Source organism: Physella acuta, unplaced genomic scaffold (assembly GCF_028476545.2).
Source record: "Physella acuta isolate Inbredline_101_S28 unplaced genomic scaffold, ASM2847654v3 ptg000682l, whole genome shotgun sequence".
Taxonomy (NCBI): Eukaryota; Metazoa; Mollusca; class Gastropoda; family Physidae; genus Physella; species Physella acuta.
This window is the reverse complement of record NW_026732201.1, coordinates 1-110,866: the sequence shown is the minus strand read 5'-3', so window position 1 is coordinate 110,866 and position 110,866 is coordinate 1. Positions and strand designations below refer to the sequence as shown.

General features: G+C 41.3%; 4 protein-coding genes and 1 long non-coding RNA gene across 7 annotated transcripts; 4 read left to right on the top strand and 1 right to left on the bottom strand.

The window, feature by feature from the left end:
- The first annotated feature begins 3,002 nt into the window (after nt 1-3,002).
- Nucleotides 3,003-40,636, top strand: LOC131949265 (solute carrier family 15 member 4-like). Of its 3 annotated transcripts, none has more exons than XM_059311079.1 (13): nt 3,003-3,115; nt 14,329-14,474; nt 19,938-20,095; nt 20,713-20,811; nt 22,805-22,869; nt 28,618-28,757; nt 33,497-33,666; nt 34,305-34,354; nt 35,150-35,323; nt 36,267-36,456; nt 38,276-38,464; nt 39,345-39,479; nt 40,369-40,636. In XM_059311079.1, the coding sequence occupies exons 2-13, from the start codon at nt 14,368-14,370 to the stop codon at nt 40,626-40,628; spliced, it is 1,737 nt and encodes a 578-aa protein (XP_059167062.1). In that variant the 5' UTR covers nt 3,003-3,115; nt 14,329-14,367; the 3' UTR covers nt 40,629-40,636. The 3 variants fall into 3 exon arrangements, with proteins under 3 accessions (XP_059167062.1, XP_059167063.1, XP_059167061.1); XM_059311080.1 differs by lacking the exon at nt 3,003-3,115 and adding an exon at nt 11,217-11,234; XM_059311078.1 differs by lacking the exons at nt 3,003-3,115; nt 14,329-14,474 and adding an exon at nt 18,611-18,846.
- An 18,639-nt stretch (nt 40,637-59,275) lies between these two features.
- On the top strand, nt 59,276-60,145 carry LOC131949266 (testis-specific serine/threonine-protein kinase 1-like). The gene has a single exon (XM_059311081.1). It carries the CDS (start codon nt 59,276-59,278, stop codon nt 60,080-60,082), a length of 807 nt encoding a protein of 268 aa, XP_059167064.1. The 3' UTR covers nt 60,083-60,145.
- Nucleotides 60,146-61,685: 1,540 nt separating this feature from the next.
- On the top strand, nt 61,686-67,969 carry LOC131949263 (uncharacterized). Its single transcript, XR_009388141.1, has 3 exons — nt 61,686-61,757; nt 66,263-66,448; nt 67,870-67,969. It is a non-coding gene; the product is annotated as an uncharacterized LOC131949263 (long non-coding RNA).
- A 181-nt stretch (nt 67,970-68,150) lies between these two features.
- LOC131949264 (uncharacterized) lies at nt 68,151-73,394 on the top strand. The gene is made up of 3 exons (XM_059311077.1): nt 68,151-68,389; nt 70,570-70,843; nt 72,093-73,394. The coding sequence occupies exons 1-3, from the start codon at nt 68,151-68,153 to the stop codon at nt 73,236-73,238; spliced, it is 1,659 nt and encodes a 552-aa protein (XP_059167060.1). The 3' UTR covers nt 73,239-73,394.
- A 16,160-nt stretch (nt 73,395-89,554) lies between these two features.
- On the bottom strand, nt 89,555-101,936 carry LOC131949267 (F-box/LRR-repeat protein 16; the record flags this gene model as incomplete). The annotated part of the gene is given in 3 exon segments (XM_059311082.1): nt 89,555-89,711; nt 97,345-97,493; nt 100,380-101,936. Coding segments are annotated over 3 exon segments (1,716 nt in total). The 3' UTR covers nt 89,555-89,562.
- Between the last annotated feature and the right edge of the window lie 8,930 nt (nt 101,937-110,866).

Genomic DNA, 110,866 nt, shown 5'->3' with positions numbered 1-110,866 from the left:
GAAGTATCACACTAGTTGTAGAAGTGTGAGTTAAGGAAAATATACTCAGTACCATTGAAGCATCGCGCTAGTTGCAGAAGTTATGCGAGATGGAAATAGGCTCAGCACCACGTGATTATGTCGTATTGTTAGTGTTTATCTTCGTTCTTAATTTTACCAAGTCATTACATGTCAACATGTTATGCGCTAAATGGTCCGTTGATTCCGATTTCAGCCTACTTTTTAATTCTGGATTTGCTTCCATAGTCTTTGTCTACCCAAAGAATTATCTTCAAGGGATCATTCGTTTCTTTTGTTGTTGTTTTTTTTTTACTTTTTAGCGCAATTTCCATTCTGGAGCATTGCGTTTATTAACCCGTCATTTCTGGATGTATGAATGAATGGATGGATGGATGGATGGATGTGTGTCCGCAGCTTTAAGTCGTATCTCCTCCTCAACGAAGCAATATCGATGACTAGTTCCAAAAGCAATTATGTTAAGCAAGTTACGAGGATGAACATAGGCCATAAAAATTTCGGGTTTCTTTCATGGATTTCCCGGAAAAGCCAAAAAACCTCGGAAAAAAGCAGTTTTTGGCCCATATCTCGACAACCAGACAACTTAGCGACTTGAAACATGTACCAATCGATTCCTGCCATAATTTAGAACAATTTTGCCGAAGAAAGTTTTCAAAAATATCCTTTCGTTTGGTCACAAAAAATTTTTTGAAATAATTAAAATTTGGACCGAATTAGTAGGCATTTTATGCAACCACACCACACGCGTCATCACGTTCAATAGCTGCGCCATCACGTTCAATGGCTGCGACGTCACGTTCGGTAGCTGGGCGCGCAATGGTTTTTAGTCATGTTACTCTATTGCAAATAAAACATGTAAAATACTGAAAATTTTTTAATAAAAAACGTTTTAATAACTAACCAATGGTTTTACTAACCCTGCTCTTGATTTACGCTACGACAGAGCTATTTTTAGATAACACAAGGAAATTGCGCTAAAAATTGTCACTAGACTTTTTTTAATTACTTGTTTTAACAAGAGTAATCCCCGGAAAATATGAAGTCTTGAAAAAAAAAATACAGAATTGAAGTTCATTGTCACAGATTTATCAGGAGTTGGATTTTTTGTTTGTTAAGTGTCAAGTGATCCCATTGAAACGAAAATTTTACAAGGAAATATTTTGAGTGGGTCATTTATTGAAATATCTTTATTTGTTTATTTGTTTGTTTTCTTTTTCTTTTTTTTCTTTTGCAATTTTCTTTTTTTAGATCGGTTACTGTCCGCATCTAACAAACTGATAGCGCTGGCCATGCAAAAGTAACACTTTATTATGGGGGGGGGGTCTTGTTAGTTTAATGTGCGAGTTATGCAAGAAGTGACGTAACAGTGACTTGCATACTGTGCAGACAGTTTTGGCTAACACACATACGAGTGTTGTCAAATATTGGACTGGATAAAAACGAGGTCATTGAACTCGGGGTTCAATGGTTGAATCAGCCTTCACAAAAAATGTTGTATCTTGTAAGAAAAGGCGGGTAGAATAATAGTTGGTTATGTATAGATCGGCTAGGTAGAGTTCAGTCTAAACTTGGATGTCCGTTTTCTGGGACAAGTAAAGAGGGGTGTGGTTTTTAATGTGGGGGAGGGGGATAAATACAGATGTAAAGTAGGGTGGGGTATACAGGGATAAAGTGGGTTCTGGGGTAAAGTGTGATGTGTTTAAAGTGGGATGTGGGTTAAAGTGGGATGTGGGTAAAGTGTGGTGTGGGGTAAATTGGGATGTGGGGAAACGTAAGTGCTAGACAAAAAGGGTTGACCCTAACTAACTTTCTTTGAGACTCCAATGTTGATGTTAAACCTGTGGAGCCAACATATAAAGTTGTTGTTATAGCAAACTTACAATTGTTGTTACACCTGGACACCGAACATATAAAATTGATATTACACATGTAGTCGACATATCTAGTTAATGTTACACCTGTACATATAAAGTTGATGTTACAGCTAACATATAGAATTGATATAAAGCCATCGTATAAAATCAACCTCTGAAAATCGACCATCACTACATATACAATCACTAGCTGTACGATAACTACCTGTACGATCACTACATATACCACCACTACCAGTACCAACACTACCTGTACTACCTGTACCATCAATACCATCAATACCTACACGATCTCTATATGTATAATCACTACCTGTACATTCACTACCTGTACAATCACTACCTGTACAAACCACCAACCTGTACGACCACCAACCTGTACGACCACCAACCTGTACGACCACCAACCTGTACAACCACCAACCTGTACAACCACCAACCTGTACAACCACCAACCTGTACAACCACCAACCTGTACAACCACCAACCTGTACAACCACCAACCTGTACAACCACCAACCTGTACAACCTGTACAACCACCAACCTGTACGACCACCAACCTGTACCACCAACCTGTACCACCAACCTGTACACCCACCAACCTGTACAACCACCAACCTGTACAACCTGTACAACCACCAACCTGTACAACCACCAACCTGTACAACCTGTACAACCACCAACCTGTACGACCACCAACCTGTACAACCACCAACCTGTACCACCAACCTGTACAACCACCAACCTGTACGACCACCAACCTGTACAACCACCAACCTGTACAACCACCAACCTGTACAACCACCAACCTGTACAACCACCAACCTGTACAACCACCAACCTGTACCACCAACCTGTACCACCAACCTGTACGACCACCAACCTGTACGACCACCAACCTGTACAACCACCAACCTGTACAACCACCACCCTGTACCACCAACCTGCACTACCACCAACCTGTACAACCGCTACCTGTAAGACAGACTGTTATCACACCCATGATGTAAGGCTGTTGACTGTCCATGAAGAAGTACCAAGTACGTGGCCAGGACTAGTGCTCTAGATCTGGATCTACTTGTCCAAGCAAGTTGACTAAAAAACTGGGGCCAACTTTTTTCATACGCGCATTCTCTCTTGGAGTACATAGCTAAGTTGCCAGAGACAAATTTTGACATTTTCGGCTGGTAAACTTGACAGGATCTAACTAAATTTGAGCGAGGTTTGTTTTTGTCTTTTGTTGTTGTTTCGTTTGTAACTTTATTAAATTTTTAAACATTTTTCTTCAATGTATCTGTAGAACAAATATTTGATCTGATAACTAATGTAATATTTGTTCCGTGAAAGTTTTGATACATCTTGAACTTTGACTGTTCGGGTACTGGATCAGGTTATAGGGGTTTGTGTGTATTGATTATAACTTTTTTTTTCTTTAGTATCCGGAAAATGTCAAGACATAGACGGCATTTTGGGATGGTTTTTTTTTTTTTTTTTAAATTGTTATGTTGGTGTTTTAGCTTTTGGTGGGTAATTAGACGGACATTTTCATCCAAGTTGCTATCGACTTGTTGGTTAATTCTTTTGGTTAATTTTGTTGGTTAAACGTGATTTTTAATAGTGATATTTAAATCGTGATGGGTGATCGTGATGTTTAATCGTGATGTTAAATCACGACAAGTGATCAGAGGCGTAGCGACCCTTCCGGCGCCCGGGGCAAACTTTTCGATTTGCACCCCCCCTCAAGATTTCGATTTGCACCCCCCCCCCCTCAAACTTTCGATTTCGATATGCACCCCCCCCCTCCCCCACTCGAGATTTCCATTTGCACCCCCCCCCCCTCAACCTTTCAATTTATTTTTCCAACCCATTTTGGCGCCCCTAAGGTCGGGGCCGGGGGACATATGTTCCCCCCCCCCCCGCGCTACGCTACTGCAAGTGATCGTGAAAATGGTTGCTTTGCTATTTTATTATTTTAACTATTCCTCTGCATCTATTGTTATTTATTTATTTTAATCCACTGTAAGGCTTACTATTCTAAAGGGTTTGCATTCATTTTATTTATTTATTTATTTTTACTTTTTAGCTGTATGCTTTTTAAAGATTAAAACGGCAATTCCATACTAAAAAAAAACAGTCAAAAACAATTAGTAACTCATTTATTCATGCCATTATGTTTTTATTCTGGAATTATCTGCCTTAAAATCCGTAAATAGCTTGCATTCTTTACTCTAGAAACGCCACTTATCTCCCCTTATTATCATCCGCGGTGGTCGCCCCTGTGTAAAAAACATCCGTCAACAACAGCTCGCCCATGTCACGTGGTTGAGCGAGCGATCACGGGAATTTATTATCTCCCATTTAGTTCATTAATTTGTAATGGCTAATTAAATATCAATTAGGATGATTTAAAATAAGAAATTATATATTGGCATTGGAAAAGGATATTTATTTATTTGGAAAGTTTAAATGAAATCGTTGGATTTGAAGTGCATCTAATTAGACTTTAACATTTTATCCACCCACAGAAAATAGGAGTAAGCTGGCTTTGAGTCTCTAAGGGAAGTTTTTAAAATTGCGGCATCAATTAACACGCTAATTTTAAGGGAGAGTTTGAGTTTGATTTGAAGAATGGGAATCTGTTACAGTGTGTCATGGCTAGGTATGGGATTGGCTAGAAATGGGAGGGGCTAGAAATGGGTGGGGCTAGAGATGGGTGGGGCTAGGTATGAAAGGGGCTAGAAATGGGTGGGGCTAGAAATGGGTGGGGCTAGAGATGGGTGGGGCTAGGTATGAAAGGGGCTAGAAATGGGTGGGGCTAGAAATGGGTGGGGCTATAAATGGGTAGGGCTAGAGATGGGTGGGGCTAGGTATGAAAGGGGCTAGAAATGGGTAGGGCTAGAGATGGGTGGGGCTAGGTATGAAAGGGGCTAGAAATGGGTGGGACTAGAAATGGGTGGGGTTAGAGATGGGTGGGGCTAGGTATGAAAGGGGCTAGAAATGGTTGGATATGGAGAAGTGGGCGGGTTCGAGGTGGGAGGGACTGGATATGTGAGCGAAATGTCAATCAATTGAGAGCTCCTAGACTGGATTGATTGAACCAATGATCATAGTTCATTAAAATGATCGAGCTAATTAAACAAGTAATTAATTCTAATTATGGAACCAGTCACGGAGGGAAACGTTTATTGGGGTAGAATGACACCAAATACAAAACAATCTTTAAATTTAATTAGAAAAAGGATATTCTAATAGGGCCATCTAATTGAAAGTCTATCAAATAGATCCGGCTGCAACAAAAGGAGGGGCGAAGGCAATTTTTTTTTAAATAAAGTTAATTAAAATTTAACATGCTTAGTAGAGTTGAGTCAGTACAGCGACCGTATTAAATTACCGAGTGGCGTAGCGAGGTCGGGTGTCAACGGGTGCGGCACTTAATGGTGTCACCCCCCAGAGGTGTAGCGACCCTTCCCGGCGCCCGGGGACAAACTTTAAATTTTCGATTTGCACCCCCCCTCCCCCATCCTTGTAGGGATTTGTCAAATTAGGATTTAAAAGACTCTTTAACACTCGAATTAATCAAGTAATTAAGTGGAATTATCATTTTTCTCTATATATTTTGCTATTTTTTGCCTTGGTGTCACCCCCCTAAATGGTGTCACCCGGTGCGGTCCGCACACCCCCCCCCCGCCCCGCCCCCCCCCCCCCCCCCCCGTCGCTACGCCTGTGAAATTACCCACCCAACCCACCCCATTACTTCAACTCTACTTTCAGTTTTCCTAAAAAAAAAATTAATTAAAACTCAATTAAAACCCCAAGAATTTTTGGCAACTACATCAAGACCAGTTTGGCCGATATAATCTAAAAACTTCACCGTTGTTGATTAGATCTATTGTTACTTGCTTAAACATGGCGCCATGTTGGTTCATCCGGGGCTGACAAAGCCTAGGGGTGGGGGGGGGGGGTGTAGGTGGACTTGAGAGAATCTGGAATGTAAACATTAGACCAACACGACACTGTTGCATCAAACTTAGGTGGAACTGTAGGACGGCGTGGAGGTGTTCAAGTCAGTATAACGTCCCTGAGTTTACTCAGCTTTAATGGGTACCTGACTCACGTTACGGAAAGTAAAAATCGGCTGTGCGTAGTGCTGACCACACTATCTCTTTATATGGCGAGGTCACAGAAACAGGTGAACTCTACTCCATTTTCTCCGTCTACCGTCGGGTTTAAAAGTAAACTTTAGTTTTACTTTTTAGGTGGAACTTGATTGAACTTCCAACTTTCAATGTCAAATTTGGTTAAACACAACTTTGTTGTTGTTTTTTTTTTTAATTGATAAAAAAGTGATACTGTCTTAAATGATAGTTTCACAATTCAACTTGCTTTTCATTTTTAAATGCTCCATCGTCTTAGAGTCAATTATCCTAAGTTCTGATTTGTTTCTCCGTTTTGATAAGTCAATTATCCTAGGTTCTATACTGATTTATTTTTCTGTTATGATAAGTCAGTTATTCTAAGTTCTATACTGATTTGTTTCTCCGTTTTAATAACTTACCTCCAGCTAGTTGATGGCTTTGTGTGCGTGTCGATATTTGCTTTACCCTATCTTCTCTCTTTCTCTCTGTCTCTTTCTTTCTCTTTCTTTCTCTCTCTCTCTCACACTCTCTCTCTCGCAACCCAAAGTTATGCATGAGTTCTCCTACCACCTCAAGTAAACATCACCTACCTGAGATAAACAAATCACATTCAATTTTTTCAAATCGTTTTCTTCCTTTTTTTCCCCACTATTATTAACTCGTTCATTAACTTTTTTCTCCATTGTTTGACAAACGTTTCAACGATGTGGTTGTGTTTTGGCGTTCTGTTCTGATACTTAGTTACAATAGCTCTTTCTTAAACTTATCTGCCTAGCCGGCCTGATTTACTTAATTATCTCCCTGCTTGTCAAATATTAAAGCATGCTGGCGAAGTTTACAACAGTGACATACAAGTGCTAGACTCAGCCTTTCAAATGGTAATTTTTTCTTGCTCTTATCAAATATATGACTCTATAATGGTTCAAAACACAAACATATATCAATTGTGATAACGTGGGCCTACTAGTTTCATTTTTAGTTTTGGTCCTTTTCAAAAACTCGGTCTGTTCATCGCGAGGCATGTAATTTTTGTAGTAAACGGAATTTTAGTTTTTATTTTATCAAGAAAAGTTTCTTTAGCTCAGGTATGTGGGTTCAAAACCAAAAAGTAACTCCCACACATAAGAGACTATGAGTGCCTAGCGTTTGTGTAAGCGCATGCTTGTCTTAGTGACGTTCGTGCGGGGACACATGTGTAATGTTGGCAATTAACACATCGACACATCAACACGCGAACCTAGAGTGTGGACAACTCGACGGTAGGGGCCTACTGTGTAGCTTAAATCTGTAATCTACACACACAAATACATACATACACACCCGCATATATACATATACATATATATATATATATATATATATATATATATATATATATATATATATATATATATATATATATGTATATGTATATATATATATATATATATATATATATATATATATATATATATATATATATATATATATATATATATATATATATATATATATATATATATATATATATATATATATATATATATGTATATATATATATATATTGTTTATGTTGTTCTTTTCTTTGTTGCTTCCTTTTTCCCAACATTTTAATTAGTAAAAATTCAGTAATTTTTACCTTGAACAACAAATAATTCTTGTCCCATGAGGTGCACTATATATATTTTTTTTTAAACTAAAGAATCCTCTTTAGATCTAACGACCCATTGGGAAGATGAAGTAGAGTTCATATGTTTCTTGACCTCGACATAGGGAAGGTGTGGTCAGCATTCTTCCTAAATATTAGTAAAGGTAACCAAGAGATAATATTTTTGTGACCCACGCTTTTCTTTATAGTAGTTTAAATAGTAGTGTTATCTATATCTATATATATAATTCTCTTCTGGGAGACGTTAGAAAACAAGCTGTAAGCGCGCTCCCTACCACCCCACCCCTACATGGTCTGGTGAGCTGTGGTTCACTCTATGGTTACATTCGTGGAGTTGGATTTAGTGACGGCTATTAGGGGCAGATAATTTAGTTTGAAACGATTTTAAACTTAGAGGAGGTATTTAAGAGGAGGCTGCTTTCACGGGGGGGGGGGTGTTGGGGGAAGGGTGGGGGGGGTTAGTGTTTTAAAGCAAATATTTTCAGTGGCAGCATTGGTACTGTCGAATTCACAAATTATGAATTACTGAAAAGTAGAAAAAAAACAATTAAATAGCGGCGTATGATACGCCGCGGGTCGGCTCGTTTTATATATTTTAAGAAAGTCATTTATTTTCTCCTTTTTAGTTCATTGCAAATTAAAGATTTTTTAATGCTATTTTTATGTATCAAGGTTTAACATTTTTTTTTTTTTTTTGCTTCAGACATGTAATTTTCAGCGTCAGTTGTGTGTATTCGCTTTAGTATTGCAGTTTTCATCACCGGCTTGTGAGAACTGACGCAGATTTACAATAGTAATATTTCTTTCTTACTTGTAGCCTACTTTCATTCATTTAAGATGGGTTACTTATACATAGATCTAATACAAAACGTCTAAATATAAAAAAATAAAAAATAAAAATAAAAAACCAACCTGAAACTGAAAATGTGTAATTAAATGACGATTCAATGGATTTTTTTCCCTCAGCGTGGTGGGCTGAGGGGACGGGGGGGGGGGGGGAGAGGGGGGAATTTGGTTTTTTTTTAAAGTAGAGCTGAAATGAATTTGGTATTACAGAGAATTAAAATGATACAAATTTTAAGCAATCGGAAAAGTTATGTTATTACAATGAGACACGTCAAAGCAAACATTCTTCCCTTTCAAACATCTATATCTATACAGTCCTCAAATATTTTTTTTCCTTTTTTTTATTAATTCAATTGTTTTAAACATTTAAATCAGTAATAATAATTTATTTGATAGATTTTACACAGCATCAAAGATATGAACATTTATTGCATGTATAATAATCAAAGGGAGAAAATAAAATGGCATAAGAACTAGACTAAAATAAGGTGTGCAAACTAGGTTTCTCCTGACTGCTTAGTTTACTGTGCTCTGTCCTTAGCTGAGGAGTCAAAAGTTCACATTGTAGTTAGCCACCTATGGACAGAAATAGAAACGACCGTGGGAGAAGTGTCTCTGTAATACACATACTGATCTATCATTCCAAAACTTTCCATGACATAAAATTGACCCTTGGCAATGAGGGCACGCTACCTTGAAATATCCGCCAGTCCGGTTGAGTAGGGGAAAGTGTGTGTGTGGGGGGGGGGGGGGGGGTGAGGTGTGTATCTCTTTCTACCAGTACCATTCAGGTTGTGCACTTTAAAAACCTGGGAAACAGAAGAGTGTTCAAATGTTAATTTACTTGAGGGCTGATCGAGTGATGTTTGGCTTCAGAATGTCGATATATGCATCTAGTTTATTTGCTTCTTCTGTAGTTCAAATGTTAGTTTCCTGTAAAAGTAGGATGTCAATATTGTGTTTATTTATTATGTTGTTTATATAATGTGTTTGTCCCTAGCCCCCCTGATGTTCAATGTTGCCAGAGTTAGCATGAATTATTTGGGGTTTTCTTTCGAACATCTGTTTCTGGAGGGCTGGATGGTGGTGGTCTTTTAACGCCAAACTTTCCAGCCGCTGGTTTGCTATCCCGTTGGGCCCTGGTCACGACCCTTTGAGGTGGCTTTACTGTAGGTAATTGATTTCTACTTGAACTGATTGCTTGACTATATGACAGTTGACCTGATACCTTTGTTGCTGATATACTTTGTGAGCTTTTAATTTCCTTTAGCGGTTTCGTTATGTTTTCTGAACTAGTGTTATCTTGAAGAATATCATTTATTGTTTCGTCGACTGCCTCCAAATTTTCTTGATTCCCATCTTTTTGAGACCCTGTTACTATGGAATTTCCGGTCGCTATTGTCTCCATGGCTTCGGCCTCTATGGTGGTTTCTGTTACGCTTTCGTTAAATTGCTGTGATGCTGCAGTAGTATAATGTGTTTCAGTTTGGCCATCTACTCCAAAGGCATCTTCTACCTCTCTATGCCTTGCTTCTCTAAGCATTTCATTTTGTCTTTCTCCGTCAACATTATAACTGTCCCAATGCTTTAAGAAATTTATATTGTTACTTAGATGCTCCCTAACTTCTTCTTTATCATTTGCTCAATTGCCCTGTACTGTCCATCTACTAGCTGGACGCCGTCAAGAGCGCGAGTCCTTAAATGCTCACACATTTTAGGCAGGTGCCTGTCTGTGTTGCAGTGGCAACATTGCACCCTCCTCGCATTGAGGATTATAAGGACTCTGCTCTCCTTGTTGGCCTCATTTGTAAGTATAATATAGTGTGGGACACTCTCCACATCTTGTTTCTCCAGAGAGATGGTGAATTGGACCACATTCGTTTGGTCTATTCTCTTAAATGTTGGTGTTGAATCCTGACTGCTAATAGATTTCAGAATCGCCATTATATCATCGTCGCTTGTCTTGGAAGGCAGCCATTTTAGCATGCCCCTTTGCCCAGATTTGTCGGCGTGGGTTATTGATATTCTCTGCACTCTGTATCTGGATGTTACCCCAGGTGGCAAATCTCTGTGAAATTCTTTTAGGTGCATTTTCTCATATAGTTCCTTTGATCTAATGGTGACATACCATTTACGCAGTGTCCCATAGTTATACAGACCTTCAAATTCAGCTGGTGATAGGCTACATAACATACATAGCTCTCTTTTTAGTTCGTCAGCTGTGAGGGTAGCTTAAGAAAAACCCTCTTCTATGAAAATCTCTAGAGTTTTTGGCGCATGTCCTGCCAAGCCAAACTTAGGCAGGAATAGCCGTTTGATGTATTTTTCCGACATAGTTGTGCGTGAGGCCCACCCGGGGCCAGACAACACACACAAGAAATAAAAAAGAAAAAAGTACTTACAATGTATAAAATGTGAAGAAAACAAAATTAACACACACACAAGGTTCCAAATGGAAATCTTATATATAAAGCTCAATTCTGTATGTAACATGTTTGTCCTTATGAAAAGCAGTTTTATTTTATCTCTGTATAAGAAGAAATGACTAAATAGCTAAACTTTTATAAAATTGAAAACTAATATACTTTATCTTTAAGATAAACTCGGAGAATCAAACTATTAGATTGTTCTGCAAAGAGTTTTTGTATCAAATTTGAACCACGTCTCAACTAACCAGCAACCGCCTGACCATTAGCTCAACAAATAATTTTGTATGATTTATTAAAAAAATTAATGTAGGCTTTGTTGGTGTGGGTAGACACGCATTTCTTGTATATTTTTTAAAAGCCCTTGCTTAAATCTTTTATATTGTTTGTATCAGGCTAGCTTTCTATAAAATGCTTAATATAAAATGTAATTGATGTAAGTCAACATTACACAATGCCAAACATTTCAATAATGAATGGTAAAAGTAAATATTACTTCCCTTGTCTTGGAATTATTGTTGTTTGTAAGCATTGTTTAAAAATGAAAGGCGAAAATAAGCATTCATTCCCATGTCTTAGAACTAACTGGTGAAAGTTACTGCCCTTGACCACATGAGAAGAGTTACCCAACACCTTCAACATTAAATGACTGGTCTATTAAAATTATGTGAACAAAAAGTACGTTCACTTATTTTTTTAAATGTGTGGGTGGGTGGGGTGTGGGTGGGTGGGGTGTGGATGAAAGTTGAGTACTGTTATTTAAGGTAAGAGAGGGGGGGGGGGTCTGGCATTGTGACGATGAGTCATATGACACCCCAGAACATTCTTAGACAACCCTCACTAAGCTAGGACAAAGGACAACCCTGGCCATGATAGGACAACCTATAGGACAACCCTTACCATCCTTGGACAATTCGGACCATCATAGGAGAACCCTTACCACCATTGGGCAATCCTATGAAAACCCTGACCATCTAGTACAACCCTGATCAACCTTGGACAACCCTTACCATCCACGGACATCCCGTTTTTACTGTATATCCATTGGTTCCTATTTAACTTCAGCTCCTCAGTGTACATGAACTGGAAACCTTCCATTTACTCTGTTCTCATCTTCCATTTACTCTGTTCTCATCTTCCATTTACTCTGTTCTCATCTTCCATTTACTCTGTTCTCATCTTCCTTTTACTCTGTTCTCATCTTCCATTTACTCTGTTCTCATCTTCCATTTACCCTGTTCTATTCTTCCATTTACTCTGTTCTCATCTTCCATTTACTCTGTTCTCATCTTCCATTTACTCTGTTCTCATCTTCCATTTACCCTGTTCTATTCTTCCATTTACTCTGTTCTATTCTTCCATTTACTCTGTTCTATTCTTCCATTTACTCTGTTCTATTCTTCCATTTACTCTGTTCTCATCTTCCATTTACTCTGTTCTCATCTTCCATTTACTCTGTTCTATTCTTCCATTTACTCTGTTCTATTCTTCCATTTACTCTGTTCTATTCTTCAATTTACCCTGTTCTATTCTTCCATTTACCCTGTTCTATTCTTCCATTTACCCTGTTCTATTCTTCCATTTACCCTGTTCTATTCTTCCATTTACTCTGTTCTATTCTTCCATTTACTCTGTTCTATTCTTCCATTTACTCTGTTCTATTCTTCCATTTACTCTGTTCTATTCTTCCATTTACTCTGTTCTATTCTTCCATTTACTCTGTTCTATTCTTCCATTTACTCTGTTCTCATCTTCCATTTACCCTGTTCTATTCTTCCATTTACTCTGTTCTATTCTTCCATTTACTCTGTTCTATTCTTCCATTTACTCTGTTCTATTCTTCCATTTACGCTGTTCTATTCTTCCATTTACTCTGTTCTATTCTTCCATTTACTCTGTTCTATTCTTCCATTTACCCTGTTCTATTCTTCCATTTACTCTGTTCTATTCTTCCATTTACCCTGTTCTATTCTTCTACTTACTATGTTCTATTTTTTCCTCTGCAATGTGACGCCGCCCACCTTTGCCTATATTTAAAACTCTTTGAAGGGCGCCATGTTTTATTGCAGTTTAAGCTTCCAGTGAGTTTTGGCACTTGCCGGCGTGATAAAATATTAAGTCAAGTGCCACCACTCGTCTCAGACTTTAAGTTACGTAGAAAATTCTAAAAATAGCCGCCGCTTCTATTTATTTATGTATTGTTGTTTTGTTTCTGAGTATATTTATCCGTGTAAGTTTTTAAATATGTTATTCTTTAAACTTTTTTTTTTAAATATATATTTTTTTTACTTTCTCGTATATACGAAGTATAGAGAAAGTCTTGTAATCGTGCAAAAAAAAAAAATCGAGATTTTTACAAATCTCGACGTTTTACATCTCACTGATACGGAAAAACATAATTTTGCAATCTTGTCCGTATGTCTGTGTGTCTGTGTGCGTGTGTGTGTGTGTGTGTGTGTGTGTGTGTGTGTGTGTGTGTGTGTGTGTGTGTGTGTGTGTGTGTGTGTAAACACGATAACTTAAGTACCGTTACAGCTAGGTTGATGAAATTTCATATATAAGTATTTTATCAAAATCGTAGATCCGTATCAACTTTTGAGCGATTTCCGATAACCGGAAGTGGTACTTTTTCTACTTTGAATTTTTCAAAAGCCTATAACTTGAGTACTATTTCAGATAGATAAATGAAATTTCACATGTAAGTAAAAGATCTAATTCTCTTCGTTCTGTCAAATTTTGAGTAATTTCCGTTGACGGGAAGTACTAATTTACGCTATTTCCGATTTCTCAAAAACGCATCTAAATTTATAAAGTACTAATAATATTGAGCACCATTATGAACATCTTTATTCGGCGTTCGCTTGGTGTGCAATACTTTTTTCTATGAGATTCTATTTTATTTTTAAAAGTTTAAGTATTTAAAATGGATTAAAAATCATAACTATATCCCGAGTTCCCATCCCCTGTTGTTTTATATAAGAATATTCGAGAAAGTTTAGGGGAGATCACTACCGGTTTATTTTACTATATTATTTTTAAAATAATTTGTTTTAATACATTATTTTTTAAATATATTATTTTTTAAATATATTATTTGTTAAATATATATTTTTATTAAAATATATTATTTATTAAATATATTTTTTTTTAAATATATTATGTTTTAATAGGCCTATATTATTGTTAAAATAACTTATTTATTAATTTTTAAAAAATATATTATTGTTAAAATATATTATGTTATAAATATATTATTATTAAAATATATTATTTTTTAAATATATTATTTACTAAATATATTATTTTTTAAATATATTATTTATTAAATATATTACTGTTTAAATAATTTATGTTTAAGTATATTATTTTCTTCTCTCAGCCGGAAGACGAGAAAAAGCCGTACCGTCTGCCGGACACGATGAGCAAGACGTACAAGGTTGCAATGGACGGGCCGGACGGGCCCCTGACCGACGCCAACATCAGCGACAAGCCGGCTGGTAAACCTTCCGGCGGTTCGTTTACCAGGTAAACCAAAGTTTACATTGGCTAGGTCATGTAGAGGTAAACAAAAGTTTACATTGGCTAGGTCATGTAGAGGTAAACATAAGTTTACATGGGCTAGGTCATGTACAGGTAAACAAAAGTTTACATTGGCCAGGTCATGAGCAGGTAAACAAAAGTTTACATTGGCTAGGTCATGTAGAGGTAAACATAAGTTTACATGGGCTAGGTCATGTAGAGGTAAACAAAAGTTTACATTGGCTAGGTCATGTAGAGGTAAACAAAAGTTTACTTTGGCCAGGTCATGAGCAGGTAAGCAAAAGTTTACATTGGCTAGGTCATGTCAGGTGGAACAAAAGTTTACATTGTGTAGGTCATGAACAGGTAAACAAAAGTTTACATTGACTAGGTCAAGTACAGGTAATTAAAAGTTTACTTTGGCTAGTTCATGACGGGTAAACAAAAGTTTACATTGGCTAGGTCATGTACAGGCGGTAAAAAGTTTACATGTGCTAGGTCATGTAGAGGTAAACAAAAGTTTACATTGGCTAGGTCGTGACCAGGTAAACAAAAGTTTACATCGGCTAGGTCGTGACCAGGTAAACAAAAGTTTACATCGGCTAGGTCATGTACAGGCGGTAAAAAGTTTACATGTGCTAGGTCATGTAGAGGTAAACAAAAGTTTACATTGCCTAGGTCATGTACAGGTAAACAAAAGTTTACATAGCTAAACGGAACACTAACGTTGTGTGGGCAACATTAGCAAGGTTCGTCTCTCTAGCATTTGACTTCTTAAAACAATAGGAGCCAAATATTGTACCTTGCAATGGGTCTACGAAAATTAGTCAACTAAATATTTGAGTCATTATCACACAACATATCATGCCTTTTCTGTCACCATTCTAACTTTCTTCACACGGATAAGCACAGGTAGGATTTGGTCTCAAACTGGACCAGTAGGGCTATATATTATACTAGGTCGACGTACTGGTTTTAGGTGGTGGGCTCCCGATAACCGACTCGACGCGAACTTACGAGAAGTCTGGCGATCTGTTCTACTATGGGACTGGTGACATAATGTCTGTTTTACACAGAGAACAACCGGAGACAGAAGGACAAAACATAAAACTTAACAACACACACTCTTTATTATAATGCTTCAACATATCAAACTTACAACACGTAAAAGTTACAACACAAAAATTTTCCAACAATCAAATTATGTTACAGGACATAAACACACACACACACACAAACACACACACACACACACACATAGGTTTACAACAAAAAACGTGAGTTACAACACATAATTTTACAAAACACAAAGTCACAACATAAAAATACTACAACACAAAAAATTTACAACACACAAAAGTTACAACATGAAAATGTTACAAAAACACAGAAACAAAAAACACAAAAGCAAAAACCACAAATTGTAACAACACACAAAATTCTGTAGCCCTACTATGCCAATATGTCTCATCGATACACATGACTGATTTCACGCGCCATCGACGACATCTGGGTAACACCCCCACCCCCCACACACCCCACCGTGCTATTGATGACATCTGTGTTACACCCCCACCCCCACCCCCTTCCTCCAACATCACACCAACCCACCACCAACAACAACAGCCGGACACCACCACTATGATCATACACCGTACACGCAATACGATAATGCTCATACACAAGTACCATGGCTCTTTTTTTTTTCAAACCTAAACCACACTCCACATATTTTCCCATACACAACGTTACAGTTACCACATATGATGCCCACTACAAGTGCCCTACATCAACTCTAATGCCTACATTCTCATGCCCTACACAAATTCCACGATTGCATTACTTTAAAAAAACAATACTTTGTCGAGTCATACACAGACGAGTCACACACAGACGAACAGATAAACCAAAAGATAACGCAGGTCACGAGAATCACGCGCAGAAAATAATTGAAATTGTTCGATGACTTCGATCGATGATGTTTGGAGATTACAATATTTTTTTCTCTCTTATGCTCGTCCATAAGTGTTAACCCTTTATGGACCGGGCAACAGCACGTGACACATGTTTCAGTCAGTGAGGGGTTAATGGAGCGGATGTGTAGTGTGTTCATGGGATGTCGTGTGTTGCCGTGAACACAGCGGTTTTATGCATGCCGAGGGTATTTCGGAGACTTAACCGGAAATTTCCGGCTTAACGGTTTGATTTCAGACTGTGTTGTATTTAATATTTGATAAATTAATGAGTTTTTAGTAGTACACGTTGTTTGAACGGGGGTTTCACGTACACACGCACACTCACACTTGTCTGTCCACATTAAACACATGCGTATTTCTTGTCTGACCAAAATGTGAAATAAACCAACTAGAACTAGGCCTACTGTTAATATATGCATCAAGCTTTTTATATTTAGGAAAAATAACTAATTAGATGTGAAGGCTAAAGTAGTTACTCCAATACCTCACACTCACACATTTACACACCCACACTCTCTCACACCCTCACTCCCAGACACCCTCACACTATCAGCAGTGGCGAAACAAGCAACCCCCCTCCCCCGCAAAAAAAAAAACTTCTGACCCCATTTATATATATGTGTGTGTGTTTGTGTGTGTTTTGTGTGTGTGTGTGTGTGTGTTTGTGTGTGTGTCTAACAACATTTTAAATTAAATTATCTCCTAATTTAGTACTTTAACCTATTTCTACACAAAGCATGTCCATCGTAAAACAACAAACCACACAAAATATGCACAAACTCATTTCATTTTTGAATAAATCTAATTATAATAAAGTTTTTATCTCATTTTATGCCCGCCGAAAATTATACAAAGTTTATCTTCATATCTGGCAAGTCGGTCGAAACAATCAACACAATATGAAACCCGGAAGCTTAATACGTGTGATGGTTTACAGTCGTTGTTAAAAAAAATTATATTGCCAACTTCGAATACAATCTTATTGATAGCTTCAGCATGCTTTATTTAAATAATAATTAAGAGAAGCAATTGCTTTTTAATCTGGTTAGTACAAAACTATTAGCTTAACGGGCACCCTATTAGACTAAAGAGCAATAAATCATGCAAGTGGTTTGAAGGTTTGGCTATCTTTCACACTACGGCTCATGTTGTTGGGTTTTTTTTCTACGCCCACACACCATCATACCCGCACATCCTCTCTCCTACACTCTCACACGCTCAGCTACAATCACCCTAACACCCTAGCACTCACACACCCACAGACACCCTCAACACCTACCTCCCATACACTCTCACTTATACACCCTTACACTCACACTTCCACACACCCGAACATCGACACACACCCACACACACCCTCACATCCACGCACCCACTCACTCGCACATACCCTAACACCCACACACTCACACACACCATCACATCCGTACGCATACACACACTCACACTCACAAACATTCACACTCACACACACCCACATAATTAAGAGAAGCAATTGCTTTTAAATCTACTTAGTACAAAACTATTAAAATCAGTTGTACGAGTACCCTAATAGACAATTTAAAGTAGAGCAATAGCTCATGTTGGTTTTTTTTCTACGTAACCCCCCCCCCCACACTACCACAAATCCTTACTCCCACACATCCCAACACCCTCACACTAACACACTCCCACTAGCCCTCAAACATCATCAAATCCACACACAAAATCACCCTAGCAGTAACACACCGTAACACTCACACACTCTAACACTCACACACCATCACGCACCCTCACCATCACACCCACACACCCCCACACACACACACACACACAACTCCACTCTCCACACCACATCACGGCCGACATCCTACAGCAGCTTAATCTGTCACCCTAAGCCTAATCCAACGACCCATAAACTCACGCATTAGTGAGCAGCAATTATGTGGGTTCATTCAGGTCTACATTAGCTCACTCAGTGACGTCTATTGTAGCTGACATTTCATGCAATTAACTGTGTGCTAATTGCACGTGCGACACTCACAGTGTGTTAAGCTGAGACCGGAGAACGTGTTTTCTTGAAGTGTAAGCTGTAGGTGTAAGGATACACTTGTGTAATAACTAAGTGTAAGGATACACTTGTGTATTAACTGAGTATAAGGATACACTTGTGTATTAACTGAGTATAAGGATACACTTGTGTATTAACTGAGTATAAGGATACACTTGTGTAATAACCTACTGTAAGGATACATTTGTGTACTAACTGCTGGATGGGATATTTGTAAACATATTGACGTCATGTCCGGGAAAAAACAGACGTACACCGACTCCGACCGGCTGATCGTGTCGGTGTCGGAGCTGGACGACAGCTCTCACAGTCGGGCTGGGCACGGTCATGATGTGCACAGGCACAGACTCAGGTATGTACAGCCGTGGTGTACAAAATTGGGTACATGATGTCCAGTGAGGTGTATGGCCTTCACTCATCAGCTGGGGTTGATGGTTAATGTGTACAATAGATCATTTGCTGAGTTCAAATCGTTACATACATGAAGCTGGCTTTTTTTTACTTATAGACATTTTAACTGTTAACTGTCAACTCATACTAGACCACATAGTAACAACCTACTCATGCTATGACCCAACACCTGCCCTAGGCAACGACCTAACAACCCACTACCACCTGAGCCCTCCTAAATCCCCCACCTCTCCCCCGCTCTTGACACTTATCCACCACTGACCCCACTACCTCGTGTCACTAACCACTGACCCCACTACCACGTGACACTGACCACTGAAACCACTACCTCGTGACACTGACCACTGACCCCACTACCTCGTGACACTAACCACTGACCCCACTACCACGTGACACTGACCACTGAAACCACTACCTCGTGACACTGACCACTGACCCCACTACCTCGTGACACTAACCACTGACCCCACTACCTCGTGACACTAACCACTGACCCCACTACCACGTGACACTAACCACTGACCCCACTACCACGTGACACTGACCACTGAAACCACTACCTCGTGACACTGACCACTGACCCCACTACCACGTGACACTAACCACTGACCCCACTACCACGTGACACTAACCACTGACCCCACTACCACGTGACACTGACCACTGACCCCACTACCACGTGACACTGACCACTGACCCCACTACCACGTGACACTGACCACTGACCCCACTACCTCGTGACACTAACCACTGACCCCACTACCACGTGACACTAACCACTGACCCCACTACCACGTGATACCGTCCTACACACACACACGCACACACACACACTACTATTACCACTGTCCCCCACCTGACCGACCCCTCCTCTCCCCACCAGAGCGACCCCTCCTCTCCTTTCCTGAGCAACCCCTCCTCTCCCCACCTGAACGACCCTTCTCTCCCCCCTTACCGACCCCTCCTCTCCTCACCTGACCGACCCTTCCTCTCCCCTCCTCTCCCCACCTGACCGACCCCTCCTCTCCCCAGCAACAAGACGACCTTGCTAGTGACCTTGAGCATCCTAGTGACGGAGATGTGCGAGCGACTGACCTTCTACAGCATCTCTGCCGGCCTGGTGCTCTTCTGTACGAGCAAGCTGGACATCAAGCAGGCCACAGCCACCACCATCAACCAGATCTTTGGAGGTCAGACACCACTCGCTCGTTTGTTCCTTCGTTTGTTTGTGGATTCATTCGTTCAATCGGTCGTTCGGTTGTTGGTTTAGTTCGTTCATTCGTCCATTCTTATGTTGATTGGTTTATTCATTCGTTTATTCCGTTGTTGGTTTGTTCGTCCATTCGTTCGTTAATTCATTTATTCCTTCATTCTTTTTTTTTTTTGGTTCGTTCATTCGTTCGTTAATTTAATTAATTCATTAATTCATCCTTTTGTTGGTTGGTTCGGCTATTCGTTCATCAGTTTTTGGTTTCGTTCATTCATCCATTCATATTTTTTTCTGTTTGCTAGTTCGTCCATTCCTTATTCGCTTATTACTTCATTACTAGTTGGTTCGTCCTTTCGATCATTCGTTTGTTTGTTACGTCATTCATTCGTTCGCTCAAGCATTGGTTAATTCGTTCACTCACCTTTTTGTTTAAAAGTTCTTTCGTTCTAAACCTGTTGTTTTGTCTGCTCCATGTTTTGTGTATTTGATCAGGTGTACACAAGTCAACAGACTTGTGTACCTGACCAGGTGTACACAAGTCTGTTATTTTGTGTACCTGGCCAGGTGTACACAAGTCTGTTGTTTTGTCTGTTCCAGGTTTTGTGTACCTGATCCCCATCATTGGAGGTTTCGTGTCGGACTCCTACATTGGGAGGTTTAGAACCATTCTGATATCCAGTTGTGTCTACATCATAGGTAGGTTTATATGGGCTTAGCTGCGTCATAGGTAGGTTTATATGGGCTTACATACATCATAGGTAGGTTTATGTGTGCTTAGCTGCGTCATAGGTAGGTTTATATGGGCTTAGCTGCGTCATAGGTAGGTTTACGTGGGCTTAGCTGCGTCATAGTTAGTTTTATACGGGCTTAGCTACATCATAGGTAGGTTTATGTGGGCTTAGCTGTGTCATAGGTAGGTTTATGTGGGCTTAGCTGTGTCATAGGTAGGTTTATACGGGCTTAGCTGCGTCATAGGTAGGTTTATATGTGCTTAACTACATCATAGTTAGGTTTATACGGGCTTAGCTACATCATAGGTAGGTTTATGTGGGCTTAGCTACATCAAGGTAGCTTTATATGGACTTAGCTACAGCAAAGGTAGGTTTATATGGGCTTACATACATCATAGGTAGGTTTGTGTGGGCTTAGCTGCGTCATAGGTAGGTTTATATGGGCTTAGCTGCTTCATAGGTATATTTATATGGGCTTAGCTGCATCATAGGTAGGTTTATATTAAACATCATAGGTTTAGTTGTATGTAAGCTAGGTTGTCTATGTTAGGTGATCTTTCCTAGGTTACACCTAGACAGATCAGTTCAATCTAGACACACATGTTGGAGACGAAGTGAAAAGTTGAAAGGTCACGGGTTCAACATTGTAGTCAAACATTGTAGTTTTAACAAAGCGCACATCGACTACACCTTAACAAAGATTGCAGCAAAGGGAACTTAACAAATTTCAAACCAACCGTGTTAACAATTTATTTTTTAACTGTAAGTGTCATGTGTATTTTAAAAACATGTTTTACAATTTGCAACATCTGTAATGTCGAAGGTTTGAACTCTTACTTAAGAAAAACAATGACTTTATCTAAATAACGAACTGATCAAAACAAGGAATTTATCTAAACAATGAACGGATCAAAACAACGAGTTTACCAAGACGCCATATTTGCCATCCCGAATATGACGCGATAACTTTACCAAAGATAAACTCTCATTTCTTCACTGATTGTCGTTCATAAATCAATGAGAGATAACTCTTGTGTTTACTGCCGGGTTGGTTATCTCCCCGTATCATCGCATATGTCGGTAGCTTACAGTTGTATGCTTGTATCATACAACAGAATCATCATACAACAAGTGGCCGGCGAGTGAACTGAGTTATCTTTCCTGCAGTGGAGGGTTGTTGATACACTTGACAGTATCAGACACCGTTGTCTTGGTTGTAATGGTACTCTAGGGGACTTGGTGGTCAAGAGGGCAGAGGAAGTAGAGTTCACCTGTTGTTTTTTTTTAGATATCTCGGCTAATAAAAGAGTGTCGCAAATACCGCCCCCCCCCCCCCTTAATGTCTCTAACCAGAGTCAGGTACCCATCAGGTAATATGGGACTAAAGTTAGTTCTACTTGCCTAGACACCCCACAAGTGTATCTATTTATATAGACCCTATCTACTTGTCTAAACTATATCTACTTGTCTAGACTATATCTGCTTGTCTAGAGCCCTATCTGCTTGTCTAGAGCCCTATCTACTTGTCTAGAGCCCTATCTACTTGTATAGACCCCTAACTTGTCTACACAATATATACTAGACTATATCTACTTGTGTAGACTATATATACAGTTCTATACTATATCTACAGTTCTAGACAATATGTACTTGTTTATATATCTACTTGTCTATACTGTATATCTGCTAGAATATATCTGCCTGTCTTGAGCCCTATCTATTGATCTAGAGCTCAGTCTACTTGTCTAGAGCTCAATCTATTTATCTAGAGCTCAATCTACTTGTCTAGAGCTCAATCTACTTGTCTAGAGCTCAATCTACTTGTCTAGAGCTCAATCTACTTGTCTAGATCTCAATCTACTTGTCTAGAGGCCCTATCTACTTGTCTACACCCCATCCAAACACGACAATCCAAAAAGACCGGATGCACTCTAACCGCCATTTTGTTTCCCCACCAGGTACCATATTCTTACCTGCGGCAGCTGTTGAGTACAGTGACTGGGGTTGGGGCGAGATAAGTGTGGTAAGTTAGGACAGCTGTAGTGTGGTAAACTTGGACAGCTGTAGTGTGGTAAGTTAGGACAGCTGTAGTGTGGTAAACTAGGAGAGCTGTAGTGTGGTAAGTTAGGACAGCTGTAGTGTGGTAAGTTTGGACAGCTGTAGTGTGGTAAGTTAGGACAGCTGTAGTGTGGTAAACTAGGACAGCTGTAGTGTGGTAAGTTAGGACAGCTGTAGTGTGGTAAGTTAGGACAGCTGTAGTGTGGTAAGTTAGGACAGCTGTAGTGTGGTAAACTAGGACAGTAGTGTGGTAAGTTAGGACAGCTGTAGTGTGGTAAGTTAGGACAGCTGTAGTGTGGTAAACTAGGACAGTAGTGTGGTAAGTTAGGACAGCTGTAGTGTGGTAAACTAGGACAGTAGTGTGGTAAGTTAGGACAGCTGTAGTGTGGTAAACTTGGACAGCTGTAGTGTGGTAAGTTAGGACAGCTGTAGTGTGGTAAACTAGGACAGTAGTGTGGTAAGTTAGGACAGCTGTAGTGTGGTAAGTTAGGACAGCTGTAGTGTGGTAAACTAGGACAGCTGTAGTGTGGTAAGTTAGGACAGCTGTAGTGTGGTAAGTTAGGACAGCTGTAGTGTGGTAAACTAGGACAGTAGTGTGGTAAGTTAGGACAGCTGTAGTGTGGTAAACTTGGACAGCTGTAGTGTGGTAAACTAGGACAGCTGTAGTGGGGTAAACTAGGACAGCTGTAGTGTGGTAAGTTAGGACAGCTGTAGTGTGGTAAGTTAGGACAGCTGTAGTGTGGTAAGTTAGGACAGCTGGAGTGTGGTAAACTAGGACAGTAGTGTGGTAAGTTAGGACAGCTGTAGTGTGGTAAACTTGGACAGCTGTAGTGTGGTAAACTAGGACAGCTGTAGTGGGGTAAACTAGGACAGCTGTAGTGTGGTAAGTTAGGAAAGCTGTAGTGTGGTAAGTTAGGACAGCTGTAGTGTGGTAAACTTGGACAGCTGTAGTGTGGTAAACTAGGACAGCTGTAGTGGGGTAAACTAGGACAGCTGTAGTGTGGTAAGTTAGGACAGCTGTAGTGTGGTAAGTTAGGACAGCTGTAGTGTGGTAAACTTGGACAGCTGTAGTGTGGTAAACTAGGACAGCTGTAGTGGGGTAAACTAGGACAGCTGTAGTGTGGTAAGTTAGGACAGCTGGAGTGTGGTAAGTTAGGACAGCTGTAGTGTGGTAAGTTAGGACAGCTGGAGTGTGGTAAGTTAGGACAGTAGTGTGGTAAGTAAGGCAGCTGTAGTGTGGTAAGTTAGGACAGCTGGAGTGTGGTAAGTTAGGACAGTAGTGTGGTAAGTTAGGACAGCTGTAGTGTGGTAAGTTAGGACAGCTGGAGTGTGGTAAGTTAGGACAGCTGGAGTGTGGTAAGTTAGGACAGCTGGAGTGTGGTAAGTTAGGACAGTAGTGTGGTAAGTTAGGACAGCTGTAGTGTGGTAAGTTAGGACAGCTGTAGTGTGGTAAGTTAGGACAGCTGTAGTGTGGTAAGTTAGGACAGCTGTAGTGTGGTAAACTTGGACAGCTGTAGTGTGGTAAGTTAGGACAGCTGTAGTGTGGTAAGTTAGGACAGCTGTAGTGTGGTAAGTTAGGACAGCTGTAGTGTGGTAAGTTAGGACAGCTGTAGTGTGGTAAGTTAGGACAGTAGTGTGGTAAACTAGGACAGCTGGAGTGTGGTAAGTTAGGACAGCTGTAGTGTGGTAAGTTAGGACAGCTGTAGTGTGGTAAACTAGGATATCTGTAGTGTGGTAAACTTAGACAGCTGGAGTGTGGTAAACTTGGACAGCTGTAGTGTGGTAAACTAGGATATCTGTAGTGTGGTAAACTAAGACAGCTGGATTGTGGTAAACTTGGACAGCTGTAGTGTGGTAAACTAGGACAGTTGTAGTGTGGTAAACTAAGACAGCTGGAGTGTGGTAAACTTGGACAGCTGTAGTGTGGTAAACTAGGATATCTGTAGTGTGGTAAACTAAGACAGCTGGAGTGTGGTAAACTTGGACAGCTGAAGTGTGGTAAACTAGGACAGCTGTAGTGTGGTAAACTAAGACAGCTGGAGTGTGGTAAACTAGGACAGCTGTAGTGTGGTTAACTAAGACAGCTGTAGTGTGGTAAACTAGGACAGCTGTAGTGTGGTAAGTTAGGACAGCTGTAGTGTGGTAAACTAGGACAGCTGTAGTGTGGTAAACTAAGACAGCTGGAGTGTGGTAAACTTGGACAGCTGTAGTGTGGTAAACTTTGACAGCTGTAGTGTTGTAAACTAAGACGGCTGTAGTGTGGTAAGTTAGGACAGTTGTAGTGTGGTAAACTAGGACAGCTGTAGTGTGGTAAACTAGGACAGCTGTAGTGTGCTAAGTTAGGACAGCTGGAGTGTGGTAAACTAGGACAGCTGAAGTGTGGTAAGTTAGGACAGCTGTAGTGTGGTAAGTTAGGACAGCTGTAGTGTGGTAAACTTGGACAGCTGTAGTGTGGTAAACTTGGACAGCTGTAGTGTGGTAAGTTAGGACAGCTGTAGTGTGGTAAGTTAGGACAGCTGTAGTGTGGTAAGTTAGGACAGCTGTAGTGTGGTAAGTTAGGACAGCTGTAGTGTGGTAAACTTGGACAGCTGTAGTGTGGTAAACTTGGACAGCTGTTGTGTGGTAAGTTAGGACAGCTGTAGTGTGGTAAGTTAGAACAGCTGTAGTGTGGTAAGTTAGGACAGCTGTAGTGTGATAAGTTAGGACAGCTGTAGTGTGGTAAACTTGGACAGCTGTCGTGTGGTAAACTTGGACAGCTGTAGTGTGGTAGGTTAGGACAGCTGGAGTGTGGTAAACTAGGACAGCTGTAGTGTGGTAAACTAAGACAGCTGTAGTGTGATAAGTTAGGACAGCTATAGTGTGGTAAACTTGGACAGCTGTCGTGTGGTAAACTTGGACAGCTGTAGTGTGGTAAGTTAGGACAGCTGGAGTGTGGTAAACTAGGACAGCTGTAGTGTGGTAAACTTGGACAGCTGTAGTGTGGTAAGTTAGGACAGCTGGAGTGTGGTAAACTAGGACAGCTGTAGTGTGGTAAACTAGGACAGCTGTAGTGTGGTAAGTTAGAACAGCTGTAGTGTGGTAAACTTGGACAGCTGTAGTGTGGTAAACTAGGACAGCTGTAGTGTGGTAAACTTGGACAGCTGTAGTGTGGTAAGTTAGGACAGCTGTAGTGTGGTAAGTTAGGACAGCTGTAGTGTGGTAAGTTAGGACAGCTGTAGTGTGGTAAGTTAGGACAGCTGGAGTGTGGTAAACTTGGACAGCTGTAGTGTGGTAAACTAGGACAGCTGTAGTGTGGTAAGTTAGGACAGCTGGAGTGTGGTAAACTAGGACAGCTGTAGTGTGGTAAGTTAGGACAGCTGTAGTGTGGTAAGTTAGAACAGCTGTAGTGTGGTAAACTTGGACAGCTGTAGTGTGGTAAACTTGGACAGCTGTAGTGTGGTAAGTTAGGACAGCTGGAGTGTGGTAAACTAGGACAGCTGTAGTGTGGTAAACTTGGACAGCTGTAGTGTGGTAAGTTAGGACAGCTGGAGTGTGGTAAGTTAGGACAGCTGTAGTGTGGTAAACTTGGACAGCTGTAGTGTGGTAAGTTAGGACAGCTGTAGTGTGGTAAACTTGGACAGCTGTAGTGTGGTAAACTTGGACAGCTGTAGTGTGGTAAGTTAGGACAGCTGTAGTGTGGTAAACTAGGACAGCTGTAGTGTGGTAAACTAGGACAGCTGTAGTGTGGTAAGTTAGGAGAGCTGTAGTGTGGTAAGTTAGGACAGTTGTAGTGTGGTAAGTTAGGACAGCTGTAGTGTGGTAAGTTAGGACAGCTGTAGTGTGGTAAACTAGGACAGCTGTAGTGTGGTAAACTAGGACAGCTGTAGTGTGGTAAACTAGGACAGCTGTAGTGTGGTAAGTTAGGACAGCTGTAGTGTGGTAAGTTAGGACAGCTGTAGTGTGGTAAACTTGGACAGCTGTAGTGTGCTAAGTTAGGACAGCTGGAGTGTGGTAAACTAGGACAGCTGTAGTGTGGTAAACTAGGACAGCTGTAGTGTGATAAACTAGGACAGCTGTAGTGTGGTAAACTAGGACAGCTGTAGTGTGGTAAGTTAGGACAGCTGTAGTGTGGTAAACTTGGACAGCTGTAGTGTGGTAAACTTGGACAGCTGTAGTGTGGTAAGTTAGGACAGCTGTAGTGTGGTAAGTTAGGACAGCTGTAGTGTGGTAAGTTAGGACAGCTGTAGTGTGGTAAACTAGGACAGCTGTAGTGTGGTAAGTTAGGACAGCTGGAGTGTGGTAAACTAGGACAGCTGTAGTGTGGTAAACTTGGACAGCTGTAGTGTGGTAAGTTAGGACAGTTGTAGTGTGGTAAGTTAGGACAGCTGTAGTGTGGTAAGTTAGAACAGCTGTAGTGTGGTAAGTTAGGACAGCTGTAGTGTGGTAAACTTGGACAGCTGTAGTGTGGTAAGTTAGGACAGCTGGAGTGTGGTAAACTAGGACAGCTGTAGTGTGGTAAACTAAGACAGCTGTAGTGTGGTAAGTTAGGACAGCTGTAGTGTGGTAAACTAGGACAGCTGTAGTGTGGTAAACTAGGACAGCTGTAGTGTGGTAAGTTAGGAGAGCTGTAGTGTGGTAAGTTAGGACAGTTGTAGTGTGGTAAGTTAGGACAGCTGTAGTGTGGTAAGTTAGGACAGCTGTAGTGTGGTAAACTAGGACAGCTGTAGTGTGGTAAGTTAGGACAGCTGGAGTGTGGTAAACTAGGACAGCTGTAGTGTGGTAAACTAAGACAGCTGTAGTGTGGTAAACTAGGACAGCTGTAGTGTGGTAAACTAGGACAGCTGTAGTGTGGTAAACTAGGACAGCTGTAGTGTGGTAAGTTAGGACAGCTGTAGTGTGGTAAGTTAGGACAGCTGGAGTGTGGTAAACTTGGACAGCTGTAGTGTGGTAAATTAGGACAGCTGTAGTGTGGTAAGTTAGGACAGCTGTAGTGTGGTAAACTTGGACAGCTGTCGTGTGATAAGTTAGGGCAGCTGTAGTGTGGTAAGTTAGGACAGCTGTAGTGTGGTAAACTAGGACAGCTGTAGTGTGGTAAGTTAGGACAGCTGTAGTGTGGTAAACTAGGACAGCTGTAGTGTGGTAAACTTGGACAGCTGTAGTGTGGTAAGTTAGGACAGCTGTAGTGTGGTAAACTTGGACAGCTGTAGTGTGGTAAACTTGGACAGCTGTCGTGTGGTAAGTTAGGGCAGCTGTAGTGTGGTAAACTTGGACAGCTGTAGTGTGGTAAGTTAGGACAGCTGGAGTGTGGTAAACTTGGACAGCTGTAGTGTGGTAAACTTGGACAGCTGTCGTGTGGTAAGTTAGGGCAGCTGTAGTGTGGTAAACTTGGACAGCTGTAGTGTGGTAAACTTGGACAGCTGTAATGTGGTAAGTTAGGACAGCTGGAGTCTGGTAAACTTGGACAGCTGTAGTGTGGTAAACTTGGACAGCTGTCGTGTGGTAAGTTAGGACAGCTGTAGTGTGGTAAACTGTTGTAAACTGTTGTATAAGAAACTATTAAATTAATTTAAAATATTAGTAATTTAATAAGCTGTAATTAGTTTGGGTAGGTGACATGATTTAATTATCGACATCATGTAAACGTTGACCTGAGTTAAAATATTGGCTATAGAAGCTAGAAGTTTTGGCCCGAAACTTTAAAATGTGGATGTGATTTTGAAACTGTTTTCAACAGACGGGCAGAACTGCCCTGTTTGGCTGTGCCCTGGTCTGTGTCGCCCTGGGCACAGGGGGCATCAAGGCCAACGTCGGGCCGTTCGGGGCAGAGCAGATCTCGTCGCTAGGACCAGAGGCAGTGCAGTCTTTCTTTAATTGGTCAGTTAAGTCACATCTTGTGTTAATTAACACTTACTTTTGTTAGGCAGTTAAGTACCTCTTAAATTTGTCTGTTGTGGTTACCTACATATGCCTGTACCTGAACCTGTAACTGTGCCAGTAAATTACCCTATACCTGTGTTTGTAACTGTACCTGTGTTTACCTACCTGTACCTGACCCTGTGTTTACCTACCTGTACCTGACCCTGTGTTTACCTACCTGTACCTGTACCTGATCCTGTGTTTACCTACCTGTACCTGTACCTGACCCTGTGTTTACCTACCTGTACCTGTACCTGACCCTGTGTTTACCTACCTGTACCTGTACCTGACCCTGTGTTTACCTACCTGTACCTGTACCTGATCCTGTGTTTACCTACCTGTACCTGTACCTGACCCTGTGTTTACCTACCTGTACCTGACCCTGTGTTTACCTACCTTTACCTGTACCTGACCCTGTGTTTACCTACCTGTACCTGTACTTGTCCCTGTGTATACCTACCTGTAACTGTACCTGACCATATGTTTACCTACCTGTAACTGTACCTGACCCTGTGTTTACCTACCTGTACCTGTACCTGACCCTGTGTTAACCTACCTGTACCTGTACCTGTACCTGACCCTGTGTTTACCTACCTGTACCTGACCCTGTGTTTACCTACCTGTAACTGTACCTGATCATATGTTTACCTACCTGCACCTGTACCTGATTCTGTGTTTACCTACCTGTAACTGTAATTGACCATGTGTTTACCTACCTGTACCTGTACCTGACCCTGTGTTTACCTACCTGTACCTGACCCTGTGTTTACCTACCTGTACCTGACCCTGTGTTTACCTACCTGTACCTGTACCTGACCCTGTGTTTACCTACCTGTACCTGTACCTGACCCTGTATTTACCTACCTGTACCTGACCCTGTGTTTACCTACCTTTACCTGTACCTGACCCTGTGTTAACCTACCTGTACTTGTCCCTGTGTATACCTACCTGTAACTGTACCTGACCATATGTTTACCTACCTGTAACTGTACCTGACCCTGTGTTTACCTACCTGTACCTGTACCTGACCCTGTGTTTACCTACCTGTACCTGACCCTGTGTTTACCTACCTGTACCTGACCCTGTGTTTACCTACCTGTAACTGTACCTGATCATATGTTTACCTACCTGCACCTGTACCTGATTCTGTGTTTACCTACCTGTAACTGTAATTGACCATGTGTCACCTACCTGTACCTGTACCTGACCCTGTGTTTACCTAAATGTACCTGACCCTGTGTTTACCTACCTGTACCTGTACCTGACCCTGTGTTTACCTACCTATACCTGTACCTGACCCTGTGTTTACCTAAATGTACCTGACCCTGTGTTTACCTACCTGTACCTGTACCTGACCATGTGTTTACCTACCTATACCTGACCCTGTGTTTACCTACCTTTACCTGTACCTGACCCTGTGTTTACCTACCTGTACCTGTACCTGACCCTGTGTTAACCTACCTGTACCTGTACCTGACCCTGTGTTTACCTACCTGTACCTGACCCTGTGTTTACCTACCTGTACCTGCCCCTGTGTTTACCTACCTGTAACTGTACCTGATCATATGTTTACCTACCTGCACCTGTACCTGATTCTGTGTTTACCTACCTGTAACTGTAATTGACCATGTGTTTACCTACCTGTACCTGTACCTGACCCTGTGTTTACCTACCTGTACCTGACCCTGTGTTTACCTACCTGTACCTGTACCTGACCCTGTGTTTACCTACCTGTACCTGACCCAGTGTTTACCTACCTTTACCTGTACCTGACAGTGTGTTTACCTACCTGTACCTGTACCTGACCCTGTGTTTACCTACCTGTACCTGACCCTGTGTTTACCTACCTGTACCTGACCCTGTGTTTACCTACCTGTAACTGTAATTGACCATGTGTTTACCTACCTGTACCTGTACCTGACCCTGTGTTTACCTACCTGTACCTGACCCTGTGTTTACCTACCTGTACCTGTACCTGACCCTGTGTTTACCTACCTGTACCTGTACCTGACCCTGTGTTTACCTACCTGTACCTGACCCTGTGTTTACCTACCTTTACCTGTACCTGACCCTGTGTTTACCTACCTGCACCTGTACCTGACCCTGTGTTAACCTACCTGTACCTGTACCTGACCCTGTGTTTACCGACCTGTACCTGACCCTGTGTTTACCTACCTGTACCTGACCCTGTGTTTACCTACCTGCACCTGTACCTGACCCTGTGTTTACCTACCTGTACCTGCCCCTGTGTTTACCTACCTGTACCTGACCCTGTGTTTACCTACCTGCACCTATACCTGTACCTGACCCTGTGTTTACCTACCTGCACCTGTACCTGACCCTGTCTTTACCTACCTGTACCTGACCCTGTGTTTACCTACCTGTACCTGTACCTGACACTGTGTTTACCTACCTGTACCTGTACCTGACCCTGTGTTTACCTACCTGCACCTGTACCTGACCCTGTGTTTACCTACCTGTACCTGACCCTGTGTTTACCTACCTGCACCTGTACCTGACCCTGTGTTTACCTACCTGTACGTGTACCTGACCGTGTGTTTACCTACCTGCACCTGTACCTGACCCTGTGTTAACCTACCTGTACCTGACCCTGTGTTTACCTACCTGCACCTGCACATGTACCTGACCCTGTGTTTACCTACCTGTACCTGTACCTAACCCTGTGTTTACCCACCTGTACCTGTACCTGACCATGTGTTTACCCACCTGTACCTGTACCTGACCCTGTGTTTACCTACCTGCACCTGTACCTGACCCTGTGTTTACCTACCTGCACCTGTACCTGACCCTGTGTTTACCTACCTGTACCTGACCCTGTGTTAACCTACCTGCACCTGCACCTGTACCTGACCCTGTGTTTACCTACCTGCACCTGTACCTGACCCTGTGTTTACCTACCTGTACCTGACCCTGTGTTTACCTACCTGTACCTGTACCTGACACTGTGTTTACCTACCTGTACCTGTACCTGACCCTGTGTTTACCTACCTGTACCTGCCCCTGTGTTTACCTACCTGCACCTGTACCTGACCCTGTGTTTACCTACCTGTACGTGTACCTGACCGTGTGTTTACCTACCTGCACCTGTACCTGACCCTGTGTTAACCTACCTGTACCTGACCCTGTGTTTACCTACCTGCACCTGCACATGTACCTGACCCTGTGTTTACCTACCTGTACCTGTACCTAACCCTGTGTTTACCCACCTGTACCTGTACCTGACCATGTGTTTACCCACCTGTACCTGTACCTGACCCTGTGTTTACCTACCTGCACCTGTACCTGACCCTGTGTTTACCTACCTGCACCTGTACCTGACCCTGTGTTTACCTACCTGTACCTGACCCTGTGTTAACCTACCTGCACCTGCACCTGTACCTGACCCTGTGTTTACCTACCTGCACCTGTACCTGATCCTGTGTTTACCTACCTGTACCTGACCCTGTGTTAACCCACCTGCACCTGCACATGTACCTGACCCTGTGTTTACCTACCTGCACCTGTACCTGACCCTGTGTTTACCTACCTGCACCTGTACCTGACCCTGTGTTTACCTACCTGTACCTGACCCTGTGTTTACCTACCTGTACCTGTACCTGACCCTGTGTTTACCTACCTGTACCTGTACCTGACCCTGTGTTTACCTACCTGTACCTGACCTTGTGTTAACCCACCTGCACCTGCACATGTACCTGACCCTGTGTTTACCTACCTGTACCTGTACCTGACCCTGTGTTTACCGACCTGTACCTGACCCTGTGTTTACCTACCTGTACCTGACCCTGTGTTTACCTACCTGCACCTGTACCTGACCCTGTGTTTACCTACCTGCACCTGTACCTGACCCTGTGTTTACCTACCTGTACCTGACCCTGTGTTAACCTACCTGCACCTGCACCTGTACCTGACCCTGTGTTTACCTACCTGTACCTGTACCTGACCCTGTGTTTACCTACCTGTACCTGACCCTGTGTTAACCCACCTGCACCTGCACATGTACCTGACCCTGTGTTTACCTACCTGTACCTGTACCTGACCCTGTGTTTACCGACCTGTACCTGACCCTGTGTTAACCCACCTGTACCTGACCCTGTGTTTACCTACCTGCACCTGTACCTGACCCTGTGTTAACCCACCTGTACCTGACCCTGTGTTTACCTACCTGCACCTGTACCTGACCCTGTGTTAACCCACCTGTACCTATACCTTAACCCACCTGCACCTGCACATGTACCTGACCCTGTGTTTACCTACCTGTACCTGTACCTGACCCTGTGTTTACCGACCTGTACCTGACCCTGTGTTAACCCACCTGTACCTGACCCTGTGTTTACCTACCTGTACCTGTACCTGACCCTGTGTTTACCGACCTGTACCTGACCCTGTGTTTACCTACCTGTACCTGACCCTGTGTTAACCCACCTGTACCTGACCCTGTGTTTACCTACCTGCACCTGTACCTGACCCTGTGTTTACCTACCTGCACCTGTACCTGACCCTGTGTTTACCTACCTGTACCTGTACCTGACCCTGTGTTTACCTACCTGTACCTGTATCTGATCCGATGTTTACCTACCTGTACCTGACCCTGTGTTTACCTACCTGTACCTGTACCTGATCCGATGTTTACCTACCTGACCTGTATACCTGACCCTGTGTCTGCCTATCCCCACCAGGTTCTACTGGGTCATCAACGTGGGTGCTCTGATCGCCTACACGGTGGTGGCGGCCGTACAGCAGGACGTCAGCTTCGCCTGGGGTTTCTTCATCCCTCTGGCCACCATGGTGCTGGCCCTCACCATCTTCGTCTCCGTCAAGAACAAGTACGAGAGGACCACGCCCAAAGGTAGGGGGGACCACGCCCAAAGGTATGGGGTGAGGAACCATGCCCAAAGGTAGGGGGGACCACGCCCAAAGGTAGGGGGCCACGCCCAAAGGTAGGGGCGGGGGGAGGACCACGCCCAAAGGTAGGAGGAGGGTCGAACCACGCCCAAAGGTAGGGGGGAACCACGCCCAAAGGTAGGGGTGGGGGACCACGCCCAAAGGTAGGGGCGGGGGGAACCACGCCCAAATGTAGGAGCGGGAGAACCACGCCCAAAGGTTTGGGGTGAGTGGGAGACCACGCCCAAAGTAAGGGGTAGGTGTGGGACCACGCCCACAGGTAAGGGGTAGGTGGGGGACCCCGCCCAAAGGTAAGGGGTAGGTGGGGGACCCCGCCCAAAGGTAGGGGGTAGGTGGGGTCCACGCCCAAAAGTAGGGGCGGGGGGAACCACGCCCAAAGGTTTGGGGTGAGTGGGAGACCACGCCCAAAGTAAGGGGTAGGTGTGGGACCACGCCCACAGGTAAGGGGTAGGTGGGGGACCCCGCCCAAAGGTAGGGGGTAGGTGGGGTCCACGCCCAAAAGTAGGGGCGGGGGGAACCACGCCCAAAGATACCAGCAACAATAAACTCACTAAAGCTGACGGTCAACGTTTGTTATTGCAGGCAGTATCCTGACAGTCGCCTGGAAGATTCTGGTCCAGGGTACAGGGAAGGTAAGCGGTTAATTGGTCTCAGGTGTGTAGGGGTTAAGATGGTATCAGGTGTGTAAGGGTTAAGTTGGTCTCAAGTGTGTAAGGGTTAAGTTGGTCTCAGGTGTGTAAGGGTTAAGTTGGTTCAGGTGTGTAGGGGTTAAGTTGGTCTCAGGTGTATAGGGGTTAAGTTGGTCTCAGGTGTGTAGGGGTTAAGTTGGTCTCAGGTGTGTAGGGGTAAAGTTGGTCTCAGGTGTGTAGGGAAGGTAAGCGTTAAATTGGTCTCAGGTGTGCAGGGGTTAAGTTGGTCTCATGTGTTTAGGGGAGTGTAGGGGTTAAGATGGTCTCAGGTGTACAGGGAAGGTAAGCGTTAAGTTGGTCTCATGTGTTTAGGGGTGTGTAGGGGTTAAGATGGTATCAGGTGTACAGGGAAGGTAAGCGTTAAGTTGGTCTCAGGTGTTTAGGGGTTAAATTGGTCTCAGGTGTGTAGGGGTTAAGTTGGTCTCAGGTGTGCAAGGGTTAAGTTGGCTTCCGTGTCACAGGGGTTCAATCTTTCTCAGTCGTGCAAGGGTTAATTGTGTTTCCGGCTATATAAAATCAACCTGTGTTGGGGGGTTTTCTGTTGTCATTGTTGGATGATGTTTGTTATATGTCTAGTTGTGTGAGAGATGCGATTTGTAGTCACTTTTAAAAATGGGTCATTTTTAACACTGAACTTTAACCCCCTGAACTTGACCCCTCCGCAGTACAAGAAGCGAAACCCGCCTCCCGGAATGTTCCTCTTACACAATCTCTCACAGACTTTTCTCTCGTCTCCAGCGGCCCCCACACGCCCAGGCCCAGAAGTTTCCAGAAGGGAAGACGTTGCTGTGGAAGGCCAAGAAAACTTATGGCGGGAGCTTTGATGACGAGATCGTGGACGGAGTGGTCAGTGTCATCAAGGTCATCCCCTTCTGTCTGCTGGTCATCATGTACTGGGCAGTGTACTCACAGGTCAGTTCAGGTCACATCTAATATACTCACAGGTCAGTACAGGTCACATCTAATATAATCAAAGGTCAGTTCAGGTCACATCTCCTACATTCAAAGGTCAGTTGAGGTCACATCTAATATAATCAAAGGTCAGTTCAGGTCACATCCCCTATACTCACAGGTCAGTTCAGGTCACATCTATATTTGATGGTCAGTTTTCACATCTCCTGTACTCAAAGGTCAATATCAATTCCTCTAACATTTCATTTATCACAATTTCCAAATGTCAGTTTTTACACCTATCAAAAGTTCAGTTATGACATCCTAATATCGTTTGTCACATCTTCCTAATTTCAGTTGTCACATCTCCCACACCATCCAACAATTCTCCCCTTCTGTGTTCAAACATTTCAACTCATTAAAAGAGTTCGAATCAGGAAACGGTCAGACATGTTTTCGTTCCTAGACTTCAATCAGGCTTCAACACACACGTCGATTTCACGCCGGGAATCGAACTCAGAACCTCCAGGCGACCATTAGTGGGCCTGATTTTAACAGAGGTTAACATATCTTTAAATATAGTCACCAATACCTGCAACGTAGGCATATGACGAGTTGGTCTGGTCTTTCGGTTGTATTTTTATAAGAACCCCTTGGTCTAGGACAGTGGTTCTTAACAAGTCAGTCCCAGGTCTTCGGCTAGGTCAAGACGCACACCCGACTCAAATGATTCACGATCGGATATTGTCAGTGCGGACGATAGAACTATTAAGAAAGGTTCGATAAACGAAATGAAACTGGTGGGGTTTTTACCTCCAAAAGTTTAAGAACTAATGGTCGAGGGACTTCAGCAACATTGAACGCATGCATCCTTCAAACCTTCTATTAACTAGAAAAGCACTTCAGTGATCTTTAATGCATGCATCCTTCAAACCTTCTATTAAACAGCTGATCCTTGTTTCAGATGAACAACACATTCTTTGCTCAATCTGAACGTATGGATATCCGGATGGGAGATAGTATCAACATCCCAGCCGCGGCCCTCAACGCTTTCAACACCATCATCATCATCATCCTCATCCCCATCGTCGACAGACTAGTCTACCCTTGCTTCCAGAAGCTGGGCATGCCCTTGACCTACCTGAAGAGAATAGGTAATTGTGAAGGGGGGCGTAGATAGGATGGATGTCATCGTAAAGGGAGCATCAAGTTCACTATAAGTTGCCAATTTCTCATTATATATATATTATATATATATATATATATATATATATATATATATATGCATATATATATATATATGCATATATATATATATATATATGCATATATATATATGCATATATATATATATATATATATATATATATATATATATATATATATATATATATATATATATATATATATATATATATATATATATATGCATATATATATATGCATATATATATATATATATATATATATATATATATATATATATATATATATATATATATATATATATATATATATATACATATATATATATATATATATATTACAAAGAATATATTCATACATCTAAACAACTCATAGGAAGATGAAGTAGAGTTCATCTGTTAATTTGAAATCAGGTACTGTGTAAACAGTAATATGATCTGCTTAGACCTAGAATTTTATACATTTGCTCAGTGCAAATAACGTTACGTACAAAATATTTTTGCCTTTGTTATAAACTTGAGGAATTCTCATGCCCCTACCTGGATGCCCTTTGTGTATACACCCATGTCTTGCTTGGCTCGAGAATCTCGCTATGGGCAAGACGGGTGGGGGGTATGTTTTAAATAAGTATTAGCTTTAAATAAACAGTCTGGATTTCGATGAGGAAGAATATCTTATATTTTTGTGTAAGTCTGGATAGGTTTTTTTTATATATGTTGGTGGGCTCTGATGGATGGGATTCTGCTTTCGTGGCTGTTTTTTTTATTGTAGTTTTTGTGATTATTGGGTTGGATGTTAGTTTTTGTGATTATTGGGTTGGATGTTAGTTTTTGTGATTATTGGGTTGGCTGTTAGTTTTTGTGATTATTGGGTTTAATGTGTAATGGATGTGATGTGATGATGATTTTGTTGACTGTGGCGAATGAAACTAAAGAGCGATGGCGATGATGTGTGACGGTTGTTGTGTGGGATTCTGATGTGTGGTTGTGTGATGTGTGGTTGTGTGATGTTTTAAAAAGGCTGGTAGTGATGGTGTTGATACTGGTGACGGCGGCAGGACAAATGGCCTCAGGACAAATTACCTAAGGACAAATAACCTCAGGACAAAAGATCTCAGGACAAATTATATCGATGTGATGTGATTTGTGGTGTGTGACGTCTTGCATCGTTTGGTTCTGGTGATGTTTTGTGGTGGTAGTGATATTGTATGGTGATGGTAGTGATATTGTGTTGACGGTAGTGATATTGTGTTGATGGTAGTGATATTGTGTTGATGGTAGTAGCGTAGTGATGTTGTGTGAGGATGGTAATGTTGTGTTGATGGTAGTGATGTTGTGGTGATGTTGTGGTGATGATGGTGATGTTGTGGTGATGATGGTGATGCAGTGTTGATGGTAGTGATATTGTGTTGATGGTAGTAGCGTAGTGATGTTGCGGTGATGGTGGTGATATTGTGTGGTGGTGATGCTATATGGTGGTAGTGATGTTGTGTTGAGGGTGGCGATGTTGTGTTGTGGTGATACTGGTGACGTTTGGCAGATCGCATCGTTTGGTGATGGTGTGGATGTTGTGGTGATGGTAGTGATGTTGTGGTGGTGATGCTGTGTGGTGGTGATACTGTTGACGTTTGGCAGTTCGTATCGTTTGGTGGTGGCGGGGATGTTGTGGTGATGATGTGGAGGTGATGCTATGTGGTAGTTATGTTTATTACAATCTCTTACCCCCAACCCCCCCCCCCACCACTCTGACTCTGATTCCTCCCCCCAGGGATCGGGATGATATTCGCCGCGGCCAGCATGGTAGTGGCTGGCATCGTAGAGATCTACCGAAAGGACGGAACCTTCCACGAGCAGACCCTGGCTGACCAGACGTTCAACTCCTCCAGCATGTCCGTCTTCGTCCAGATCCCCCAGTTCGCCCTCATCGGTGCCAGCGAGATCTTCACCAGCGTCACAAGTACGTCATCGTAGGCCGTGTGACGTAGGGGCACTGTTGACGTCACAGTCTGGGTTGGGGTAGTGGGTGTTATATTTAACATAGGGAAGAATTTTTAGCACAAAAATATTTTGTCATTTGGTTTTTGGGTGGTGTTGGGTAGGCAAGTAGAATGAGTTGTAAATTAGAATAGGCAAACTCGGGTGAGGTGTATATCAGAGAATATTCTAATTTTCTTCAATGCATTGTATTTATTAAAATGGGGAGGGGTGGATTTTTTATGGTAAAAATTAAAATCATGAAATATCTAGTCTATAATAACCAATAAAACCTTTACTTGCAGTGTTTCTTCCAGTGTCAACTTTTTTCGGGGGAGGGGGGCGGACACTAGTAAAAGTGTAAGTTTACTATATAAAATCCATCTCGTTCGGGGGGGGGGGGGGGGGGGGAGGTAGACTTTCTTAGGGGGGGGGGGGGCTGAGTCTGGAAGAGATGCCTGGAAGAAACTCTGCTTACTTCTTCTACATATTTAAATCATAAAATCTACTACTGCTATACATTTACATCATAAACTTTACTACTGCTATATATTTACATCATAAACTTTACTACTATACATTTACATCATAAACTTTACTACAACTATACATTTACATCATAAACTTTACTACTACTATACATTTACACCATAAACTTTACTACTACTATACATTTATATCATAAACTTTACTACTACTATACATTTACATCATAAACTTTACTACTACTATACATTTACATCATAAAATGTACTACTACTATACATTTACATCATAAAATGTACTACTACTATACATTTACATCATAAATTTTACTACTGCTATACATTTACATCATGAGCTGATATATTATATGACCACAGCGCTAGAATTTGCCTACAATCAAGCACCAGTCGCCATGCAAGGTCTTCTGACTGGGCTATTTTTAGCCGCTTCCGGTTTTGGCAACTGGGTATCCACCGCCATCTTGGCCATCGTGGAGGAGGCGACGAAAAGCGGTAAGAGTTGAATAGTTCCACACGCTGCACTGGGAGGGGAGTAGCTACTAAATAATTATCTCACCATCAACCTCACCACTTACCTCATCTTTAAACACCATTCATCAACTGTAAAAATCCATCATAAAGAGGTAACCGTACTTATAACTCTACCGCTAACCTCACCTGATCTCTGACCCCCCCCCCCTCTAACCACACCTCGCCACCTAACCTTTAATCCCAACTCTATTCTCATCACTAACTCCACCTCTAGCCCCACTTCTAAGCCCAACTCTACTGCATCACTAGACATCTCTAACCTCTACTTCTATCCAAACTCTACTGCACCATTAAACCCATGCCTAACCTTTACTTTAACCCCAACTCTACTGCACCACTAAACCCACCTCTAACCTCTACTTCTTTCCCAACTCTACTGCACCACTAAACCCACCTCTAACCTCTACTTTAACCCCAACTCTACTGAACCACTAAACTCATGTCTAACCTCTACTTCTTTCCCAACTCTACTGCACCATTAAACCCATCTCTAACCTCTACTTTAACCCCAACTCTACTGCACCACTAAACCCACCTTTAACCTCCCTTCTAACTCCAACTCTTACTTCATCTCTACTACACCTCGTACCCACCCCCACCCCTGCCCCACCACTAACCCCACCACTAACCCCACGACTAACCCCACCTCTACCCCACCACTAACCCACCCCTACCCCACCACTAACCCCACCCCTACCCCACCACTAACCCACCCCTACCCCACCACTAACCCCACCCCTACCCCACCACTAACCCCACCCCTACCCCACCACTAAACCCACCCCTACCCCACCACTAACCCCACCCCCCACCCCTACCCCAACACTAACCCCACCTCTCCCCTCCACAGACCCCTGGTGGGGTGACGAGATCAACGACACCAAGATGGAGAACCTGATGTTCCTACTAGCCGGTCTGATGGTCCTCAACTTCTTCATCTTCTGCATCGTCGCCCACTTCTACACCTACCAGGACCCGGCAACCTTCGAGAAGAAAACCCCAGAGGTCGTGGTGGAGCCGGAGAGCCAGGGTCTGGAGAACGATTCCAAGTCGTACAAAACTTTTAGCGACCCTACACAGACAAAACCACGGGACACCACGTCTTTGTAAACAAACAATTTTTTTTAAAGTAACAGTAAACACGATGTTAAAAATGGACCAATTTGTTGCCATGACAACCAGGAAGCAATCAAAATTACGCCTCGGTAATTACAGATCGTTTAACTTAAATAAAAGTCTGCTTACATATATATATATACTGCGTGCCTTAAGTAAAACTTGGAGGGACGCATGCGCACACAGTTGTATTCTTATCCTGGAGTCTTTCGTGAACTTGAGAGAGTGGATGTTGGCATTGTAGAGTGGATGGATAACCTTCAATGGATGAATGTGGATTGATTGGTGCATTTATGGATAGATGGATGTAAGAATCTACAGATATATATATATATATATCTGAAAAGTGAATGTGAATGTACACATGTCATTTGCAATCAGTTTATCTGGTAGTGTATGAACCAAATATTCTTGTTAACTTATTATCTTATAATTATTAATCCTACAATTGCCGCAACAAATTTCTGCTTGTCGTTAATCAATAAATCAAAAAATTCCAAAATTGTTTTTGTGGTACTGGGGCATATTTTAAATAGCATACCAAAGACACTTATAGACTTTGTAAATACATCTTTTAAAAAATCATTAGTTGGTTGTTGTTGTTTTTATTATAATTGTCTGTTGTTGTTGTTTTTTTTTTTTTGAGTCGTTTTATTTTACTGATTAGATAAATTAATGTCTCCATATTCTGACGTTGGGATAATTGTGTCTTGATTTCTGCATATCTGGTCTAAATTGATCTGAATTTATGTGAGTGGTCTACATATTCAGGTAAAGTGGACAAAAAATGTTCAAAGTTCTGCTACTAAAGTTCATGCAAAAAATAAGTAAAAACAAACGCTTTTTTTTTAAACCACGCCAGGCAAAGACATTTAATTTAGTTTCAGAAGAAGATTCCAGCAGATGACATTTCAATACATCTCGAGAAGAATTTAAATAGAACTTTAGAGTCTCGAGACAAGCTATTACGATAGTATTTTTAAAAATCTCGAGACAAACAATGTCGATAGAACTTTTAAATTCGCGAGACAAACTATTTCGAATAAGCTTATAAATTCGCGAGACAAACAATTTAGATAGAACTCAGAAAATCGCGAGACAAACAATTTAGCTGATACAAATGTACAAGCTGGCAACATGTTGAACTGATACCGCGAGTCAAGGGTTGTAAACCTCACGTGTAATCATTGTGTGGCTCTGTGAGTTCAGATAAAAAGTGATTATTTCCGCGTAACAAACTTCACTTAACAATTGAGTTAATCAGACATACTACTCTATTATACCCTGGGTTGTTGTTTTTGTGTACTCTTACAAACTCTTTTATTCAAAGTATGTGTGTATGTGTGCGTGAGAGAGTGTGTGTGTGTGTCGGTTTGTATGTGTGTGTGTCTGTGTGTGTGCCTGTCTGTCTCTGTGTGTGTTCTATGATGACCTACAGGATCCGAACGCTACTATCGGGCCAGCAGTCTTGCGTACTACCCTCCGGCCACATCATTCCACTGGGTACCGTAGTCTAGAAGACACGGTCTAAGTCTCGCAAAAAGATATCTTTAGTGTCAGAAATTCGCGAAACTCGCGAATTTCAATGTTTTACCATCAGACAGTGGCGTAGCATCACCAGCAAAGTGCCCACAGTATCATCATACCATCTTTAATTCCATACAACCATCACAGTTCCATCAGACCATCACAGTACCGCATACCATCTTTAGTACCATAAAACCACCACACTATCACAGTACCATCATACAATCACAGTATCATCATACCAACACAGTACCATCATACCATCACAGTACCACCATACCATCACAGTACAATCATACCATCACAGTACAATCATACCATCACTGTACCATCATACCATCACAGTACAATCATACCATCACAGGACCATCATACCATCACGGTACCATCATACCATCACATTACCAAAAAAGTACCATCATACCATCACATTACCACCATAGTACCATCATACCATCACATTACCATCACGGAACCATCACAGACCCAGGTGGAAAGACAATCAGCGGCAACTTTGGACAAAAGATGAAATAAATCGCCGGCAGGTATGTTCAAAACAAATACAATCTTCACGTGACAAACATGACGTGATTTAGTGTGACAAACGTGACGGGACAGTCACGCCAAGACTGACGTGACAACTCGAAAAAATAATGCAACGTTTTAATCCAGCCTAACACTTCGATACCCTCATCACGCCACGTGACAAAAATCATCACACATCCTCTCAAGACCGAAATGAACAAAGAAACGTGACGTGACAGTCACTTGTCTCCCCTACCCCGATCATCGCCCTTTATCTCGACATGCTCACGCAGGTGAGTACAGGTAACAAAAATCAACCGCAGGTGAGCTCAGGTACAGAGGTAGACAAACACAGACAACCAGGTCTGGCATTAATAACAAAAAAAGAACAAAAATAGTTCGTACCTTATCACAGTTCCAACTGTCCCCATCCATCCCCCACCCCCCGGCTGCCGTTTGTTGATGTATGTGATGGGTCCAAGGTTAGACCAAATACCGGATTGTGATGGAAGTTTCAAGTGACGGGTTCAATGTTGGAGTCACATGACTGTCGTGATGGTGTGGAGGCGGTGGCCAACATGTTAATAGAACTGTCAACACAACGGTGGGTTAAAAAGTTTGATTTGTGGTCTTTAGATACGGTTCGTGGTTATATATATATATATATATATATATATATATATATATATATATATATATATATATATATATATATATATATATATATATATATATATATATATATATATATATATATATATATATATATATATATATATATATAATTTATTTATTCATTTATTTATTTGTTTGTTTATTTATTTATTTATTTATTTACTAGCCGTCCCGGCCAGGCCCTGCTCTGGCTTCTGTGAAAAACCTTTCTGTTAAAGACCATTACCTGTGTGTTTAGTAATCATCATAAACCCGGCATTGCCCACCCAAACCACAACCAACCAAAACAACAAAACGCAAACATAACGCTAACACAATTACAAATACAAACGAAAACAAAAACCTAACAACAAACCCAACCACAACCACAAAAACCAATACAAACACAAAGAAAAAACAAACAAAAAAGCAAACGAAAACAAAAACCTAACAACAAACCTAACCACAAACACCAATACCAACACAAAAAAAAAACAACGAAAAAGCAAACGAAAACAAACCAAATCCAAACGCAAAACCAACCAAAAACACAAATACAAACCCAAACAAAAAAACACAAACAAAAACGAAAAAAGAAAGAACAAAAACGAACCAAATCAAAACGCAACCACTAACGCAAACCCACCTAAACACAAAGAAAACACTAACGCGAACATAAACGCCCGGGGCGGAATCACCTGTTTTAGCTTAATGAACGACTATAGTACCCCAACTTATTCACAGTCTTTTGCACTCACTTAAACGAACGCGCCTGTTTCAATTTGATGAACAATTTTAATACTCCAAGCTTATCCGTAAAATACCTACAACATTTGCACTTGATCAATCCCCGCTAATTATGTAATTATTTTTTTCCCAACACCAAAACAAAGTAATTAAAAAGTAAATTATTTTCACGGAATGCAATGGTTTTATAAAGGGAAGTAATTGTGTTTTTCCTAATTTATCAAAGGGAAGTAAGTGCTATAGGACTAAATAAAGACATAATTAGAATTTTTGTAAAAGATGATATTTTTTTTAAAACTTGTGTTTAATGAACATGCCGACAATTATTACTATAATTTGAAAAATGAAAATTATTTCCCAACACTTTCAATAGTAATTTTTTAGCTCATAAATTTAGACAAATGCGCACGATAATTTTTCTAACACTTAAATTCGTTCAATTCCAACGACATACAAATGCATTACATACAGAACTGAGCTTTATATTTTAGATTTATGTATTTACTTATTCATTCATTCTTAATTTATTTACTTTATATTTTAATGTAGGCCTATATATATATATATATATATATATATATATATATATATATATATATATATATATATATATATATATATATATAATTATATGTGCATGTATATGTATGCATATATATATATATATATATATATATATATATATATATATATATATATATATATATATATATATATATATATATATATAATTTATTTATTTATTCATTTATTTATTCATTCATTCATTCATTCATTTATTTATTTATTTATTTATTTGTATTTTAATGTATATATATTTATATGTGCATGTATATGCATGCATATATATACGTATATATATATATATATATATATATATATATATATATATATATATAGGCTATATAAGTGTATATATATACATATATATATGTATATATATATATATATATATATATATATATATATATATATATATATATATATATATATATATATATATATATATATGCATATATATATATATATATATATATATATATATATATATATATATATATATATATATATATATATGCATATATATATATATATAGGCTAACTATATACACAGTTCTCCTACACATACACAAGCGTCTCACCCATAAACATTTTTCTTACAACTCCCCAAACTTATTTAAATTTACCGAAAATTACAGAGTTTCTTTCAGACATCTCTCCGGGAGACTTTCTCCCACATACAATATTGAATAACTATTTATTCTATATAGAAAATAAATAGTTTAACAAAAAAAGTCGCTTCCCTCCCATCCCTTATGAATAATGTCTGAAAGAACACTTGCAGATTACTGTTTAAATGGGCCTAGGACATTACCCCCTTCCGTCAATTAACCCCCTGACATCCCCTGAAATTACTCCCCGAAGCATTCCCCCCCCCTTGTCGTTTACCTCCTTTCAATTACTCACCTCCCCCAAGCTCAAGAATCCTGACCCCAACTCTAACTCAAGACATATATCCTACCTTGATTCTAACCTTAAGAAAAAGCTTAAACCTACGCATTCACCCCAGCCTAAAATTAAACCCGAACCCAAACCCAACCCTATACATTAGATTAAGCCTAACCCTGACCCTAAAACTAACCCTAGCCTAACCCTAACCTTAACCCTAACCCTAACCCTAGCCCTATCTGTCCCTTAAGCTGTGACCGGGGGGAGGTAATATCCTACGTGGCCGTCGGGGGGGGGGGGGGGTAATTGACAGGGGGGTAATTGACAGGTGGGTAATGTCGGGGGAATGTCCGTGGGGTAATTGACGAGGGAGGGGGTAATGCCATGTTCCCAGTTTAAATAGCAACTAATCACAAAAGACTAATTGTACCAATAAAATCTCAACTCGTTAAGGAAAGCCCACCTATTTAGACGAAAAACGTGTAATTGGTGTTTGTTTCCTTTAATAAAATCTTCAAGAGCGCCTCTAGTACAGTGGTTCTTAACCTATTTACAGGTACCGAACCCCACCAATTTCATATACGTATTCACCGAACCCCTTCTTAATAGCACTATCGCCCGGGCTGACAAATTCCGATCGTGATTAATGTGAGCCGGGTGAGTGTTGACCACCACCGAACCCCTGAGACTGACTCACCGAGCCCTTGGGGTTCGATCGAACCCAGGTTAAGAACCACTGGTTCCATAAACCCACAGCAGCAGATTATTCTAGACTTGCCCAGACAGCGTAATTCAACACCGGCAAGTTTAGCTTAATTAAAAATAAAAGGATCTCGTTTGCTCAAAGCGAATTCAGCATTCTATACCATGTAAACATAAAACAGATGATGATGTACTGGTGGTGGGGGGAGGGGTGTTCTTAACAACAAGATGTGTTGGTAAACATATTCGTGAGGTTTTCTTACCATTAAAATGTTTCTCTAAGATAAAATCTAAATTGTAAGGTCTTGTGTTTAGTTAGATGCTCAGTTCGTTACAGTGAAAAGACGGCTATCCTATTGTGTTGTGTTTAGGTTTAGGTTTATGATTAGGTATAGACTAGTGTTAACCTGGATCAATATGAAGGTATAGTAGTGCGTTTTTCGTTTTTCTGTGTGTCAACACACGCAAGAATGGTACGGAGTGGTCGGATGGCAGAGAGTGCGACAACTTACCTGAAAGTCGCGAGTTCGGGTCCCTGCCCTTAGTCCGTAGGACTTACATGAGACTACCCAACTCAAAAGGGTACCTGAATTACGTTAGCTAATCCGACTGTTAACCCGAAAGTTTTGAGTTCGGATCCCGGGCTAGAGTCGGTAGGCTTTCCTTGAGTCCACCCAGCTCTGTTGGGTACCTGACTAAGGCGGTAGGGCATAGTGCTGACCACACTATCCCCTCGTATACCGAGATCACCGAAATAGATTAATTCTACTTCAATTGCACCATATGTCTTAGGCACGAATAAGGAAAGGTAAAGATTTGCAGGAAAATACTCTAGTTACCTGCTTACCTGTGAGCCAATATCTTAATTACCATCATATTAATTAATTATTTACACTTATGCTAATTATAAACTAAACTATCCTCCTACTGACCCATTTACCTACACACTCAGCAACCTATTTACCTGGATACCAATTACCTATTTAATTACCTATGCTAATTACACACCTGCCCTATTCACCTGTATATGATCAACCTACGTGCTAAATACCTTCCATACCTATACTGTCATAGTTCCCTTACAATTACATGGCGCATTAACTAAAAATATTTTACCATGCTATGAAGGATTAAAAGAATTATCGCCTAAACCGATGCCTTAATCTTTCGTTAATCTCGATTAAATTTAGCTTCATGTTTTCGCGCCTGATTACAGCACATCCGCATCAATGATTAAAGCACTTCAGCTTGAATAATTATTGCACCAGTAGTTGTATTTGCACAGCGGGCTTTTATCGTTGCGAGCGTGTTTTTTAACCTCAGTGATTACAACATATGGACGGGTATTTTTTTTTTGACGGTTCAGTCTTTAACATATGATTTGCTGGTACAACTTATTGTATAAGTACCTCGTTTTACTAGTAAAATATAAAAGTACCTGATTTTACTACTTACAACTCCTATTTAAGGTGTACTACATTACGGACAAGTTCTAAAGGATGAATGCACCTTTAAAAAATGGCGGTGTTACTATTTATAGCTTTTTTTTAATGCAGGAAGACAGAGAAACGTATCGGCGGATAAGGCAAGGGAGATAAAGCTGTTAGACTTGTTCTAGAGAAGAGCTAGGGTTATCTCTAGTGGCAGAAAGAGAACATTGGATCATTTATTTCTGCGATTTAACAGTGGGTGGTTCTGCCGTTTTAAGGGGTTTTCATTTGTAGGTGGATAGCTGTTATGTGATTAATGTCCCTTTGAGTATAGGCAAGTCGTAGGTTAGCCATATTATGATTGTAGTTGGTTAGTCATCAATGATTGTAGTAGGTTAATCCTAGAATGACATTGTTTGATCGTATGTTTTTTTGGACCATGTGAGTATAGAACTATTTAAGGCTAACAAAAAACAAATTTGAAGGTTGGCTTAGTGTAAACGCTCTCCATCCCAGTAGGTTTTTATAAGACAGCTCTTCTCTGTACTTTATTAAAACTGTTTTTACCGCTACGTCGAAATCGTTGAACGCTTTGGACTTGTAGTTAGATTGTGGGTATTGGTTTCTTGAGTGTGGCATCAACACTTGTGGTCGAGTGGTTAGCCCGAAAGTCTGGAGTTCGATTTCCGGTCTAGGGTCTGTTCCACGTGAGTTCACTCAGCTCTAATGGGTACCTGGCTCGTTGACGGGCGCCTGGACATGATCTTACGACACAATCCTTTGTTATAGCGAGTTACCTACCACACAACCCTTTGTTATACCGAGTTTCCACACAGTCCTTTGTTATACCGAGTTATCTAACACACAATCCTTTGTTATAATGAGTTATCTAACACACAACCCTTTGTTATACCGAGTTTCCACACAATCCTTTGTTATACCGAGTTACCCCACAATCCTTTGTTATACCGAGTTATCTACCACACAACCCTTTGTTATACCGAGTTACCAAACAATCCTTTGTTATACCGAGTTATCTACCACACAATCCTTTGTTATACCGAGTTACCACACAATCCTTTGTTATACCGAGTTACCACACAATCCTTTGTTACCACACAATCCTTTGTTATACCGAGTTACCCCACAATCCTTTGTTATACCGAGTTACCCCACAATCCTTTGTTATACCGAGTTACCACTCAATCCTTTGTTATACCGAGTTACCACACAACCCTTTGTTATACCGAGTTACCCCACAATCCTTTGTTATACCGAGTTACCCCACAATCCTTTGTTATACCGAGTTACCACACAATCCTTTGTTATACCGAGTTACCCCACAATCCTTTGTTATACCGAGTTACCACTCAATCCTTTGTTATACCGAGTTACCACACAATCCTTTGTTATACCGAGTTACCCCACAATCCTTTGTTATACCGAGTTACCCCACAATCCTTTGTTATACCGAGTTACCCCACAATCCTTTGTTATACCGAGTTATCTACCACACAATCCTTTGTTATACCGAGTTACCACACAATCCTTTGTTATACCAAGTTATCTACCACACAATCCTTTGTTATACCGAGTTACCATACAATCCTTTCGCACACCGAGGTTAAAGATAAAGACTCATACGAGCTTTACTTTATCGGAGTAAAATTACGTAGCATTGGGTGTAGACAGTACTTTACTGATCAGGTTTTCGTTCAGACACTTTTCTTTGAAAAAGGTTGGGGGGGAGGGGCATTTGGTTTATCGGTGCTTAAGCGATGGGGGATACAGTCCCCCCGCCCCCCCCCCCCCTTCCACCCTGGAGAGATGTCTGGGAGAAACTTTAATACCGATAGCGTTACAAGTGTAGGTTTATTTAAGTGTAATGGTTATTTGAAGTGGCTTTAAATGGGGGGGGGGGGTAAGTATTTAGGTCTGTGTGAGCAGGGAACATTCTCGTTTTAGCAGTAGGCCACTAGCTGATTGGTTGTTGTTATTATTATTATTATTATTATTATTTTTTGTTCTTGGTTTTTTTATTTTTTTTTAAGTTTTTTTTTTTTTTTTTTTCGACATGTTAGTTTATGTTATGTTTCTCTTGACAATACAGTAAGAAATTATCTGGCGCTAGATTTGTCGGGCACATATTGTCAAACACTACCCCAAATTAACAATACGTCGCTGCCACGTGCCTTGTTAAGAACATCGAGTTTCTGTGTACCGTTGTACCACGGGACGACCGTTTACCATCGGAGCGGGCTGTTATTATTTTCTAATGAATTAGTTAATGAACGAGTCGAAATACCTGGCGTGGCGGTGCACTGCGCATGTCTGCGTGGTGTTGTTTGCTGGGAGTTTTAATCTGTGGGTAGAGGCAAGAAAAATGTGTTTACGTTTTGGGGTGGATATAAATTGGGTTTGGGTGGTGGGTTAGGTTAGGTTGGGGGTGGGGGGGAGCATTGTGTGGAGGTGCCAGGAAAACCAAGAGGGGTAAAAGGGAATTATGGGAAGAAGAAAGCAGCCAATGGGATTGGGTAAAACGAATATTATGTAACTCCAGGATGGGGGAGGGGCAGGAAGATAAAGTGCGGAAGCGAAAGAGTGGAAAATTGAAGTTTAAAAAAAAGTAAAAAAAAAAAAAAATATAATTGGAAACAAAGATAATAGATGTGATGAAAAAGGGGGAAGGATGGGGGGGGGGTATAGTGACGATGATTTAGGAAGCAATTACCTTGTGTAATAAAAAAAAACTACAATAATGAGTAACCTGAAGGAATTTTTTATAATATTTTTTATTTTATTTTTTTTGGTTAAAAACTGGTTTAGAGGAAACGAGTGGGGGGGGGGGGAGAAAAAAAATTAACTAGCTGGGCGTGGAGAAGGCAGGTATAAATATAAAAAAAAATTCTCTAGAGCTGCCTTCTCGTTACCTGCGATTAAAGGTGGGTAGAAAAACAAAGAAACAGGCCGTTCACCTGAGCTCGGAGATTAAGTTCTGGAGCTCAGCTGATTAGCTCAGGTAAGTCCAGCCGAGTGGTCTTGAGTTGCATTGTGTTTGGGAGCGCCTTGTCGAAACATTGCGTAAAGGTGTTTTGTTTCGTTTCAAATGGTTGTTGCTGGTTTTTTAATGATTCGTGAAAACAAATTAGGAATAAAGAAACAGTTTTTTTCATTGTTCAGTAATGTTTATCATGGGATGTCAGTCAACGGTCAGTGAATTTTTTATATTATATTATATTGTATCTCGAATATTCTTATATAACACTACTGGAGATGGCACATCGCGATATAGACATGATTTTTAATCCTTTTTTAATTACTTAAACTTTTTAAAATAGAATAAAAATCTCGCGGTAGAAAAAAAGAATTGCACACCAAGCGAACGTAAAATTTGACAGAAGGCAGAGAATTAGATATTTTACTTACATGTGAAATTTCGTTTATCTATCTGAATGAGTACCAAGTTATAGGCTTTTGAAAAATTGAAAGTAGAATAAGTGCCACTTTCGGCTATCAGAAATCGCTGAAAAGTTGATACTTAACTACAAATTCGATATAATATATATGAAATTTCATCAACCTAGCTGTAGCGGTATTCAAGTTATCGTGTTTACAGACACACATACACACACAGACATACGGACAGAATAGCAAAGTCCAGTTTTTCCTACTCGATTACGCATAAAACGCCAAAATTTTGATGTACCTGGATTTACAATTTTTGCCCGATTAAAATTAATCTTCTATACTCCAGATGTGATGAAGGACTGAGGAGTAAAACGGTGAAAACTGTCAAAGTTTCATCTAATTTTGTGGGCACAATTACAATACTTTCTCTATAGGCCCTACTCTGTATACAAGAAAGTATTAATTGGAAAACAAGTTAATTAAAAAGTCTAGTGACAATTTTAGCGCAATTTCCTTATATCGAACCTCAGCTTATTAATAGGGTACAAAAATAACGTTTGATTTAATAAGTAAATTAAATCGAGTTAAACCATATATTGAGCAAATAAATAATGCAACACAAGTAGTTTTAATAATTCAAAACAAAATAGAAAAAAATATTTATTAACGAGATTTTTAAAAAAATCCTTTCGAACCTCCGCTCATTCGCTATGGTAAATCCTTTCGAACCTCAGCTTATTAATAGGGTACAAAAATAACGTTTGAATTAATAAGTAAATTAAATCGAGATAAATCATATATTCAGCAAATAAATAATGCAACACAAGCAGTTTTAATAATTCAAAACAAAATAGAAACTAGCCTCCCGTATCAGTCGAAAAAAAGGGGAGAGTAGCCTCCCGTATCAGTCGAAAAAAAGGGGAAAAATTTAAAAATTCCTTTCGAACCTCCGCTCATTAAAATCCTTTCGAACCTTAGCGTTTGCGCTAAAAACCTACAAGACGCTCAGTTTAAATGTTCCTAATTATTTTTTTGTGACCGAACGAAAGGATATTTTTGAAAACTTTCTTCGGCAATATTGGTATAAATTATGGCAGGAATCGATTGGTAAATGTTTCAAGTCGCTAAGTGGTCTGGTTGCCGAGATATGGAGCAAAAACTGAATTTGTTCGAGGTCTTTTGGCTTTTCCGGGAAATCCATGAAAGAAACCCGGAATTTTTATGGCCTATGTTCATCCTCGTAACTTGCTTAACATAATTGCTTTTGGAACTAGTCATCGATATTGCTTCGTTAAGGAGAAGATACGACTTAAAGCTGCGGACACACATCCATCCATCCATCCATTCATTCATACATCCAGAAATGACGGGTTAATAAACGCAATTCTCCAGAATGGAAATTGCGCTAAAAATACGTTATCTATTCCGATGCAGCTTTCATTCCATTAATTATGTGTTCCTTAAGTTTCGGATGTTTATGATTTACATATTTAATAAAGTGACTACGTTTCTAATTGTTATCTAGGATTAAAAAATAATTGCGTTAATATGAAACATTAATCGTAGATACACACTCAATATTGTTTTTTTATGCGTATTTTTGTATTGATAGAAAACTAATTATCACTTTTTTCTACTACTAAATTTCTACTTATTTTAACTGTTTTTATGAACCTTTTTAAGTTGTTTCCCTTGGTTATTTTGAAAACAAAAACAGAAATTAACGAATTAATAAATTAGTGGAGACTAAGTTTACCAGAATCATTCCACCATATTATTGACATTGATTAAAAATGTCCCTTTTTTAGATTTTGCAATCAAAGCGACCTTTAAAAAAAATTATAAATAATAAATTAAGCCTAAAAATTATTCAGAAATGTAATATTATTAGAACATTTAAGTTGCAAATCCAGAGAACTTGAAAGACATTTTTGAGTTTAAGGCTACATTTCGATTTATTTTCAACAAGTCTAAGTTTTAACCTCAAGCTTCACTTTCGTAACACAAATTTTGGTTGGCTGTACAGGATCTCTTCGATCGATGCTATCAAAACGCCATTTAGTAATTTATACTCAAACACTTTGCCGATACAATTTTTAAATTTTAAAAAATTGTTTTAACTACATGACCTGGTTCAGTCATGTTTGTTTTCATTTTAGTGATAAAATCTGCACAAAGAAATTGTTTTTGGCTTTTTAAAAAAATTTCCTTTAGTTACCGAAAACAGTGGCGTAGCGAGGTCGGATGTCACCCGGTGCGGCAATTAATGGTGTCACCCCCCAGAGGCGTAGCAACCCTTACCTGGGACAAACTTTCAAATTTCCGATTTGCACCCCCCCCCCCTCAAACTTTCGATTGGCATCCCCACCCCCCTCAAACTTTCGATTTGCACCCCCCCCCTTAAGTTTTTCTCTATATATTTTGCTATTTTTTTGCCTTGGTGTCACCCCCTAAATGGTGTCACCAAGTGCGTTCCGCACCCCCGCCCCCCCCCCCCTCGCTACGCCTCTGACCGAAAATACTAGAAACATCCAATACACACACATACGCACACACACATACACACTCACACACACACACACAATCTTTAGTAAAGTCCAACAAAAATTTTCCAGTCAGATGTTTATTATCATATTTATTTTAGTAACACCGTACACGATTTAAAAAAAAAAATATTAATTGGCCTTTCGAATAATTTCGAGACTGTTCTAAGTTGGGTTCATTCTATCTTTACAAACGTTTATTCAACTTGATCCTTATACTTTTTATTTGGTCTTATTTCTTCGTCATGGGTTTAAACCCATGACGAAGATCTTTTTGTCCCCGGAAAAAAACGTGTGTTGGTGATGGCTGAGGAGCTTTGCCCAGAAAAATCAAAGACATGCCTGGAACTAACTGGCCCCCGAACTGAAATTTGGTGGTAAATGTGGCCCTCGGACTAAAAAGTTTGTAGATCCCTGGTTTAAACTTACAATTTCTTTCAATCTTGGCACGTAGTTCAAGACCCAATGACAATGCACTGTGACATCACATTTCGCTTAATTGGATATTTAATTATTTTATACATATACACACCCGTATACGACGCTTTACACCGTAATAAATAGGGGAAAAAATCTTTTTTGCAATTTTGTCCGAATGTCTGTCTGTCTGTCCGTCTGTCCGTCTGTCCGTCTGTCCGTCTGTCCGTCTGTCCGTCTGTCCGTCTGTCCGTCTGTCCGTCCGCCCGTCTGTCCGTCTGTCTGTCTGTCGCGGTGGCTGACAAAGCGTGAAGAAGTGAAGATCTTACAGTGAATGAGGGTGAATGTTTGTAACTTATGTACACAAAGAAAACAATGGCTGGTTAAAAAAAATATACAGTTCATATGGTGTGTGCTCTCACCCTATGTATAAACAGTATAGTAGTCACACACACACACACACCCACAAACTTAGTTGTTTTACACAGATTTCATTACATTGTACAATAGTGATATACAAAATTAGATAAATAAATAAATAAATATTTGAAACTGATGTTGGGGTTGGTGGTGAGGTCTTTGGAATAGTCAAAAGGGATGTGGGGTTATCATGTCTCAGGGTGAAGTGGGCAGAGGTGGGGGGGTGGGGTAGAGGTGTCTGACGAAGCATTGAGAGAGTGTCTGTGTGTGTTTAAGGCCAGCCAAACGTCAAAATCTGTGTTGTGTGATATAACTGCTGAGGTGGCAGAGGCGTAGCGAGGGGGGGGTGCGGACCGCACCGGCTGAAACCATTTAAGGGGTGACACCAAGGCAAAAAATAGCAAAATATATAAAGAGAAACTTGAGGGGTGATGCAAATCGAAATTTTGAGGAGGGGGTGCAAATCGTAAATTTGAAAGTTTGTCCGCGGGAAGGGTCGCTACTCCTCTGGGTGGGGTGACACCATTAAGTGCCGCACCGGGTGACACCCGACCTCGCTACGCCACTGTAAGGTGGTACTATTTATAGTGTGTGTGGGGGGGAGGGTTTGACGAACAGATTGCTATGTGAGCGATTAACCTTATATGTTTATGTTTATTTGAATGTTTAGTACCGACAGGTTACGGGTGGGTAGGCGTGTAGCTATCACGGGGTGTGGGGATACAGTGAAGTTTTAAAGGTCGAAAATTGGTTAACAGTGTTCTCATAAAAGAATTCAAATAAAGCTATTCATGTTATTAAAGTTAACAAAACCATTGTAAATATCAATGTACAGATAATAAAATGAATACAAAAGGAGGAGGGGTCATTTTGTACATTATGGACCAAAGTATCATACATATAAGATAATAGTAAAGCAGTTTTTGTAGGCTGTGTAAATAAAACAATACACAAATACGCAACAATAGAAACCCTGGCTTAGGCTATAAAATTTATTTATTTTTTAACTTCTATTTGCAATAAAAAAAGTTACAACATGTTCAACAGTAACAAGGGATAAGTTGAACATTAATTTACATTATGTCCAATATGTGATGGTTGATATATACAGAAAGGGAAAAAATTTAAAAAAATAACAAAAGTAGAGCCAGAGGGAAATAATAATAACGGCTAAGTACAACAAATAGTATATGATACAAAGGATCAGAGGTTAGATGAACTCCGTATATTTTTATCATTCAGCATTTTTTTTTTATTTTTTTATTTTTTTTTTTTTTTTTTTTTTAGTTATTTTGATAATTATTACATCATTGAAAATCTGGTTGTCTGTCCTTGAAGAAAGTCATAGTCTATTTTCAAAAAAAAGTTTCCTCAATAATTAGAATTATAAAAAGTATTAGAACTAGTTTTTATACTAGAATTGGTGTTTATCTTTCCATGCTATAAAATTACAGCAGCAAATATTTACATATTTAAGGACTAGGTAGTTTATTACACTACAAAAACATCAAGTACCTGCACTTGAAGATGAATATAATTTTCTTCTTTAATAAGCAAAAGGCTTTATTTATATTACTTATTATTGATGCATATTTCTATTTCAAAAGAAAATAATACCACACATAATATGAATCATAGTGTACCATAATGATCAATTATTAAAAATCATAAATTAGAAATAAATGAAGATAAATGCTATAAACAAAACATTCATACAATAACTTTGACAAATGCTTTTTTTTAAATGACCAAAACCAAGAGCATAACAAAAAATTTGAAAATGATGGCTGGATAGTTCAACTTTTTTTGACAATACAAGAATAAAGAAAATCAAATATGTAGGCTAGAAAAATGTTAAGGAGACAGAACTTAGCGAGACATTGCATGAACGCCAATTTCTGTATTTTATAAAAGAATTAGATACTTAATAAACTATGGCTTTTATGACGGGGTTTTTATTATTTATTTAATAGTTGTATTTAAATTAAACAGTAAAGGTAACATAAACTCAAATAATATTTTCAATTCGTATTTTTATAAGATAAAAGTAATGTTTTATCATCTTTTTTCTTATTACTCAATTTTTATTTATTTAAACAGCTACTTGGAACTTTGCTTAAAATAGTCTCCCTTGGCTATTTTAAAATCCTAATACATAAAAGCCCATATGCGCACTTCTCTCTCTCTCTCTCTTTCTCTCTCTCTCTCTCTCTCTCTCTCTCTCTCTCTCTCTCTCTCTCTCTCTCTCTGCAATCTTGTCCGTATGTCTGTGTGTGTGTCTGTGTGTAAACACGATAACTTGAGTACCGTTACAGCTAGGTTGATGAAATTTCATATATAAGTATTTTATCAAAATCGTAGATCCTGATCAACTTTTGAGCAATTTCCGATAAACGGAAGTGGTACTTTTTCTACTCTGAATTTTTCAAAAGCCTATAACTTGAGTACTATTTCAGATAGATAAATGAAATTTCACATGTAAGTAAAAGATCTAATTTTGTCAAATTTGGAGTAATTTCCGTTGACCGGAAGTACTAATTTAAGCTATTTCCGATTTCTCAAAAAACGCATGTACTCATAATATTGCGCACTATTATGCACATTTTATTAGACGTTCACTTGGTGGGCAATTCTTTTTTTTTTTTTTACGAGATTCCATTCTATTATAAAAAGTTAAAGTAATTAAAAATGGATTACAAATATTGTCTATGTCCTGAGTTGCCATCCCTCGTAGTTCTATATTTGAATATTTGAGAAAGTTTAGGGGAGATCACTCCCGGTTTATTGTCCACTGAATTAATGTTTGTTAGAAGTGGCTGAGGAACTTTGTCCAGAAAATTACAAACAATTTGAAAATGTAGCTTTGGGTGTAAATACCATTGCCCGCAGTGTTGCAGACATTGGTGAAAACATTGTGACTCAAATAGCGAAAAATGCAAGCAAGATTCGCCATTTTTTAATTGCAATGGATAAGTTGCTGGACAGCTGTTCCACCTGCATATTTCACAGCAGTAAGATGGCTAAATTGCGAGAAATAGTGACTCCATGGAAAGTAAAGGCAAGAGTGGGTATAGAAATTGGCTTCTGCTGCAGACATAACTAGCTTGAGGGGGGTGCAAATCGAAAGTCTGAGGTGGGGTGCAAATCGAAAAGTTTGTCCCCGGGCGCCGGTAGGGTCGCTACGCCTCTGCAAATCGCTCCTAATAAATTGTGTTATCATGGAATGGAAATTATGTGGGGTGGGGGAAGAAACACTATAGTGTTACTTACAAATGACACAATGTAAAAAATATTTAATATTCGATAAAGATGTTGGATTTATTACAGATTTTTATTTTGAAAATAATCGATTTCATAGTAAATTTAACATTTCTTCTTGATCTAAAAAAAAATATTTTAGTAAAATTCTAACGTGAAAGATTTTAATCCTTTTATTTTCGCAGCTAAAATAAAAAATTTATTTAAGCTAATTCATTCTAAAAATAGACACAGTGTTTCTAACGAGATGCCGTCGAGATTATAGTAATGAAAACATCATTGCGGTTGTGTATTTTTAGAATCAAAGTGGTCACGTGTGGATATCCTCTCTTGCCAGGAAAAAGTTTGTTTACATGTTGCCAAAAAATATTCCGCCTTATTTTTTTTTTGACTTAACATGTTCATAAGTTTAATATTTTTAACCATCATCTCAGAGTAACTGGCATATAATTTTTTTTTTTAAAAAGATTATCCAATTTAATTCCATGAGGGTACAATCTAACCTTATTTTTGGAAACGACCCCCCCCCCCCTATCTTCGCTAAATGTAACATTTACGTGTTTATATCTTTTTTTTATTCCCACAGCGTGGAATGGAGCTGTTTCCCCTAATCTGACACCTGCCTGGAAGATTTCACCCAACAATTGACATTGGTCCTGGCCAGTCTCGCACCTGAGCTGCCGGCTTGAGTTGATATACAACTTGGCAGGGTGTGTACGGAGGATAGGGATTGTGTACAGGGGGGTCGGGATTGTGTACACAACATTTCAATACGTGCTGAATCTGTTTACCCTGAAAGTTTAAACTGTCTTAAACTCAAGGGGAGGGACGGGGTGAATAAATGTCAAGCAAGGAAATAGTTTTTTTTTAATTTAAAAAAAAACGACGTTAATTAACTTCACGATCAAATGACTTCTTAATCAAAGTAACCAATCGACAACTGGCAACGTAGAGACGGTTGTGACGTCATTCAACATGGACGACTGTTTGGTGTCCTCTTTCTTAAAATCAGGTTAAGCTTTCTGTCGTCTGCTAGGCTGAAAATTTAAAAAAAAAAATAATAAACCTGCATACGGATTATATTCTGGACAAAATGTCGATTCGATCAAGGGAGACAATATAACGACAAAAGGTTGTGTCAGTGTTTAAAGTTACAGCTACTGGATAATGTTGGACTGCTGGAGTGCGATGGTTAGTCCAACCATCAAGTACACAGCGTGAAGATCTTACATCGACCTTATTAAAGGCCCAGCTCGTACTGATCATCTAAAAGGTCACACTGACCTTAAAGGTCCACTTCCGGCTCATAATGACCTTTGTAAAGGCTCACTGCGTACCTACCATTTAAAAGGTTCGCCTCAAACCAGTCATCTAAAAGGTCCACCTTGTACCAACTATCTAAAAGGTCCACTTTGTACCAAACAACTAAAATGTCCCTCTCACAGTGACCTTACACAAAGGTCCACCTCGTACCAAACGTCCAAAAAAATCCCCTTCAAACTGACCTTAGTAAAGGTCCACCACGCACTGACCCCCCCCCCCCCCAGATATCCCTGAAGAGATGGACATGCTGACCAAGCCCAAACTCTGGAACTGCTTCCTGCGCCAACACGGCTACCTGCTCCACCAGCAAATCGGGGCAGGCAGCTTCGGGGACGTCTTCAGCGTCACCAAGGCAACCGCCGGCACCAGGTGGGCGGTCAAGCGGCTGGTGGCCCGGAGGACCATCGCCGAGGACGAGTACATCATGGCGGAGGTCAAGGCCTTCCTGGAGCTGGCTCACGCGCACATCGTCGAGGCCGAGGAGCTGCTCACCACCCGCACGTGCGCGTGCATCGTCATGGAGCTCGCGCCTTTGGGCAACCTCGAGATGGTCGTGACGTCAACCGACGTGGACGACGCCTTCGTGAACCTGGCCTTCCACCAGGTCACGCTGGCCGTGGATTACTGTCACGCTCGGGGCGTGGCCCACCGTGACATCAACCCCAGCAACGTGCTGGTCTTCAGTTCCAAGAGGGTTAAGCTCGCCGACTTCGGGCTCTGTACGCCGTGCTACGACTTGACCACCGGTCAGCCGCTGCTCTGCTCCGACTACCTGGGCCAAGACTGCTACCTAGCACCGGAAGTCAAAAAATGCCAGCCGTTCGCTGCCCGGCCTGCCGACCTCTGGAGCCTGGGGTGCCTCTTGTATTTCCTGTACGTCCGCGCTCACCCGCCCAGCGACTTCCCTGACCTTGACCTGCTGACCTGTGAACCCTGCGCCAGCTCCTCCCCCGTCCGACACAAGAAGTTGATCTCCACGTTGTGCTCCGTCAATGTCTTAGATCGACCGACGACGTCACAGCTAATCGAACTATGGCTGAATTGACTTTTCTAAGCTAATCAAACTTTGGCTGAAGTGATTTATCCAAGCTAATATAATTATGGCTGAAATGACCTCCTCGGTTAATCGAATTATGGCTGAAGTGACTTTTCTAAGCTAATCCAAGTATGACTGAAGCGACTGAATTAAATTATGGCTGTAATGATTTCTCCAAGCCAATCAAATTATGGCTGAAGAGACTTCACTAGCTAATCAAATTATAGCTGCAGAGACATTTCTAAGTGAATCAAACTATGGCTATAGTGACTTATCCCAGATATTCAAAGTATGGCTAAAGTGACTTTTCCCAAGCTAATCGAACTATGGCTGAAATCAACTATGAACTGATCGCACCGGTAAAGAAAATACGATCTGGTTAAGTAATTAGCGGTTCTGGCGTCGCTGCTAATTTCCTCGCGTGATCAGCGAAGTGGAACGCGGTTTGGACGAGGGTGTAAAAAAAGGTGTCTGGAACCTGCTGGAATTCTTCTCCCCCCCCCCCCCCCCCCCCCACACACACACCTCCATACCTCTGTGGAACATAATTATCATAGAGCAGTCTTTCAAGTTTGTCATAACAATTTCAACGCATTACGTGATCGTGTTGTTTTAAAAAATGGCTTTGTTTAACGCGAAGAAAATGACTTGCTACCGCTTTCGGTAGTTTATTTTATTACCTCTAAGTTGGCTGTGTGTTACATGAAACGTTTTTATTTTATAAAGAGGCTTAACGAGGTAGATGTATACTGAAACACCTACTGACAAAAAAAACACATATTAAAACATAAGACACAGACATACATACATACATACCTACAGAGGCGTAGCGACCACTCCCGGTTCCCGGGGACATACTTTCAATTTGGCGCACCCCCCCCCCCCACTATATTTTTTCTATATTTTTTCCAACCCATTTTGGCGTCCCTAGGGTCGGCGCCCGGGGACAAATGTACCCCCCGCCCCCACCCCCGTCGCTCCGGCTCTGTATACCTACAGAAAGATAGATAGGCAAAGACGGATAAACATACAAACAGCAACATTGGCATATTAGTAACGGTAATTACTGCTTACCAGAACGAAATATAGCATTAACAGCTAGAACTTAATTAAATATATAGAGCTGTTATATATATCTAAAGCTTTTATATTTAGCTTGGGCTGTTATATATACATAGATAGAGCTGTTACATATATAGCTAGAACTGTTATATATAGCTAGAGCTGGAATCTATGGCTAGAGATAGCATCTACGGCTAAATATGATGTGGAGCCATCGCTAACATTTGATGTTTATAGCTGCAAAAATGTCTAACACTAGCTGCAGCTATTTAAAAAAAAAAAAACTCAAAGGTTGATGTCGCGTCTGATAATGGTTGTACAGCAGTTGAGAGATCACGAGCACACACCCATTTTTGGATGATGATGTTGACCTAATTACGCTGACCTTCTGCTCGCGCGTGGGCGGTAGAGAAGTAGATCGTGCTTAAATAAAACTCATCTCTCGACACACACACACACACAGACACATTCACACACCATACAGACACAGACCTAGACGAGTGTACATCGGGCAGTGTGGTGTGTTGTGGGTGAGTGATACCGTGGTGTGTTGTACGCACAGCACACGACACGTTCGATTCTAGGATGACGTCAGATCCACGAGCTATGACGACTACAAGGTGTGAGTTGTTTTTTTTTCTATTGTCTTCGTCACGGTTGGTTGCAGATGCCTTCTGACTGTGGAAGGTTTAGCGTGAGTGTTGTCAGTTTTTTTTAAACCTGTAGGTTTAGGTTTAGGTTTAGGTGAGCAAACGCATTTGGATGTGAAATTTTAATTGTCTTTATGTTATGTACACTATACATTACTCTATAGCCATTTCCATTAATTACTACATTAAATTATTTAAAACAAATCTACATGTTGCCGTCTAGTTTTTCTCTCAAATATGTGGTAATGCATAAAGTGGCGGGGTGAGTGGGGGAGCAACATGTGATTTCATTGTATTTTGTATTTTGAAAATGTACTGTATAAAATGATGTCAATATTCAAAAAAAATACGTCACGTGTTTCTAGTTTATTTTGTCTGTCAATAACTATGACCAGTCTTCTTCTTCGTTCTTAACTGAAATGTTGAATGTAGGGCGATATGTAAAATGTGAAATAAAACAGTATAATTAGAACTTTGATTTTGATATTTTATTCATTAAAAAAAAACTTTCATAAAAAGTTAATTTTCCCATTATGAACTCTGAAGGATATTGGAAGGGGAGGGGAGGGGACAATGTAGACATTGAGAGGGTGGGTAGATGGTGAGAGAGTGGGTCTGACTTCTAATGATGACACACAACCATGTGAGACGGGGGGAATGCAAATGGTTCAACTGTTATACAAATAATATGATAGGATAACTGGGGAAAATATGCCACAACTGACAAAATATTGCTTTTTTTGGGGGATCATCAATTTTTTTTCCCTAATAACTGAACTTGGTGATCTTAGAGTATCTTAATCAATAATAATGTCAATATCTTGTACTATTTACTAAAAACTGTTTTCTAAAATCACGAAATATCGGCTGAAATTCAATTTCTAATTTTATTTTTAATGCAAAAATGTGACATCACACTATCTCTACCCCCCCCCCCCACACACACACACACAGTGGCGTAGCTACCGTAAAGCTAGCGTAAGCAAGGCATAGGGGCCCAAGGCAAATAGGGGCCCTTTTTCGAAAGTTTGAGAGGGGGGGTGCAAATCGAAAGTCTGAGGGTGGGTGCAAATCGAAAGTTTGTCCCCCGTCGCCGGGAAGGGTCGCTACGCCTCTGAGGGGCCCACTAAAACTTTTTGCATAGGGGCCCAACAATCCTAGCTCGCCACTGCCCCCACCACCACCCCCCAACACACATCTTCACAAAATTACCAGTGTTACGTTATTTTCGGACCACCCCTTGCTTTTTTTATTTTCTGTAACTCCAAATGTGTATCTGAATATCTTACATTACATAGACAAGGTGAGACAGCCCTTGTTGTTATGTTCACTGAACTTATCTTTGTCAGGCTACACGTAACCTAGCACTGGCTAATTGAATTAGGTGTCAAATTAAGGAGATCAAATTAATGCAGCGCACTCTCTTCATTTATTCATTTATTTTACATTGAGAAATAATTGAAGTTTCAAATGTCTGGCCGCTGTAATAATATTAAGTTTTTTTTTTGTTCTAAAGCTTGGTGGAGAATAATAATTGTGTTGTTTAACATAGCGGGGGTTAAGATGGCGAGGAGTAGGCGTTGGGTGGGGGGGGGTGGGGGGGGGGGGCTCAACCAGAGGGAATTAAATTTTAAATTTTGGTTTGGTTTTGTTTTAAATTGGAAAGGGAGGGAATAAATGTTCGTAGGCACACGTTCAATGCAAGAGTGGATCAAATGTGAAGCTTCCTTATACTGGAGAGAGAGCAAATGTAATATACTTTAATATCAAATGTGAAGCTTCCTTATGCTTGAGAGAGAGCAAATTTAATTTAAAAAATTTAAGATCACATTTATAGACATCTCTATTACCCATAACTATTTCATAATTTTACCCTTCACATTCCCACCCATTACACAACCACTCATCACAAACACATCCACACCATTCCCACCCATCACACTCCCACCCATCACACACCCACCCATCACACACCCACCCATCACATTCCCACCCATCACATTCCCACACATCACATTCCCACCCATCACATTCCCACCCATCACACACCCACCCATCACACACCCACCCATCACACACCCACCCATCACACACCCACCCATCACACACCCACCCATCACACACCCACCCATCACACACCCACCCATCACACACCCACCCATCACACACCCACCCATCACACACCCACCCATCACACACCCACCCATCACATTCCCACCCATCACACTCCCCCAACATATTCCCACCCATCATATTCCCACCATCACATTCCTATCCAACCACCCATACAATTTCTAACAATTCTGCAAATCTAAAATAAAATAATTTATTTAAAGCCTAACAAAACTTTACCTAAGCTAAAAGTTACGAAATGTCTTTTACATGTTAAATTTTATATAACCTAGAACATGATATAAATTAATAAATTTCTTATAATTCCTGTTTATACTAAAATACAAAAATACTCAAATACAATAAATGAACACATTTATTTGTTTCAAAGCCTTTATTTGACAATACAAATCGTTTAAACACCTCCTGACTTGAATTACCTGCAGCCGTCTGCCTGGTGTAGTTAACGTCTGGTCTAAAGCAGGCACATAACTCATCATCGCTTGTGTTAAAGAGTTAGCAGTATTTTTTTTTTAAGTGGTTGAAGAAAACAATGAACTCTACAATTTCCGGAATATTTGAGTTTCTTTGTTCTTTTCCTGGCTCTCTCGTTCAGGGAAAATATTCAAAGGGAGGTAACAAGTATATAATTTATTTTTCCCAAATCGTGTTGAGTTATTTCCCTTGTAAGTTAAAATTGCTAATTTCTCCTTCAATATTCAAGTGCATACCAGAAATTCTTTTTTTTTTTTTTTTCGGTGTGGGCTTAAAAAGGAGTTTTTGTTGATATAAAAACTTATGGTATTTGTCCGTTGATTATCGAAATTTGAATTACGTCCACATTTTAGAATTTAGCACCCACAGTTAACACCAACATCTAAGGTTTATAAATATACAGTTAACATCCAAATTAACAGTTACATTTACATCAACAGTTAACATTTACACCAACAGTTAACAGTTAACATTTGCATCAACAGTTAACATTTACATCAATAGTTAACATTTACATTAATAGTTAACATTTACATCAACATTTAACATTCACATCAACAGTTAACATTTACATCAACAGTTAACATTTACATCAACAGTTAACATTTATATCAACAGTTAACATTTACATCAACAGTTAACATTTACATCAACAGTTAACATTTACATCAACAGTTAACATTTACATCAACAGTTAATATTTAACATTTATATCAACAGTTAACATCCACATCCACATGTAATATCCCCATCTACAATCAACATCCATATATAAATTTAACTTCCACGTTTATTAACATCAATAGTTAAAATCACATCGGCAGTTAACATCCACAATTAGCATCCACATCAACAGTTAACATCCACATTTAGCATCCACATCAACAGTTAACATCCACATTTAGCATCCACATCAACAGTTAACATCCACAATTAGCATCAATAGTTAACATCTCAATAGAAAAGTGCAGACACATTTCATAGGTGGAGATGGTTTTTCAGTTTTGCTTGTAGCAGTTTGATCACATGACATCATCAACAGTGTTTCTTTTAGAACTTTTCTCCGGGGAAGGCATTAGAAAAATTTGGGGGGGGGGGGGGGGGGGGGGGGGGCACTGTTAAAAACATATATTTTCTATATAAATTTTATTTTGTTCTGGGGGGACAAGGGACTGTAGATGTTCTCGGGGGGGGGGGTTGCCCGAAGAGATGGCTGAAAGAAACGCTGATCATCAATACTTATGACGTAGTCATCGATTTCCCGAGTGAGCTATTGAACGGAGATACGTACCTGACCCGTAGCAGATCAATAGCGTCGTCAAAACGTATTGATTTTAGATCAATAGATTTTTGTATTGTGCGGCCTGTGACGTCCCTCGCGACAAACATACACACACGCGCGCGCGCAATACACACAGAATGTGCTCACACAAACATGCACTTACATAACACCCACTCAAACTCACACGTGTAAAGATAACCTACACACATACGCGTGCTTACACTGCTCACACACACACACACGCACACATAAGCTTCTACACGAGTATTCGTTTTTCCGTTCATTCAAAACTGTGTTCCTTCCACCATTCACAAAGCCAACTATTTCTAGGTGTGGCAAAAAAAAAAAAATAACTGGCAAAGCCGTCCTAAGCTGATATTTACTCTGAGTAATAAGAAAGCTTACGAATACTTTTTTTTTCCTTCCTTACCGCGCATGAGCAAAAAAATATTCGCTATCAAGCGGGAATTCACTGACTTCTAAAAATAGCCTTGACATCGACTACATGCATATTTCGCCTAGCTAGTCTATCATCACTCGCTGTGTTGAGTCGATAGCGATACAAGATTTTTTTCTTCTTGTTTTTAGATAGTTCAGTCACTCATCGCATCGCCTTCTGAAAGGTCTGACCTAATTACTTGATAACAAAAATACCCCCGTGGGCTAGCCAACATCAAACGAGTGTTACCCCCGCGCTGAGGAGCAGACGATGAACTGGAGACCAGACAATACAGGCACCACTTCTCACCTGTACGCCTGCGGTTCCAGACTCAGGTAAGAATTTCCCGTTCGCGTTAGGGGTGAGTTGAATAGTGCTGGAACACAGGTGAAAAAAAAACTCCTGGGATAGTTCGTCTACACGTGATGTCAACACGGTAAAGTTAAGATTAGTTGGTTTTAATTAACGTTTGGTAATTAGGATGTCAAGTTTGGAATTTGACTTGTCAACATTTCATCGTTGGATTATGACCTAATCTGGACCATTTTGTTACATGTGTTGTGACCTATTCTCGTTCAATTTTAAACTATCATATGACCTTAACTAAGACTTATCCTCGGCATGATTTTAATTTTATTATAACCTAATATGTGACCTATCCTCACAATTACTTGTATCATGACCTAATCTATGACATATTCTTGCCTTTTGATTGGTTGTACAATGATCTAATATACGACCTGTCTTTAGAGTTTTATTAGCTGTATAATGACATAATCTATGACCTATTATCAAATTTTTTTAGTTGAAGTATGACCTAATCTATGACCTATCCTCCGTTTTAATAGTTTTCTATGACCAAATATATGACATCCTCGCCATTTTATTAGTTATATTATGACCTAACGAATACCAATCCTTAACTTATTAGTTGTACTATAACCAATTTTATGACCTATCTTTACAGTTTTATTAGCTGTATAATGATATAATCTATGACCTATCCTCAACATGTATTAGTCATACTATGACCTAATATATGACCTCTCACATTTTTATTAGTTGTAATATGACCTAATCTATGACCTCTCACACAGTTTTATTAGTTGTAATATTACCTAATCTATGACCTCTTCAGATCATTTTATTAGTTGTAATATGACCTAATCTATGACCTTTTCAGGTCATTTTATTAGTTGTAATATGATCTAATCTATGACCTCTTCAGGTCATTTTATTAGTTGTAATATGACCTAATCTATGACCTCTTCAGGTCATTTTATTAGTTGTAATATGACCTAATCTATGACCTCTTCAGATCATTGTATTAGCTGTACACCTATCCTCACCCACCCGCATTGTGCTCCAGTGTACTTCAATTATTGATGTAATTCGCTATTGAACCTGTTCATTATTGAAAGCTGGTGTTAATGAGACAATTAATTACTGATGAGCGCTGCTAATTGGGCGTAACGGGAAAACAAATGTTGTTACACCGTGACTACAATGTAAACATTTTGACTTAAACTTCAGTCTTTTAAACTTGTATGTTCGCTGTTTGTGTTGTGTTGATCCTGTCTTTATGGTAAGGAAACCAATGTTTCATTTTGATGTTGTGGTTTTTTTATTACTTCATTATGTGACATTATAAATACTTAATATGTGTTTATAATAATGGGTACAAAATGGAGAAAGCTGACGTGTTGTTTTTTTTTAATTTGTTTTACTTTTTAAACTATTTTTTGTGCACTATCAGGGCTGATGTTGGAGTCATAAACCATAAACTTGATGTTGGAGTCATGAAACTACAAACTTGATGTTGGAGTCATGAAACTACAAACTTGATGTTGGAGTCATTAAACTACAAACTTGATGTTGGAGTCATGGAACTACAAACTTAATATTGGAGTCATGAAACTACAAACTTGATGTTGGAGTCATGAAACTACAAACTTGATGTTGGAGTAATAAAACTACAAACTTGATGTTCGAGTCATGAAACTACAAACTTGATGTTGGAGTCATGAAACTACAACCATGAGTCAGCCGGAAGCTGGCGTCAGCCATAGTGCCGGACAGTCAGCTGCTGTCGATCAGATAGTGGACCACACTGTCTCTGTCGGTCAGACGGTTGGCCATCCAACAACTGACCATCCAACATCTGGCCATCAAACATTTGGCCATACAACATCTGGCCATCAAACATTTGGCCAATCAACGGTGGCCCAGTCAGCACCTGGACAGCCCATAGATGGCCAGTTAACTGCTCAAATGACGTAAGTGTTGATGGTTTATTTTTATTTTTTTGCTTTTTTGTTCATAAATCATCCTAATTTATAAAAGCCCAATGTGCGCACATCTCTCTCTCTCTCTCTCTCTTTCTCTGTCCGCAAAAAATTTTCGCCGGACATCACGTCAGAATCGGCAGCGATATATCGAGAATTTTTTACGGACTTTTGTTGAAAATAATATGTTAGATGTTTTAAATGTATAACCACAATTTTACTTAAAGAAGAAAAATAAAAATTAAAGGCGTATTCGAATGTAGAGAAACAGTATTATTTATGCAACCGGAAAAGCATTAATATATGTGAAAAAGAACGCATAAAACTGTGACGTCACTATTGCTTATACATTAACTAATGACGTCATCTGCCGTGTTAAGAATGAAAAGAAATGAACTATTTCATTCAAATTTGATTTAGATCTACGTACACTATGAAATGTATACAATACAATTTTTCCGGCCTAAACTCATAAAATTTATTTTATGTATTTGGATTCTAGATCTAGAGATTCTAGATCTAGACTAAATCTAAATCTAAATCTACGCAATAACTAGATCTAGACGTAGACGCTAAGATCTAGATTTAGACTCTAACTTCTCTAAAATCAATTCCAAAAATAAATGTCTATATTAGGACTAAACTATTTCAAGACTTATTTATTTTATACAAAATCTTTGTTTGGAACTGGCTAATTTGGGATAAAAAATTAATTTGAAAGAATAGGCATATTCGCGTAAGTTAAGATTTTAAAATACGTGTTTCATTCTCCGTATTTTATAAGGTGCCTAAATAGCGGAGATGTTAGTGTACATTAAACCACGCAGGTGGTGCGGGTTCGAGACACAGCAAGTCAACTTTGTTAATGTATTCTTTTTTATTATGCTCGGGCTAAATTTAAAAAAAAAATTCTTTTAGGAATCTAGATCTAGATCTAGATTGTCGGGTGTCCGATAGGGCACTTCCCGGCGCCGCAGGCGCTTCAAATTTGGCATGATCTTGCCTTGGTGCGACAGAACACGGGGGCCGGTTGGCCGAAAAGTCTACGATGTGGGGGTCAAAACTGACCTCGACTGACCGGTACCTTATATGAGCTATAAATCGAAAAAAAATGTCCACGGAGGAACCTCTTCATAACTCTTGAGGTCGTAGACCGACCTTCGGGCGAATTAATTAAGCATTCAAATTCTCAATGTTTTCGAAAGCCTAAGCGAAGCTGGGCAGCATGCCTAGTAACGCCATAAGCCTTTAAAACTACATGCATTTTTTTTTACCATCATCACTATAGATTCTAATTGAATAAATTGAATTGTATGGTCAATGGATTCCTATACATTGAATCGAAGACACAGTAGATCCGAATACATTTAATCGAAGACACAATAAATTCGAATACTTTTAATCGTAGGAAAAATAGATTCGATTACATTTAATCGAGGACCTAATAGATTCAAATACATTTTAAAAGACACAATAACTTTGAATCCATTGAATAAAAGACACAGTAGATTCGAATACATGAAATCGAGCCACAATAGATCCGATTACATTAAACCAAAGACATTACATTTGAATACATTGAATGGAAGTATAGCATCGCTTTGATACGATTCACAAGTTCATGAGAAAAAGGTTAAAATCGCGGCGTGGCCGAGTGGTAGAGCCGCAGTGGCTAACTGGAAAGCTGCCAGGTTTAGTGCACGGTTCAACCAAGTATCGCTGTGTTCACCCAGTTTTAATATAACGCCATTAAAGTGCAAAATTGTCGCAATAATTTTCTCTGAAAAAACGACAAGAGACATGTTTTTCTCTCACGCTGAATGTATTAAGTGAAAATATTTTCTAATAAAATGTGTAACAGTTTCTGATGTGATAGTTTCCTACATCTAAACCAGTGGTTCTTAACATTTTTGAAGGTACCGAATTCCACCAGTTTCAAATTTTCACTCACCGACCGAACCCCTCGTAATAGTTCTAAAAAATCAGATCCTGAATCATATGAATCATATGAATCGTATGAATCATATGAATCATATGAGTCGGTTGTGTATCTTGACCTCCAGCGAACTCCTAAAAATGACTCCCCAAAACCCTGGGGTTCGATCAAACCCAGGTTAAGAACCACTGAAGGGTTCATCTATTCCTTGTCATGATCTCTCTTGTCCCCCCAGGGCCAGCGGCACGGCCGGGAATCACGTGACCGGCCTCCAGCTACTGAAGGAGAAACTGCTGGGCGACAACGTCAAGCCCTGCATGGGGATGTGCATGATCGCCTTCGCCATCCCCCTGCTCGTGCCGGGGGTGACCTTGACCGTGGTGGCCATGGAGGACGAGACGGGGTTCTCCAAGTTCAGCGCGCTGCACGTCATCGGCATGTTGATCCTGGCCGCCGCCATCATGCTCTTGGTGGTTGGGATAGTGCTCAACATCCAGTTCCAGTCTAAGGTGGGTGTGGTCGGTTGGGTAGTCAGCTGGGTAGTCAGTGAAGTGGTCGGGTGGTCAGTTGGGTGGTCAGTTATTGGGTCAGTTGGGTGCTCAGTTGGGTGCTCAGTCAAGTAGTCGGGTGGTCAGTTATTGGGTCAGTTGTTAGCTCAGCTGGGTGGTCAGTTGAATGGTCAGTTGGGTACACGGGTCAGGGTACACTGGTCAGGTTACATGGGTCAGGGTACACGGGTCAGGGTACACGGGTCAGGGTACATGGGTCAGGGTACACGGGTCAGGGTACATGGGTCAGGGTACACGGGTCAGGGTACACGGGTCAGGGTACACGGGTCAGGGTACATGGGTCAGGGTACATGGGTCAGGGTACATGGGTCAGGGTACACGGGTCAGGGTACATGGGTCAGGGTACACGGGTCAGGGTACATGGGTCATGGAGCACGGGTCAGGGTACATGGGTCATGGTGCACGGGTCAGGTCACATGGGTCATGGTGCACGGGTCAGGGCACTTGGGTAATGGTGCACGGGTCAGGGCACATGGGTCAGGGCTAGGATCAGAACTTGGCTTATGTAGATGTTTAAATCAATAACATCAAGGGCGTGTATTATAGGCACGTCTGTTAAGTTGGGAGAAAACCTAATTGTGTTTGTGTATAGCATTAGACTGTAAGAGTCAATGACAACAGCACGTGAAGAAACCACACAGATACACAATGTATAGAACAGCGCTATGTCTTGCTGGCATGAGCATGCACGTGCGCTACGTGTACCGTGACGTACTCAGCTCCTGCTAGAATATCCTCTACAGCCAGCTCTAGTATTAACAACTTTTTTTTTTCCTTTATAGTTTTCTTATGCTAAAGCCCGCATCGTTTCCTGATAGTATTAGTTATATTATCACCAGCTTAAGGCTATTAGCTTTTAGGCAAATTGTCCTGGTGCCACTATTTTTTGACCAAATGGACAGGTGCTATCAATATGACAACTAGTTTAACAACAAAATGTCCATGTGCTATTTGTGTAACAACAAAATGTCCATCAGTTTAACGACAAAATGTCCATGTACAATAAGTTTAACGACAAAATGTCCATGTACAATAAGTTTAACAACAAAATGTCCATGTGCTATCAGTTTAACGACAAAATGTCCATGTGCTATCAGTTTAACGACAAAATGTCCATGTACAATAAGTTTAACGACAAAATGTCCATGTGCTATCAGTTTAACGACAAAATGTCCATCCCACTCCCCAGGTGTCCCCAGACACGGACGTGTCGACTCACGAGAAGGGCGCGGGGCTGGAGGCGCGGCTGGACTCCCGGGGCGGCTACCACCCGGAGCGGGACCCGCAGCTGTACGGCCACGGCTTCGTCAAGCAGCTGCAGCCGGCCTCCTACTGCGTGGAAGCCGGTACCAGCACCGCCAGCGATCTCGGCTGCGACGCCGGCACGCACTCGGAAGTGGGAGCGGCGCGTCTTGTGATCGGCGCACCGGAAGTGGCTGCTACCTCACTAACTAGACACGTAATACACAACGCAAGTACCTCACTACCTAGCGCTGATACAGTAAACCCAAAGACGTTTACATTTCCTCCGTGTGGTTCATTGAACCCGACCACTACCTCACTATCTAGTGGTGGTAAGGATATCACAAAGACATTCACGTTTCCTCCGGGCGATTCAATAAACACGGGCACTACCACACTACATAGTGACAGCCCTAACGGCAACGCTTCACTAGCCGAGCCCTCTACAACCATTGTACCCAACAGCTCGGTACTTCGCGGTACCGGCTCGCTACCTCCCCTACCCAACCGGCAAGGCGTCTCCCTGGTCAGCTCTCCGTCCAGCCAGGAAGTGGCCAGGTACTCCAGCTCCTACGACAGCTACGACACCGACGACCGGTCGTCGGCCTCCTACACCGTCAACTCCGACCGGTCCAGGGACTCGTATAACCTTGACCTTGACCCGCGCGCGCTCTCGAACGACGCGCTTCCGGTGTTAACGGAAATCCCCGGTGGACGTTCGAGTACTTTTGATAACGGATCCCGTCGGACAGATATCCGGAAGTCCGACCCACCATCTTTGGAGTTCCGGCAAACGAAGGTCATCGTGCCCCAACACCGGAATTCCGACTGCTCGGAAAATCTGCTCCTCCGTAAAGACTCTCACCCCAACAGCCCAGGTTCGAGACCGCGCTTGTATGCGGTCAGCTCGGATACAATTCCCCACCCCCGGGGTGAGTCTAGCCCAGGGGAGAATCTTCCGGATCACCGGAACAACGGCTCCACGGCCGGAAGTTCTGGCTCTGTGTTTCCGGCAGAGGAGAAGAGGACCTACCAGCTTCACGAATCACTGGAGGAGTCGACGGTAGAGGGCGATATGGTGGAGACCTCTTGAGCGGAGAGGGGGCATCTTAAGGCGGACAGGGGGCACCTTAAGGGGCAGAGGAGCCTTCTTAAGGCGGTGAAAGGGCATCTTAAGGCGGTGAGGGTGCATCTTAAGGCGGTGAGGGGGCATAATTATATATATATATATATATATATATATATATATATATATATATATATATATATATATATATATATATATATATATATATATATATAATCCAAAATAAAACAACATCTGCTGCCTTGTAGTTTGTTCTTGGTTGGACAAAGGCTATGGAAGCAAATCCAAAAATAAAAGCAGGCTGAAATCGAAGTCCAAAGCCTATGACAAATTGACACGTAATACTTAATTGTGTTGGAGGTAATCCCTTCCAATACTATAATTAAGAACCAGGAATAACATTTAATTCTGCTGTTACTTCCCATGTTAAAATTCAATAGAGAAAGGGAGGCTACTTAAAACAATGTTCCCAAGAGTCTTTAAAATGTAGAAAATTCTAAAATAGATGACAATTTTATGCATATGGTTGACTTTTTATTATTCTAATCAGTTTGGAAACTAAAATCATTATCAGATATTCTCTATTTAATATTTTTTTAGAATTAACAAATATTTTTTTGGCTTTAATTTAAATCAAAAACGATTAGCTGTAATAAATTACTTAACTATATTTATGTAATAGTTGAAGAAATCTGTTATTCTGATACAATGATTGGTAACCTACTCCGCTGTTCGGTTCTCTATTATTATTCCTCAGTATGGGAAAGAATTCCGATAATAATGTAGTTGCCTACTGATAATGCAAAAAAAAGTATGGGAAACGGAAAATGAAAATTACTTTAAAAAGTTGGAGTCATTTTCTAATAACTTTCCTCAACAATAGTGATAAGACACACATATATATATATATATATATATATATATATATATATATATATATATATATATATATATATATAAGGTGTGTTAAAAAGCAATACTAAAATATAACACTGCCTTTGATTTTATTAATTAATCTATTATTGCTAATGTTTAAAATGTTTGGAGGTATAAGATGTTTAACGTTCAGTTTTTTAACACATTATAAGTCCTTTGTTATGTTCGATGTTTATTTTTACGAAACTAATTTTTTGTTTGTTTCGCACAGCTATTTATAATACTTGCCGGTGCGTGTTTTATATAATGTTTGTTTTGGTTCTTTCTTTATTCACTCTAAATATTTTCAACGCTTTTTTTACCCTTTTTACCTTGACCTTCCCTGCGGGCGAGGTAGAATATAGCCCTCGGCGTTCATTGGAATACCACAACCTGCCAGATACGTTTTTATGAAGGCTGCTCGAGAGTTGCCACATTGCACATTGGTGTTGTTTTTTTCTTCCATCGTATCATGTATCCAGGGATTGCAAAGCCTACTAAAGTCAAGTTTAGGTTTGACCGTCCAAGCAGGTGAAGCAGAGTTATACAGTTTGTTACTTCGGCATCTGGTGGGATGATGTGTTACTTTGGTTATCTGTGTTACTTTGGTTATCTGTGTTATTTTGTAAATGAGCTTCTCCTTTAGTAGAACTACTTTTAATTTTAATCGTATATTTTTACAAGTTAAAATTAAACTTTGACCCAGACGGATGTGTGTTGTTGTTGTTGTTGTTGTAGTTGTGGATGTTGCAGTTATTGATGGTGATGGTGATGGTGTTAGGGCTGGAGCCTCTTATCTCGGCTTGTTCTTGAGCTGGAGCTAATAGACCGTGAGAGCCTTGAACCAAGAGAGGCAGGTGTGAGTGGGACACACAGACACACACATACTCCATGACACACACATGCATACTCACATACACATACACACATGGCATATACACGTACTCACAAACAAAACTGACACAACACATACACATATGACATACACACTGACACACTAGCACACTGACACACACACACACACACATGACATACACACGGACACACATACACAAATGACATACACATGGACACACATACATACTGAAACACATGACATACAGAATGACACACATACACACCGACACTCGTCGTAGAAATACGCAGTTTAAAAAAAAATTCATAAAAAACGTTTTAATAACAAGCTTTTATGTAATATTGCACTAAAAAGTAGAAAATAAATTATAGACTACTACTAGCCTTCCCGGCCAGGCTCTGCTCTGGCTTCTGTGAAAAACCTTTCTGTTAAAGACCATGACCTGTGTGTTTAGTAATCATAATAAACCCGGCATTGCCCACCCAAACCACAACCAACCAAAACCAAAACAACAAAACGCAAACATAACGCTAACACAATTACAAATACAAACGAAAACAAAAACAAAAAACTAACAACAAACCCAACCACAACCAGAAAAACACCAATACAAACATAAAGAAAAAACAAACGAAAAAGCAAACGAAAACAAAAACCTAACAACAAACCCAACCACAACCACAAACACCAATACCAACCAATAACAACACACAAAAAAAACGAAAAAGCAAACGAAAACAAACCAAATCCAAACGCAAAACCTACCAAAAACACAAATACAAACCCAAAGAAAAAAACACAAACAAAAACGAAAAAAGAAAGAACAAAAACGAACCAAATCAAACCGCAACCACTAACGCAAACCCAACCTAAACACAAAGAAAACACTAACGCGAACATAAACGCAAAGTGCTCACAGTCTAGCCCGGGGCGGAATCGCCTGTTTTAGCTTAATAAACGACTATAGTACCCCAACTTATTCATAGTCTTTTGCACTCACTTAAACGAACGCGCCTGTTTCAATTTAATGAACAATTATAATACTCCAAGCTTATCCGTAAAATACCTACAACATTTGCACTTGATCAATCCCCGCTAATTATGTAATTATTTTTTTTCCCAACACCAAAACAAAGTAATAAAAAGTAAATTCTTTTCCACTAATGCAATGGTTTTATAAAGGGAAGTAATTGTGTTTTCCTAATTTATCAAAGGGAAGTAAGTGCTATAGGACTAAATAAAGACATAATTAGAATTTTTGTAAAAGATGATATTTTTTTTAAAACTTGTGTTTAATGAACATGCCGAAAATTATTACTTTCAGTTTGATAAATGAAAATTAATTCCCAAAACTTTCAATATTAATTTTTAACTCATAAATTTAGACCATAAGGACTTTAATTATCTAAATAAAAGCTTGTAATAACACCTTAAATTAATATTAAATTTGTTTTTACCCATTTTTCTTTTTCTTTAATACACAAAGTCACTTTAATGGAGACAAGCGAGTTGACGAGATTCCTTCCATAGTGTTGTTGACATGGAATAAAAACGTGCTTTTTAGATTTAGACCGTAAAAAAAAAAAAAAAAAAAAAAAAACTTAAGCCTAAAATTAATTAAGAAATTTTATATTTTTAGAATAAATGCTATAAAAGTTGCAAATCCAGAGAACTTGAAAATAATTTGTTGAGTTTAAGGCTACATCTCTATTTATTTTCATCAAGCCTAAGTTATAACCGGATGTTTCACTTTCGTAAGACAAATATTGATTGGCTGTGCAGTAACTTAGTGATCGATAACTATTTGTTTACAAAACTTTGCAGATCAAGTTTTTAAATAACAATGCAAATTTAAAACCCCATGACCTAGTTTTCTATTTTTAGCTTACAATGTGTACAATAAAATTTATGTCGGCCTATCCAATAGCAGGATGCCATTGTTTAGGTCGCCATTACACGTGAAAACCAAATTGTTTTTGCTTTTTTTTTATTTTTATTTAGTTACCGAAAATGTTAAAAACATCAAATACGTCCAATCTTTAGTAAAGTCCGAAAAAAACCAGACGGACAGGATTTTATAACCATATTAATTGTAACTACGCCGTGCAAGATTTTTAAATTAATTTATGCACCTCTCAAATACCTTTGAGACTTTTCTCGCTTGTGTCCATTATTAAATTGCACATTTTTATGTCTAAAAATTCTTGAACTTCCCCATTCCCTGGAGATTCAATCGGACCCAGGTTAAGAATCACTGTATTAGAGCTATTTTTCGCTGTTATGCGATTGGTTTAACCAGTCTTCTAAAATGATGTATAAAATTTATATAAAGCTCTGTTTGCCCTTTCTTAGACCGGATTCCTATTTTTTTTTTTAAATTACAATCTTTTATTTAGTTCGCAACGTTTGTTTGTTTATTTCTTTCTCTGTTTAATGGGTTTGTAGGTTTGTGGGTTTGTGGCAAATCTTGTAACTGAATTTAGACACACTTCCAATACAGCGATGTCGTTGCTATTTGTACTGATTATATATATTTTTAAAAAATATACTCATTCTAACTTCTGTATGTAAAAAAGTAATAATTTCACATTTCCGCGAAGTGTCTAGCTGATTTGAACTTCCGTTGTTGCTTTCTCGCACATCCGCGCACAGTGCTTAAAAGCTATTCACACCAACGCGCAAACGAAAATCCCTGATGAAATCTTCGGAAGCAGCTGATGAATTTCGCAGGTAATAATTGAATGTACGCGACTCGACATGTCAGGGTGTACGTCTTTCAAGGTTTCCACGACCGCCTGCTCCAGTACCGACCAGATTCTCCGTCACAATGAGAATATAGGTCTAGAAGAGGTCTTGTGGCGGCGTTGTAAATCTTTGTTTATAAATGTGTGTGTTTGTGCGTGTGTGTCAGATACACATTACTGCCCATACGCCAGAAGTGACCAAGAGGTGCAGCAGAGTCCTTGATGTCTGCTGCTGGGGTCTGCTTATGTACATCACTTATGCAGGTGTATGTGCATCTTCACATGCTAGCGCGCGCTTGTACATGTGCAGGTGCATGTACATCTGCTTATGTAAATCATGCAGGTGTATGTGCATCTTCACATGCAAGCGCGCGCTTGTACATGTGCAGGTGCATGTACATCTGCTTATGTGTACATCTGCTTATGCAGGTGTATGTGCATCTTCACATGCAAGCGCGCGCTTGTACATGTGCAGGTGTATGTACATCTGCTTATGTACATCTACCTATGCAGGTGTATGTGCATCTTCTCATGCAAGCGCGCGCTTGTACATGTGCAGGTGCATGTACATCTGCTTATGTGTACATCTGATTATGCAGTTGTATGTGCATCTTCACGTGCAAGCGCGCGCTTGTACATGTGCAGGTGCATGTACATCTGCTTATGTACATCTACTTATGCAGGTGTATGTGCATCTTCACATGCAAGCGCGCGCTTGTACATGTGCAGGTGCATGTACATCTGCTTATGTGTACATCTGTTTATGCAGGTGTATGTGCATCTTCACATGCAAGCTCACATGTGAGAGTAAGCGCCGTTTTGAAGCATGAGCCCTGAAGTCTGCTGCTAGGGTTGCTTTGTGGCGGCGTTGTAAATCTTTGTTTATAAATGTGTGTGTTTGTGCTTGTGTGTCAGATACACATTACTGCCCATACGCCAGAAGTGACCAAGAGGTGCAGCAGAGTCCTTGAAGTCTGCTGCTGGGGTCTGCTTATGTACATCTACTTATGCAGGTGTATGTGCATCTTCACATGCAAGCGCGCGCTTGTACATGTGCAGGTGCATGTACATCTGCTTATGTGTACATCTGTTTATGCAGGTGTATGTGCATCTTCACATGCAAGCTCACATGTGAGAGTAAGCGCCGTTTTGAAGCATGAGCCCTGAAGTCTGCTGCTAGGGTTGCTTTGTGGCGGCGTTGTAAATCTTTGTTTATAAATGTGTGTGTTTGTGCTTGTGTGTCAGATACACATTACTGCCCATACGCCAGAAGTGACCAAGAGGTGCAGCAGAGTCCTTGAAGTCTGCTGCTGGGGTCTGCTTATGTACATCTACTTATGCAGGTGTATGTGCATCTTCACATGCAAGCGCGCGCTTGTACATGTGCAGGTGCATGTACATCTGCTTATGTGTACATCTGTTTATGCAGGTGTATGTGCATCTTCACATGCAAGCTCACATGTGAGAGTAAGCGCCGTTTTGAAGCATGAGCCCTGAAGTCTGCTGCTAGGGTTGTTTTGTGGCGGCGTTGTAAATCTTTGTTTATAAATGTGTGTGTTTGTGCTTGTGTGTCAGATACACATTACTGCCCATACGCCAGAAGTGTCCAACAGGTGCGGCAGAGTCCTGAAGTCTGCTGTTAAATGACGCCCTTAAGTGCAGTGGGGGCGTAGAGCTTTTGACACGTATGGCCAGTGATGGCTCAAGCCTATTTGAAATCTGACAAAAGACTATCCACGTGAGAGTGAGCGCCTTTGAAGCATCAGAGTCCTGAAGTCTGTTGCTGGGGGTCTTCAGATCGTCTGTCACTCGCGTGTGAGAGTAAGCGCCCATTTGAAGTTAGCATAAGACTCCTGAAGTTTGCTGCCTGGGGTGCTTGTGGCGGCGTTGTAAAGCTTTGTTTATAAATCTGTGTGTTTGTGCGTGTGTGTCCATTACTGCCCATACGCCAGAATGTGACCAAGAGGTGCAGCAGAGTCCTGAAGTCTGCTGCTGGGGTCTGCTTATGTACATCATTTATGCAGGTGTATGTGCATCTTCACATGCTAGCGCGCGCTTGTACATGTGCAGGTGCATGTACATCTGGTTGCAAGTACATCTGCTTATGTACATCACTTATGCAGGTGTAGCATCTTCACATGCTAGCGCGCGCTTGTACATGTGCAGGTGCATGTACATCTGCTTATGTACATCTACTTATGCAGGTGTATGCAAGCGCGCGCTTGTACATGTGCAGGTGTATAATCTGCTTATGCTGGGGCGGGTGCTTGTTTGTCTACATGGTCTTTTTTTAAAGACCAAATAAAATCTTCTACCTTTCCTAAAGGATTTGGATCATTGGTTCTCCTTATTTATTTTAAAAAATTTTATTACAATTTTTTAACGCTTAGGCAACGATAGACGTAAAAAAAATGTAATTTGAAACTATTACAATGGAGAAATCTTATGCTGATGTTTAAAATTACAATACACACCAACGATCGAATAAATCTTGCAGTGCAAGAATTTAAAACAGTTGATTACAATCGTCAAGAAGTTTAGGGTATTTAAATAAAAACCATTGCGGCGCCTACTGAACGTGATGGCGCAGCCTTTGAACGTGATGGCGCAGCTATTGAACGTGATGACGCGTGTGGTGTGGTTGGATAGAATGCCTACTAATTCGGTCCAAATTTTAATTAATTCATAAAAAATTAATTAGGCCTAATTAAGTCAAATTTAGTTTCAGATTGCATTGTCTCCATGTCTTGACCCACGTGTCAAATGTTAATCGTATCGGTCAAGTAGAAGTGACCGAATTTTCACTCCTGCGTTTCGATCTAGAGTGACGACTGACGACTGACGTGAGTTAAATAAAAGCTTGTAAAAACTAGATGTCATCTAAATCTTGCACCGCCTCGTGTCATCCTTAGATGTCATAATGTCATCACTATCAGATGTCATTTAACACCGCTTCATGTCATCTTAATGTCATCACTGTCTGATGTCATATTGCACCGCCTTGTCATCTTAATGTCATCACTGAATTATACCTCATGTCAGCTTAATGTCATCATTGCCTCATGTCATCTAGATGACAGCACTGCTTGAACTTCGCCTTTATTTATCTAGCACTAGAGATCAAATGTTTTCCTGTCTCTGTTTCATCAATCAAATATTACGGACCTATTCGGAAATAGTAGTTCAATGTCATCGATTTAGTTCTTGATCGATTTTTGGCTGAATAGATACTTTGATTGATTTTCTTGTTCTAGTGACGATGGGATCCAAGACAAAACCTAACCACTCCATTAACCGATACTGAGGCATCAGCGCTGTATCGATGTTTCGATCTCATTGGGTATCGATTTTTTTTTCTATCACTTATTTATCCGTTTGTCTTTTGGTGTCACGATCTCTATAGCCGTCAATCGAATGGTGTGTAGTAATGGCATATCTGAGATGTGGTGTGTGTTCTGTGTTTGTGTGTGCGTCAATCGAATGGTGTGGGTGTGTTGTATGTTTGTGTGTTCGTCCATGAAATGGTGTGTAGTAGTGGCAGATCTGAGATGTGGTGTGTGTTCTGTGTTTGTGTGTGCGTCAATGAAATGGCGTGTAGTTATCGCAGATCTGAGATGTGTAGTGTGTTCTTAAGTGTGTGCTACGTGTTTGTAAATGCGTGTTGTGCTTATGCTCTTCAGTACGCTTAACCTGTGTTCATGAATCTGTACTTTTTTTTTTTTTTTTTTTTGTTTGTTTAAATAATTTTATTTTGTTATTCATATGAATAAAACATTCATTCATAAGAACACTGACAAATTTCCATTGAATAACATAATAGAAAACAGGAAGTTTGCAGTAAAATTGTTTACAGAGCTAGCTATAAGAAAAAGTCCCATTCATGACGACAAGCAATCCAAGGTGGCGACCATTCAACATCCATATATAAATTTGTCCTAAAAAGTCTATTCTTTTCCTTGTGCTGCAACTGTTTTAACTATTTTTCCATTTTCCCATTTGGCTGTTTTAATGACACTGTCATCTCTTCCAAACACATTTGTCTTGTGAGGCTCTTTAAGGACCCTTCTTACAACTTTAGCACATATCTGAGAGTAATTTATGTAATTTAGTCCAACTTGTCTCCAGAAGGCGGTCATTTTTAAAGATTTTTAGAGTGTTGTTTCTAAAAAAATTGTATGCGAGGGCATGAATCTGTACTGTGTACTGTATTTCTGTACGGATAAGGACTAGTGTTTATCATACTATTTCAAGAATGTACAGAAGTGTTACACATGTATGTGTGGGCGTCTGTTAAATGTTTGTGTTTGTATATTCATGTTTGTATGGTCGTGAAGGTAGTTAAGTCACGTGATTACCTTAAATAACTGGCCAGCAAGTCGAATTGTTTAGGCCTATACAAAGGCAAGCGTCAGAACTCCCGACTTTGTTTATTTTATATTTGTCTCCCTTTGTATTTTTAGTTGCTATTTTTAAACATTAAGTACGGTTCTTTCCCTTGGGTTAAAGACTCGAAACGTTTCAAAAGGCGTCCTACGCTATCAAAAGGCCACCCTCTCCCTAATGATGTGTTGGTTCTCGATTGGGTGTGGCGATTCAGGTTTACAGTGTTCTGAGAAGAATTTGATTCTACCGAGTCGACTCATAAAAAATGTTGCTTCTTTCTTGTTTTTTTTTTATTTTGTGGAGTCTGGGTGGAGTTTATAACAAGTACATCAGTGATTAGTACATCACAATAACTAGTATATCGGTGACTACCAGTTCTGTGACTAGTACAGTGACTAATACATCATAGTGACTAATACATCGGTGACTAGTACAGTTCTGTACATCACAGTGACTAGCTCATCAGTGACTGTAAAGTGCATTGACTAGTACAGCACAGTTACTAGTACATTGGTGACTATTACATCACAGTGACTATTACATCACAATGACACTAGTAAACCACAATGACTAGTAAACCACAATGACTAGTACAGTACGGTGACTAGTGCATCAGACACTAGTACAGTGTCTAAAATAAAAAGTTTAAGTTTAATCTACTTTATACGACACAAATGAAAAGAAACCACAAGATTTCTGATATGCATTTAATATTTGACAAAATAAAACATGGCTCAGGTAGACGACATGAAACAAAGAGAGAGAAATTATACAACACCAACATGGTGGTCAGCCATTGGTGGGCAACGATATACTGGACCATAGCTGGACCATAGCTGGGCCATAGTTGAACTATAGCTGGGCCATAGCTGGGCCATAGCTGGGCCATAGCTGGGCCATAGCTGGGCCATAGCTGGGCCATAGCTGGGCCATAGTTGAACTATAGCTGGGCCATAGATGGACCATAGCTGGGCCATAGTTTAACCATAGCTGGGCCATAGTTGGGCCTTAGCTGGGCCATTGTTGAACCATAGCTGGGCTATAGCTGGGCCATAGCTGGGCCATAGCTGGGCCATAGTTGAACTATAGCTGGGCCATAGATGGACCATAGCTGGGCCATAGTTTAACCATAGCTGGGCCATAGTTGGGCCATTGTTGAACCATAGCTAGGCCAAAGCTGGGCCATAGATGGGCCATAGTTTGGCCATAGTTGGGCTATAGCTGGGCCATAGTTGAACTATAGCTGGGCCATAGATGGACCATAGCTGGGCCATAGTTTAACCATAGCTGGGCCATAGTTTAACCATAGCTGGGCCATAGTTGGGCCTTAGCTGGGCCATGTTGAACCATAGCTGGGCTATAGCTGGGCCATCGCTGGGCCACAGCCAGAGCCCCACCAATGCTACAGTTGAAATGGCTTCCATTGGTCACCTCAGGTAAAGGTTAGGCTCGAGTAGATAACCCGGATGTTTCACAAAAGACAAGGTTAAGTCTAGGGTTTAATACAAATAAAAATTTCATTACAATGTTACACTTTTTTTAACTCGAAAAAAGAAAGTTTGCCTGAAAGACTAGACTAGATTACACTCCCTTGGATTAGACCAAGCTTGTATATTCGGTCCATGTCAACACGAGGAAATAGACTAAGAATAGACTTTTTAGTCACCAACTGGCTATACTTAGACCCAGGTTACTTTGTAGAAAAAAATAGATATTACTAGCTTGTGTAAGAACCATAGACTTTCTTTTCTTCTCTAAAACACCTACAGGGTACATACATAAGTTCATACGTGAAACATAAATGGATAGTTCTATTTTCATCTTTGAATAAACTTAGCACACAGAACAAATTACGAATATAAAGGATCGTTGTAAATGGGGCAGACACGTGCTCAAGAAATTACATGGTCACTAACTAGTCGAAAACTCTCTAGTCTTAGAGATGGAAAAACTGCGTCTATGGAATCAATTTAATTTGATAAGTCATTGAAAGGCACACATTTGTTAGAAAAGTAGTTGGCATAAATGGCATACAAGTCAGTTTCTATTAGCTATTAGGTTGTGGAGTAATGTTATGCTAATTAATAATTAAGAGAAGGGTGGAATCGCGATAGAGTGCGTGTCTTCGGTTAGGTTTCTATAGTTGTTGTAGGGACATTCAGTTGTAGTGGAATTGGTGGGTGGGGGAGGGACGGACGGGGGGGCAGTTTCAGGCCACACTTGACTGGTTGAAAACTGGGACCCCAAAAGTTTTAACGGTCCCCAATTAAAACTGGGACCTTAAAAATTTTAACGGTCCTCAATTAAAACTGTGACCTTAAAAATTTTAACGGTCCCCAATTAAAACTGGGACCCCAAAAGTTTAAACATTCCTAAAAAAAAATTGGCACCCAAGGGGTTGGACGGTCCCAAAATAAAACTGCGACCAATAAAGCTGGACATCCTAAAAATAAAACTAGGACCCGAAACATTGGACAGCCCCAAATATAAAAAACATAATACCTGTGTACGCTAACAAACTAATGTGTATAATTTTATGCATTTAAACTATTTCTCTAACAGATCAGCTCGCATGAAATGCTCTTGTATATTTTGTCTTTAGTAGTTTTGAAACCAAGAAACTAAATATCCCCCAAGTGATCTATCTACCCATGGTTTTCAATACCCCCAAGCCCACTACTCCTGAGATCTGAATGTCCAGTGACCTATTATTATAATTAAACCAGCTACATTTATAATCCAGTCGACCATATAACTATAACTAACATTACACTCTAGAACATTGGTCATTGCTTGGTCAATGCATGCCTGACCACAATTTTACTACCTTTCAAACCTCCCACCTCCCCCACCCCCACTCCCTTTACAGAACTTGCATTCAACACTTTATAGAAAGAAAAAAAAAAACATCGACCCATCAGACTCCCATAACCCATAACAGCCGTTAAAAATATTCTCAGTTACGTCAAGGGAGGTAAGGAAAATAATAACCGTTTGTGGAAGGAAGTAACTCGTCATAAAATTTCTGCTTGTGTAAGGGGAGAGAATCGATTCAGAGAAAAAAAATAACATACCAAAACGGCGAAAACTATTAAAGGGAAACAACCTATTAATATTGAGTAGTGCACTAGGCAAAGCAAATGATAAAACGTATAGAGGTATCTTATTTCAAACAAATAGCTGACTTTCTAACCTCGTAAAAAAATGATCGGGGTATTTCTATTTCAAACTGTACGTAGAATAATTCTATCTTTGTTGCCGGGTGTCGTTTTTCTAGAGCGTCTAGTGCCATTTAGAAATGTCACCTGGTAGGCGGTTCATATTCGTTTTTTTATGACGGGTTAAAATAGTTGGGTAAAGTTAACTCACTTCGTATTTAACACAGGATTTAACATGTCTTTTATAAGATAATTGAAAATATTCCATTCATTATATCTCGCGGGGAAGTTGGAAGATAGTTAACAGATGGATATGGATGAACAATGTTTAAATTCGTTGAGCAGGAGTGGGGTGTGTGGGTCCATTGAAGGAGGTTTTGAATGGGGTATGTGGTGTCCACAGAATGGGGTATGTGGTGTCCACAGAATGGGGTATGTGGTGTCCACTGAATGGGGTATGTGGTGTCCACAGAATGGGGTATGTGGTGTCCACAGAATGGGGTATGTGGTGTCCACTGAATGGGGTATGTGGTGTCCACTGAATGGGGTATGTGGTGTCCACTGAATGAGGTTTTTAGAGAGACCGCGGGGAATGCTGGGTCAGGAATGCTTTACGACTGACGGGTGTTTGACCTCCCACCCCCCACCCTCTTCCCTCATCACTTCTACCTCCCCAACCCACCAACATATCTAAATCCACTAGTAACATCTTTTTTTTATGTTTGTTTTATTTTTGTTTTTTATCTGCCGCCCCACCTCCATCTACCCCCCCCCCCACATTCCTTCCTACACACACACGCACCTATAATGCTAGGTCACGCACATTTATATATATATATTTTTTAAACGATTCAAACTCTAATTTGTTCATATCTAGCAAAGATTCGATGATATCACAGATTGTGTGTCTATTCTTTAAGTAAAGCTATTACACGACTAAATCCTAAGCTGCCTAGCCATATCTGCCACCCCTTCAAATGAGTTACGGTTCCTGAAAGTTAAATGTATATATATATATATATATATATATATATATATATATATATATATATATATATATAAATCAATATACATACAATAATTACATAGGTCGTATATATCGGGTTTGAAACTTGTAGTATTTAAAAGCAACAACACTAATAATAATAATAATAATAAAATATTGTAAGCGACATGTGAATTAAAAAACATGAACCAGAGCTAGAAGCAACAAAATAAAACATGAAATAATTGAACGCAGAAACTAGACAGGCTGTCCATAAATGACGTCATGTCAATAAATGACGTCACGCTGTATGATATGGGAGGGTATCACTTTAGTAAGCGGGGAAAGGTGTGAGATGGCATACCATTTGTGTTGTTTACACGTCATAGTAATTTTTTGAGGGGTGGGAGAGGGAGGGGTGATTAAATTTGAATCGGGTGTTGGTGATATTTACGTGACGTCATTTATAAACAACCCACGACACACAGAAAAATATATATAACCATTTTCTCTCCTAGTCTGTGGCGGTCATTAAAACCCAACTGGCACAATAGCGGATGTCACGGACGAGTTTAGAAAAAATAAATATAGTATTGAAACTGTACACAGAGGAATCATTAGGGTGGGCATTAATAGAAGATAATGCGAGGCTTGTATTTGTCTATACCAGTAGTTAAACTCTGAAAGCTAACCCAATATTCCAAGAAATTAAGCTAATAAATATCCCCATCTGTATTTTTATATAATGCATCATATATATATATATATATATATATATATATATATATATATATATATATATATGTTTGTTACCCTGATTTTCTCAAATGTTAATGGCTTATTCTGAGCACTTCTTTAGCAAACTGAGATTTGAAATATAATTTTATGGGTTTCTAATGACGTACATCGCCTTACATGAACATTATAATATTATGTCTTATGGCTGAGCATATTATTAGAACGGCTGCGCATTTGTCTGTTTTCGGACACTCTGCGCATGCCAAGTGACTGGTTGTATTACAGTCGTCTGCGCATGCCATCGGCGACTGCGCATGCGCTGAAACCCAAGTGTAGGCGCTCTCGTGTGTACAAAAACAGTGTCGTTTAGCAGATATTTTTAATTATAAAAATAACATTTAGCTTTTGCTGGACCGAACCAATTAGCCTACGTAGTGTCATCTATTAATAACTTTAAATAAATAACGATGAAAATAATGTAACTGTAGCCCTCGATTGCAAAAAAAAAAAAAAAAAAAAAAAAAATAGCAAAAAGTTGAATAAAAGTGGTAAATACTGACTGAGAAACGTGTTATTTGTGTTGGTATATATTATTATACATGGAAAGATAACGAGAATATACAAGACTTTGGGAATGTAGAGGGGGGTAGATTGTATCCACTGGTTCGTTCCAGGGATATGTCACACATGAGTTTTTATACAAGATTGTCAAGCAGGTGGGGGGGGGTGCTGAATGATGCGTCACAGCCATGAGAGGTGGGTGGTATCGTGACGTAGAAGGTTGGGGTTTTGACGTCACGGATAATAGGAGTCTGGCATGTGATGTCACAGATTTTTGTACGCGTGACGTCAAAGACTGTCAAGTCTGGGTTTACGCGTCATGAGATTGTAAAAGTGTGGAAAAATGTTGACGTCAGAGGTATTGAGGAGTCAGGAATGTGACGTCACAGGCATGTTACTCTGAATTCTGACGTCAGAATCAATGACGCTGGAAGTGTGTCATCTCTAAACGAGATCAAATAAGGGTGGGGTGAGGGTTGGTAGAAGGGTTGGGGGGTGGCGGGTAGAAGGGTGGGGGGGAGGTCATTGACAGCCCAGGTAGTGGTGCATAAAGTAGTGTGTGACAGGTCATGTCATGTCATGTTAACCGAGCCGTCATGTCATCTCCACAGGTGAGGTGTCTGTCACCAGACAGGTCGACAGTGACAGACTGGCACCGCTCTGCAGACCTGTTTGTCAGTCAGACTGACATGTGTCTCATTTAAATGAGAATTTAATTTCAGCGAGTAAACAGTGGGTGGGGTAGAGAGTATGGGATGGGGGTCGCGTCAGATACTGAAAGAAATTGAGCTGCGATGGGTAAGAAGAACAAAAACAACAAGACGAGCACTCGTCAAAATGTCACCTCATCAGCCTACAAGATGTCACAATCCTATAATATAAGACGGACAATGCTCGGGTCTATCAAAGAAAAAAATCGAATTATCTCCCTTGTGCTTTGTTTTTGAACAAAAATACGATGCGACAGTTGGGGAAAAGGTGGTGGCGTGTTTTTAATGGGGTTAAAATGTGATGGAAAAATCAATTATTTTTCCTGTTTTAATTAACAATTAGTTTTAAAAACACAAGTTATCGTGTTTTGTTGAGATGATAATGATTTGAAGAAATTACCCGTTTACCTTGGTTAGAGAAAAATAAAAACGCTTTCAAAATAAGTTTTTTTTTTTTTTGGAGTACATTTTTTAAAGTTGTTTACAGCATCAATGTGCTGAGTGACACATGTGATATCGAATGTCATCGACCAGATCCTTAATACTGTACACCATCTACAAGTTTACCCTATGTAAATGTCTTTTTTTTTCTTATTTCGTCATGGCTTAAAATATATATACAAAAGATGTGGGGGGGGGGGGGTCCCAGTAACAACACATTCAAGAGCGATCACTCTTTGATACTGTTGACAATATTCAAGGGCGATCACTCTTTGATCATTTGTTGACTATACTCAAAGTGCGATAATTCGATGATACCCATGTTGTATATGTCCGAGGGGCAAATACTCGATAAACATGACGCTGTAAATATTTCAAGGGCACTCTCTCTCTGATCTTCGTGTTCAATAGATGCAAGGGCGATCACTCCAAGATCATCGCGCTGATTATGATCAGGGGCAATCACTTGTGCTGTATCTGTTGAGGGACAATCGCTCGATGATCACCGTGTTGTGTTTACTCATGTTCCATCACTATATCGTCATCGTGTTGAATATGATCAGGGGCAATCACTATATGTTTGTGTTTAATATGTTCAGGCGCGATCACTCGATGATCATCACGTTGAGTATGTTCAGGGGCAATCACTCGATGATCATCGTGGTGAATATGATCAGGGGTGATCACTCTCAGATCAGTGTGTTGAGTATGTTCAGGGGCGATCGTTCGATAATCATCGTGTTGAATATGTTCAGGGGCGATCACTCGATGATCATCGTATTTAATATGTTCAGGGGCGATCACTCTCAGATGATTGTGTTGAATATGTCCAGGGGCGATCACTCGATGATCATCGTGTTGGGCATGTTGTCCTTGAGGTACCGGCACAGAGCTGAGTTGGCACCTGGGCAGTTGGTCACCTCCAGTTCCTCTAATCTCTGCAGATGACGTAATCCGTAGAGTCCGTTACTGGTCAGTCTACGACAGCCTGGAAATGTTTAAAAAGTAAAGAGAAAAAAAATGTATATTTGGACCAGACTCACCAAACAAAACAAAATCATATTTCAATTTTGCTCCATCGTGTTTTGAGACAACGAGTTAAACTTATTTCAAGGGAGCACTTTCACGCATACAATGGTTTAATTAACTAAAATATGTATGATAAACCTGTTTGTATGTCCACCCTCTAACTAAATCAGTGAGCCCTTCTCTGAGGCAATGTTAAAATAATCATAGAGAAATTATGGCGCAGACCAAAGTGGGCATGTAAACACATACACACACTGATACACAGACACGCACATACACAGACGTACACAGATACACATACACACATACATACCAGCTATAGACAGGACCCTGAGAAAATATAGCGCAGGTCAAATTGAGACCATACATATATGTAACTAGGGTAGGCCTAGCCACTAGTTACAAATCTGATGCAACTGATAACGAACGATAAGCCGAGACGCAGTATTACAGTCTGATGCAACTGATAGCAGGTGGCTTATTAGATCGGACTGATAACAATCTCAAAGCCAACGCGTGCTATTTTGGGAAACGGTACGAGGGGATGCAGACGGCCTGTCAACTTTGATTGATAGGATGCAGATGTTTATTAAACGGACTGTACGTTAGAACTGCGCAACTAGTAGTCGGAGACATCGAGTACAAGTATCGATTACGGAGGAATACAAGTACGAATACGAGTACGAATACAAGGGATAAATAGGAGGGGACGGCTGAACTCGCGGCTCTTCCCTTTTCGATCGCCCGCTCTCTTCATCGCTCGCTTTAGATCAGTCAGTCTGTGTGACATATCAAGTTGGTTATATTGTGTTAAGAAGGACAATAGACATGTGGATTCAGTTATATGAAGCCTAGTGAGGACTGTTAGGGGTCAGTTGATTCAGACTATTATTGTGAAGCATTCCTGTTGATTCATTGTGTTATTTTGAAGCATTTCTTGATTCATGTAATAAAAGGATCAATAGCGAACCTGCATCTTCGAGTATTTCTACTGTAGTCGATGTTGTGTAGCATGAGTGGTTAAACTCGTTACATTTGGCACTACAGGCAAATAGTCTCGTAACATGTGGCGTTGCGAGCAGGGTAACTGTTCGCTCGTTACAATTGGCGTCGTCGGACAGGATGAATTCAACTAGACTTGCCGCTTTAGGCACCCATAGTCAACCTTGTGCATAACTGTGTTTAGTGTGTGTGTGAATTCGGACATTCAGGAACTGTGAAAATTGAGGAACGAGGAAAATTTTTTCATACACACACGGTAAGAAAGAACTCTTTTGTTTTACTTACGGAATACAATGTCTACTCTGGACGAGAAGCAGACCCATATAGTGGTCCTACCCAGAGAGTCCCACATTAACAAATTTTACGGGGACGGTGATCCAACTTTAACCAACAGGTTCAGTGAAGAGGTCAAAGCGGCCTGGGCCTCGAGAGGCATGTCACCAGAGGAAAGATTAAGACTGCTGATGGGCAGTATAGGAGAGACGGTTAGGGCAGAGGTCAAATGCCATGATAAAACCATCCAATCAGATCCGGATAAGGTGCTGGATCTGATTATGGAGACCTTTGGGGAGAGACGGTCGGGATCGCAACTGCTGGCAGGGTTCGTAGGCTTAAGGCAGAGAATGGCGGAGAGTGTGATGGAGTACTCACACCGGATGAACAGGGCCTTTGATTCGGTAAAGGTCAAAACACCTGACATTGATGTGCGCCTACTGAGGGACCATTTCATCGAGGGGCTAGCAACCCCGATCCTAAGAAGAGAGTTGAAAGAGGAGGTCCACAAAGACCCGCAGTTGACCTTCCTTCAGGTTAGGAACTCAGCGATCCGCAGGTCCGAGGATGAGGACCAATCGAACTGTTCGGTGGACAAAGTCTCTGTGCCTGAACAGAGACAACCCCCACCCACAGGGGCCGACACGATGGAGACCATGATGGCTCAACTGTTGGCCCACCTAGATAAGGTTGACCAACGTTTGGAGAGGTTAGAAAGCAGGTCAACAGCTGAGAATCAGGAAAAGAACGGGACAAAACAGAGACGGGTTGGACGGCCGCGTCCTGCCAAGCCATCACTCCAATGGACGGCCGACGGTCGACCAATTTGCTTGTCCTGTTCACAACCCGGACATATGGCACGGTACTGTCCGGAGAAACGATCGCCCTCTGTACGGCAGGTCAAGCCTACAGAGCGGCGAGGTAATGACTTAGTAAACAAAATGACACAGAAACACAGTAAGGAGAAAAAGAAAGGTAAAACACAACTAATGAAAAAAATGAACTGTGAAATGAACTGGGATGTTGAAAAGTTTCAAGTGAACAATTTGTTGGTAGAGAAAAATGATGATAAGAAGGAAATTGGTAGACTTAAGAATGAGATCTCAATGTTAACCAGGAAACTGGATAGGGAAAGGTCATGCAAATTAAAAGCACAGGAGAAATGTTCATCTTTAGAGTGTCTGTTATCGGAAGAAGTAAATAAAAATAGTAGACAACAGAACAGTGTTGGCAAACTAGAAGAAATGAAAGAGTCTCAAACAAGACTTGAAGAGAAATTATCCGATATTGAAAAAGAACTTCAAAGTACAGCAAGGCTGGGATCCATCGAACAGCGATGGGCAGCAGAATTGGCACTCGTTGACCTAGAGAGAAAACATCGCCCGGGGCGGTCCAATGGCAATGCGGACGCCTTATCAAGGAATCCTTACGAGAGACCGGGCGATGAGGAAGAAACGCTGACAGGAATATGTGAGGTCAGAGCGTCAACAGATATCCCTCATGGGGTGCAAGTGATGCAAAACGGGCAGACCGGGGTGGAGCACATATCCACAGAGCCCGGACATATGGACAGTAGTGATTTTAATTGCCTTAATCACAAAAAGATAAGAGATGCCCAGAGAACGGATAGTGGCTTACAACCGCTATTGAAATACGTCCAGGAACAAAAATTCCCAGGAAGAAGGGAAAGAGAACAATTTGGTCGAGAAACAAAGAAAATACTGAGTCAGTGGGACCGTCTCAGTATAGAGGATGGTGTTCTCATGCGGAGAATTCATGACCAAATTGATGGGACAATACACCAGGTGGTGGTGCCTGGACAGTTACGAGAAGAAGTGCTAAGGTTGGCACATGACAGGGCAGGACACCAGGGTCAGGACAGGACGCACAAAATTTTACGACGGAGGTGTTACTGGCCCAATATGGAAATGGAGGTCAAACGCCATTGTGAGGTTTGTGTGAGGTGTCAGCATGGGAAAATGCCAGTTGTCAAAATGAGACAGCCATCAGGACACCTACTAGCGACAAAACCACTAGAGATTGTGGCTATGGACTTTACGTCGTTGGAGCAATCATCGGATGGGACGGAACATGTGTTGGTAATGACTGATGTATTCACCAAATGGACTGTGGCGGTGCCCACACGAGATCAGACTGCCAAAACAGTGGCAAAGGTCTTAATAGAACATTGGTTCATCAGATATGGCATACCAAGACAATTACACTCTGACCAAGGAAGGGCTTTCGAGTCAGAAGTAATTAACCAACTGTGCAGCCACTACGGGATCAACAAATCTAGAACAACCACATTTAATCCGAAAGGAAACGGACAGTGTGAACGGTTCAACCGTAGCATGCATGATTTGCTGCGTACCCTAGAACCTGAACAGAAAAAACGTTGGCCTGATTTTCTCCCAGAGTTGGTATATCTATACAACTGCACCCCCCATGCCACAACCGGCTTTGCGCCACACATGTTGCTGTTCGGACGGGAGGCTCGACTCCCTCTTGATTTGTTCCTAGGAAAAAGGGAGAGTATGACTGGCTCATACACCGCACTGGAATATGTGAATGAACATATGAGAAGAATTAGAGAAATGTACAGGGTAGTACAGGAAAGACTAGAACATGAAGCACGGCGAAGGGAACCGCCGGTACAGACAAAGGACCCGCCACTCAAACTGAACGACAGGGTATTACTGCGTAGCCACCCGTTAGGCAGAAACAAAATCCACGATCTCTGGGGACAGGAGTTATGGCAAGTCGTGGAGATGCCTAAAGTAGCAGGTGGCCCCTTTAAGATAAGACCCATCGATCACGCCAAACCGGATCGGTGGGCGAATATTGCTCAATTAAAGAAATATTGTCATAGTCAAGAAGAGCAGTTACACACAAGGAAATCCAAGACAATTAGGGAACCGGAAACTATAACGGAAATTCACATACCCATCCCGGAACCATATCACCATCAACAGAACAACCGCGATACACAAGTGGAGGATAACGGCAACAAAGAGGATCCCGGTCCCTCCAAAAGCAGAGAGACAATAGACCATCAGATAAGTGGTCCGCGGAGAAGTTTGAGAAACAGAAAGAATACGAAATTTTTTGTCAGCAACCATCAAGTCTTTCATGGTCGCGCTGGTATGAGAACAGACGGTTCAAAAAGCTATAAAAGTGAACTGGTGAAGGCACCAAACGAAAAGGGTGGATGTGAATTCTAGAACTGTTTTGTGTCTCAGGAAGATGATGTAGACACAGTTGATATGTGAGATAGGTATGGCTGTCAGTCGTATACGAATGGGACGACGTGGACAGTGAGTGGGACAATAAAAATTTTTTTACGATTGTGCGATTGACTATGGAGGAGTGCACCTGCCAGGCGTTGTTTGTGGTTGAAAACACACAAAAAAAGGCAGGGGTGGATGTAACTAGGGTAGGCCTAGCCACTAGTTACAAATCTGATGCAACTGATAACGAACGATAAGCCGAGACGCAGTATTACAGTCTGATGCAACTGATAGCAGGTGGCTTATTAGATCGGACTGATAACAATCTCAAAGCCAACGCGTGCTATTTTGGGAAACGGTACGAGGGGATGCAGACGGCCTGTCAACTTTGATTGATAGGATGCAGATGTTTATTAAACGGACTGTACGTTAGAACTGCGCAACTAGTAGTCGGAGACATCGAGTACAAGTATCGATTACGGAGGAATACAAGTACGAATACGAGTACGAATACAAGGGATAAATAGGAGGGGACGGCTGAACTCGCGGCTCTTCCCTTTTCGATCGCCCGCTCTCTTCATCGCTCGCTTTAGATCAGTCAGTCTGTGTGACATATCAAGTTGGTTATATTGTGTTAAGAAGGACAATAGACATGTGGATTCAGTTATATGAAGCCTAGTGAGGACTGTTAGGGGTCAGTTGATTCAGACTATTATTGTGAAGCATTCCTGTTGATTCATTGTGTTATTTTGAAGCATTTCTTGATTCATGTAATAAAAGGATCAATAGCGAACCTGCATCTTCGAGTATTTCTACTGTAGTCGATGTTGTGTAGCATGAGTGGTTAAACTCGTTACATTTGGCACTACAGGCAAATAGTCTCGTAACATGTGGCGTTGCGAGCAGGGTAACTGTTCGCTCGTTACATATATACACACATACACACATACAAACATACCAGCTATAGACAGGACCCTGAGAAAATATAGCGCAGGTCAAATTGAGACCATACACATATACACACATACACATACACACATACAGACAAACATACCAGCTATAGACAGGACCCTGAGGTTTCTCATAGAGAAAATATGGTGCAGGCCAAAGTAAACCCATACACACACACACACACATAACCACATACAGACAAACATACCAGCTATAGACAGGACCCTGAGGTTTCTCATAGAGAAAATATGGTGCAGGCCAAAGTAAACCCATACACACACATACACACATACACACACAGACAGATAAACATACCAGCTATAGACAGGACCCTGAGGTTTCTCATAGAGAAAATATGGTGCAAGCCAAAGTAAACCCATACACACATACACACACAGACAGACAAACATACCAGCTATAGACAAGACCCTTAGGTTTCTCATAGAGAAAATATGGTGCAGGCCAAAGTAAACCCATACACACACACACATACAGACATACACACATACAGACAAACAAACATACCAGCTATAGACAAGACTCTTAGGTTTCTCATAGAGAAAATATGGTGCAGGCCAAAGTAAACCCATACACACACACATACAGACATACACACATACAGACAAACAAACATACCAGCTATAGACAAGACCCTTAGGTTTCTCATAGAGAAAATATGGTGCAGGCCAAAGTAAACCCACACACACATACACACATACAGACAAACATACCAGCTATAGACAAGAAACTGAGGTTTCTCATAGAGAAAATATGGCGCAGGCCAAAGTAAACCCACACACACACACACGCACACACACACAGACAAACATACCAGCTATAGACAGGACCCTGAGGTTTCTCATAGAGAAAATATGGTGCAGGCCAAAGTAAACCCATACACACACACAAACACACATACAGACAAACATACCAGCTATAGACAGGACCCTGAGGTTTCTCATAGAGAAAATATGGTGCAGGCCAAAGTAAACCCATACACACACATACACACATACAGACAAACATACCAGCTATAGACAGGACCCTGAGGTTTCTCATAGAGAAAATATGGTGCAGACCAAAGTAAACCCATACACACACATACACACATACAGACAAACATACCAGCTATAGACAGGACCCTGAGGTTTCTCATAGAGAAAATATGGTGCAGACCAAAGTAAACCCATACACACACATACACACATACAGACAAACATACCAGCTATAGACAGGACCCTGAGGTTTCTCATAGAGAAAATATGGTATAGGCCAAAGTAAACCCACAGACACACATACATACACACATACAGACAAACATACCAGCTATAGACAGGACCCTGAGGTTTCTCATAGAGAAAATATGGTGCAGGCCAAAGTAAACACACACACACACATACAAATACACACAGACACACATACACACATACAGACAAACATACCAGCTATAGACAGGACCCTTAAGTTTCTCATAGAGAAAATATGGTGCAGGCCAAAGTAAACCCATACACACACATACTCACATACAGACACATACACACATACACACATACAGACAAACATACCAGCTATAGACAGGACCCTGAGGTTTCTCATAGAGAAAATATGGTGCAGGCCAAAGTAAACACAAAGACACACATACACACACACAGACACACATACAGACAAACATACCAGCTATAGACAGGACCCTGAGGTTTCTCATAGAGAAAATATGGTGCAGGCCAAAGTAAACACACACACACATACACAGACACACATACACACATACAGACAGACAGATAAACATACCAGCTATAGACAGGACCCTTAAGTTTCTCATAGAGAAAATATGGTGCAGGCCAAAGTAAACACAAAGACACACATACACAGACACACATACACACATACAGACAAACATACCAGCTATAGACAAGACTCTTAGGTTTCTCATAGAGAAAATATGGTGCAGGCCAAAGTAAACCCATACACACACATACACACAGACACACATACAGACAAACATACCAGCTATAGACAGGACCCTGAGGTTTCTCATAGAGAAAATATGGTGCAGGCCAAAGTAAACCCATACACACACACACACATACACACACACACAGACACACACACATACACACATAGAGACAAACATACCAGCTATAGACAGAACCCTAAGGTTTCTCATAGAGAAAATATGGTGCAGGCCAAAGTCCCCGACCTGGACACACCACCGGATGTACAGGCGGGTCAGTGACGTCATGGTGGACACGTAGCCGATCCCGATGTCCGTGATGTGAGTGCATCTGTGGGGAGAAACAATTCAATCAAAGAGCTGTCAATCATTCTCTCTCACTCACCCACCCTCCGCCCATCCTCCCTCAAAGCTCGGGGACTGAGTCATGAGGTTCTCGATAGATTTGTTTAGTACAGTCGCAGATTTAATCATACGTTACTTACAGATACTAACGGTATACGCTAAATATATGTAATATATATAAATATACATTTATTTATTTTTATTTATATATAGGCATGTATATAGGCATATAATATATTCTAGAGAGGAAGAGAGGGGACTGCAAGGCGCGCTTGCAGCTTGTTTTCTAACGTCTCCTAGAAGAGAATTATATATATAGATAATATATATATATATATATATATATATATATATATATATATATATATATATATATATATATATATATATATATATATATATGTGTGTGTGTGTGTGTGTGTACATAACCATATATATGTATATTTATAGCCATACTTAAAGTGCTGTAAACGTCCAGCGTGAGAGAGCTAAGATCGATATTTTTAGCGGCTCTTTTGGTCACTAGAGAATTGTTCTTAAGGTCAATTGTCTTGTGTTTTTGGGTGATCTTTTATCGGTGTGGTCAGTTTGTCTTGTGTGGTTATCTAGTCAGTTGTTTTGTGTTGTTGTGTGATCTTTTATCTATGTGGATTTGTGGTCAGTTGTCTTGTGTGGTTGTGTGGTAGGTTGTCTAAGAGTTGTTGTGTGGTCAGTTATCTATATTGGTTGTATGGTCAGTTACCTTGTGTGGTTGTGTGGCCAGTTGCCTTGTGTGGTTGTGTGGCCAGTTGCCTTGTGTGGTTGTGTGGCCAGTTGCCTTGTGTGGTTGTATGGTCAGTTACCTTGTGTGGCCAGTTGCCTTGTGTGGTTGTGTGGTCAGTTACCTTGTGTGGCCAGTTGCCTTGTGTGGCCAGTTGTCTTGTGTGGCCAGTTGTCTTGTGTGGTTGTATGGTCAGTTACCTTGTGTGGTTGTGTGGCCAGTTGCCTTGTGTGGTTGTGTGGCCAGTTGCCTTGTGTGGTTGTATGGTCAGTTACCTTGTGTGGCCAGTTGCCTTGTGTGGTTGTGTGGCCAGTTGCCTTGTGTGGCCAGTTGCCTTGTGTGGTTGTATGGTCAGTTACCTTGTGTGGTTGTGTGGCCAGTTGCCTTGTGTGGTTGTGTGGCCAGTTGCCTTGTGTGGCCAGTTGCCTTGTTTGGTTGTGTGGCCAGTTGCCTTGTGTGGTTGTGTGGCCAGTTGCCTTGTGTGGTTGTGTGGCCAGTTGCCTTGTGTGGCCAGTTGCCTTGTTTGGTTGTGTGGCCAGTTGCCTTGTGTGGTTGTGTGGCCAGTTGCCTTGTGTGGTTGTATGGTCAGTTACCTTGTGTGGCCAGTTGCCTTGTGTGGTTGTATGGTCAGTTACCTTTTGTGGCCAGTTGCCTTGTGTGGCCAGTTGCCTTGTGTGGTTGTATGGTCAGTTACCTTGTGTGGTTGTGTGGCCAGTTGCCTTGTGTGGTTGTGTGGCCAGTTGCCTTGTGTGGTTGTATGTTCAGTTACCTTGTGTGGCCAGTTGCCTTGTGTGGTTGTGCGGCCAGTTGCCTTGTGTGGCCAGTTGCCTTGTGTGGCCAGTTGTCTTGTGTGGTTGTATGGTCAGTTACCTTGTGTGGTTGTGTGGCCAGTTGCCTTGTGTGGTTGTGTGGCCAGTTGCCTTGTGTGGTTGCATGGTCAGTTACCTTGTGTGGCCAGTTGCCTTGTGTGGTTGTGCGGCCAGTTGCCTTGTGTGGTTGTGTGGCCAGTTGCCTTGTGTGGTTGTGTGGCCAGTTGCCTTGTGTGGCCAGTTGCCTTGTGTGGTTGTATGGTCAGTTACCTTGTGTGGTTGTGTGGCCAGTTGCCTTGTGTGGTTGTGTGGCCAGTTGCCTTGTGTGGCCAGTTGCCTTGTGTGGTTGTGTGGCCAGTTGCCTTGTGTGGTTGTGTGGCCAGTTGCCTTGTGTGGCCAGTTGCCTTGTGTGGTTGTGCGGCCAGTTGCCTTGTGTGGTTGTGTGGCCAGTTGCCGTGTGTGGTTGTGTGGCCAGTTGCCATGTGTGGCCAGTTGCCTTGTGTGGTTGTGTGGCCAGTTGCCTTGTGTGGTTGTGTGGCCAGTTGCCTTGTGTGGTTGTGTGGCCAGTTTCCTTGTGTGGTTGTGTGGCTAGTTGCCTTGTGTGGTTGTGTGGCCAGTTGCCTTGTGTGGCCAGTTGCCTTGTGTGGCCAGTTGCCTTGTGTGGTTGTGTGGCCAGTTGCCTTGTGTGGTTGTGTGGCCAGTTGCCGTGTGTGGTTGTGTGGCCAGTTGCCTTGTGTGGCCAGTTGCCTTGTGTGGTTGTGTGGCCAGTTGCCTTGTGTGGCTGTGTGGCCAGTTACCTTGTGTTTCATACGTATACACGATGTGTGATAAAGTATCTAAACATCATTCTTTTTACACATTTCAATTGATAAACCTACATTTACTTCGGCGTATTGATAGACTTTTCTGCCAAGTTAACTTAAAGTAAACAATCCTCTTAGACCTAGCGCTACATTGGGCAGATGAAGTAGAGTTCATGTTTCTTGACCTCGGCATATGAAGAAAATGTGTGGTCAGCACTTTTCCCAGTCGCATTTACTTTTTCTAACATGAGTTAGGTACCCATCAAATCTGGGTGGACTCAGGGACGTTCTACTGACTTGAACCCGGATTCGAACTCGAGACATTCGGATAAGGAGCCTTGCGTTCTACTGCCAAGATCTTCTTAAATTTAGATGGATGCTATTTCAACCCCCGCATTACACCTAACCTTATATGTATTTAAAATAAAAATTAAAACATTATCTCCCCTTATACCGACTCTGTAGTTGCTCACATGCACGTGCGTGTGAGCACTACTCACCTGTCCAGCACGAGCTCCTCCAAAATGCCAAGGTCACAGGCCACGTACTCCAGCGAGGCGTCGGTGACGCGCGAGCACCAGGAGAGGTCAAGGCTCTTGAGCTTCTTCATGTTCTCGGCGATGATCTCGACCCCGTCGTCCGTGACCTTGGTGCAGCCAGAGAGGCTGAGCACGGTCAGGTTGGGGAGGGCGTGGATGATGTTGACCACGCCGTGGTTGGTGATCTCCCAACACGACTTGAGCCGGAGGATGCGCAGCGAGGCGTTGAGCTTCGAGTCGAACAGCGCCAGCCCGTTGTCAGTCACGTGATAGGCCTGCAGGTTCAGCTCGTGCAGGGCCGGAAGTAGCTGCGCGATGGCGCCGATGGTATCGTCGGCGATGTGGATACAATCCGTAATCGTCAGGACGATTATCCGCGGGTTGAGACACGCCCACAAACCGGATCCGGTCACCTCGTTGCAGTTCGAGAGTTCGAGCTTGTTCAAGCACGGCAGCTTGCGAATCAGATTCTCCAGCGCGCTGTCGGTGATGTTGGAGCACCGCAAGCTGACGGAGCGAATGGATTTCTTGCTAGAAGGCGTGTTGTTGATGAACTCGATGATGTCTTTATCCGTCGCGGCGACGAAGCAGACCTGATCGAAGCCGCGGATCTGAAAATGTTCGAAGCAGATTTTTTTCTTGGATCCGTCGTTGTTCCAGTCTTTGAAGTTGATGACCGGCATGAGGCCGAGCCAGTAGACGCTCTGGTAGAGGACGTTCTTCCACTTCTTGCAGACGCGGCACAGGACGCGCCGGTCGTCGTAGGAGAAGTAGAAGAAAAACCGCGAGAGAAAAGTCTCCTCCTGCATCAGCTCGCTGATCGTTTCCGGTTTCGTTTCCCATTTCTGTCCCGTCATGCTCATGTTCAGCTTCCGGATCCGGTTGGCGATGCCGGCTTTGGGCGAGCCGATGAGTTTTGTCGGGGTGAAAATGCTGTCTTTGGTGGGCCGTTTGAGCCGGCCGTTTTGGCAGGTGGGTGTGGAGTCGCCGTTCGTGCCTTTACTCCCCGGGGGGTCGGTGTTTGGCGAGTGGGCATTCTGCGCCGACCACGCCAAAGGCGAGGATTTCATCTGTGAGGGTAGCGACGAGGATTGAGTTTTCGTTTCCGGCGACGTCGCGTGTTTATTATCTCCCGTGACCGGGTGTTCCACCCGCGGCGGGACAGAACCGGAAGCCGGAAAAAGCCGGGAAACGGCCGTGGCCACGGCGTTTTCTTCCGTGTGAACCACGTGCTTGGCGTTTCGGGTCACCGGTTTGGGGTCCTCGCTGGGGAGCCCTTTCTCGTGCTGGGGCCCCCCGCCCTGGGGCTGGTCTCTGTGGAACCGAAGTCCCCGGATTCCGTTGGAGATCTCCATGTACGCCTTCCGTATGGTCGACATGACGCGATCGATGTGTCAGTCGCGCGCCGGCCGTTGCATGTCCGAGCCCTCGTGACGTCTGCCGCTCCCGTGGGCAATGAACGGTTCACTTCCGGCGAGTGGTGATGACGTAGTTCCTGTTCATCGTCCGCTGAACGACCTGTGGAAAGAGAAGAGAACACAATGGAGGACGGAATTGAAATGTTCTAGAACTTCTAGAGGACAGAAACGGCGTTCTATGAAATATGTGGAGCAAATGGAACACCAGCATGAGAGGACTGGTGTGTTCTAGAACATTAGAAAGACAGGATTAGAGTGTTCTATAACATCAGGAGGAATGGATTTTAGTATCTAGAATTTCTAGAGGACAGAACCGACGTGTTCTAAGATATGGGGAGAAAATGGCGTGGAGTTCTATGGACCACCAGCAGGACAGGACTGGGGTGTTCTAGAACATTAGTAAGACATGTATGGAATGTTCTAGAACATTATGAAGAAGTTCTGGAATGTTCTAGAACAATAGGAGGACATGTCTGAAATGTCCTAGAACATTATGAAGAAGTTCTGGAATGTTCTAGAACATTAGGAGGACATGTCTGGAATGTTCTAGAACATTAGGAGGACATGTCTGGAATGTTCTAGAACATTCGGAGGACATGTCTGGAATATTCTAGAACATTCGGAGGACATGTCTGGAATGTTCTAGAACATTCGGAGGACATGTCTGGAATGTTCTAGAACATTATAAAGACAGGACTGGTGTGTTCTAGAACATAAGAAGAACTGGACTGGAATGTTCTAGAACATTAGGAGGACAGAGCGTTAAAAAGATCATCGGATCTACGACAAGGAACCCACGCGGGCACCAGCAGACGGGAAATGTGTTATCCTGGTTCCACGGTGGCTCAGTGTGACGTCACGAGGGGGGTGGGGGAGGGTGGATAATATTTTGTGTGTGTCTATGTCCCAGCTAGATCGTAATGAAAAGAACAGACAGCCTCCCCGCCAGGCAATTAGCGGGCACGCGACTTATCTTCTACCTCGTCAAATCAGATGTACCGTTATGTCAGTTGGTGTGTGGGGGGCGGGAGGGGGGAGTAATCGCATGATATGTCAATGAGTATGTCGGTATGTCGGTTGGTATGTAGGTAATAGCAGGTAGTATGTCTGTCGGTATGTCGGTAAGTATGTCCCTTGGTAGGTCACTTGGTATGTCGATATGTCAGTTGGTATGTCGGTTTATATGTTAGTCGGTATGTAAGTCGGGTTTAAAGTGACAGTTAATATTCCAAACTTTGTATCTATTTTCTGATGCTCATAAAATCAATCGGTATGGTAGTCGGTGTGGAAGTTGGTGTTGTAGATGGTGTGGTAGTCGGTGTGGTAGTTGGTGTGTAAGTAGGTGTGGTAGTCGGTGTGGAAGTTGGTGTTGTAGATGGTGTGGTAGTCGGTGTGGTAGTTGGTGTGTAAGTAGGTGTGGTAGTTGGTGTGGAAGTTGGTGTTGTAGTCGATGTGGTAGTTGGTGTGGCAGTCGGTATGGTAGTTGGTGTGGCAGTAGATGTTGTAGTTGGTGTGGTAGTTTGTGTGGCAGTAGATGTTGTAGTTGGTGTGGTAGTTTGTGTGGCAGTAGATGTTGTAGTTGGTGTGGTAGTTTGTGTGGCAGTAGATGTTGTAGTTGGTGTGGCAGTATTGTGTGGTAGTTGGTGTGGTAGTGGGTGTTGTAGTCGGTGTGGTAGTCGGTGTGGTAGTTGGTGTGGTAGTTGGTGTGGCAGTAGATGTTGTAGTTGGTGTGGTAGTTTGTGTGGCAGTAGATGTTGTAGTTGGTGTGGTAGTTTGTGTAGCAGTAGATGTTGTAGTTGGTGTGGTAGTTGGTGTGGTAGTTGGTGTGGCAGTCGGTGTGGTAGTTGGTGTGGCAGTAGATGTGTCAGTAGACTGTCACTAGCTATCAAACGTTGTCTGTCACTGACTGTCTGTTTGGCTCAGCCCATGTCAGACCGACATCAAACGCCTTCGACCTCACTACAGCAACCGATCGTTTCCGTCAGACCTAAACAGAGACGCAAATTTTGATTGGCTTGATGGTAAGTCACACACGATTTGATTGGATGGTAGGAAGTCACTCGTGCCATTTACAACCACTTAGCCGAGCCCAAGGTCGGGAAACAACTTGATCGATGTCTGAAGAAGGTGCAGCCACATAGGTAGACCAGCCAACATAGAAGGTAGACGGTAAATTCTCGCAGGCTCCCAGTACACACAGGGTTAACCTTAGGTTACGCCATCAAGTAGTTTAACATCTACACATACATCATAATTAGTTTTGAAACATCAATGTTACATTCCCGGACAAATGTAAAAACATCCCACAAACCATTTTAGATTGAACATAGTAAAATAGCTCTCCCACATTAGTACGGTTTCATCATGCACAGTTAAACATTCCATTTCATACCCCAGTTAAACATTCCATACCCCAGTTAAACATTCCATACCCCAGTTAAACATTCCATACATTAGTAAACATCCAATACATCAGTAAAACATTCTATATCCCAGTAAAACATTCCATACCCCAGTAAAACATTCCATACTTCAATAAAACATTCCATACCCCAGTAAAACATTCCATACTTCAATAAAACATTCCATACCCCAGTAAAACATTCCATACTTCAATAAAACATTCCATACCCCAGTAAAACATTCCATACTTCAATAAAACATTCCATACCCCAGTAAAACATTCCATACCCCAGTAAAACATTCCATACCCCAGTAAAACATTCCATACCCCAGTAAGACATTCCATACTTCAATAAAACATTCCATACCCCAGTAAGACATTCCATACTTCAATAAAACATTCCATACCCCAGTAAGACATTCCATACTTCAATAAAACATTCCATACCCCAGTAAGACATTCCATACTTCAATAAAACATTCCATACCCCAGTAAGACATTCCATACCCCAGTAAAACATTCCATACCCCAGTAAAACATTCCATACCCCAGTAAAACATTACATACTTCAATAAAACATTCCATACCCCAGTAAAACATTACATACTTCAATAAAACATTCCATACCCCAGTAAGACATTCCATACTTCAATAAAACATTCCATACCCCAGTAAAACATTACATACTTCAATAAAACATTCCATACCCCAGTAAAACATTCCATACTTCAATAAAACATTCCATACCCCAGTAAAACATTCCATACTTCAATAAAACATTCCATACCCCAGTAAAACATTCCATACCCCAGTAAAACATTACATACTTCAATAAAACATTCCATACCCCAGTAAAACATTCTATACCCCAGTAAAACATTCCATACTCCAGTAAAACATTCTATACCCCAGTAAAACATTCCATACCCCAGTAAAACATTCCATACTTCAATATAACATCCATTTCGTCAGTCAAACATCCACTGCTAAAGTAAAATATTCCCTTTCTTTAGCAAAACATTACCTACTCAGCTGAACATCCCCTATAGAAGAAAAACATCCCCATACTTGAGTAAAACACCCGTCTACAACAGTAAAAAAATTACCATCATATAAAAACATCTACACAGATCACTAAAACATCAGCAAAACATCCCCACAACGGTAAGCCGCCCCCCACACCAACAAACCACCCCAATCTTCAGTAATACATCACAAATTCACAACCACACATCAAAGATACATCCCCACGTTACAAAACAAAAGTTCAGACGGGACTATTCTTTACCCCCACACAAATGACCATACTATTTCCCCCCCCCCCCACCACCCCGGGACCAGAGTTTCTTTCAGACACCTCTTCGGCGTGTGAACCCCACCCCCCCCCCCCCCCTCTTCCTCGAAACAAATCTACTGCCAACTCTTAAACCGAACAAAATGGAAAGAAAAAATACATATGATTTAAATTGAAAGTATATACTTTTACCAGTCACCTTCCCCCCCCCCCCCCCGATAAAATTGCCTAAAAGAAACCCTGCCCGATATTATTTGGTTACAGCCACCAAAAGTGCATCAGGCGACCCCACTGTCTAACCTGTGAAGTGACCCCCTTCCACCCCCCCCCCCAGCTCTTTATACCTGAATGAATTTTTTTTATGTCGGGCATCGTTTAGCCGACCTGCGCTCTAATTAACAACATGGATAACCAGGCATGTCTCCCAATCTCCAGCGGGAACCACGTGACCTAGTACACCCATCTGTACATCATTATTCACTTGTCCCCCAACTCTTGATCATCCTGGGTATCGATTCATCGAGTACCAGTATCGCTGGGTTGGCATATCCGATTTCGCGTTAAATATTCACTTCTTTTTTTTTCTAATTTCTCCTGTCGGTATTGAGTATCGGCCTGTTGGTATCGCTGGGGGCGGGCGGTTTTGGGGACATTGCCAAGTGCTGGCCATAAAGTAGGGAAATGACGTCGTCTGCAGGCCGTGTCGTCGATACAAGTTTGGTGTGTGTGTGGGTGTGTATGTGTGTATGTGTGTGTGTGTGTTGTGGGTTTATGGGGGTTGAGGGTGGGAGGGTGGGGTATGATGTGTGTGTTGTTATGTTATTGGGTTGAGGGTGGTTAGTTTGTAGGGTGTGTGTCGTTGGTTTATTGGGTTGAGGGGATGGAGGTATGGTGTGTGTGTGTTGTTATTTAATGGGGTTGAGGGGGGTGGGGTATGGGGTATGGTGTGTGTTTTGGGTTTTGAGATAGGCGAGGGGGAAGAGTTTATGGGGTCGAGTAGGTTAGGAGTGTTGTGTAAGTGATGGAGTGGGGTGGGGGAATTATGAGTTTATGGGGTTGTGTGAGGAAAGTGTTGTGAGTTTATGGGGTTGTGTGAGATGTAAGTTGTTGTGAGTTTATGGGGTTGTGTGAGGGGTGTGTTGTGAGTTTATGGGGTTGTGTGAGGAAAGTGTTGCTGTGAGTTTATGGGGTTGTGTGAGGGGTGTGTTATGAGTTTATGGGGTTGTGTGAGGGGTGTTGTGAATTTATGGGGGTTGTGTAAGGGGTGTGTTGTTGTGAGTTTATGGGGTTGTGTAAGGGGTGTGTTTTGTGAGTTTATGGGGTTGTGTGAGGGGTGTGTTGCGAGTTTATGCAGATAATGTAAGTGAGAGATGTGTCTCTGTATGCAGCTATCGTGGCAAAAGTTCAATGGCGTGAAGTGTGTATTGATTGGGTAGAGTGTGTTAGTAAGGCGAGGAATGTTAATGAGAAAGTAGAATTTACGAGGTGTTTCATTTGGTTTATTGAAGCTTGTGGTGTACTTTTAACCATCTTAATTTCTCGTTTGTGCTCAACATACATGGGGTAGATGAAGTAGAGTTCATCGGTGACCACGGCATGTGAAAGGATAGTGTGGTTAGCACTATGCCTGACCCCTTGATTTTCCTAACGTTTCCGACCAAACCCCACATACCTCATAGCCCCCCCCCCGACCCCACACACCCCCACATTGACCAGCAGTAACCATGGCACAACCTCCCTACTCCCTTCCCCACCACCCACACACACCCCAGTCCCCACCATCCACACAACCTCCCTACCCCAGTCCCCATCACCCACACACACACCCCAGCCCCCACCATCCACACACAACCTCCTTACCCCGCCCCCACCACCCACACACACCCCAGTCCCCATCACCCACACAACCTCCCTACCCCAGTCCCCATCACCCACACACACACCCCAGCCCCCACCATCCACACACAACCTCCTTACCCCGCCCCCACCACCCACACACACCCCAGTCCCCATCACCCACACAACCTCCCTACCCCAGTCCCCATCACCCACACACACACCCCAGTCCCCACCACTCACACAAAACCTCCCTACCCCAGTCCCATCACCCACACACAACCTCCCTACCCCAGACCCCATCACCCACACACATACCCCAGTCCCCATCACCCACACACACCCCAGTCCCCATCACCCACACACACCCCAGTCCCCACCACCCACACACATACCCCAGTCCCCACCACTCACACAAAACCTCCCTACCCCAGTCCCCATCACCCACACACACACCCCAGTCCCCACCACTCACACACAACCTCCCTACCCCAGTCCCATCACCCACACACAACCTCCCTACCCCAGACCCCATCACCCACACACATACCCCAGTCCCCACCACTCACACACACACCCCAGTCCCCACCACTCACACAAAACCTCCCTACCCCAGACCCCATCACCCACACACATACCCCAGTCCCCATCACCCACACACACCCCAGTCCCCATCACCCACACACACCCCAGTCCCCACCACCCACACACATACCCCAGTCCCCACCACTCACACAAAACCTCCCTACCCCAGTCCCATCACCCACACACACCCCAGTCCCCACCACCCACACACATACCCCAGTCCCCACCACCCACACACATACCCCAGTCCCCACCACTCACACAAAACCTCCCTACCCCAGTCCCATCACCCACACACATACCCCAGTCCCCATCACCCACACACATACCCCAGTCCCCACCACCCACACACATACCCCAGTCCCCACCACCCACACACATACCCCAGTCCCCACCACCCACACACATACCCCAGTCCCCCACCACCCACACACATACCCCAGTCCCCACCACCCACACACATACCCCAGTCCCATCACCCACACACATACCCCAGTCCCCACCACCCACACACATACCCCAGTCCCCACCACCCACACACATACCCCAGTCCCCACCACTCACACAAAACCTCCCTACCCCAGTCCCATCACCCACACACAACCTCCCTACCCCAGTCCCCATCACCCACACACACCCCAGTCCCCACCACCCACACACATACCCCAGTCCCCACCACCCACACACACACCCCAGTCCCCACCACCCACACACACACCCCAGTCCCCACCACCCACACACATACCCCAGTCCCCCACCACCCACACACAACCTCCCTACCCTAATCCCCACCCTGTCAGTACCACCCGTGTGTTCCACGCGAGCCGGTTGTGTTTACACCGAGGTAAACACGTTCTACATTGTCCTTACCCAGGGGCAAGCTGGGGTGGGGCATAAGGAGGGAGGGGGTTCTAATTATCTGGATGTTAAGACTGTCTTTCTTACGCTGTTTTTAGTTAACTAGACACAAAAAGGATGAGCCAGATGTGAATTAAAGCAAAGATGAGCCAAATGTGAATTAAAACAAAGATGAGCCAAATGTGAATTAACACAAAGATGAGCCAAATGTGAATTAACACAAAGATTAGCCAAATGTGAACTAAAACAAAGATGAGCCGAATGTGAATTAAAACAAAGATGAGCCGAATGTGAATTAAAACAGTTGAGCCAAATGTGAATTAAAACAAAGATGAGCCGAATGTGAATTAAAACAGTTGAGCCAAATGTGAATTAAAACAAAGATGAGCCGAATGTGAATTAAAACAGTTGAGCCAAATGTGAATTAAAACAAAGATGAGCCGAATGTGAATTAAAACAAAGATGAGCCGAATGTGAATTAAAACAAAGATGAGCCAAATGCGAATTAAAACAAAGATGTGAATTATAACATGGATGATTTAAATTTTAAATTAAACGAAAAATGAGCTAAATGTTATTAGAACCAAAATCGACAAAATATGAACGAAACAAAGATTAACCAAATGTGGACAAAACAAAGATGAGCCGCTGTCAAAGTATTTGCTTTAAAATCTTGCTATTTTTAATGAGCACTTCCGTTTCATCGACTTCAGCATGCTAGGCTGCGTCGTCTTGTTTAAAATTTAATCCGTTATTTAAACAGTTTCTTTTTTTAAAAAAACATGGCGACGGCCTGTCGACCTAGTTATACCCAATAATTAAAGGACAAGCATCACTGTCTTTTCAAAAAAAAAAAAACCTTTTTTCTTTATTTTTAATTTTATTTCGAGAGTCACAAAAATAGGATTGACACTAGCATTTAACAGATTAAAAAAAAAAAACATACGACACAACGACAGTATGAGATCGATGAACGAGAGTAACTTCCCTTTACAAAGATCTGTTGTCGCTTTCTTTAGGCTAAGCTTGGGAGAATGATGCCGATGTAGGCGGGAATAGGGCGGTGGGGAGAGGAGGGGGTGGGGGGGGGGAAGAATGGCGCGCAATAATACATGTGTGCTGGGAGTTATCGATTCTTTTATTACCGTCGCTGGTTTCATCTGTAACATCTGCGTGAAACTAAAAATTGCTTTTTTTTCTTCTTCTTCCTTTAATATGATAGCATATGATCTTGTCGGGGTGTGATCAACTCTTATCAATGTGAAGCGGGGGGGGGGGGGGTTAATGATGGAACTACAGGCTACATTGCTAGCATTGGCCTTTAAAGGCTTTAAAGCATATAATATTATCAGGCTTTTTTTAAAAGTAAAAGACTAACAAGTTATTAATGCCTTCAAAAAAAATTACTAATTTGGATTTTAAGCCGATAGAATTGCCTATTGTTTTAATGCTTACAAAAATACTAATTGGTATTTAAAGCATACAATATTGTTAAATGGGCTTTAAAATCTAATATTCAAATTATGATTAAAGATTATTCTAAAAGGCCATCTGCTTTCGTGTCTTCAATACAAACGTTAGGCCATAAACACTAGGCCCTACATAAGTTAAGTGTAGCTATTGGCCTATAATACTAGATACCCTAGGCCCAACATAAGGTAATTGTAGCAAATTTGCCTTTAATGCTAAATACTCTAGGACTTCAACAACAACTGTTTGATCGCTTAGATCAAATATCTACACTTACAAACAACGGCCTTTAAAAACTTACAGTACAAACAACGGCCTTTAAAGCCTACACTACAAACAGCGGCCTTTAGAGCCAACACTACAAACAGCGGCCTTTAAAGCCTACACTACAAACAGCGGCCTTTAAAGCCTACACTACAAACAACGGCCTTTAAAGCCTACAATACAAACAACGGCCTTAAAAGCCTACACTACAAACAGCGGCCTTTAAAAACTACACTACAAACAGCGGCCTACAAACTCTACATCAGATTGAGCCGACCCAGGCGACGAGACATTAAAAGCTTACATTACAAAAGCGATC

What these genes read in the sequence shown, in the direction of transcription:
- LOC131949266 (XM_059311081.1), top strand. Translation starts at nt 59,276, where the DNA reads ATGGACATGCTGACCAAGCCCAAACTCTGGAACTGCTTCCTGCGCCAA.
- LOC131949265 (XM_059311078.1), top strand. Translation starts at nt 18,725, where the DNA reads ATGTCCGGGAAAAAACAGACGTACACCGACTCCGACCGGCTGATCGTG. An exon ending in CATCAACCAGATCTTTGGAG is followed by an intron (nt 20,096 to 20,712) that starts GTCAGACACCAC and finishes TGTCTGTTCCAG; the next exon opens with GTTTTGTGTACCTGATCCCC. An exon ending in GTTGGGGCGAGATAAGTGTG is followed by an intron (nt 22,870 to 28,617) that starts GTAAGTTAGGAC and finishes TGTTTTCAACAG; the next exon opens with ACGGGCAGAACTGCCCTGTT.
- LOC131949264 (XM_059311077.1), top strand. Translation starts at nt 68,151, where the DNA reads ATGAGTCAGCCGGAAGCTGGCGTCAGCCATAGTGCCGGACAGTCAGCT. An exon ending in CAGTTAACTGCTCAAATGAC is followed by an intron (nt 68,390 to 70,569) that starts GTAAGTGTTGAT and finishes TTGTCCCCCCAG; the next exon opens with GGCCAGCGGCACGGCCGGGA. An exon ending in ACATCCAGTTCCAGTCTAAG is followed by an intron (nt 70,844 to 72,092) that starts GTGGGTGTGGTC and finishes CCCACTCCCCAG; the next exon opens with GTGTCCCCAGACACGGACGT.